The following is a 144,179-nucleotide window of genomic DNA, read 5'->3' as shown; positions in this document are numbered from 1 at the left end:
GTTGCTCAGGCAAGTAAAATAAATATTATTTATTTATATACTACAGAGTAGGGGTCACAAACTGGTTGACTGTAGTGGGGATGTGAACCCAGTATAGTACTTCAGCTGGCTGAAATGTATATTTGAAAAAATATTGTAGCAGAGCTGAAAAACATTTTCGAAACATGAACCAGAATAGCTTCTGTAGCTGATCCTCTGTTATCCAATCACATACGTACATTTATGTAAATTATTTAGCTGAAGTGAAGCGCCACTGCAAAACAAAACATAACCACTTCAAATTGTCTTATTTGTAGCCATGAACTATACAATAATGGTGAAGCATAAAAGGTAACCGTCATTGCCATTCAGTCATATTATTTGCTTATCTGGACATTTTGTAAGCAGGGGATTTTATGCAACTGATCCTTTACAAAGCCAGTGCTATAGAGCTTTACTCAGAAGAATGTGTCTTTTACACTCAAACAAATAGATGGCTGCTGATTTTATAATTTAATATCCATCCTATGACCAGAGGCATAATAAAAAAAAAAGCTATTCAAGATTGACCAACAGCAGAAATGGCTTTTTCTGATCTAAAAAAGATAAATGAGATCCATCTGTGTTACATCACCGTATTTCCCTTTTGATATTCTCAAACAATGTTTTATAGGAAATAAAATGAAAACCCTCTCGATGAGAGCATTGGTCTCAGTGATGCCTGAGGTGAGGGTGGAAAAGGGTGGGGATGCACTCAGAAAAAAAACCTCTAACAGGAACAGGTGTAACTCTAGCTGACCTGGCTCCTCTACCTGTCTGCATAATGCTTACGCTGAGGGGGACCTTCAGGTAACTGCTGATCTGAGACATGAACTTGAGATCACATATCAGCTTTACATCCTTCTGCCAATGATGAAAGGAAAATGACTGGTTAAGATGCATGGCATCGAAGAAAGGAAACCAGTGGCAGTGCAAGAAAACTTCAGTGAGAATTAAAGCTAATACTTTGAGTGTGTTTTCACAGTTGGTCCCTTTCAGCCCTCAAAACGAACTCGGAACTTTTTTGGGCATATGTGAACACTCCAAATGAACTCAGATCCTGCTGACATAAATCCAACTGAGACCACTTCCCGAGTGGTCTGGTTTGTTTCAAGTCCATGTTGTGGTTTGCTTTACCTGTGCATTGTGAACACACAGCACTCCAGGTTTGCTTCACCCTTTACTATTGTATTTTAGCCCTCCAGGCTTGCTGGAGACTGATCATATGCTATTGCCCTGGGACGCTCAGGAAAAAGTAAAGGTCTGAGAGCTCCAGAGGAGCTATAGTGTGAACAGAAAGAAGGCTGAAGCTCGGTCAGAATGAAGTGGACTAGAAAGAGAACTGAGTCCTCTTTCAAATGAACTCACAATGTGAACGCAAAAAGAACTGAATACCTTTTCTGTTGGTCCAATTTTTTTTCCACAGTGAGAGGACTGAATTTGGTTTGTTGAAAAAGGACTACATGTAAAAACACTCTAATATAGCAAGGGGAGCAACGAACAGAGCAGTGAGCAGCAATGAATAACCGTCAAGTGTCATTAGATCAGAAAAATAAGATCAGTGAAAAAAATAAATAAATTATCTATTCAACAGGGTTGTATGGTGCATTAGTGTGTTTGCTCATATTTGCTCCTTTTTTAAAATGCAAGTAGAATTTTGACTTAGAAGCACACCAGAGACCAGATTTTTCCCATGCAGTCTACTGCTTTGAAATTACTTTTTTTTTATAAGAAAGCCTATATTTATTTGCTTGTTTGTTAATGTATCTATCTTTTCATACAAGCTGAATTAAATGTGCTAACTACAGTACATTCTAAATGGAGGTAAGATTTCCATCCATCCATTATCTGTAGCCACTTATCCTGTTCTACAGGGTCACAGGCAAGCTGGAGCCTATCCTAGCTGACTATGGGTGAGAGGCGGGGTACACCCTGGACAAGTCGCCAGGTTATTGCACGGCTGACACAGAGACAAACAACCATTCACATTCACACCTACAGTCAATTTAGAGCCACCAGTTAGCCTAACCTGCATCCCTTTAGGGGAAACCAGAGCAAACATGCAAACTCCACACAGAAAGCCTCTCATCGGCCGCTGGGCTCAAACCCAGGACCCTCTTGCTGTGAGGCGACAGTGCTAACCAATACACTATCATGGGAGGTGCCCGAGGTAAGATTTCATCCCTGCTAATTTACAAAGTCACATAATGAGACGATACTTGCAATAAGAACTGCTGTCATAGAGCCATCTTTACATTCTTTCTTCTGAACCTCAGTCAGTCCACATGTGCACCAGATCTGCTGAACAGCTTGTGACCACAGTCAGAGCAACAGGTACTCTGTCCTCCAAACCTAGTAATAGACTCTTACCATGTCTTCTGCTATGATAAGTACATTTTTTTATACATTTTTCATACTCACAGCATTGTTCACTAGTTAGCTCAATGTTGTTGCTCAGTAGCAGCAGTCGCATCTCTTTCTTCCTGTCAGGTTGGGGTTGTCCCTTGCCACCACCTCCATCTAGCTGATCAGCAGCCCTATGAATACGTTGCACTAGCATGATTGAGTGGTTCTCCCTCACCATACTGCTTTCATCACTAAGCTTGCTAAGTTAATCAGACTGTAATAACACTCATGCCAGAACCTCTTCTGGGTGTCCAGTGATTTTCCCCTCATCCTCCCTGCTTCTGGTCAGGTTGTCCCTCTGCATTATCTGCTCAGAATTTTCTCCATTCCCTGATGTCAAGTTGACCAGCAAGCTTGTGTCTATGCATGACTAATATGATAAAATGTGATTCAATTGAGGCGGCACGGTGGTGTAGTGGTTAGCACTGTCGCCTCACAGCAAGAAGGTTCTGAGTTCAAGCCCAGTGGCTGACAGGGGTCTTTCTGTGTGGAGTTTGCATGTTCTCCCCGTGTCTGCATGGGTTTCCTCTGGGTGCCCCAGTTTCCTCCACAGTCCAAAGACATGCAGGTTAGGCTAATTGGTGGCTCTAAATTGACCGTAGGTGTGAATGTGAGTGTGAATGGTTGTTTGTCTCATTGTGTCAGCCCTGCAATGACCTGGCAACTTGTCCAGGGTGTACCCCGCCTCTCGCCCATAGTCAGCTGGGATAGGCTCCAGCTTGCCCATGACCCTGCACAGGATAAGCGGTTACAGATAATGGATGGATGGAAGGGATTCAATTGGTTGAACACTGTTGTATTAAAGTTAACATACTACACACTAACCTGATTCTACCGCTCAATATTTTCTTTTCTCTAGCTGCATATGAAAAAAAAAGTGGGGCATTGGCAGAAATCATATGATTATTTTTTGAATCATTACTAAATAGCAACCTACTGTATCAGTTGCAAGAGATGCAGTTACAACTTCAGTCAGTCTTCAGCTCTACTCAGGGAGAAATGCATGCAGTCACCTGAAATTTAAAAACAATTTTGTGCAAAAATGACAATGTTCTAGCCAGAAAACATACTTACTGCTGTGAAGGTTTTTCATGGGCACAAACACAGCATTCTTTATAAAGTCACTGCAAGATTCTGGCCAGAAGAATTTCCTTCAAGATCACATTTCAGTAACTAAAACGCCTTTGGATATTTTGTATTATTCAATACACCTGGTGATTTTATGTTAAATTAAGAGATTAATATTAAATATTTATACTTCAAAAATCTGGAATCTGACATCCCAGCTGCCTAAAACAAGCCAAGCTGATAAATTCTAGTAGATATTTTTATTGACAGAAGGGACAAATGTGTGACTTATTGCTAAACACAACATTGGAGACTAGTTGTACCAAGAAAAGAACACAACTGCATGGCCATTACAAAATATCAAACATTCATTAATTAATCTCCAACTTAATAGGGAAGCTGGAAAATAATGGCTGACCACAACACCAACTTGACCAGCTCAGACCCAAGGCATCACAATGATCTAAGCCTTTTCCAGTGACAAAAAAAAAATCACTCTATGTCTTCTCTTCTGCTTGATTTGGCAACTGATTGCAAATGAACCTCAATATTGGCCTCAAAATGAAAGGTAGACTGCCTTTCAGATTTTTCAAGTGTAGGTCGTGAAAAGAATTTTCTCTGACACCCAATTAGTTTTGTTTAGTGGACTGAAAGCTACTGAATTAGAATCACAGACTGCCAATTTAGTTCATTTTTTAAATATTTTATTTTATTTTATTTTTTTAAATAGAACAATTACTGAATTTAGGGCCACGTGGCCCTAAATTCTCCACTATGTTTTCCTGCTTCACCATGACCCAATTCAAGATACTACGTCATGCATCACGTGGTGGGCTTTCCCCATTCGTGCAAGGCATTGTGGGATACAAATTTGAAACCAGAGAGAAAAGTGGAGGACGTGAGTGTGCGAATGAAACGTGAAAGACCGACTGCAGTAATGGAAAGCGAGAAGAAAAGACGTTATGTTGCGAAGGAAAGGAAACGCAGGACCAAACTAATAAATATTGGCGGTCAGCGAGCACCTCGGTGTGATCAGCTGTTCGTTTAGCAACAGAATGATATAACTGTCAGTGCACGGTCAAAGGTAAACCTGCGCATGCGCACACAGACTTTCTCTGTCTGCTTGACTGCGTGAAGCGGGTGATTTTGTGCACATTATTTGCTAGGGAATCCCTTCAAATTAAATAACTTCCCAAGCACAGAGTGGCCTGATGTTTTGTGAGATATTACAGAAATACACATATATCACAATGACCAAATTTAAGAGGGAACTAAATTTCACCGATTTTAAGAAATTGAAAGGTCGTATCGCTTGAAAAGCTGGAATGCATTTCAGGAGAAAATGTTTAAAAAATAATAAGATTATATTTGGAAAAGTACTAAACATTTTTTGTGAAGGTTAAATATTGTTTTTGTTTGTTTGTTTGTTTGTTTGTTTGTTTGTTTGTTTGTTTGTTTGTTTGTTTCCATCTGATGGTTTAAGGAGGGGTTGTGGGGTTGTATCTTGCTATGAACACGGAGGCAGAATTTAGATATCCTAAATCCTGCCTCCAGCAGTTTGGAGAAACAGAGAGAGAGGAATGCGGGAAGCTGACCAAGGAAATCCTGTTCTTGAGATTGGCAAGCATAGAATCAGCATTAGAATAAAAAAAATCATAAGGGATTTGGGTTTTACCAAAAACAGCAAGCCCAGGAGGAACTATATTTGTTTGCTTTCTTTTTTTATTATTTAAAACAATCTTCATATGCCTTTGCCTTTGCAGTGAGAGGAGCCTGCAGGACCACGTGCATAATAGAGGTGAGCATGTCACAGGTTCAGTTCAGGAGAAGGAACCAAGAGCCACAGGAGCCAGCGCTCCTCTCAAATGATTTTACAGTCTAGAAGCAAATTAAAGCACAGCTTAAAGACCAGACATGCACTGATTCAGCATCAAACAACCTTAATTATTTTTCATATTCAGTATGACATTATAAGACCCTAAATGCTAAATATAACAGTTTCTCAAGCAGGATTATGTTGCTTTTTACAGTGCCATAACATTATCTAATAAAGTCATGTGATAAAAATAAAAATGGCTTCTCATTAGCTGAAATAAGTGACAAATAAATTAGAAATTAGCAGAGGCGACAAAGTGAAATTTGTCAGTGGCTCAGTCAATTTTGCATGATATAACAGCATAATTACATATTTTGCATCAAAACTTTTGCTTTGCCAGTCATTAAACTCATAACTACAAGGATTAAAGTCATGTGAGATTCCAAATAGATTACGGCTAGATTTAAGATAGCATACAATGAGCATAAAGGAACGAGCACATCAGAGGGACAGCACATGTGGAGAGCTTGGGAATTAAGCTAAGAGAGATGAGACTGAGATGGTATGGGCACATCCTGAGAAGAGATGCAGAGCATGTGGGAAGGAGAATGTTGAGGATGGAGCTGCCAGGCAAACGAAAACGAGGAAAGCCAAAGAGGAGAGAGGTGGTGAGAGAGGACATGAAATTGGCAGGTGTGGTAGAGAAGGATGCAGAAGACAGGGAGCAATGGAGACGAAAGATCTGTTGTGGCGACCCCTAATCGGGAGCAGCCAAAAGAAGAAGAAGAAGAAGAAGATACAATGAGCATAAAACTCGTATTTGTAGGCATAAGATATCAGAACTTTTCCCTAATGCTTCTACCCCACACACACCATACCAGTAAAAAAAAACAAAAAAACAGTGAGGTTAGTTTCTGACCGTGTTACAACACAGAGAAAAAACATCCACCATCCACTCTCACCTCGCAGTTAATTCATAAGCAATCATTTACATTTGATCACAACTAAAATACTAAAACTACTGAAAAGTAAATTCTCTGTTATACAATATGACTATTTTTGAAGCATGATGCCATTTGGTTTATCTAAGTCAGTAAATTTTTAGTTCTTTGGCGCAGCTCAGCAAATTATGACTTGCTCGTTTGTTCCAGTAGTTTTGCCCATTTGCTATTGTATGCTGTTCCATCAGCTTTATTGGTGAGAGAAATTAATTAAGTGTTACTAGGTCTATTGAATCTCACACCATGAATGTCTGTTGAATTTCTTTAGAAATGGTACTGTTATGAAGTAGGTTTAATAAAAGCTTATTCAAGCATTTTATCTCACATATTAATTTTAGGATTTAGGGCATGCATTGTGTTAGTATCAGTGCTTTCTCTCCATCTTGCCTATACTCGAAGCATTAAAAATCCTAATCAAATATTATAGTATTCGCTTTCACAATACCTCAGAGCAGTTTCAGTTGTACCATTTTAAGTATGTTCAGATTTATGAGGGAAACTATTCTTTCAAAAATCACACAGAATACTTTTCTCGCTACTGAGAAATTTGGCATTGGCAGTCAGATGCCAACATTTACTCTTCTCCTGTGCATGTATATATGTATATTCAGAATGGTGTACTTCTTGTGTGATTAAATATGCATGTGATTTTTTTTTTTTTTTGCACATTGTGATTGTTCCAACTTGTGTGCTATTTAGTAAAATATCCGACTATAGTATCCAGTTAGTGTAAGAGCTACAGAATACTAAATCACCAGCATATGCACAAAAGAAGGCAGAAATGTGAACTTGATGATAAACAAACATCAATCCTTATTTAGTACATGTGCTGAATTTCACCCCTTGTTTTGTTGCATTAACAACATGGTCTTTTCAATCCATCCAATTATCAGATGACACATTTAGATGACACATTTTAGAAAGTGACTTTATACTAAAATATAATATTGTTTATTATATGCTTTATTTCACAGGCAAAATCGCCATCGCATCAGAATTCAGAACATGTTCAAGGAAAGTGACCTAAAGCATCTTACAAAATAGTCTGCTCTGCACTTATGGCATCTTGGTGCATGAGGAATATCTGGATATGGATTGTATTCCACGTGGTCTTAATGTGCATGGGAAGGGGCCAAAAAACATATCGTTGAAACATCGGTCATAAAAAAGACAGCAAAAATCATTCTCAAAATGTTAAGTCAGAACTGAAACCTGTACAGCTGCACAGCCTTAAGTATGAATTATATATATATATATATATATATATATATATATATATATATATATATATATATATATATATATTTTTTTTTTTTTTTTTTTAATAGAGCATTTTAGATCATCACCAAGTCATTTCTGTTGCTCTCTTTAAAGCAAGGCGTTATTGGTTTTTGTTGTTTTATTTTTCAAGGAAATGTATGTACTCCAGTCTCACATTGTATGTGGTAGAGAGCCTCAGCGATATCACAGAGGAAGCTCCCAGCCACCTGTCAATCTTCTATCTTCCTCCCCCTGGACTAGCCACCCATCCCAGCTAAATTGCAGTTTAAAGGATGGGGGAGTGAGAGTGTGTGTGTATCTGCGCATGTGTGCTAGAGGGGCTCAAGGGACAGCACACAAAAGAGTGGAGAGCTGACCAACGCTCAGGTGAAATTGACTTGGAAATCTTCCATAACTCGTTAGCATAAGAAAAGAGCTTGTGGCTTTAGACAAAGACTCCTTTTCTCATGCAGAAAATCAATCTCTCCTGGGGCCCAGCCATTGTTCACCGCCACAGTACAGGTGTCCCTTCAATGGTCCTTAATCAAAAGTGTCAAAACAAAGTTAGAAGTTATCTCACCACTGCTGTCTTGGAGTGTGTGTGTGTGTGTGTGTGTGTGTGTGTGTGTGTGTGTGTGTGTGTGTGTGTGTGTGTGTGTGTGTGTGTGTGCCAGCATGCACACTAGGTGTGTGGTATAGGCTCTTGGTATGCATGTAATGTTTCTGGAATGTGTAGGAATCATGCTAAGGTGAACTTGAACGAAGGAATGCATACATTTAAGTGTATAGCAAATAACTCGGATAGGTCTTACTTGTGAGAATTGCTACTCTCCCCAGCACTATATGCTGTATTCCATATAAAGGCTAAACAAGTATGACTATGCGTACTTATACACAATAAAATGAAGGTCTGTTAATAAGATTTAGCACAAATTTGAACTGCTCCTGTATTCAGCCTTGCACTGGAGCTGCTACACTATTGAAGATTTCTGCAAGCACAGTACAAATCTAATATATAAGATGTAAATTAGCTATGTATTTTAAATAGTTCAATTCAAAATTGCCCTGAAATTTACAATTTATTGCTCACCATAAGAATTAAAATCAATAAGCACATTTGCATTTGCCATTTAGTCTATTCGCATTGATATTTTGGAGCCTTTTTGCTATTGGGTGTGCTGTGGCTCTGCCCTGATGAGCGGGCTGACTGGTGGCATATAGAAGAAAATTAAACTCTAATCAGCTTACAAAATCAGCATTTACAAATATATTTGGTTGCAAAATCATCAGGAAAGACCCTGTTTCTCTCTTTACATTTGAATTTTGTCACATTTCATGTAAGGTCTTTAATATTTCAATTTTAATAAACACCTCAAATAATAGAGAGTGCAGCGGCATATAAGATAAATGACATAGTTAGTTTTGAGAGCATTACAGCATTTTCCAGATTTTACTTTCATTTAAATTAAGATATTAGTGAGAAGTATTTCTCTGTGTAAAAGACATGTCCGTACCAAATTAGGGCTGGGCAATATGACAATATATTATATGGACACAAGTGTTTTACTGGGAAATACACCACTCATATTTTTCATACGAGCTACATCCGGGACATGGAGAACCAAAACCGTGACATAAATCTCTATGTGTCACTCGTGAGGAAATCGATGAATTGTTTTAATAAATTTGGATACGTTTTGTTTGTGACTATGTCTATATAATAAAAAGAAAATTACACATTGGCTTGAAGATATGAAGTTTATCTTTTCGTGTTGAAAAACTCATATTTTTCATGCAAAATACATCACGGATCTGAATGACATATTTCTTAATATTTCACTCCAATGACGTCACTCCCAGTGTTTTCTTGAGGACTTGATACGCATTGTCAAAATGGCGAACCGGTTCAAAATTAAAATTCTTTTGATGAATTTGCGTAGGTTTTTTTGTTTTTGTTTTTTTTTGGTGTGTGTGTGTGTGTGTGTCCATATAATATAACATTACATGGTGGCATTAAGATACGGAATTTACCTTCTCGTGTTGAAAAATATATCACTCGTTCACTTCACTGACTTGTGATATATGTCCACCACTCAAAAATAAACGCCATATCTTTGTGCAACCATGTAATATACACTATTTATTATAAATCATGGTGAATTATGTCACAATACACTTTTCTCACATATCATGATCATCATATTTTTCTAACATTTTTCTAAAGATAGGAATAACAAACTCTGATTTGAAGAAACTGAGTTGATGTTAAAATTCTGTACTTAACATTTAAATATTTTAAATGTATTTTTTTTAATTGTTGGAATCGATGAAAATCATTAGAATTTTTAGTTTAAATTGTTACCAAACCTCTCTCTCTCTCATATATATATATATATATATCTCATCTCATCTCATTATCTCTAGCCGCTTTATCCTTCTACAGGGTCGCAGGCAAGCTGGAGCCTATCCCAGCTGACTACAGGCGAAAGGCGGGGTACACCCTGGACAAGTCGCCAGGTCATCACAGGGCTGACACATAGACACAGACAACCATTCACACTCACATTCACACCTACGGTCAATTTAGAGTCACCAGTTAACCTAACCTGCATGTCTTTGGACTGTGGGGGGAACCGGAGCACCCGGAGGAAACCCACGCGGACACGGGGAGAACATGCAAACTCCGCACAGAAAGGCCCTCGCCGGCCCCGGGGCTCGAACCCAGGACCTTCTTGCTGTGAGGCGACAGCGCTAACCACTACACCACCGTGCCGCCATATATATATATATATATATATATATATATATATATATATATTATCTGTAACCTCTTATCCTGTGTAGGGTTGCGGGCAAGCTGGAGCCTATCCCAGCTGACTATGGGTGAGAGGTGGGGTACACCCTGAACAAGTCGCAGATCATCGCAGGGCTGACACACAGAGACAAACAACCATTCACACTCGCATTCACACCTACGGTCAATTTAGAGCCACCAATTAGCCTAACCTGCATGTCTTTGGACTGTGGGGGAAACCAGAGCACTTGGAGGTAACCCACGCAGACACGGGGAGAACATGCAAACTCCGCACAGAGAGGCCCCCGTCGGCTGCTGGGCTCGAACCCAGGACCTTCTTGCTTCATATAAATGATACATACCCAATATCATGATATGATATTATTGTTATATTGCCACCTAATAACTCTTATCAAATTACTATGTTATTATCGAATTTTGTATTTTTCTTTTAAGCCAAAGTTTTTATATTTGTTTGCATATGCTTCCATAAGACAGCTCCTATTAACTCATCTTTGATGACAACTCATCTTGGTTTGGTCACCTTGAGTATACTGAGGCTTCAGTGCATAATATAATGAGAGCACTAGTCGCTTATCTTCTCTCTCTCTCTCTCTCTCTCTCTCTCTCTCGTCTTTTTTTTTGCTGCATGCATGCATTTATAAAAGTGTATGCCAAAAAATATACAGAGCCTATACAGCTTGTGCTGCATGAAAACATAACTAGCTTATTTTATTTGCTTGATAATAAATAAATAAATTCTATTTTATCTGTGACACAGCCATCACTAATCTCCATTACTGTGCTTTCAAAAAGGCATCTTCTCCAGCTTTTTCCCAGCCCAGGCTTGGGTCAGCCTCTTCTCCCCAGGGCTGAGCAGCCCAAGCACAACCCTTTCATCCCCAAGGCTCTCCATATGTAAACAGAGGGTTGATTAAAATTTACTTAGCAGGGCAGAGAAATAAAGCCATCTCATCTGCTCAGTGTCTCTGTGTAGAAGCCCAGGGGACATCAGCATTAACCAACCCAGAAATGTAACAGATTACTGCAGATACACCACCCGCATCAGTGTTCAGTGGAGTTTCAGCAACAGCTTTCTTTAGCACTTTCATAAAGACAGTGGCATGTGGGTTATAATAGATAGAGTGGGAATATGACAGTCTGCCTTTCATGCAGTTCAAGGTCTCAGTAGAGGACTCAGGAAATCTTTGAATGCATGTTACATCGGCTACCTTCTGCCCGAGTGCACTGCACCAGGCTGAAATCAACTAGTAATTTTAGGTGTGTAGATGCTTTGCTAAAGCAAATGACTAAAAGATGGATGGGGAAGTATTTTTCTGCAAATCAAGTGGAGGGACAGGAGCTACCAATTAAGCAGTTTTGAATTCTGAGTATGCATGTTTGTACTCCATTTCATTAAAAAAAAATTTCTCCAAACTAACGTCATTCTAGAACACAACAATTTGAGAAGCTAGCAAGGTGACTTTCGGACTATTTCCACTCACGCTTTTAAATAATAAAGTTTGAAAAATATTACTCAGATATAAAATTGTAGAACATGAAGCTGTCTTGAAGATGGAAGGACCATTTTTAAGAAGCCAAGGATTAGTTTACAAACTAAATCCAAAAGTGCTTTTAAAAATGTATCAGAGTTGTTAATTGAGTGGAAAGTCGGACGAAAAGCTGTATAATAGCTGATCTGGAACTGAACAGAAATGGTATTGACACTATTAGGGATTGATTAGGAAGCTACTGTGGCCTGGTGAGAAACAGCTTGTGAGAGTGAGATAGGTGGGGTAACATGCAGCTGGAGATGACAGAGGGGCATGATGTCACGCTAAAGCCTTCAGACCTGTCACTTTCAGATGGTAACACTACTAAACATCCAACAACACCCTATCTCACAGCATGCACACACACACGCACGCACACACATGCATGCATGCGCACACACACCTTCCAATGACATAATTATTATAGCAGCGAATTAATCCGATATCTACACTTAAGTCATACCAAACCTTAACCTGTGTAACCAAAAGACATTTATTCTTGCCCCTTTTAGTTTAGCTTAAATAAAAATAAAGCTATAGTTTTTGAGGTTTTCTGCACTGGAGCTGCAGTTTTACTAAACACACGAGAGAGAGAGAGAGATTTCCAATTTCCAGTTATTTCTTCTGATTTGCTTTAAATGTTCTGTAAACAACAGTCTCTCGCATTTTAAGTGCCATGAGTGAACAAGTCAGCAGTCAGTCAGTTGATTCAGCAGAGTCTTAATATTAATAAAGATGTGATCTGTTTTCTATTACACTCAGACATCTGACACAAGGCTCAGGGGGACACTTGAGAACAAAAAAAAGGGATCAAGGGGCATGACAAAACCAGAGTCTGACAATAATCCCTCAGGGAGCCTACTGGACAAGCCTTAAGCTGCGTCTGAAGATGAAGAGTCTACTGTAGCTCAGAAGGATTAAAACCTTCTGTGCATGTCACCTTCCATCTCTGACTCCTGAGCCTAGAGGGCAATCTCTCAAATGCCTCTGAGTGAACTGAGAGGTGTATCTTTTATGTGTCAGACAATGCATCCTCCATGTTATTAAAGCCCATTAGAGGTGAACAGGAATCAGCATCAGTGTCAGCCTGCCAGTGATGCACTGACTTCAAGCTTATTACACTACTAAGTGAAGCCAAACTGGACACATTTAAAATGTTCATTGCTCAGAGGTCTTTCTCAAATAGTGAGCAAGAAAGGAAAGCAGGCACAGATTACTCAAGAGTCTAAAATTTATGTCCCTTTGTCATGGACTTTGGCGTCTATCCTGGCACTAGTACAGGTAAGAAGAGACGAGAGACAGGAACAGCAGGAGGAGAGACGAGGAGACTGATTTGAGGCAACACAGCCAGATGCACTACACAGGATAATTACATATCACGACAGAGAATTGATATGTCGATGAGATGTTTGTTTTTTTTTAATGGAAGAGTGATATAGAAAAACTAATGCATTTGGTGGGAATTGTAAACATCTCATCTCATCTCATTATCTCTAGCTGCTTTATCCTGTTCTACAGAGTCGCAGGCAAGCTGGAGCCTATCCCAGCTGACTACGGGCGAAAGGCGGGGTACACCCTAGACAAGTCGCCAGGTCATCACAGGGCTGACACATAGACACAGACAACCATTCACACTCACATTCACACCTACAGTACGGTCAATTTAGAGTCACCAGTTAACCTAACCTGCATGTCTTTAGACTGTGGGGGAAACCGGAGCACCCGGAGGAAACCCACACGGACATGGGGAGAACATGCAAACTCCACACAGAAAGGCCCTCGCCAGCCATGGGGCTCGAACCCGGACCTTCTTGCTGTGAGGCGACAGCGCTAACCACTACACCACCGTGCCGCTACATATTTATTTAATATTTATCATTAAGAGACTTTAATACAATTGTAGGAATCTGAGCAGGTGGGTGGAGCACAGAAGCACGGTAGGCCAGAACTGAGTTCTCTCAAACTCTTTATTTTAGCTTTTCAGCTTTCACTTTACACTCTCCCAGTCACACGCATGCACACACACAAGCGTCCTGGTTGGGGAGAGAGCTCCCTTTCTCTGCTCTCTCTCTCCTTTTATAGGGCGCGGTCACTGGGGAAGACACACAAACACAGGTTAACTCACATTAGGTGCAGTGATTCTGCCACTTACCTTCCCTGACTCCGCCCTCCATTCACAGACAGGCGCTTGACCACGCCCCCGCTGCCACATACCCCCATCGCCCGACTCAGGCCGGGGAGCCGTCTGGCCTGCAGCTGACTCCCCCCCCCTTGATGGGAGAGGAAATCCACCACAACCATCTGCGCCCCCGGCCTGTGGACCACCTTGAACTTAAACGGCTGGAGTGCGAGATACCAACGGGTGATCCACGCGTTGGCATCCTTCATGCGGTGGAGCCATTGGAGGGGCGCATGGTCTGAACAGAGGGTGAAAGGGCGTCCCAGTAGGTAGTAGTGGAGGGCAAGGACCACCCACTTGATGGCGAGGCACTCCTTTTCTATGGTGCTGTACCGGCCCTCACACACCGACAGCTTCCGGCTGATGTACAGCACTGGACGATCCTCCCCCTGGCATTGCTCCGTCCACTGGACCGGATCTGGTGCCCCCTTTTTAGTGAGATCAGTCAGTGGGCTGGTGACATCTGAATAATTAGGTATAAACCTACGATAGTAGCCAGCCAGCCCCAGAAACTGTCTCACCCCCTTTTTGGTCTTGAGCCTCGGGCAGGCCGCAATCGCTGCTGTCTTATTAATTTGGGGACGCACCTGCCCATTGCCCAAGTGGAAGCCCAGATACCGTACTTCCACCCGCCCAATCACACACTTCTTCAGGTTGGCTGTGAGACCCGCTCGCCTCAGTGACCTAAGGACGGCCCTTAGATGTTGTAGGTGTCGTGGCCAGTCATTACTATAAATAATGATGTCGTCCAAGTATGCAGCCACATAGGCAGCATGGGGGTGGAGGACCCTATCCATAAGCCGCTGGAACGTAGCAGGCGCCCCAAACAGCCCAAACTGGTGTAAGCCAAACGGTGTGGAAAAGGACATTTTCTCTTGGGATAATGGAGTCAAGGGGATCTGCCAATATCCCTTTGTCAAATCCAGTGTTGAATAAAAACAAACCGTGCCTAGTCGATCAAGCAACTCGTCAATACGAGGCATTGGGTACGCATCGAATTTAGACACCGCGTTGACTTTTCTATAGTCCACACAGAACCGGACCGACCCATCGGCCTTGGGAACCAAGACCACCGGGCTGCTGCAGTCACTGTGGGACTCCTCGATGATACCCATATCGAGCATGGCCTCGAGTTCTTCCCAAACCACCTTTTTCTTGTGTTTGGGCAGCCTGTAAGGGCAGCTGTGCACTACCGCCCCCGGGGGCGTCTGGGCAGGGGCGAGAACACGTCAGAAAATTCTGTCTGCAACTGGGCAACCTCCGTGAGTTGGGTCGGGGAGAGGTGGCCTCCACAGGGGACCGGAGTGGTAGGTGATGTCAATGTTCCCTTTTGAACCTCTGGCCCTAGCTCCGCCTTCTCTGGAACCACCGACACCAACGCCACAGGGATCTCCTGTGGTAAATCTGTAACGCCCCACCCCTGTCCGTTCGCCTCACCTCATAGTCGACGTCCCCAACTCGCCGTGTGACCTCAAAGGGTCCTTGCCACTTGGCGATCAATTTGGAGCTCGACGTGGGCAACAACACGAGTACTTTATCTCCCGGTGTGAACTCCCTAAGGCACGTGCCCCTGTCGTACAGGCAGATTTGCCATTCTTGGGCCTGCCGCAAATTCTCCTGGGTTAGGTGTGTGAGCATGTGGAGTTTTGCACGCAGGTCAATAACGTATTGAATTTCGTTTTTGCTTGTTGAAGGTCCCTCCTCCCAATTTTCCCGCAGCACATCTAGAGTGCTACGCGGCTTACGCCCATATAATAATTCGAACAGGGAGAACCCCATGGAGGCTTGTGGGACCTCTCGCACTGCGAATAACAGGGGCTCGAGCCATTTATCCCAGTTACGTGCATCCTTGCTTACAAATTTCCTAATTAAGTTTTTGAGGGTGCGATTAAACCATTCAACTAAGCCGTCCATTTGTGGGTGATAAACGCTGGTGTGAATAGGCTTAATTCCCAGTAACCCATACAGTTCGCGCAGTGTGCGTGACATAAACATAGTGCCTTGATCAATCAGAATCTCTTTGGGGATTCCAACTCGGGAGATGACGCAGAAGAGCGCCTCTGCAATACTACGTGCTGAGATATTGCAAAGAGGCACTGCTTCCGGATATTGCATTGCATAGTCCACCAGAACTAAAATAAAGCGATATCCTCGTGTTGACCAATCTAATGGCCCAACGAGATCCATCCCAATTCTTTCGAACGGGGTCTTGATTAATGGCAGAGGGCGCAAAGGCACTTTTGGAATGGCTGCTGGATTTACTAACTGGCATTCGCGGCACGCCGTACACCACCTACGGACATCGCCGCAAATCCCTGGCCAACAGAACCGGGCCATTATTCGGGCTAGTGTCTTATCCTGCCCCAAGTATCCAGCCATGGGATTAAAGTGAGCCGCCTAGAATACAAATTCCCGGCGGCTCTTTGGGATCAAAAGCTATGTTATCGGCTCTTTAGTCTGAGTGTCCTGCGTCACTCGATATAATCTATCCTTAATAATGGAAAAATAGGGGAAGGACAGGGTGGCGTTTGGCTGGAGCGTTTGACCATCGATTACTCTCACTTGGTCAAACGCATGCCGCAGAGTCTCGTCTCGCAACTGCTCTAACGGGAAATCCGTGAGGGATTCCCCGAGAGAGGGAGGAGGAGCCTGCTGCTCCTCACTCTGACACGGTGATGACGTAGACGGCTCTGTGACAGCTGCTCCCACCAATGCCACACCGGGACCTCCCCCCGCTAAACTATGGCAGGCCCCACTCTTCACTAAGGTGGTGTTTACATTAGACCGTATCAGCGGATCATCAGATTAACGTTTTTAAAACGATTCGCGTGCACACAGCAACGCCAATACATGATTCGCGTGCACACAGCAACGCCAATACACAGATACGCTAATCACATGACTAATTAGACAGCACGTCACATGATCCCAGTGCATATCGGGCATGCACAAGTCACTCACCACTTGCAAGTGGAAGGATGGCAAGCAAACACCTTCTCCAGCAGATAAACACACCTGGCTGTGATGTTCATGTTCTCACTGAGTTTAAGCACCTGAAGGAGGTAAATAAGTTGAAATGTGTAAATAAACCTCAGTGCGGCTCAGCGCTTCCTCCTGTGCTCCAAATCACTCCGCCCTGAACAGCGAGTGCCCTCTGGAGGGTGCGCACTCCAGCCCTGCGCAGCTCACAGAGCGCGCGAGTGAAGCGCACGAGCAGTGAGTCGGGACTGAGCTGCTGTGTGTGTGATCCCAACGCCAGCGAATCAGGAAGGTGGATGTCACAGTGACGTTGTCCAATGACAACGTCAGCTAGAGCTCAGCACTGCGTTTCCTCATTCCTCAATGTTTACACAGCACCAGATCAGATACAAACTGGGTTGAATACGTGGGCCCTGGCGGATTCAAGTTGTTCCGCCTGTGGAGTCATTTCCCGGCGTTTTAATGTGCACGGACAGTGCATCCGCAACGAAAATGAGACGGATACGGTCTAATGTAAACACCACCTAAATGTGACATTAATTCCCCAAATCCTGGCCAATCAGTCCCCAAAATTATCGAGTGGGTAAGACGAGGACTAACCGCCACCTTTACTCTAAATTTCTCCCCTCGAAATAGAATGTGGACCGACACTAAAGGGGAGTTGTGAACATCCCCGTGCACACACAACACCTTCACCAATTGTGCTATCCCCAATGCCTCGTCTTGCACCAGGCTTTGGTGGATTGAGGTCTGATTACAGCCGGAGTCCACCAAAGCCTGATACCTATCCCCTTGGATACTCACCAGTATGCGATATGCTCCGGCCCAATCAAGAGCGGTCCCTGGCGCGTTGGGGATCTGGACCACCACGCCCACCTCCATCACCTAGCACTGATGCTGGAGGTGCCCCGGCTCCCCGCAGTGCCAGAAAACCGGCCAAGGCTCTCTCTCTGCACCAGTGTTCTGGAGCTCACTCACCTGAGGGGGGGGAGAGACAGACACAGAAGTGGGAAATGGTAGGGCACCGCGGGTGCGGCAGGCCGGCTGGGGTGGAGCCGGCCCCCGCCTCTGCGGTGGGGGAACGGGGCAAGGACGAGGAACAGAAGGGGAGGGAGAGAGAGAGAGACAGAGAGAGAGAGAGAGAGAGAGAGAGAGGAGAGGGGAGAAGAAGAGACATGCTGTCCTGCCGTCGGAACAACCGCCAAATGGTCCTCCGTCAGCTCAATGGCCTGATCCAGCGACGCCGGGCGATGGCACTGGACCCACTACACTGTTCCTTCAGGAAGTTGGGCGATGAATTGTTCCAGTGCCACCAGGTTGATGATTCCCTCGGCATCGCGGTTGTCGGCCCTCAGCCACCGCCAGCAGGCGTCCCAGAGTTGCTGGCCAAACGCAAACGGCCGGCCGACCTCCTCTAGGCGCAGTGCACAGAAGCACTGCCATTGTTGCTCCGGGGTGCGCCCCACACGCTGGAGGACGGCCCTGCGGAGGTCAGCATAGACCAGCCGGCTGTCGGCGGGGAGCTGTAGCACGGCCAGCTGCGCCTCGCCCATTAGCAGGGGGAGGAGGCGTGCCACGTGCTGTTCCACCGGCCAGCCCCACGCCTCTGCTGCCTGCTCAAAGAGATCGAGGAAGACCTCAGGGTCATCGTGCGGGCCCATCTTTGTTAGGGTGAGGTGGGGAGGGTCCACGGCGGTGGAGGTGGTGGACCCCACCGACGCGAGTAGGTGCCGGAACGCCTGGCGATCTTCCTGCTGTGCCAGCACCAGGGCCTCCAACCTTTGCTCCTGCTCCTTCCGGAGGGTGACCAGCGCCTGGTGCTGGCTCTGTTGGGCCGTGGCGAGGGCATGAATCAGGTCCTTGAAAGGGGAGGACTCCATGGGGCTGTTCTCCTCTGTGCTCCGTTCCCAGGTTTCAGCACCACTGTAGGAATCTGAGCAGGTGGGTGGAGCACAGAAGCATGGCAGGCCAGAACTGAGTTCTCTCAAACTCTTTATTTTAGCTTTTCAGCTTTCACTTTACACTCTCCCAGTCACATGCATGCACACACACAAGCATCCTGGTTGGGGAGAGAGCTCCCTTTCTCTGCTCTCTCTCTCCTTTTATAGGGTGCGGTCACTGGGGAAGACACACAAACACAGGTTAACTCACATCAGGTGCAGTGATTCTGCCACTTACCTTCCCTGACTCCGCCCTCCATTCACAGACTGACGCTTGACCATGCCCCCGCTGCCACAACAATAAAAACAACATTCGTAGTGGATGTTCATTATGTCTAACTATTACAAATATTTTAAGTTCGTTTCTTAGACAAGGATATTTTTTAAGCTTGTTACCTCGTTAACAGTTTCGGTGAGAATCTCCCGCCTTCTTCAGAAACAGTCACCAGATGTCGAGTGGTGACGTGCCTTATCAGCTGATGTTGCGTTACGGAGGCGTGAACGTCCCGCCCAATTTGACAGGTAGTTCATGCCTCCTGCTGTCAGGTCGCTCCTCCAAAACGGCACTCCAGGTGTGCGACAGTGCATACGCTCCCTCGTCCCAGTTCATCGTCCTCTGCGCCCGCTTACGTATCTCCACTGCCTCTAAAATACAACGCTGGAATCTATTTTTGTCAGAATCTATTTTCTATTTTGTCACACTACCATACATAAAAGGAGTCACAGAACGTATCCAACGATCCATGAGGAAATACCACATCAACACCCCGGTCAAACCATACAAGAACCTCCGACAGCTGCTAGTTCACCCCAAAGACAAAATACAACTGGACAATAAATGCAACGTCATCTATGAAATCCCTTGCCATTCATGTAATAAAGTCTATATTGGTGAAACGGGCAGATGCTTCCATACTCGAAGGAAAGAACACCAAATAGAATGTGAAAAAGAAACAACAAGAAGACTCACAAGATCCGAAAAAGAAAAAGCAAACCAAGAAAACCTAAAATCAGCCATTTCAGACCACTGCAAACGGCAAAATCACATAATGAATTGGGAAGAGGCCAGAGTCATTCGCGCTGAAGAAAATAGATTCCAGCGTTGGATTTTAGAGGCAGTGGAGATACGTAAGCGGGCGCAGAGGACGATGAACCGGGACGAGGGAGCGTATGCACTGTCGCACACCTGGAGTGCCGTCCTGGAGGAGCGACCTGACAGCAGGAGGCGTGAACTACCTGTCAAATTGGGCGGGACGTTCACGCCTCCGTAACGCAACATCAGCTGATAAGGCACGTCACCACTCGACATCTGGTGACTGTTTCTGAAGAAGGCGGGAGATTCTCACCGAAACTGTTAACGAGGTAACAAGCTTAAAAAATATCCTTGTCTAAGAAACGAACTTAAAATAAAAAAAAACAACATTCATTTTAGTTTTATTCATTTTATTTTTAATAATTTAACATCTAAGTTTGTCTTGTTTTGATGGCATATATGTGGTAACTTAAAGCATTTATTTCTGGGGGAAAAAAAGAAAATTTTTTTGCCAACAGATCATAAACATTTAAAGTTTTAAATAAAATATATTATTATACATACAGGCCACTTTTTCCATGGAATAAAAACATGTATTCTATTCCCTTTTATTGATGGCATGCAATATTGTTATCATATTGCTTATCCTACATGTATTATTCCACTCTCCCCAATGGAGAATGAGCATGCAATATTGTTATAATATTGCATGTTATCAAGACAACATGACGTTACATGTCAGAGTTCATACGAAGATCCAATGACAAAACTTTGCTACTGCGCATGCACACAATCATTTCTTTATCCGCTGGGAAAGAGAGAAGATGGGGTTAATTCAGTGCTCGGTTTAAGTACGAAATAAATAAACTGAAAACTCAAACTAAAGATGCGCTAAACACCCGAAAGGCTACCAAAACTTCATTATATATTCTTCATGCATATTTACAAGAGAAAAACATACCAACGGACATCGAAAAACTGGAAAAGAGACACATTGGAGATGTAAAACTTCTGCACTAGCAAGTAACTGTGACAGTTTGTACACAAACATGGCCACCAGGGCCCTGTACTACGAACGGAGGTCAACCTACCCAGAAGTAACCCAGGGTTCCCCCGCTAAACCGGGGTTGACAAAACCTGGTTATCTTGTTTGGGGTTAAACAGTACTACGACGCCAGTTATGAAGTTGATTTGTTGAACCTGTGTTAACCTAATCAGGGTTAATGCGCGTTCACGTTAAAGGGGAGGTTATCAGCGCAAATCACCACTGTTCACAATGGCACGGTCGCCGTACTTCAAGGAGGAAGAATGCGCTGTTATAATGCAAAGCTACGAGGAGTTCAAAACAACATTAAGAGCAAAATCTAACACAGCGGCTGCCAATAAGGAGCGGCAAGCATGTTGGCAACGAATTGCCGATCGGGTAAATGTGTAAGTACATTCTCCCTTCTACATGTTCCAGAACAGAAGTATAGGATGAGAGAAAGCTTCATGATCAATCACAAGTCACAGAAAATGGTCCTTCGACGTGGCCCCAGTCATATATAGCTTGTTTAATGTCCGAAAAATCCTGAATAAAATTTGGTATGTTAAATTCATGGAGTAGCCTACTTAAGCTGATATGTGCACAGAGTCACATGAATTAGGATGACTGACTGTTCAGTCCCTTTGACTAAGTTAGTGTACTGTATGTCCTGTGAACATTTCAGAGGCAACAGCAGTGCCAAACGCACCTGGCAGCAAGTGAAAATGAAATATAAAAACATCATTCATAATAGTGTGTGTGTGTGTGTGTGTGTGTGTGCGTGCAAGCAAGCATTCATTTGCCTTTTATTTATTCAAGTTTTATCTGTTTGCCTAATAGTTCAAATTGTTTTGTATATAGTTTATAATGTTGTTGTGTGATATTAATGATAATATTGTGGGAAAACTACTTTGCACGGACGTTCATTTAATTTATTCTATCATCATTTTGTTTGTTCTCTCTCTCTCATTCTCTCTCATTATCTCTAGCCGCTTTATCCTTCTACAGGGTCGCAGGCAAGCTGGAGCCTATCCCAGCTGACTACGGGCGAAAGGCGGGGTACACCCTGGACAAGTCGCCAGGTCATCACAGGGCTGACACATAGACACAGACAACCATTCACACTCACATTCACACCTACGGTCAATTTAGAGTCACCAGTTAACCTAACCTGCATGTCTTTGGACTGTGGGGGAAACCGGAGCACCCGGAGGAAACCCACGCGGACACGGGGAGAACATGCAAACTCCGCACAGAAAGGCCCTCGCCGACCCCGGGGCTCGAACCCAGGACCTTCTTGCTGTGAGGCGACAGCGCTAACCACTACACCACCGTGCCGCCCTTTGTTTGTTCTATTTTTGTGTATTTTATTTATTTATCTGTTTGTCTAGTTGTATCTATTTTTCTAATAATAATATATTTTTTGCATTAATAGTTTGTTTTTTCCTATTAAAATAATCTTGTGTTCTTGTTATAACTTTATCTATTTATCTGACTGTTTAGTTGTATCTATTTTTGTTACAATTTCAATATTTTTAATATAGAAAGTTTGTTTTTTTCTATTAAAATGTTCTTGTGTGATAACTAGTTCTTGTGTTATATTTATTGTAGTTGTATCTATTTTGTATCTCAGACTTAAATATTTTTGTAAAACAAGTGTTTTTCTATAAAATATTCTTGCGTTCTTGATAACTATGTTCTTGAGTGGGTTCTTTTTTTTTTTTTACAGAAAAGCCGTTCTGCATGGACATTCATTGAAGCCCTCATTGTTTTTTAATGGTTATTTATGAGCGTTTAGGGGTTACAATAATGTAAGTCTAGGTTGCTTTATATAAAAGGTATGTCCAGAAATATTGATGTCACTGTCTAAGCAGAGGGATCTGGCTTCTTTAGACGCTGTCTTCTTAAAACTGAATAAATATTTAAAAAGAGCCAAATGAGCCAGTCTTTTGAACGGCTCTTTTCAAAGAACGGCTCACAAAGATGCGGATCCCATCAAAGAGCCATAAATCCCATCTCTAATCTGCGCTCCGATATCGCACGGGTCATCCAGGTACGCTGGCATTGTCTCTAGAGGAAATGTCGGTGGAGAGGTGGTGTTTAAAAAGGGTGTGGTTAATCGGAAACCTCGGGTTAACCAAGAACATAACCTGAGACGAGCAGGTTTGAGATGCAGCGTAAATTGCCATGGCAGCATACCTCGGTTTGAACATAGCCAACTTTTGTAGTATGGGTTAATCGGGAAGTTACGCTGCACGTGATCAAGTTACTCTCAAAGTTACCCTGGTAAGCCAGAAAACCCGCTTCATAGTACAGGGCCCAGGTTTGCTTCATTAAAAGCAGAAGATTTAAAGAGAAAGATGCACGGAACACCCGAAAGGCTACCAAAACTTTGCTGAATATTCTTCATGCATATTTACCAGAGAAAAACTTGAAAAGAGACACATCGGAGACGTAAAACTTCCGCGTTAGCAAGTGACTGTGACAGTTTGTAAAAAAACATGGCCGCCAGGTTTGCTTCATTAAAAGCAGAAGATTTAAAAGAGAACTGAAGTCATTTTTTAACTTGCTTTATTTTTTAATTAACGTGTTATTCAGTTACGTGTTCGGTTTTAGTAACCTTATATCGTGACTTGTATTGGCAACTAATTGTAATTAAATATTATAATTATCAGCCTAGTCAGTTTTTAGCCATGTTGAATTTAGTTTGTTTGGTCCATGGCAGGCGTCACTTATCCGCACGATCTTCACTAGACTTGTGCAAGACTTCGAAACGTGAAGTGTCAGCCAGGTGTCAGTGCCGCCATTTTAAAAACTGTTTTCCAAATGAAATATTGCACAAAAATGAGTTTAAATGATGATTACTGCCTACTTTTTTCAAACTTTCCTGATTGCTATCAAAACAAACAAAACTTTTGGCTTGATTACATCAGCATTTGAAAGAGGGCGCGTGTGTCTTTTGACAACGTTGGCAGATGTTGGTCACTTTGATTTCCACTTTTTACTTCTGTCCTACGATATCTTGCACAGGTCTCAACAAATCTCGTTTACGGCCATTGCTTTGACATATGGACTGATATATTACATAGAATATTTCAAACATTCATAACTTGCTATAGCAGTGACAAAATAGCTATCAAAAATGCATTCCTATATTTAATAAAATGAGAAAAATAGAATTTTGATCATAAAAAATTTGCCTTCAGGTCTCCTTTAAAGGGAAAGGCGCGCTGGACACCCAAAAGTCTACCAAAACTTCACTGGATATTCTTCACAAGAGAAAAACAGACCAACAGACATTGAAAAACTGGAAAAGCAAGCAATAGTGGAAATATTGTCAAAGTTCTACTTGGAGGTGAGGAAAAGTGACAGAGACTTTTACAAGAGGACTTCACTCAGCAAAGCCCTTTTGTTTTGAACAACTGCAATGTAACAATGAACTATGACCAAAAGTAACTTTGAACTTGAACTGTCAACCTGGATATAGCTTGTCTGTAAGTTGGGTTGTTGTTCAGGCTTTTTGGACTTGTACCATTTTTATTGTTAGAATTTTGATTTTGTACATTACATTGGATTGACAGAACATTGAATTACATTTGATCAGAATCAGCATTCAATACTGGTAAGTTACCCCCCATTCTTAACTTTTTGTAAAATCTATAATTGCTCCATCGAATGTGTATGTATAATAATAATATTGGCTGGGGTTTTTCATGGTATATCTGATATATTCCATTCAGCTAGCTGAATGGAATATATCAGATATACCACTCAAAGCCAGCCAATATTATTTAAATAATACAAATAAAAATAAAACTCTGTAAATATGCTAATGTGATATTTGTTTAGCCTTATTCATTTTCACATGATCTCTTTTTTGCAGTATGTGACTCAAGCACTGTGATATGGACTCTGGTTGGGCGATATGACCAAAACACCATATACTAGAACCCATTTTCAAGACAGATGATATGTATCATAATATATAAACTGGAAGCAAAACAGTACGTGCTGCTGTATTAAAAACAATTTTAATGATTCCAATGATCTTTAAAATCTATAGAAATAAATCAACACTTTATATTTCATCTTTAACATCAACTCAGCTGCTTCCAATCAGAGTGTGTAATGCACTGTACAAATGCTAAAACTAGATGTCACTGTATGTAGTCTCTTGTGTGAACACACGATTTACACTAAAAGTATGCAAAGTATCACCAACTTTAGGCATTAAGTTAGCTCTGATATATTGCTGAACATTTCCTCAATCTTCTAATGAAGTAGAGAAAGAGGCTCTAAAGTAATAGCTGCACAACACATCGTGTAGCGGTGTGCAGGAGAGGAGAGGAGAGGAGAGGAGAGGAGGGGAACACAGCCTTACAGCTTCACAGCCTGTTTGCTTTTCCTGATTATCCTCATGTCATATTGACATCTGAAATGACAACTTCACGGGTTGACATAGATAGACAGACAGCTCTGACAGCACTACAACGTTCAACAGATGTCGAGTTCCCTCAGTCTTTTCAAACCAACATGACTGACAGGCAACAAGTAGCAATGTGTTGTTCCATTCACAGAACTTACAAAGGAACAGGAACAATGGGATAAAAACTGTCAGAACCCAAAAAGCTCCCCCCCCCCAAAAAAAAAAAAACAACTCTCAGGAAAACATCTAGGGGTAGTAATCAAGGTAGCAAATGAGACAAAGGCAACAGCGCATTTCGACAAGGCTGTGGAAAGTGTTTATTATCTGTCCAGATGAGCAAGACACTTTTCAGTTAAAGATTTGTAGCTCTAGATAATGAGTTCTAAAGGACAAGCTAGAAGCCTGCTGACCCTTGGATGACCTGTATTTCTTAAATCTGAACAGAGATGCTGGGAACACAAATAATACCACTCCCGTGAGCAGTAACTCAAGGTGAAAAAGCCTCACAAGGGGCTTGTGGTAGAAACGGGGATCTATTGTAAAACAGAGAGAAAGAGAGAGAGAGAGAGAGAGAGAGAGAGAGAGAGAGCACTCACAATAGACAACTCCAGACAGTGTCAGAGGACAATGTCATGTCTCACACACAAAACACACTAGCATATACAAAAGCATCAGTATGACCATCAACTGAGTGACAAACCATAAAGAAGAGGAAGCTGTAAAACACAATCACTAGTGTAATAAGGAAATAAGGGCTGTATGCAGAAGACGGACGAAGGACAGAGTGGCAGGGATCATGAAGAGAGTGGGTGGAGGTACAGAGGACAAGAAGGCAGAGTCAATTAACTTCCAATAAGAATAGACAGGTGTGTTGGGGGAAACAGAATTCAATATGAAGGTGACGGTGGGAAAAGATGGATAAAAGAGAGAGATGTGGGATTGAGAGATAGGGCTGATTTAAATGAAGATGGCCATGACTGTAAATGAGAGGCTCCTCTTGGGATTCCAACTAATTAAAGCGTCCTCTCTTGGAGAGACAGAGATCATATTGACAGGCAGCTGTTGGTAAATGCTCAGTGTCAGAGGAAATGTCCCACAATGCATTGCTTCCAGAGGGGCTCCGATCAGACCACTAATTACAGTCTGGCCCTGTCAATGTCATTTAGATTTGCTGCCACAAACTATAATGTGGCGTCAAAACCTGACGAGCATGCAGGCACGTGCACACACACACACACACACACACACACACACACACACAGTGAGAGAGAGAGAGACAGAGAGAGAGAGAGACAGAAAGAATTCTGAATACAAGCACATTGATAGTGGTGTACACAAGCCTTGTTCACCATGTTATGATTCTTCATCTTATTTTGCTGACCTTTGCATGGAGTGGGTTCAAAAGGACCTGCACACAATCTAGCCCAATCTCGCAATGCTGCACCAAGGGGGGAATTGGATCACCTCTGCACTGACCCAACCACAGTGACGCCCCGCTCTCCATGGCCTCTAGTGTTGGGGTGAGCATTCAGGACGTCCAATCCTGACCCTGTATTTCACCCCACTCCTCTCTGCTGTCTCCTAAATTTCCATAAGTCCCTGTCACAAACTGTCTTTCTTTCTCTCTCTCTCTCTCTCTCTCTCTCTCTCTCTTACAACTACAAACAAAAGATGACGGACTTCACTGTCATCTCTGTGCTTCAAACACACATGAGAGTGATTTGTAATATGTAGATGTACATCTACACATGCACTACGGCATTTTTCATTTCTTATTACTTACAGACCGGTTTTGTATTCTATTAGCGGACAAACCAGATCTGGATCAAGCACTGTATTTGTCATGCTATATATCTGTTAAGCTGTGATAAACTTGAAAATGAATTTATAAACATATACTGGCATCAAATATAAAGATGCAGGCCAGTTTTTTTCCCACAGGATGGTGCATTTTAGAAGGCACCCTGCTGAGACGACCATGCACAAAAGCATAGAGACAGCAATGACTAATCACACATTTCTTATCCCGTTTTCAATCCATCTTAGAGTGACACTCTCCCCATGACCACCAACAGAAAGAACTGTCATACACAGAAATTATTCTGTAATATTTATTTTGAATAGCAAGAACAGAATAAAACAGTATGTGGTACAGGCAATGCAGTAACCTTGGGGGTCAAAACACTGCTTTATTCGATATAAACAACAAACCTGCCTGAATGACAGTGACCTAGAGAGTGAGAGAAAGAGAAAGGGGGAGAGGGAGAGAAAGAAAGAAGGGACAGGAGGGACAAAAAGACACATCTTGAGTTCAGTATTCATTTAAATGCCCATGAATACAAGCTATTAATGAGAAATACACATCATATATTTTTTTAAAAGCCCAGCTAAAACCAATTCTATTTTAAAAACAATTACAGCTTTGAATTCATGTCCCATGTCTGAGGTCGTAGATGCTGTTCACCTCTCCATGGTTACTGTCTGTCTGTGTTGGAGTAATTATGGGCCGTTTTAGGCAAGACCCCCATATTTGTAGAGCAGGCCACAGTCTGTGCATCTGCATGCTACCATGGCTACCCTGGCGGTTTTGTCTTACCATGACCTGTATAATGAGTGTCACATTAGCAACACAACAAATCAAAACGCACAGCTGTCGGCCATATCGTGTCATCCGATTTTAATTAATATGATAAGTAATGCTTATTAGACAAGCCAGCTTCTCTATCACTTTTCAATTTGCAAAAATTTAGGCTGGGATAATACAAAAAAAAAAGCTATGGGGGGTTTCTGTGAATAAAAATGAATATGAACTGATGTTACACACCATCCATTACGCTTTATAAATAAAGAACACATGCCAACATTAGCTCACATTCAGACCTTCCAGTCAAGTGAATCTTCCCACTTCCTGTAAATCGGGAAATTTTTTCATGGAGCAGGAAAAGTTGCTGGCACTAATCGCTGCTCATTTTTTCTGGCTGACATCCTCACTTCTTTGAGGCAACGGAAATGCAATCATTGGCCTGTTTCACCTCCACATTGCCACCCAAACCTTGCCCTCTTGGAGGGGAGTAGAGAGTGAACCCCTACTGACTGAAGCATATGAGCTTATGAGACTCTTTGATTAAACTAACATTGCTAATCAATGGAACATTCAGTGGGTTTCCTGCACCAGCACTTCTTCCCTGCTAGGTCTTAATTGGCCTATTCTCCAGTAAGTAAGATGAGTTCACTTCAGCAATTGCCAAAATCATCTATATCATACATACAAAAAACATACAAACAGATGTGTTCGTCCATTCACACGTGTACACACACACACACACACACACACACACACACACACACACACACACACTACTAAGCAGAAACAGAGAGCGGAAAGAAAATTGTGCACAGGAGAAAAAAAAATCCCTGCAAATAAAAAGGAATATTTTCTTTAACAACCAAATTAAATTTGATTGACTTAAAGAAACTGAGTGCTGGTGATAATAACTACATCTGCACAAACAATAGAGAGAATATATGATCCAGAGTAAGGACAAAAAAAAAACTGTGACTCAAATTAAGGCCTCGTCAAAAATAGGTTGAGGGTTAGATTATATTCTATAATAGATGCAATTGTAAATGAGTTTTCAAGTTCCAGTGAATAGCACCTATATAGAAAAAAGAGACATGCTCACCAGTGCCAACAACACTGCTGAATGAAGAAAAACTTAAAGCCAGGCAGTGCAACAGTGATTAAAAAAAAACCACTACTGTACCGATATCATAAATATAAAAAGATATCATATGATCAATAGAAAGCAAATGTTATTTTAAAAAAATAATAAGCTACAATGACAACATACATTTTTAATAAAGCCTCTGGCTGCAGTTATGTCCAACCACTAGACCATGCAAAACCAAATAAACTAAAAAAAAAACTGTCCTGGTGACAGTGCTGACACATTTTTAAGTGTCATTCAATTGAAGAGAGCAGCACTTCTGCCGAAATAGACGCCATTACCAGCCTCTCCATGTAGCACTACTGACTTGGAGCGTCCTCTCTGACAGAGTTGTGTGTGTGTGTGTGTGTGTGTGTTTGCTCTGACAGGTAGAGTGATAGCAGCACACACCTCCATTCCCTCTGTCAACAACACTCAGCACTCAAGAGCACACTAAAACACCACTGCAGATAAAGTACATAAATATTAGTGCAGCATAGTGTGTGTGTGTGTATACACATGTGTGGGGGCCTAAATGAGCTTCTGTGCAAAAGTGTGATATGGATGTACTACAATGCATCAGAATAAAAACATATTCACTAAAATACGGCAACAGCTTGTTTCATTACATTGCTAACAGCACACCCAAGATACTGCACATGCTCAGCTGTTCGAGTGAGTCTGTGCCCATGATAGTCTTGTTCTTGGCTGACAGGAGTGGAAAGTGATGTGGTCTTCTGCTGTTATAGCCCATCCGCCTCGACGTTTGATGTGTTGTGTTTTCTGAGATGCTTTTCTGCTCACTGCAGTTGTAAAAAAAAAAATAAAAAGTGCTTATTTGAGTTACTATAGACTTCCTGTCAGCTCAAACCAGTCTGGTCATTCTCCACTGATCTCTCTCATCAGTAAAATGTTTCAGCCTGCAGATGATGTTTTTGTTTTTCTCACCATTCTGTGTAACTCTAGAGACTGTTGTGTGTGGAAAATCCCAGATCAGCAGTTCCTGAAACCGTCAAACCAGCCCATCTGCCACCAACAAACATTCCATGGTTAAAGTCACTGAGATCACACTTTCTTCATTCTGATGTTTGATGTAAGGATTAACTGAAGCTCTTGCCCTGACTCTACATGATTCCTGCACTGCACTGCACTGCTGCTACATGACTGAATGATTAGATAACTGCATAAATGAGCAGGTGTACGGGTGTTCCTATTAAAGTGGACAGAGAGTGTATACGCTGCTAGATGCACAAGTCTTGTGCTACAGTTAAGGGTAAGTTGTCAGCAAAATGAATGGATGCATAGGGGAATAAAGGATCAGAGGGATTAAAGATAAGGACAGAGAAGGAATAGAGAATAAAAACTGGATTAGTTGGATTAGATACATGGATGATGCACAAAAATGACAAGCATATGATCACAATCAGTATATGCTTAAATTTAAAGTGGAAAAAAAAAGTAAACGATCAAAGCTAAATCAAAGAGGTAATTATGTACATGCATTTTTCACCCTGTTATTTGAATTGAAGCCATGGATCACTGCGGACAGCTTTACCAGTCACTGACTGGCTTCAACAATCATTAGCATCATTAGGAATAATTAATTTGCTGTTATTTAAAATCAGTTAAAAACAGATACTACTGGAAATTAGAATTTTACCAAACAATAAAGTGTTTGTTCAAATGTACCAATAAGTTTTCATTACATTAATATGCCATTACTGTCTGTTCTCCCCCATCAGTAGTTTTTAACACTGGTATTTCCCACAAAGAGAACACAGTATGATAGTTTAAAAAAAAATGAATGTGTCACAGAAAACTAGCAATTTCCCACCCTGTGAGCTCTTGTAGACTGTCCTTGTAAAAGACAACAAATCAAAGACATGATGTTCAGAACTCAACGCTAGGTGTGCTAGTTTTAGTCTTGTTTTTGACAGCAAGATCACTTTATTTTTGCTAAATCTATCTATTGATACATTACGAGTATAGAGAATATATAAAATGTTTGGATGTTCAGGAGTTGCTCAGTGATGTTCAAAAGCAGCAAAAATTACAATGTGTTATACAAAGTCTGAAATGAAAACATTATGTTAGAATTATAAATATGAATTAAAATGAATGACTACATAACTACGATTAACAGTAACAGGCATATCAGCATCAAATGCCATCACAACGCATCATAACATCAGCATTTTCCTTGAAATACACACCAGCTCAGATAAAGAGTAAAACTCCATTTCACACACAAACTTGGACAAAAAAGATCAGCAATCTCCCAGGCCCAGTGCGCACACAGACTGCAGGTCTTGTCACTAATCACTAGAATTAGATAAAACAATGGAGGTTAATGGTCCATGTGGCCCAGGAGCACATGAAGAATCTAGATAAGAGTCAGGGCTCTGTATCATGGCCCTCAATAGAGCCATTACTCTCTCCTCCTATGAAAGAGAACAGAAGGGAATAGTAAGGGGACAATCGATGCAAAAGAGAAGCACTCCCTCACAGTTAAAGCTGCAGAACTTATTGTAAAGTCGAAGGCAGAAAGGGCGAGGGTCTCCTTCGAAAACACAACCTTTTGTGTCCCTGTCACCTTCTCCCCTGATGTATAATGGTCTATTACAAAAGTGTGAGGCCAAGCTCTATTCAATTAGCCTATCAAATTCTTAATGGCCAGATCATGAATGGGTTATCAGCAATAGAGATAAAATGAATTTATAACCCTAATAATGATTCACAACAAAAGGGCTTGTTTGTGCTGAATGTCACGGTTTCTTTCATTATTGTGTCGACTTTTACTAAAACACCCAGCAAAAAAAAAAAAAAAAACGCAACAAAAATAAAATTTATCTTGTTTGTTATTCTTAAAGCAAGTGGTGCATAGTGCATTTTTTAAACTTTAGATCCTGCGTACATCTGACTGAGAACCCATGTTAGTTAAGTGCATCACACACACTTCCATTATTCTATTAATTCTGAAACATAAGACACAAGCTGGAGTTTATTCCCTGCTGATTAGACTCAAAGTAAGAACATGAAGGAATTTTAAATAACTGGCCAAATTGTGCAAACTACAGCTATGGGGGAAAAAATGAAGAGTCTACCATTAAAGGTAGTCTCTTAATTTTTTCTATAGCTGTATATATTAGAGCACATCTGCATTATACCCAGGAAGACAAATGGATACTGGCATGCAAGCAAGCATACAAACAAGGCTAGTATTAATATTCATATTCAGGCCACAGAACAGGATGTCCAAATTCTAAATGACAAATAGACTGTGACGACTAGAAAATAGCATGCAATTTCCTTTTCACTAAAGCAGCCAATACAATGTCCCAAGGATCGATACAAATGCACTGTGAGACTCTGACCATTACTCTGATTGAATCTCTGCTGTGATGTGCTCATATGACAGAAACTCAGGTACGGCACTCTACTATATAGTCTGAGGAGATGAATTAATACAGTCCTAAAGCTAAAACTGATGGCCTGCCATCTCTGCCATTGGCCTCTGTACAGAACGCCTGTCGCTGGTAATGTGTATCAGTTATAAAAGAGCACTGGATAAGTAAATGAATAAGTAAGTAAATCAGATCAGAGAGAAAGTGGAAGAGAGAAGACTGGCACAAACACGCAAGTAGACGCAGGTCCTCCAATACACACAGAAAGTGAAAGGAAGTGGACGAAGAAGTGAATAAAGATTGCTTACTTAAAGGTGACATCTGGACACCTGTCAATCAAATTCTCAATGCCTGAGCCTAAGAAAGGGCAAGGGGAGGTGGGGGTGTCTTCATGGGTACAGTTCAAGTTGGGGGAAGAAAAGAGGGAAAAAAAAGCAGCACAGTTTAAAGTCAGATATGCCTTGATTTCTTTTTTAGGTAGCTATGCTAGATGCCTAGTCAACACTTCTGTACACCACAGATTCCCAACCTGGGTCTTGGAGTACTTCTGTCCTGCACTTTTCAGTGTTTTCCCTGCTTTAACGCACCCACTTGGTGTAACGCACCCACTACTCCTAACATTTCATCAGTTATAATTTCATCAGTTATAATGGTGAAGCTGGAGGGCCGAGCACGCTTAACCGGTTACAGAAACACCCATAGAAGCTCTTACTCATCTTAGACTAGAGAAATAGAAATTTCAATATCAGAAATAGAAATAGAAATATCGAAGACAATGTATAATGTGAGAGTTGATCAAGTTGTTCATCTTTTACCTGGATATGTGAATATGGTGTACTTTTAAAATGATTTAAAGTAAATAATTGGACTCTAAGTTGTAAAGCTTGAGGTTCACTAAATGCAGCTATCCATACTCAAATGATAAGAGGCATATGCTTGAGGGTACCACCTCAGCAACAAGGCAAAGTACAGTTTAGTACCCTTTTTTCTGAAAGTGTTCCTTATTGACCATTTCTTCCTCTCAAATTCTTTGTTTTTGCATTTTCCCAAGTATACTTAGGACATCTTTAATAAATATTCAACCCAACAAATGTGACGATGCTCCACAGTCAAACACATCATTCAGAATAATTTACAGAAAGCTTCGTAACCTTATCTACAGTAGTAAACCCGCTTCAGCTCATCAGTTTGGCCAACTTTTTTTTTTTAAACATATGAATCCATTCAAGGGATAAACAGGGATTAGAAAGCTTCCACCATAACACTTTAGCTAAGTGATCGTTATGTCCCAAAGACAAACACTGACCAGCCTTTAGCCATCTCCATCAGCTGCTGCACAATGACATCAGACCACATGAACCCAAGACAAGACAAGAACAAGAAGCCTTTATTTATCGCATGTGCACTCAAGCACAGACTCAAGCACAGTGAAATTCCTCCTCTGCATTTAACCCATCTGAAGCAGTGAGCGCACACACACATACCCAGAGCAGTGGGCAGCTATGCTACAGCACCCAGGGAGCAGTTGGGGGTTAGGTGCCTTGCTCAAGGGCACTTCAGCTATGATACAAAGGGAGGGGGAAATGCTTTTCATTCAATCCCTCACGGGTTTCCTGCCAATCCTGGGAATCGAACCAACAACCCTTGGGTCCAAGGCTGCTTTTCCCCAATCGTATAAAGACAGAAGGTGTGCCATATTGGAAAGCAAAGCATCACATAAAAATATAATCCGAGTTGAAATATAGGCAACAAGTCTGAAATATACACTATGTGTAAGATGCACAAATATGCAAAAATAAATAAAATAAATTACTGCTGTGGGGCAGCACGGTGGTGTAGTTGTTAGCACTGTCGCCTCACAGCAAGAAGGTCCAGGTTTGAGCCCAGTGGCTGGCGAGGGCCTTTCTGTGTGAAGTTTGCATGTTCTCCCCGTGTTTGCGTGGGTTTCCTCCGGGTGCTCCGGTTTCCCCCACAGTCCAAAGACATGCAGGTTAGGTTAACTGGTGGCTCTAAATTGACTGTAGGTGTGAGTGTGAATGGTTGTTTGTCTCTGTGTCAGCCCTGTGATGACCTGGCGACTTGTCCAGGGTGTACCCCGCCTTTCGCCCATAGTCAGCTGGGATAGGCTCCAGCTTGCCTGCGACCCTGTAGAACAGGATAAAGCAGCTAGAGATAATGAGATGAGATGAAATTACTGCTGTCTCTCCGCTGCAAACAGGTTTGCAATAGGAAGACTTCTATCCTTACAGCTCGTGTGTTTTAGTTACACGTGGATTTTACTAGGAGGTCAAAATGTGTCCAGGTCCACATCACTGTCCTGCTGGAAACGTGCCAGAGAGGGTACAAGTTCAAGACAGAAAAGAAAATGTATCAAGAGCGCCATCCAGTGATTGTTAACTTAAACACAGAGTTCAGAGTGAGATGTTTGACAGAGGAAAGCATTCGAGCTCCACTTGTTAGTGTTCAAAGTATATTTCTGTCACATTGTAGGGAAAACATAGGAAACATGTATTTGTTAGTTCTCACAAAGCTTGTTAAAAAAAGTGACTACTTCTGAGTGAAAGAGCCCGTTTTTGTTGTCTTGTTTCCTTGACATCATTTCCCCCAGTACAACTCTGCCCTCTGCTGTCCAAATATTAACACTACAACAAGTTTTTTCCTTTTCTGCTCTGTCCCTCAGAACTGTATGGAAGCCCGTTTCTGCCACTTGAAGAAAAAAAAAATGAAGTCACATAATATTACGTCATAATGATGAGAACGTCTCTCATAATTATGACTTAAATAATTATCAAATGTTCTCATTATTATGACTGCCTCTCATAGTTATGACTCATGTCTATTTCATAACAATGAGAATAAGCTATTTTCCCCAAAATATGACTTACTATCTTATTATGAGATAGTAAATGATTATTATGAGATACTAGATAGGATCTTGATATTATGCCAAGTCGTTATGAGACAGGATTCCATTTTGAGATAGTATTTCATAATTATGACTTGCTAAGTCGAGATAGGATCTCAATTATGAGACAAAGTAAATTCTCACTGTTATGATAATGTCATTATGAGAACACCCCCATTATTATGGTGGTGGAAAAGGGCTTCCATACAGCTGAGACTCTCAACGCGAGCTATACTTATTCAGCTATGTATTATAAAAACAGACTCTCCTTTCAGATTACTTTTTTTTCTTGCATCAGATATTAATACATTTCAGAGCACCACTGAAATATCCATCTTAGTCTGATCAGCTGGCTGGGTTGGTCAAACAGGTATGGTCAAACATCTTGGCTGGCTGGTAAGCTGCTTTTCAAACTCCCATATTATTTGACTAAACTTGACAAAATAGGGCCTAAATGTGAGGTTTTCGAATTACATTAGTGCTGTATTATTTTCTTAAGAATAACTTATGATGTAGCATTAGTAGTTATCATTCAGAATCTGGGTCCTTTCAACCAGCACTTACCAGCTGGAGTAGATGGTCTGCCAGTTTGACCAGCTTTACCTGTATTTTGGCAGATGACAGCATGTGATATATGTTATTGGACACATTGAGAAGTAAGAAAGGAGAGTCTGAACATCAATTTTAGCTCCAGAAGGAGCTGGAAACTAGTCAGAACTGCATTTAATTACTTGACTCGAATCCTGGACAAACAGAAATAGTATAAATTACTTTATATACATTAGCAATGAGGTCTGGGAAACCTGGTTCGTATGCAACAAATGTCTTTCGTTCTTACTGGAAAACCGGTTGTGGAGGTCCCTGTCGACCCCTGCTGTAAGGTTATGAACAACATGCATACAATATTACTGTGATCCAAAATTGACTGATCTAATGAACAAATTAATAGATCAGTTACTGAACAAAAGAAACTTCCACGAAATGTGAAAAGGTTCATGAAGAATAGAAAATGTTCACTAAAAATCAATACATTCTGCAACAAGCACTTCTCAGCCTGAGCCAAACGAACACAAAAACACACTCACTTACTTGGTAGTTGATTTATTGATGACATGTCACAGCTCCCAAAGAGATTTATTTTCAGTTAAACTATTTCCACCACAGAAATGGTCCTGAGAAGCTTATTTCCTCTTTATGGAGTAAGCTATATTTTTAGCTAATGTAGCCTGCTTTTCAACAGCACCAAAAACTAAGGATAAACTAGGTGTTGGTGCTGTTTAAAAAAAAATAAATAAATAAAATAAAAAGGTTGCAGATGCTATCAGTCTCAGGAGTTGATCTCAAGATACAGAGAAGTGTCATTTCCTTAAATGGGCTTCCACTTGGTTTCCTCATGCTTCTTCTCGTGGGAGAAATATGGGAAATTTGACAGGACACAAAATAGCAAAAGGAAAGAAAAAGCTGTTGATAAGCAAATGTTGTCAGATGCCAGCAACTGTTTTCATCCTATTAGCTTGCAATCACTTTTCTCTGAAGCTGCATGGAGACAACTACTAACTTCCCATTTTTGTCAAGTAGGTCAACCAGATGTTCGTGTCCCAGCACAAAACACCCTACAATAAAAAAGACATATCCTCGAGTTTTAATTCCATCTTCTTGCTTTTTTTTTTTTTTGCGAATCCTCCTACACCCTCCGTTTCCTACGTTCTTCCTGCTCTGTGATGACAGGCATCAAATATTCCCTGAGGACACCAGTCACTTTTCCACTCCTGTAGTCGCATTAGTCCATTAGTATTCCCTACGGAGGGCAGATGAACATTTAGGAGACGACTCCAGCACTACATCCAACTTTGAGAGATGAAAATGAGGGGAAAAAAAGAAGAAGAAGAAAAAAAAAACCCAGGTCCTCTGACTCCAAAAAAGGGAGGGAGGAGAGTTAAACGTTAGCTCCAAATCACAGACCCATTGCTGGAATGTCAAAAAAAAAAATGTGAGAAGTGAGGGAATCGGAAATGCAGGGGGGGGGGGGGGGGGGACAGTGAGGGCAAGAAAGAAGATAAGAAAAAGATGAAAAGGATGAAAAGAAATCAGAGATAACAAGACTGGGAGCTTACAAGTGAAGAGAAGCACTCACTGAGCAAGCTGTTTATAAAGTCCAGGAGTAATCCATCCCTCCTCATGCACAGAGCCATAGCACTGCCTTCTAGCCTCTCCACAGCATGAATATATTACTATGCACACAATGACACTGCTTATTGTTTATGAATTACTGGCCTCCCCGCCAACAAAGGCTATTTTCATAAGAAAACTAATTCATTTCAGTTCCTATTTGATTAGAGGCAGAGGAAAAGAAGCCCTTTGGTCAAAGCCCCAGAGGACTGTTTTTATTCAGTCCTTTTCAATAGGGCTTTAATGCTCTTCTTTTCAAAGCTGACGGGGAAAGGCTTTTAGAGTTAAACATTGACGAAAAATTATTGGGCGGCTGTTTTTTGTGCAATAACAAACCCTTTCAAAAGGACACTGAGCTCTTATCCATCCATCCGTCCCTCACTCTCCTTTCTCTTTCTTTTTGGCAAATTGTAAAGCCTGGAAATTAATGACAGACAGTAGCAAAAGAGGGAGAGAGCAAAAGAGGAAGACAAGCTCAGCCACAATGCATGTCAAATCTAAATGATCACAAGCTACTGAATAGACCCAGGGGAAGAAAGAAAAAGACAGGGTCTTGGAAGTGTGTGTGCACGCACGCCTGAGTGTGTGTGTGTGTGTGTGTGTGTATAGGTTGGTCAAAAGCTAATTGATTCAATGTCCACAGAGTCCTGCTGTCCCTTTCACTCAGGCCTTCAAAGACAGCTATTATAGTTCACGGTCAGTAACAGCAGAGGTATTAATACCTGAAACTTAAGAGTCAAACAGAGCAAAGTCACACTCTACAGGTGTTACTACTGTAGCATTGTCTTAAACTGTCTACTCCTCAGTCTATATCCTTAGTCTTTACTAACTCTAACTGAAGCTAAAGACTAGAACAACAACTGGAAAAAAAAATGGTCCACTGCTCAGAAAAGAAGTGAGCGTATCATGCAATTTCCTTTTTAATAACGTTCTTGTTATACAGTATGATGTAAGAGACAGTTGTCTTGTGAATAATACAAGCACACCAATGAAAGCAACGACACTCATCTAAACTGAATAAAGTTTTTAAAAATGCAAAAGAAAAGATGAGAACAAAAAAAATGAAAAGGCCAACCTGGCATTTATCTGCAGGTTTTATCTACACACTAAAGGATAAATCGGGATAAATCAGGGCTTCCATTTTATCAGGATGGCATTATGCCCCTTTGTATTTATGCAGGAATATTTAACAGGAGACAAAAGGTGACTTTCTCCTCATTCATCCACGAACAAGGCAATGCTGGCATTCTGAAAAGGCTGACATTTGAGCTTTTTGCCAACACCAGCAAAATTATATCCTTTCCATTGTAAATCAATGAAGTAGAATCATCGCCCACAAAGGGCCTAGATTGCCTTGTCAGTGTAATAGGTCCTGGTGTATGCACAACCTTCATCCTGCACTGCTGTACAGGGAAACGAGACAAAGGCACAAAATCATCCTCATCATTGGTCTCCCCTTCATGAACTAAGTGTAGAAATTCCACTGGGTTAAACTCCGGTATTACTTTTACACTCTTGTCATACTTTGCAGCTCAACAGTGACACCTGATTGAAATAAAATATAAAATGTAATTGCAAAATAATGGGTGCTCCAGTATAGTACATTCTTTAACAACGCACAAAGGGTGTTCAAAGAAATCTTCAAATTAATCACCAAATTGTAAGAAAACATCTTTATTTACAGAATTTACAACGACAAAGGGAGTCGTGTGGAGGTGAAGCGTCATCAGTATACACACTGAAAGTGTTTTGGTGAGGTAATTCCTGTCCTGACTGTCCTCAATGAGCATTCACAGAACAATCAGCTCATACATAAGAATTTGACTCAGTAAGCGTTAAGTACAGCTACAAATAGTATAGAATCATGCTTCAAGGGCTAGTGGTAATTTATTCTATCCACATTCACTGGATATGAGCAATCGCACGCTCTGATTGGCTACTCTATTACTAGGCTATCAGCTCATATACCATGAGCAGAGAAAAACAAAATGGCAGAGCGTGTTGCTGAACCAACTGAGAATGAAATAAAAAATGTACTCGAAAACAAACCCCCAAAAATACAAAAAAAGCAACAAAATATGGAATAAAAGTATTTGACGGTAAAAATGTACAATTTTTATTTTTCAAGAATTATTATTATTATTATTATTATTATTATTATAGCATTTTTCACAAATTGCTACTATCGTTTCACCAGTTTGTTTACATTCTAAACGGAAATGATTTTGTCGGACGTTTTGTATAAAGTTTTTATTCATCAAATTTGCAAAAAATAAAAATGCTGTTTCTCAAAATCCAGTGAATGTGGATATAATAAAACAGTTATTCCACTCAATCTCGTCATACATGGCTTATAGCCAACTTGGCACTACGCACCTCGTTAGCTATCAGCTCATGTGTGACTCGATTTCATGGAATAACTGTTAAATAGCAAAAAACAAAATGCCAACATCTGCCCCTGCCCCCCCCCCAAAAAAAAGAAAGAAAAAAAAGAAAGAAAGACCCTCCATGGCATTAACCGGTTCATGAAAAGCCACAACAGAACATGCATTATAACATTTTAAAAGTTAATTCGTATTCATTATATAGTAGAGCGTGTTGAAACCTAGCCGAATGAGTCATTATAAAGTTAGTCTCAAGTCACTTGAAAATGGAGAGGGGAGAAAAAATACAGTTGGACATTTGGAATACATACCATTATACCATTATCTCTGTAATATTTACAAATTACACATGGAGTATCTTGAAACACAAGTTCACAGTTCACAAACAATCCAGAGCAGTAATATGTACAATTCTCAGTGAGGTTACCTATAACAGTATCGTAGCTGAAGTAAACCAGGAACAGTTCATGCAGAATTACAACCACTTCCCTTCTCGCATGGTTGCATGGTCATGTCAGTTGTAAGGTCCAAGTATTTCTTAGAAGAGAATTACACCTATTAGTTCATTTACACGATTCCACTGAGTAATGACCTGAAGTCAACTCTGTGCAGTGTAGATTAAAATGTAAAGAAGAATTGTGCAAATTTTATTAACTTTAATTTTCAAAAATAATTGCTCAATAACTAGTTGCATAAATAATAACAAGAATTAAGAGAGATGATTTTAAAATAAAGGTGTTTACTGTAACTGGTCATAAATAAATAATGCTGAAGCAATGTAGTGATGGTCTGCCTCTGACTTGTTTATATTTTGGGCCTTTTTTTTATTTTTAATTTCAGAGCTCAAAAGTACACTATACTGCAAAAGGTTTGTGGATACCTGACCATCACACACAAATGTGGCTCTTCTCCAAACTTCTCACAAAGCTGGAAGGACAATTGTATACAGTATCACTGTATGCTGTAGCATTAAAAATTTCCCTTCACTGTAACTAAGGGGCCCAAACCTGTTCCAGCTTGATAGCGTCTCATGCACAAAGAGAGCTCCATGAAGACATGGTTTTCCAAGGTTGGTGTGAAAGAACTCAGGTGGCCTACACAGAACCCTGACCTCAACCCACTGAATCAACCCCCTCACACCCAGCCCATCACCTGTTTAACCTGTTACCCTCTGAGAAGCGCTAAAGGTCAATCAAATCCCACACCACCAGACTTTCTAACAGTTTCTTCCCCGGGCCATACGTAACAGAAACTGACACCCCCCAATTCAATTCAATTCAATTCAGTTCACACACACACACACACACACACACACACACACACACACACACACACACACACACACACACACACTCCTTCACCTGCTCCAAGGACTATTGCACTATTTTAAGAACTTTTTCATTATCTCCTACTGCACATTTGAAAATGCCACCTATTTTTATATGTCGTTTTTCATTTTATTATTGTTTTAATTTAATGTATTATTTGTTTCTGTAAACTGTTTTGGGTAGAGCTCCCACAATTTCGTTGCACCCCACTGTGCAATGACAATAAAATGTCTGTTCTATTCCATTATGAATGTTACAGTCCAGCCCAGGGCTTCCAGGTTCTGAGCTGGGTTTTGCTCCTGATGACTTGTGTTGTATGTTGTCAGTTGCTCCACTCCATGTTTTACCCATGCCCTGCTCCGCTTGCTCCTGCTCTGGGGCCAGTCCTACCTGCTGGTTAATCAGCAACAGTACTTTAACTCAGTCTTGGGCTTCAGTCTTTCTGGTGTTATCTTCCTGCCTACACTAAGCCCTTGTTAAATATTTTTTTCAGGATTCCAGGTTCTGTGTGAGGGCCCCCTTTTATGTTTTTGGATTATAGACTTTTGCCTGATTGGAACTTTGGGTTCTGTTTTTGACCTGTGTGGCACTTTGCTCTGCCTTGGCCCTTTTGTCTGAGCCATAAACACTTAACTGTGCCTCAACTTCTGCTCTGACTGTGCAGTGACAGTGTGTGCCAGTATCTGCCCTTTTCCCTGTTACCACTAAGAATTTATATTTGTATTAAGACAGACTAGAGACATCCTGTTTTCAGAACTGTCTGAGTCTGCTTTTGGGTCCAAATCTGTTCACTTGGCCATAAGCCATGATACTGAAGACCTTTGGGGTGAACTGGCATGCTGGCTGCAGTCCTCCAGACACCAGGCCTTCTCACCCAACATCAGTGCCTGACCTCACTAATGCTCTTGCAGCTGAGCAAATCCCCACAGCCATGCTTCAAAATTTAGCAGAAAGGCTTCCCAGAAGAGTGGAGGTTATTACAGCAAGGGGGGATTAAATCTGGAATGGGATGTTCAAAAAGCACATACGAGTGTGACAGTCAGGAGTCCACAAACTTCTGGCCATACAATATACATCCTTGGTATAAAGCATCTGCATGTCAACTTCAGAGATTGCAGTGAGATACAAGTGCACTAATTACACAATAATGAGCTGAGTGTGTTACTCTGTATTTATAAGCAGAATTTTGTTCCAAATTCATTGGAAATCCAAAATTCCCACAAAATGCTACCAAACCTGTAAGATGCTTTCTCATGATCTCACAAATTGGTTTCGTCCCAAGATGGGTCATTCATATTCTTTAGAACTTTCCGAACAATTCGCTCCAGGTCTTTACGAGCCCGCTGCTCCTCTTCCAGAGACCGTTTCATTTTCTTACTGTCCTGTTGATTAAGTCATATGACTTCATCAAGATATATTAAAAAGTAACTAAGGTAAGCACAGAGAAAGGGACAGAAAGATCGGTCCATACGCACCTGTTTAAGTTCTTGAACCTCGTCTCTTAGTGAATAAACAACATCTATGAGACTCCTGTAAGAGTTAAAATAAGTTATTTTGATGGTATTATATGGCATTGAAATCTAATTTATTGTACACAAGTATAACTCGTTGATTTACCATTTTTCCCAACAGGGAAAGGAATTTGTGAAAAATAGACGTTACATTGTAACACATGTATTCTTACTTCTCTTCCATAACAGTCTGTCCATTACTTTGGATCTCCTCCACGATTATCTTCTCCTCTGCAGGTAGTATCAGGGCTGGAGCAGTGTCTCTCCTCTGTCCTGTTCCAAAAGAAAAGTCCTGCAGTTTGGTTTCCACACATCTCTAGGTGAAGGACTGATTGGATTGGTGAGAACAGTTAAAAAGAGACACATGTACTCTGAAACAGTGAAAGGATCAGGTTAAAAGAACTGTGAAGGAGACTAAAGTAAGACAGGTTAGCCATGCAGAGAGGAAATGTCAAGGCAGGAAAATTTCAATAATGGCTTCCTAAAGAATTATGAATTGCATGACATTTAAAAGTTCCTGAAACCAATAAGGAACATATTTAAAGACGGTAAATTAAGCATTGAAATAAAATCATAGTTCAAGTACTTCCCCAGAAAGGACAAAAATATTGACAAAAGTCTAATAAAGCCAATATTTATTGAAAATGTATATTACAGTGACTGCTCTGTCATACTGGTATCTGTACGTATGTATATATACATATGTCATGGACACATTAATTATATCTTATTTTTGAACCACGTAAACATCACTGACTTCTGAGTTGTACAGAGAATTAGAATACCGGCACAGTACAGCAGACAAAAGGGCAGCAAGTGTTTTGGAAATCTTGTCTATTTTTTTGTTTTACCACAGAAGAGAACTTGGTCACAAGGATTACCACACAACATGAAGAGTTATATTCCTATTCTTTGTTCAAGTACTTTTGTAACTGGCAATATGTATTTCTCTTTTGTCTGATAAACAAAATCATACATAAGAGAGAGAAAAAAGTTCATCTTAAAACACTACAGGTACTCACAGAGCTTCAAATGAGTAACAAAGAACCACAAACCACATACCTGGTTTAAAATCAAACAAATTTTTGAAGGGACAATAAAATTCAGCATATTTTGGCAGTCATCCCATATGGAGACATTATTATGAACAAACATGTAACAAAAATAAAAAAGCATGTATTGTACAAGTCAAAAATAAATACATAAATAAAAAAAGACAGAGATACATCCACTAATACTGTCCAAAGTAGCAATTCATGATTTTCCTGTATTTTACCAAAGCATTTTGTGTTCAACTCTATTATCTTGCATCCTGAAAGAAAAAATGAAGCTGGAATTCTTGTGTCCAATGCTTCCCTTAGGTAAACAATAATACTTCACATATGACAATACTAAAATATTTACAAAGTTGAAATCTTATAATTTCTAGAAGGACGAGATCATGGTTCAAATGTCTACAAACAAATGTCCTTTATTATTATTGATGAAATACTAGTTAGAGACAGAGAAAGGCATATTCCCCAACTATCATATGAGGGAACATCAAAATAACAGGCAAAAAAGGTGTCAAGGCAACAAGGACCAATTTGGATATGTGCACAAAGAGGACAAGGAGTGAGGTTTAATACAGGCATGTGAAAAGACATAAATATAATAAATAAAATTATAAATAAACATCAAAATAAATTAAATAAATAAACTAAAGTGAATGAAGTTAAATAGTACAAGTGAGGGAGTTTAGTTCTGGTGGGAGATGTAGGAGCTGCAGCTCTTACGGGAAACCGGCCCCATCCTGTAAGAGTGAGCCGTCCATATACTGTCATAGTCCGAGTCCTCTGAAAGGTCCGAGCTGCCCTCGGGCCGAGAGATGCTGCTGCGGCGGCCCATACACTCCATGCCTGACTGATCCAGCACGTGGTTATGCATCAGATCAGTGCCCTGCCACGCTGAGATGAGCAGCACACCAGCCATAGCGGGCGAGGAGAGTCCAATCATATGAATGAAGAGGGGGAGATTTCCCCAAAACACAATGGTGGTACATGGGATGACAAAAACCATGTGGACAACGAGTGTAACAAAGGTGGAGAGATGAAAATGGAAACAGAAATAAGGTTAAATGTGAATGTTAAAAAAGAGGACAGAAAAAAGTGAAAGCGATTAATAGTGAATAAATAAATGATGAAAGGGTGAAGAGGAAAGAGAAAAAGAGAATATTGTTACCAGAGTTGCAAGAGTGACTTTGTTAACATCAAAGAGGCACAGTGTTATGTAGCCATAGTCCTATGATGGATATACAGACTTAATCTTACTTGAGTTGAGAGTCTGTCGGGTTTTGGCACTCGTACAGTAGGCCTCAATAACTTTCAGGATCTGAGCATCCTCTTCCAGTGCTACAGTACCTGTTGTAGTTACAGAGTAATTACACGTCAGTCACCACTGTAAATCTCATCAGTAACATGAACAAATCCATCAAACTTACTTTTCCTCAATGCAAACTCCTCATCGGATGGCTTCCTTTCAGGTTTCCGTTTGGGCAGCAGCTTCTTCATACTTTTCGGGCTTTTACTGAGATCCTGGAGCAGTGCAAAGAATGAAAATCAGGATGAATGAGAGGATAAGGTGGGACAATACAGGAGACGGTTCAGTTACGCAAGCGTTTTAAAGAAGAACAAGAAGAATTTTTACATTTAAAAAAATGTTTGTTCAAAAGAATCACGTTATTGGCATCATTATAAATTCTTTCAAACATAAATTAAGTCCATAGCTCATTTTAGATTTTTAAAACATACAACTTTTTAGTTACCCTTAAAGTACACATTTAAGACTTCATATAGTAATGCACAATACATACAGTTGTGGTCAGAAGTTTACATACAGTGACATGAACATCATCTTGGATATGAATGTCATGGCAGTATTTGGGCTTTCAATGATTTCTCTGAACTGTTCTTTTTCTGTGGCAGAATGATTGTACAGCATACATCTTTTTAAAAAAACTAGAATTCGGTGCACAATTTTCTTTGGGTTTTCTGAAATCAACACATGGGTCAAAAGTATACATTCAGGGTCAAAAATTTATATACAACACACCTAATATTTGGTTAAAATGTCTCTTCGCAAGATTCACATTGACCAAACATCTTTTGCTTACTATGAACAAGCTTCTGGCAGAATTCTGGTTGGATAGTTCATAACTCTTCATGGTAGAATTGGTAGAGTTCAGTTAAAAAAAAAATTTCTTGGCATGGACTCAACTTATAAACACGGTCCATATATTTTCAATAGGGTTGAAGTCAGGGCTTGTTTTAAGCTTAATGTTAGTCTGCTTTATCCTCCACAACCAGCTCTGATGCGTGTTTTGGTTCATTGTCCTGTTGTGACTCCCAATCATGTTCAAGTTTCCAATGGTTTGAGGTTATGCTGAAGAATTCTGAGGTAGTCCTCTTCCTTCATTATTCCATCCACTTTGTGCAATGAACCAGTTCCACTGGCAGCAAAACCACCCCAGAGCATGATGATCCTACCACCACCACCAGCTGGTACAGTGTCCCTCTGTACATGGTGTCACTGTGGCCAAACAACTCAATCTTTGTCTTATCTGACCATACAGCTATCCTCCAGAAGGCTTTTTCTTTGTCCATGTGGTCAGCTGCAAACTTTAGTTAAGCTTGAAGGTGTCAATTTTGGAGCATGGGGTTATTTCTTGGATAGCAGCCTCTTAGTCCATGGTGATATAAAACTCACTGAACTGTAGATAGTGATCCATCGGCTTCCAGTTCATGGCAGGGCTGTGCCATGTTGGTTCCTGGGTTGTTCCTGATCATCCAAACCAACTTCCTTTCAGCTGAGGGTGACAGTTTGGGTTTTCTTGAAGTAAAGTGGCTTGGCAAAGTAACTACACCTCCCAGTAACTTACATACAGTACAACTGTTTGAACTGATCTTGGGATCTGCAGTTGTTTAGAAATGGTTCTAAGAGGCATTCCTGAGTTGTGTATATCTGTGATCCTCTTTCTCAGATCTGCACTGAGCTCCTTGGACTTTCCCCATTTTACTGTGTGTTGGTCAATCCAGTGAGTGCTGTAAACAAACCCTTTTCATGAAGGCACAGAGAAGCTACCAGCTGTAGTCAATCATGATCACTAACAGGAAGTTAAGAGACCTCGGCCTTGGCAAGATAAGAGACATTCTGGAAGTTTCAGCACCTCTGAATTAATAATCTAAGTGAGTGTATGGAAATTTTTGACCCTGTATGTATACATTTGACCCTGTGTTGATTTCAGAAAATCCAAAGAAAAGTGTGCACCGAATTCTAGGTTTTTTTTTAAGATGTACGCTGTGCAATCATTCTGCCACAGAAAAAGAACAGTTCAGAGAAATCATTGAAAGCCCAAATATTGCCATGACATTCATATCCAAGATGACATTCATGTCACTGTATGTAAACTTCTGACCACATCTGTATGATCACCATCTGAAAATGAGGCAAAACACATGGCACGAGTCCCAAAAAGTCATCAACGGGACAGATAATATGACCAAAATACACACAGACCTCTTTATAGCAGAGAGCAGCTGATGGTCTGAGTGGGGGTGCTGGCCTCAAGCAACTCAGACTCCAAGGTTTCTGGGTTTTGGGAGGTTCCAAAGGCCCCCACATTACAGTGCTTTGTGGCACTCCATGAGAGGAGGAGTGAGGGAGCGTGTGGTAGGCAGGAGCCACAGTCAGGCCTCGGCTCTCTGCGTGTCTGGATGGTGTTAGAGGGTGGGATGGGAGCTATAAAAGGAGAAGGAGAAGGAGAGAGAGAGAGATGTGTTACTGTAAAAACAGGACAAACTGCTTTAATCTAAATCTGTATTGCTGTACAGCTGTAATATCTCTTGTCATATATTTGTCACATTATTTGCACTTTATGTCGTCCTGTGCTCAGAGCCACTCTTTTAATTTGCACCATAGCTTCAAAAGTATCATACAGTCAGCTTCAGAATTTTTGGCACCAAAATCCTACTTTTGAACTTCAAGATGCTGAGTTACAACTGAAATTGTGTTATGCTGACAGTGAGAGAAGACAAACTTTTTATTTTATCATGCACATAATTAGCCTGTTTGGTAGAAAAATAATGCTATATACAAAGAAGAGCACCAGAGGACCACTGTAAAATATGGTGGGGGTTCAAGTGGCAAAGTACCGGATAATTTAGCCCAAAACCTGCTTAAATCTGCCAGAAATGTAGGAGTTGATGAAGGTCTAAAATCAAATCTATTGGTTACACTTTTAGTGTAACTTTTGCCCATATATTGAAACTGAGAACTGTTCTTTGGGACATTAAGACTTGGCCATAGATGGATCTGTCACCAAAACAATGACCCGAACATCCATCCAAATAAACACTGACAATTGTGCAGGACCACAAATTCTGTGTGTTCTGTATTTAAAAAAAAAAAAAAAAACAACAAAGCTTTAAAATAAAACTATACAGCTTTCTCACACTTTAGGACAATACAAAAATTAAACTATGTTCTGGAGAAAGTGTAATATATGATTTTGAAAACATACTTTATGTAGTCAATGCACGCAGACATTCAGGCCTTTATTTGCTGATATTTTGAGAAGGCCTAATTTAGGTCCTGTAATCAGAAACTCACCGTGTGGCAAGGGACTGTGAGTGGTTTCATGCTTGGAGCAGTCATGGATGTGTGTTTGGTCTGGCGGTTCAGGTGCTCCAACCAATCCTGTTGATCATTCTTATTAAAGCAGATAACCTGCAGCCTCTCAAACATACAACCTGCAGGGATGGACCACACACTAAACAGACTATCCCAATACTTTCACCACTGTGCTGTATGTTTTTCATTAAAATTTGAAAAATTATAAAAATTGCAGGTGTCTTTTTTACCCGAGAGCTCAAAAGCATTTTTATGGCTTTCACACTCCTCTAAAGCAGTTACTGTCATTCCATTCAAAGGCAGCTTGCCCTGTGAGAAACAAAGTGGACACCTAATGTCTGACAGTAGGGCTGGGAATGGAGCTAAACTCCTACGTGCTGCTTATTTAGTAGGACGTAGTATGGTGACCATATTCTGACCTGGTAGATGAAGCCACTCATTCTTGGGCTGGCCGAGAGGATAAGTAGAACATGAGGGAAAAGCATGAGGTAACGTTCATTCCTTTCCTGAAAAACATGCATCAGTGCCATGAGAGTTTCTTGAATACACAAGTTAGTACTAAAGTTTACATACCAATGGGACAAAATAAAGCAGATAAACAAATTTATGACAAATCAGACATTTAGTGTGATATGTTTCACAGAAATCTTTTTTGTCCTTTTTCACCCAGACAGTATCAGTGATGCACACTGTTGCACACAACTGTATAGATACTTGATACTCTTATTGGCTCAGTGCCAGTTATTATGAGAAATACATATCAAGACAGGAAGTCTTATATTGATATGACACAAATACAATGCATTTTCCTCACTGAAAGATCTCATCTCATTATCTCTAGCCACTTTATCCTGTTCTACAGGGTCGCAGGCAAGCTGGAGCCTATCCCACACTCAAAAAAAAAACCATTGGATTTACTTAACCGAGTTATGGCAACCGGTCCCACGAAACTGTGTTAATTTAGATGTATTGAATACAGTTATGTTGAGTTTTTCAACACATAACTGTATTCAATATATCTAAATTAACACAGTTTCGTTGGACCGGTTGCCATAACTCGGTTAAGTAAATCCAATGTTTTATTTTTTTGAGTGCAGCTGACTACGGGTGAAAGGCGGGGTACACCCTGGACAAGTCGCCAGGTCATCACAGGGCTGACACATAGACTCACAACCATTCACACTCACATTCACACCTACAGTCAATTTAGAGTCACCAGTTAACCTAACCTGCATGTCTTTGGACTGTGGGGGAAACCGGAGCACCCGGAGGAAACCCACATGGACACGGGGAGAACATGCAAACTCCACACAGAAAGGCCCTCGCCGGCCACAGGGCTCGAACCCGGACCTTCTTGCTGTGAGGCAACAGCGCTAACCACTACACCATCGTGCTGCCCATATATTATTATTCTCATCTCATCTCATCTTAGCTCTAGCCGCTTTATCCTGTTCTACAGGGTCGCAGGCAAGCTGGAGCCTATCCCAGCTGACTACGGGCGAAAGGCGGGGTACACCCTGGACAAGTCGCCAGGTCATCACAGGGCGTTAAATATAATAATAATAATAATGGCCAAAACATGTGGTCAAAACACAAAACCATTAGTGAGGTCAGGTACTGATGTTGGGCAAGGAGGCCTGGTCAACAGTCAGCATTCCAGTTCATCCCAAAAGTGTTCAGTGGGGTTGAGGTCAGGACTCTGTGCAGGCCATTTGAGATCTTCCACACGAACCTTGGCAAACCATGTCTTCATGAATGTTGCTTTGTGCAAAGTCCATGAATAATCCCAGCTATGTTAATATTCAGTATAACAGCATGACTGCAAGTGTGATGTTGCTTTTATGCCAGTGGTTCTCAACTGGTTTTGCTTTAAGACACATTTTATGTTGGCCATCAACTTATGACCCAACACTACACTCAAGTTATTTATCATATGGAAGTAAATGAAGAAATGCATTTTAATTTTGCATAATAATATTACCTCATTGCATAGGCCTAATAAAGTTGGATAATAATCATTTATTACTTTAGATAACAGGAAATAAAATCAACTTACATGCTGACTTATGGCTGTATCTCATAAGTATACAGTGGAAAATATCAGTTTATTAAATGCACATGCTTAAGTGCAAAATTAATTGCTCACAGCATTAATATGAAAATGGACTACTATATAATTGCGTATACATAATCCTGAGTAAGTGCAATTTACCTAACCTAACAAATAAACACTGAGACAAATATTAAATAAATTGTACATTATATGAAAAGTGCACAACTATTGAACACATACACATAATAATGAGATTTAACTGCAGGTAACAAGAACAGAGCGGAAATCATAACCTGTGAAAATCAATGGGAAACCTGTGGGTGTGATTTTGAGACACTTCTCAAACTGAATTCAGGATGGCAAGATCGAATACATCTGCTGATTCATCTAGTTAGAGTGCATCACTTCTGCTACTTTGTCCTCGGACACATCTTGTATTCTCCCAACTCTCCTCCATATGGTGTCTTTTGAGATTGGGATTTTTTCCCCCAATTGATTTGCAGCAGGTTTGCACCAAGGATCTCTCTTAACATATCGACAGCAGCGAGTAAAACAAGGTCATCTGTAACTGTGTGGGCCTTTTTGCATTGTATGATGTGTGAGTCTGTATGATGTGCGAAATGATTGCTTCTGAACAGCGCATGTGTTTTTGAATAATTTTTTGAGACGTGTCCAGATCCGTCACTTTTTTCAAAAGAAGCTCAACTGGCTCGCTTTATGGCTTGAGTGTTTTGTCTCCAAATAGCCTACTTTATGAATTTCAATGGCTTCATGCTTTCCACAGCCTATAAGCCACGAAACAAAAAACACACTGTGGTCTGCACAAACCATGTTTGGCATATTTTCATTTACCTTGCACAGTTTTTTTCCCAGACTTTTACAGGAAGAGGGAATCTCACTCCATTTATCCATGTTAGCACCAATTGTTTATACGTGAATTAGGACCAAAATTGAAAAGTTTGATATGACATGACCGCAACATGACCGAATTTCTCATTGCCTATAACAGACACAGATAATGCTCCTTTATTATTATTCCTTTTTTTAAACAGTAGTTTGTTTTGTCATATTTTTCCATGGTTTTCCTTGTTATATGTTAACATTTACATTTAGCAACTATTTTTTTCTTCCCCGCAGTCTGCGACCCGATCTTAAAGGCAGACTGCCTTTCAGGTTTTTCAGGTTTAGGTCATAAAAAGAATTTTCCCTGACACCCAATTATTTTTGTTTAGTGGACCGAAAGCTACTGAATTTGAATCACAGACTTCCAATTTTATTATTTTAAAAAAAAAATAGAACAATTAATGAATTTACGGGGCCCTGCAATGACCTGGACATTGACATACTTGGACATACAAAGACATGACTTGTAGAGTATCCCATGCAGGACAACTGTCAGACAGTTTTGAAGTAAAGACAGGAGTACGGCAAGGATGTCTACTGTCACCTTTCCTGTTCATCCTGGCAATAGACTGGATCATGAGGACTACCACAGAGGGAAGGAACAACGGAATACAGTGGCTACTGGGGAGACAGCTAGACGATCTGGACTTTGCTGACAACCTAGCACTCCTTTTGCACTACCACAGTCAGATGCAGGACAAAACTATCCGCTTGGACTTAACATCCGCCAGAGTGGGACTTAAGATCAACAAGAAGAAAACAGAAGTCCTAAAGGTCAACGACACCACTAACATCCCCATTACAGTAGGTGGAGAGACAATCAAGGAGGTGGAGTCCTTTGTGTACCTGGGAAGAGTGATGGACCAACAGGGAGGCACAGAACAGGATGTCACAGCCAGGATTGGCAAGGCAAGAGCAGCCTTTGTCATGCTGAAGAACATCTGGGCCTCCAGGGAAATCCACATGAACACCAAGGTGCGCATCTTTAACTCCAACATCAAGTCAGTCTTGCTATACGGATCAGAGGCATGGAGAATGAACAAGACAACACAACACAAGATACAAACATTTGTCAACAACTGCCTCAGATGCATCTTCAACATCAGGTGGCCAGAGAAGGTCAGAAACGAAGAGCTGTGGTGCAGGGCAGGACAGGAACCTGTTGCCAAACAGATCCTGAGAAGGAAATGGGGGTGGATTGGTCATACCCTCAGGAAGTCAGCTGACAGTACCACCAGACAGGCACTGACCTGGAACCCCCGAGGCAAGAGAAGGAGGAGCCACCCTAGAAACTCCTGGAGGCGAGACACGGAGCGGGAGCTGATTGGACTGGGGATGCGTTGGGAAGATCTGGAGAGGGAAGCCCAGAACCGAGCTGGATGGAGCAAGATCATCGGTGGCCTATGCTCCGCATGGAGCCAAGGGCCCAAGTAAGTAAGTAAGCAATGACCTGGCAACTTGTCCAGGGTGTACCCCGCCTCTCGCCCATAGTCAGCTGGGATAGGCTCCAGCTTGCCTGCGACCCTGTAGAACAGGATAAGCGGCTACAGATGATGGATGGATGGATGAATTTATGGCCACGTGGCCCTAAATTCTCTGCTATTTTTTCCTGCTTCACCATGACCCAATTCAAGATACTACGTCATGCATCACGTGGTGGGCTTTCCCCATTCGCACAAGGCATTGTGGGATACAAATCTGAAACCGGAGAGGAAAATGGAGGACGTGAGTGTGCGAATGAAATGTGGAAAACTGACTACAGTAACAGAAAGCAGGAAGAAAAGACGTTATGTTGTGAAGGAAAGGAAACGCAGGACCAAACTAATAAATATTGGTGGTCAGCGAGCACCTCGGTGTGATCAGCTGTTCATTTAGTGACAGAATGATGTAACTGTCAGTGCACGGTCAAAGGTAAACCTGTAGATGGCAGTAACGCAACACTGGATGCCAGCTGCCGTAAAATCCAAGAGAAGAAGAAGAAGAAGAAGAGGGCACCTAAAAGTGCACATGCGCACACGGACTTCCTCTGTCTGCTTGACTGTGCGAAGCGAGTGATTTCATGTACATTATTTGCTAGGGAATCCCTTCAAATTAAATAACTTCCCAGACACAGAATGGCCTGTTTTTTGTTTTTTTAGATATTACAGAAATAAATGTATATCACAATGACCAAATTTCAGAAGGAACTAAATTTCACTGGTTTTATGAAATCAAAAGGCCGTCTACTTTTAAAGGGCCCACGATCCATATTTGGCTCACGACCCACCAGCTGAGAAACCTGTTTTATGCAAGGGCTATATCAACAAAAGATTAATATCAAGTAATTGACATTTCAGACACAATATGGGCAAATATGTTGTTTATTTTTGCAGCATGAACAAAAATAGTTCCTAAATTAGTCTCAGCCATATAGAAAGTTGCTTGCTGCCACTTAATATACAGACTGATTGACAGCCTGTAGTAAGTGTAGTAACTGTTGCAGTGTAACAAAACTAACTTTATGTTGGGAACACAGACAAGTGGAGTGATACAGACAGTGAAATGAACCAGTGCTGTTATACTAAATATCTTAGAATGCCACTTGTAGACTGGAACTAACTGTTGTATAAAATGCTTCATACAAACCGACTGCCTAAAACAAACACAAATGACTCCCATCTTTTAAGAAATGTTAATTTGAGTAATGTCTCACCTCACAGCCATGGCTCTGTACCATGCCTTGGCTCATGTAGATCACAGAGCCAAAAGTCTTGATGTCTTCACCCTCCCACAAACGAATGGATTCTGTGAGAATTTGCAACTCCAACTCCTTCCGTTTCCGCACCTCCTGACACTGGGCCTGTAACCGTGGAAACAGAGGGTGGAAAATTGTTTGCCATCGGAACAATCCACACCTGTATAAGAATGCAGTGGGACATGGGGCATGGGTGTGTGACAGCAGATACTGTATGATGAGTTTTTGTAGCACACTAACTAGGACCCTGCACACGAGTCTATAATCCTTCACAATACTAATGACAGTTGCAGCCAGACATTTACATACACTGACATGAATGTCATGACAACACTGAGCTTTCAGTGATTTCTCTCAACTGTTCTTTTTTGTGACAGAATGATTGTACATTTTCTATGTTTAGCAACAACAACAAAACCCAAGAATTTGGGTTTTCTGAAATCAATACAGGATCAAGATTAGACATACAAGGTCAATTTTATACACTGTATATTAAAAAAAATTCAGTGGTGCTAAAAATTCCAAAATGTCTTAACTTGCCAAGGCCAAGACCCCTTAACTACTTAACCCCTTAACAGACCAAGGTATCTTAACTCCTGCTAGTGATCATGAATGACTACAGCCAGAAGCTTTTCTGTGCCTTCATAAAAAGGGTTTGTTTGACAGTACTCATTGGATTGACCAACACGCAACGCAGTACAATGGGAAAGTCCAAGGAGCTTGGTGCAGATCTGAGAAAGAGTATCACAGATTTACACAACTCAGGAATTTCTCTTGGATTCATTTCTAAACAACTGCAGATTTCAAGATAATCTGATCAAACAACTGTACATGAGTGCAAGTTCTTAGGAGGTGAAGCCACTTTGCCAAGTCACTTTGCTGGAAGAAGACCCAAACTGTCACCCTCAGCTGAGAGGAAATTGGTTCAGATGGGCAGGAACAATGCAGGAACCACCAAGGCACAGGCCTGCTATGAACTGGAAGTTGCTAGAACACTGCCTACAGTCAAGCAAGTTTTACATTGTTATGGTCTAAGAGACTGCCATCCAAGAAAAAAGCTCTGGCACCATAATCAACACCTTCAAGCTCAACTAAAGTTTGCAGCTGACCACTTGGACAAAGAAAAGGCCTTCTGGTGGAAAGCTTCATGGTCAGATGAGACACAATGACCAGAGGTACAGAGGGATGCTGTACCAAATGTTGGTTGTGCAGCATGGTACCTGTACCAGCATGGTGATGGTAGCATCATGCTCTAGGGCTGTTTTGTTGCCAGTGGAACTGGTGCATCACACAAAGTGGACGGAATAATGAAGAACTTTGATTCTTCAGTATACCCTCAAACCATTAGAAATGTGGACACAATTGGGTGTTCCAACAGGACAATGACCCCAAATAGACATCAAAGCTGGTTGTGTAATGGATAAAGCAAGCTAACATAAAGCTTAAAACAAGTCTTGAGCTCAACCCTAACAAAAATACCTGGACTGTGCTTAAAAGCTGGGTCTGTGCCAGAAAACACAAATTTAAATGGACCGCTGTTAGGACTTGGACTGTTTTGGCCTCTAGAGGCCGCTGTTATTTCCTTTTTGTGTCTTGTTTATTTTGGCCTCTAGAGGCCGCCACTGTTCCTGTGTTTTGTGTTTTTGTTAATTGCCTGTTAGTCCTAATTATCTTCACCTGTGTCCTTAATTAGTTTGTGTATTTATACCCCTGAGTTCAGTCCTCTTGTCACGGAGTCTTTGTGCTGTTATGTTTATCTCCAGTTTCCTTTGTACTGTGTTTTGTGGATCTTCTGAGCTTTTGCATTTGAGTCATTCCCCTGGTGGCCTAGTGGGGGTTTGCTGGATCATCACACCAACGAACCAGGTTCGAATCCCAGCAAAACCCTAACAGAAAGACTCCGTCATGACCGACTCAGCAGAGGCTGCTTCAACTGTCTACCCGGCCAACCTTCAGGGAATTATGGCAGCTTTGACACGCTTCGGAGCGACCATGGACGCTCATGGACGTACGCTCACCAGCCAACGTGAGGCCCTTGCTCGCCACGAGGAACTGCTTCAGCAAATTGGGAAAACCCTGGCACAGCTGACATCTCTGCCTGCATCTCCTGCTCCTGATCCAGTTCCTGCTCCTGATCCAGCTCCCACTCCTGCTCCAGTGCCTCCTGCCATGCTGCCTTCTTCACCTCGCGAACCCAGCCTTCCTGCACCACAGAGGTATGACAGCAAGCACAGTGAGTGCCGAGAGTTCCTTACCCAGTGTTAACTCACCTTTGAGCTTCAGCCTACCACCTACACTACGGATCGCCGCAAGATTGCCTTTGTGATCACCTTATTAGCTGGTAAGGCGCGAGCCTGGGCTACTGCTATCTGGCAAAGACAGGGACCTGAGTGCTTTGATTTCCAGCTGTTTTCTGAAGAGATGCTTCGGGTCTTCGATCAGGCAGACATCAGTACCGACGCAGCCCGAAAGCTCATGTCCATCCGGCAAGGAGGAAGCGTCGCAGATTACACCATCTCGTTCCGAACACTCGCAGCAGTAAGTGGATGGAACAAGACTGCCCTGGTGTCAGCCTTCCACCATGGTCTGTCTGACCCCATCAAGGACGGTCTGGCCTCTATTGGATGCCCAAGTGACCTCGAAACCCTCATCTCACATGCTATTCGTCTGGACAACAGGATGAGAGAACGCCACCAAGCCTTGAGCCCCCCCAGCCTCCCTACCTCTACCTGGAGACCATCTACCTCCTTCAGTGACTGTCCAGAACCCATGCAAGTGGGTCGTACTCGCCTCTCCGCATCTGAGAGGGAGCGCAGAAGGAGGGACAAGTGCTGCATCTACTGTGGCAAGCCTGGTCACTTCCGAGCATCATGTCCCGAACTCTTGGGAAAAGGACCGCCCCGTCCAGCCGAGGGAGGGTTGTGACGGGGCCTACCCTCTCTCCCGGACTCCCTAGTCAAGGAATCTACATCCCGGTCTCCATCTCCTGGGGTGAGTCTGTCCACTCTTGTCAAGCTTTGATAGACTCAGGGGCGGCTGGGAACTTTATGGATATTCACTTCGCCCAAAGCATCAATATACCTACTGCACCTCTTGAAGTCCCTCTGTCTGTGTCTGCCCTCGATGGCCAAGCGTTAGGTGATGGAAGAGTCACCCAAGTTACTTCTCCAGTCTTCCTCCAGTCTCAAGGTCACAAGGAAGAAATATCCCTGCACCTGATTCCTTCACCTGAGTTCCCAGTTATTCTAGGCCTTCCTTGGCTTATTCGCCACAACCCTCGCATAGACTGGGTAACAAGCCAGGTTGTGGAATGGGGCCCTGCATGCCATGCCTCTTGTCTGCTCTCTAGCTCTCCTGTGTCTCCTGCCGAGCCCCCTGATCTCACCGAGTTATCTCAAGTTCCCACAGAGTACTGGGATCTCAAGGAAGTATTCAGCAAGAGCAGGGCCACCGTTCTTCCTCCGCACCGGGCCTACGACTGTGCCATCGACTTGCTCCCTGGGACTACCCCTCCTCGTGGCAGACTGTTTTCCCTCTCTCAGCCAGAACACAAGGCTATGGAGGAATACCTCAAAGACGCCCTGGTCTCTGGGTTCATTCGACACTCCACCTCACCTGCTGGTGCCGGCTTCTTCTTTGTCGGCAAGAAGGATGGGGGGCTTCGACCATGTATTGACTACAGGGGCCTGAACAAGATCACTGTGCGCAACCGATATCCCCTTCCGCTGATGTCCACTGCTTTCGACCTGCTCCAAGGCGCCACCGTCTTCACCAAGTTGGACCTACGGAACGCATACCACCTCATCCGTATCCGACAGGGAGACGAGTGGAAGACTGCCTTTAACACCCCGTCTGGGCACTACGAATACCAGGTGATGCCCTTCGGACTCACCAACGCACCAGCTGTTTTTCAGGCCCTAATCAACGACGTCTTAAGGGGCATGATTAACCTGTACGTCTTTGTCTACCTCGATGACATCCTTATCTTTTCCAAGACCATGCAGGAGCACCGCCACCATGTCCGCCAGGTTCTCCAGAGGCTGCTACAGAACAATCTGTTCGCCAAGGCCCAGAAATGCGAATTTCATGTTCCCGAGGTCTCCTTTCTGGGATTTATTGTACGGACAGGCCAACTCCAAATGGACCCTGCCAAGACCCTGGCCGTCCGGGACTGGCCTACTCCCAAGTCCGTTAAGGAGGTTCAGCGGTTCTTAGGATTCGCTAACTTCTACCGCAAGTTCATCAGGAACTTCAGTTCTGTGGCAGCACCCATGTCAGACCTCACCAAAGGGACAGGTGGATCTTATGGCTGGTCTCCTCAGGCAGAAAAGGCGTTCAAAGACCTCAAGGCCCGCTTCTGCACGGCACCCATTCTGGTCCTCCCGGACACCTCCCAACCATTCATCGTGGAGGTGGACGCCTCGGACAGTGGTGTCGGCGCGGTACTCTCTCAACGTTCGGAAGGAAAGCTGCACCCCTGCGCTTACTTCTCCCACCGCCTGAGTCCTGCGGAGTCCCGGTACGATGTGGGGGATCGAGAACTGTTAGCGGTCAAACTGGCCCTTGAGGAGTGGAGGCACTGGCTGGAGGGAGCGCAACATCCATTCCTGGTTTGGACTGACCACAAGAACCTGGAGTACCTCCAGCAAGCCAAGAGACTGAACCCTCGACAGGCTAGGTGGGCCCTGTTTTTCAGTCGGTTTGACTTCACCCTCTCGTACCGTCCCGGCTCCAAGAACACCAAACCTGACACACTGTCCAGGCTGTTCTCTGCCACTAACAGGGAGAATGAAGTCGGGCCTATTATCCCGGTGTCCCGGATTGTGGCCCCTGTCCGCTGGGGTATTGAGGAGGCTGTTCGACGAGCCCAACGCCAGGACCCCGGTCCTGGGACGGGGCCACCGGGCCTCTTGTACGTCCCACATCAAGCCCGGGCCAAGGTTCTCCAGTGGGGTCACTCTTCCCCTCTCACCGCCCACCCGGGAGCTCGGAGGACCCTGGACTTCCTGAAAAGACGCTTCTGGTGGCCTAACATGGAGCAGGAAGTAAGGTCATTTGTCCTGTCCTGTGAGGTTTGCACCAGAACCAAGAACCCACGACAGCGTCCCCAGGGTCTCCTGCATCCTCTGACCATTCCCCGGCGTCCCTGGTCCCACGTGGCAGTCGACTTCATCACGGGTCTCCCTGAGTCACAAGGTAACATGGTCATTTTGGTCATTGTTGACAGATTCTCCAAGGCCTGCCGCTTCATACCTCTGTGCAAACTTCCCTCTGCTCTTGAAACAGCGAAACTTATATTTAATCATGTCTTCCGAGTCTTTGGTCTTCCACAGGACATCGTCTCAGACCGAGGGCCCCAGTTCTCCTCCCGAGTGTGGCACGGGTTCTGCAAGGTCATCGGAGCCACTGCCAGCCTCTCCTCTGGGTTTCACCCACAGTCCAATGGTCAGACGGAGAGGCTCAACCAGGACCTGGAAACCACCCTGCGAGGCCTGGCTATGGATAACCCGACATCATGGAGCACCTGGCTGCCATGGGCAGAGTACGCCCACAACACCCTGCAGTCATCGGCCACCAAGCTGTCGCCATTCCAGTGCCAATTCGGGTTCCAGCCACCTCTGTTCCCGGACCAGGAGGAGGACACGGGGGTGCCCTCGGTCAACCAATATGTGAGACGGTGTCGCAAGACCTGGAGCAAGGTCAGGAAGACCCTCATACAGACCTCCAGAACCAACCAGACTCAGGCCAACCGCCACAGAAGACCTGCACACACTTTCCGCCCTGGGCAGCGGGTTTGGCTGTCCACTAAGGACCTTCCGCTGCGGGTGGAGAACCGCAAGCTTGCTCCTCGCTACATTGGCCCCTTCAAGGTGGTGCGCAGGGTGAACCCTGTCTCCTACCGGCTCCAGTTGCCCCGGACTCTGAGGATCAACCCCACTTTCCATGTTTCCCTGTTGCGGCCTGTACTGACGTCTACGTATGCCCCTGCCCCTAGGAACCCCCCACCCCCCCGCATCTTCCAGGGGCAGACTGTGTTCACTGTGCATCGCCTGCTTGACTCCCGCCGGGTCCGCGGCGGGTTGCAATATCTGGTGGACTGGGAGGGCTATGGTCCTGAGGAGCGCTGCTGGGTTCCTGCTCGGGATGTCCTAGATAAAGAACTGTGTCGGGACTTCCATTCGGCCCATCCGGATCGCCCTGGGAACGTCAGGAGACGCTCCTAGAGGGGGGGGTCCTGTTAGGACTTGGACTGTTTTGGCCTCTAGAGGCCGCTGTTATTTCCTTTTTGTGTCTTGTTTATTTTGGCCTCTAGAGGCCGCCACTGTTCCTGTGTTTTGTGTTTTTGTTAATTGCCTGTTAGTCCTAATTATCTTCACCTGTGTCCTTAATTAGTTTGTGTATTTATACCCCTGAGTTCAGTCCTCTTGTCACGGAGTCTTTGTGCTGTTATGTTTATCTCTAGTTCCTTTGTACTGTGTTTTGTGGATCTTCTGAGCTTTTGCATTTGAGTCATTCCCCTGGTGGCCTAGTGGGGGTTTGCTGGATCATCACACCAACGAACCAGGTTCGAATCCCAGCAAAACCCTAACAACTGCTACCAATTCTGCCAAAAAGAGCAGTCAAGTATTCAGCAAGAACTCTGCCAGAAGCTTTTAGGATGTCTACTATTTGGTCAAGGTGAAACTTGCTAATGGACATTTAACCAAATATTAGGTGTATGTATATTTTTGACCCTGTGTTGACTTCAGAAAACTATGGCGTTTTATTCCTATCTTTAATGAAGAGCATGGTCTTTCAATTTGAGAGCAGTATGTATTAGTTTTGTATTGATTCCCCCCCCCAAAAAAAAAATAGCCCCTGCTTGTGCTCAGGCTGCTTTTGTGCACCCTCTCGGATTTTGGTGATATGATACAACCCTATCAAAATTCAACAAACAATAGAATGCCAGATGAAATTGTCATTGCATCCTTTACTTATGGGCAGGTTACTGTTCAACAGCGTTCACCCTCTCCTGCCATTCTGGACTTTCGGAGTTAATAAATACATCAATGCCCATATATCTTTACTATAATAGCTACATATAGTAGCCCCATAGCACATTGGTTTCCGGTTAAACAGGAATCCACCCGTGAGTAAAGTGAATGTATTTTTTTTTGGGGGGGGAATCATTGCAAAATTTGAAAGTGAAATGAACAAATACTGCTCTCAATTTGAAAGACCATACTCTTGATGAAAAACAGGAATAAAACTCCATAGTAAACCCAAAATATATTAAAACTTGCACCCCAAATTCGTTTGTTTTTTTCCTATTAAAGATGTATGTTGTACAATCATTCTGCCAAAGAAAAAGAACAGTTCAAAGAAATAACTAAAAGCCCAATATGGACATGACATTCATGTATGTGTATGTAAACTTCTGAATGCAACCGTATGTATATATAACAATAATACTACTCACAGAAAGATTCTTGAATGCTGTCATGCACTTTTGAATTTCAGTCCGATCTGGGTGACCCTCCTAAGGGCAAAATGAAGACAAGTAGAGACATTTTTATCTGCTAGGCATTTTAATTCAGTTATAAATATTCAAAAGAATGCTTGGAGTTATTATTTTTACCTCCATGTGTCTCTCCAGTTCTTTCAGTAAAGTTGGGTATTTGTCTAGTCTCATGAAAGGTTTGCTAAGGCCTGTGGTCAGAGTGAGGATGCCTGGAGAACTTGCTCCTTTACTCTCCATGAAGTCTCCTAACTCCTCACTATGAGACAAAAATCAGAGTGAACACTATTTTATAGCTTACTGTGGAATGATTATAAAAGGTAGGACAGATTGCAGCGGTTTACCTGTGATCAGTGAGAATGTTAACAGCTGACGGATGGTTTGAGCAGTAACCTGTATACAGTGCTCTCATTTTTGGCATAAGGTTTAAGAAAAAGCCCCCTACTTTCTGTTGCAGCTCTGGAAGTCTGAAACAGCAAAGTCAGAAAAAATTTAAATAAATAAAATTAGAGACAAAAAATGAATCTCCATTCTCATATTTTATTAATATTTTTTCTTCTCATTGAAGATTCCCCTTAAACAGAGCTAGAAATACAGCGCCCTCCACAATTATTGGCACCCCGGTTAAGATGTGTTAAAAGTCTTAAAATAAATTCAATTTTTATTGCAGAAGCATAATCTCACGCTGAAAATTGTAGAAAAATGTAACCCTTAACTCAAGTGAATTAAAAAAAAATCCCTAAGAAATAATTATTTTTCATAAAATCACCTGTTCCACAATTATTGACACCCATAACAATTCCTAGAAAATAAATGTAATTGAAGCATTCCTGTCATTTCTACTGTAGTTTATAAAGTTGATCAGAGTATCTAGGAACCTTTAATTAGTAATTCATCACATCTTGGGTGGCACGGTGGTGTAGTGGTAGGCGCTGTCGCCTCACAGCAAGAAGGTCCGGGTTCGAGCCCCGTGGCCGGCGAGGGCCTTTCTGTGCGGAGTTTGCATGTTCTCCCCGTGTCCGCGTGGGTTTCCTCCGGGTGCTCCGGTTTCCCCCACAGTCCAAAGACATGCAGGTTAGGTTAACTGGTGGCTCTAAATTGACCGTAGGTGTGAATGTGAGTGTGAATGGTTGTCTATGTGTCAGCCCTGTAATGACCTGGCGACTTGTCCAGGGTGTACCCCGCCTTTCGCCCGTAGTCAGCTGGGATAGGCTCCAGCTTGCCTGCGACCCTGTAGAAGGATAAAGCGGCTAGAGATAATGAGATGAGAGATGAGATCACATCTTGTTTCCCTGGGGTATAAATATGATGTGACACAGAGGCCTATTTCTCTTATCCACTCTTCAACATGGGAAAGACCAGAGAACACACCATTCAAGTAAGGCATTCATAAGGCATTCATAAGTCAGGCAATGGCTACAAGAAAATATCCACTCGCCTACACCTGCCCATATCTACAGTCAGAGGAATCATCAAGAAGTTTAAAACAACTGGAACAGTGGCAAACAAACCTGGATGAGGATGCAAGTTTATCTTGCCACCACGCACAGTGAGGAGGATAGTAAGAGAAGTAAAAAGTTCTCCAAAGCTCACTGTTAGAGAATTGCATCGAAGAGTAGCATCTTGGGGTCACAAAGTCTCCATAACAACCATCAGGCGCTATCTACATGCAACAAGCTGTTTGGGAGACAGGCATGGAAAAAGCCTTTTCTCACTTACAAGCGTAAACGTCTGGAGTTCGCTAAGCGGTACTGGGACTTCAACTGGGACCGTGTGCTTTGGTCAGATGAGACTAAGATAGAGCTTTTTGGCAACAAACACTCTAATACATCACAAAAGATGAGTATGCGGAAAAGCACCTCATGCCCACTGTGAAGTATGGGGGAGGATCGGTGATGCTGTGGGCCTGTTTCTCTTCCAAAGGCCCCGGAAACCTTGTTAGGGTGCATGGCATCATGAACTCTTTGAAATACCAGGACATTTTAAATCAAAATCTGTTGGCCTCTGCCCGAAAGCTGAAGATGGGTCGTCACTGGGTCTTTCAGCAAGATAATGACCCTAAACATGTGGCCAAATCTACACAAAAATGGTTCACCAGACACAAAATCAAGCTCCTTTCATGGCCATCTCAGTCCCCAGACCTCAGCCCAATTGAAAACCTGTGGGGTGAGCTGAAGAGGAGAGTGCATAGGAGAGGACCCAGGACTCTGGATGATTTAGAAAGATTGTGCAAAGAGGAATGGTCGAATATCCCTCTCTCTGTATTCTCCCATCTTGTGATAATGTTATAGGAGAATATTAAGTGCTGTCTTGTTGGCAAAAGGGAGTTGTACAAAGTATTAACATCGGGGTGCCAATAATTGTGGCACACATGATTTCATGTAAAATAATTATTTCTTAATGTGGGATTTTTTTCCCACTGAATAAATGCACTTGAACTAAAGGTTGGATTTTTCTCTTTTTTTGCATTGCTGTCCTATATTATTTAAAAAGAATGAATTTATTAGAAGCCTAAGAACATATCTTAACGAGGGGTGCCAATAATTGTGGAGGGCGCTGTAAGTGTCAGTTAGAAAGACAATAAGAAGAAAGGAGTTTTTCTAATCTCCAAAGGTGCCTCAATGTTCACAATGTCACCTGGTTTTAGACAAATATTATTGTTAAAAATGAAGAGAGACAACCTCTCCTTTCGCTCCAAGTAAATTTGCTCTCCCTCCTCAAATATCACTGTTCGGTCTAATTCTACAAATTAAAGGTGACATACCCCTTTTCCATACATTGGCACAGTTCTCTGATGTCTTAATGAAATATCTTTGGCATGCTTTGGTCAAAATACCACAAGGACAAAGCATCACAGCACCCGTCTCCCCCTGTCTCTTCAAAATGGCAGGTTTGAGTGCCTGTTCCTTTAAATGATAATATGAGACACTGCTCTCCAACCCCCTCTTTGACCAGCCAATCATCCTCATCAATATTCATTTGCAAGGGCAGTTTCCAAGCCATGAGTGGAGATGCTCAGATTAGGGGGTGGCATAATTCTAATCAGTTCCCTTTGTGACACAGAAAGGGGAGTCAAAACTGAATGATATGTTGAAGCACATTTTCTGAAATAGGCAGCCCAAATGAAACTGACTTGTCTTAATTTGGAATTTGTGGGTTGGTAGGTGACAAAAAGTGCATTTTTCATAATATGTCCCCATTTTAAGGCTCAGTGATGACATTTAATGTACTCTGACATTGTCATTTCAGTGACAAACACTGCAAAATTCTTAATCCAACAGATGTGCTTTCTGTCCCCAGTAATGACCTCACTGTGTCCTATATCAGCCTTTCTCAACTGGGGTGCCGTGGCACCCTGGGGTGCCGTCTGGCTTCGTTAGGGGTGCCGTCAAAAAATTATATATTCTAACATTGTAATAATAAATAAAATGAATTAAAATAAAAAAAAAACGATAGTTACACTAATGCAGATCATCGCCGCCTCATGCATCATCAAAATTTGTCTCATGGCCCCCTTTCCCATGTCACAACGTCACTGCCGGGGTCAGCGTATGGTCGGCGTGACTGCGTATATTTTATATGGGGGTGCTTTGAGAATTTGCATACTTCTGAAGGGTGCCGTGACTGAAAAAAGGTTGAGAAACGCTGTCCTACATAACAACTACAAACACCATACTGTATTTTAGCTGCTGTTGTATATACCCATCTTCCAAAAGTCAAAATATCAATATACTGACTGATGTCATTAAAAGTAGAACCAAGGGCCGAGTAATCAGTTATTAACCCCTTCAAGTCAAGTTTTATTTATTTCAATGCCCTTGGATGAGTCACGTACGTCATGAAATCTTTTACCGCTGTGCCTTATGACGTACGCTACTCGTCATAAACACCTCCTTTTATGTACCTTACATGGCACATTACTTTCACTTCACAGTGCTAAATTACTGTGAGTTGGCCTAGTGGTTAGCATGTCCACTTCTCAATTGGGAGATTGCAAGTTCTATTCATAGTCGGGTCATACCAAAAACCATCATAAAAATGGTACCCTGTTACTTGGAATATATGAACCCTTGGTGTACATTGTGTTTTCAAGTACTAGTTGTTTATGGACAGGTTCTCATTGACAAGACCTGTTGTCTTGGTTGTTTTTGATTACTAAAGTTATTTTTACTCTACAGCAGTGTTTTTTTGTGATTTTTCTATACAAATATTAAAAATATAAAGTTCTGAACAAGTTAGAGAAAGATTATCAAAATATCCCAATTTTGACCTATTTTTGTCCTATATACCCAGCACATTACAATTAATTATGGGTGGCAGCCAAGGGGTTAATGGTACTCACTTAGTACAGTCCTCTAGTGACTGGACAAGAGTTTGTTGGAAGGTGCTGATTTCCTCCAGGTTCCCCATAATGACACTGACGTCTGCAGAGCCAAGTCTAAAATGGAAAGAGAGATTTACAGGAAAACTGAGGGGAAATGAGGACGAATCTCACATTCTAATCGATAAGCAATTGCATCACTGGAAGTCAAAGACATTAGCATAACAGATCCTCCTGTAGATATTTATTGACTGAAAGGATTCTGTTCAGTGATTTAGGTATTTCAGGAAATGCAGAAGTAGGGTGGAGGTCATTTACATAAAAGTCTCACTTTTCTGTGTTCTGAAGTGGCCTCAGGTAGTTGGTCAGAAGATTCTGCAGCTCCTTTGAGTATTCTGTCTCCGTTTCTAAAATGTTCTGTAACACCTGTTGAAAGAGATGGCAGAAAATTTTCAACAGTTGCTACCCTACAATTACAAGACATCAAGCTAAACCATTTAGCTACAGAGGCAATTAAAGGCTAAACTCTTTGATATTATTTTTTAAATAAAAGTCAGGAAACCATAGTATTGTTTGTGACATGGGTTCTTTCTGCTCTCACAAAACATTTTCCCATATAAAAACAGACATCTACACTAAAAGCAATCAAGCTCATGCCCAGATCTCTTTTGTTTTTGAGCACTACATTGATACTTTTCATGTTTGAAATGTATGAGCATTCTGCTTGTATGCAAAGTATGAACCAACCTCTACTTTTGACTTTGAATATGAGGTTATCACTATTAATATTACATGAATATTAAACATGGGGTGGCACAGTGGTGTAGTGGTTAGCACTGTCGCCTCGCAGCAAGAAGGTCCTGGGTTCAAGCCCAGCAGCTGGCGAGGGCCTTTCTGTGTGGAGTTTGCATGTTCTCCCCGTATCTGTGTGGGTTTCCTCCGGGTGCTCCGGTTTCCCCCACAGTCCAAAGACATGCAGGTTAGGTTAATTGGTGGCTTTAAATTGACCGTGAGTGTGAATGGTTGTTTGCCTCTGTGTCAGCCCTGTGATGACCTGGCGACTTGTCCAGAGTGTACCCCGCCTCTCACCCATAGTCAGCTGGGATAGGCTCCAGCTTGCCTGTGACCCTGTACAACAGGATAAACAGCTACAGATAATGGATGGATGGAATATTAAACACAATTGCTTTTGCATTTACTGCACAGGTGTCAGCAGTCTACATACAGTAGCAACAGCATTTTCAGTACAATTATATTAAACTACCTAGATAAGCGTTTGTGGCAGCGGGGGCGTGGTCAAGCGCCAGTTTCTGACAGGAGGGCGGAGTCAGGGAAGGTAAGTGGCAGAATCACTACACCTGACTGCAATTAACCTGTGTTTGTCTGTCTTCCCAGTGACCGCGCCCTATTTAAGGAGGGAGAGCGAGAGCAGAGGAGCTCTCCCCGGAATCAGACGCCGAGTGTGTGTGTGTCTGTAACGCTAAAACATAGTTGTCAACCTGAAAAGTGTGACAATAAAGCTGTGTGTCAACCTGATCTCTGTCCTGCCATCCTCTGTGCTCCACTCATACATAGGGAACTGCCACAGTGGTGCCGAAACCCAGGAAAAGTGGAGTACCAGCCGAGCAGCCCCATGGAGTCCTCCTCGTTCGCCGACCTGGTCCACGCCCTCGCCACGGCCCAGCAAAGCCAGCACCAGGCACTCGTCACCCTCCAGAAGGAGCAAGAGCGACGCTTCGAGGCCCTGGTGCTGGCCCAACAAGAAGATCGAGAGGCGTTCCGGCACCTCCTCGCGTCGGCGGGGTCCACCAGCGCTCCTACTGCGGGTCCGTCTCCCCTCACTGTCACCAAGATGGGCCCGCAGGACAACCCCGAGGCGTTCATCACGCTCTTCGAGCAGGTCGCCGAAGCCTCGGGGTGGCCGATGGAGCAGCACGCGGCGTGCCTCCTCCCCCTGCTAACGGGAGAGGCACAGCTGGCCGCGCTACAGCTCCCCGCCAACCGCCGGCTGGCCTACGCGGACCTCCGCCGGGCCATCCTCCAGCACGTGGGGCGCACCCCAGAACAGCAGCGCCAGCACTTCCGCGCGTTGCGCTTGGAGGAAGTCGGCCGGCCGTTCGCGTTTGGCCAGCAGCTCCGGGACACCTGCTGGCGGTGGTTGAGGGCCGACAACCGCGACGCCGAGGGAATCATCAACCAGGTGGTGCTGGAACAGTTCATCGCTCGCTTGCCAGCAGGAACCGCGGAGTGGGTCCAGTGCCACCGCCCGGCGTCGCTGGATCAGGCAGTCGAGCTGGCGGAGGACCATTTGGCGGCTGTCCTGGCGGCAGGACAGCAGACGGCATCTTCTCTTCTCTCTCTCTCTCTCTCCCCCTCCTCCTGTGTCCTGTCCTCGCCCCATTCCCCCACCGTGGAGGCGGGGGCCGGCACCTCCCCAGCCGGCCTGCCGCACCCGCGGTGCCCTCCCGTTTCTCCCTTCTGTGTCTGTCTCTCCCCCACCTCAGGTGAGTGAGCCCCAGAACACCGATACAGAGGGAAAGCCCGGGCCGGTCTGCTGGCGCTGCGGGGAGCCGGGCCACCTCCAACAGCAGTGCACGGCGATGGAGGTGGGCGCGGTGGTTCGGATCCCCGACGCGCCAGAGGCCGCCCTCGATCGGGCCGGAGCGTATCGCATACCGGTGAGTATTCAAGGGGATACATATCAGGCGTTGGTGGATTCTGGTTGTAATCAGACCTCAATTCACCAAAGCCTGGTTCAAAACGAGGCATTGGGGGGAGCACAGGGGGTGAAGGTGTTGTGTGTGCACGGGGACATTCACAACTACCCTTTGGTGTCAGTCCACATTCTTTTCCGAGGGGAAAAAGTTATAGTGAAGGCGGCGGTTAATCCTCGCCTTACCCACTCTTTAATTTTGGGGACTGATTGGCCGGGATTTCGGGATTTAATGATGCACTTAGTAGAGAGTGGGTCCTGCCATTTAGCAGGGGGAGGTCCCGGTGTCACTTTGGCGGGAGCAGCTGTCACAGAGCCATCTATGTCATCCCCGCGTCACAGTGAGGAGCCCCCGGCTCCTCCTCTCGCTCTCGGGGAATCCCTCGCGGATTTCCCGTTAGAGCAATCGCGAGACGAGACTCTGCGACATGCGTTTGACCTAGTGAGAGTAATCGATGGTCAAACGCTCCTGCCGAACGCCACCCCGTCCTTCCCCTATTTCTCTATTATGAAGGATAGATTATACCGAGTGACGCAGGACACTCAGACGAAAGAGCGAGTCATGCAACTTTTAATTCCAAAGAGCCACCGGGAATTGGTATTCCCGGCGGCTCACTTTAATCCCATGGCTGGACACTTAGGGCAGGATAAGACACTAGCCCGAATAATGGCCCGATTCTATTGGCCGGGGATTCGCAGCGATGTTCGTAGGTGGTGTACGGCGTGCCGCGAATGCCAGTTAGTAAATCCCACGGCCATTCCAAAAGAGCCTTTGCGCCCTCTGCATTTAATCGAGACCCCGTTCGAAAGGATTGGGATGGATCTCGTCGGGCCATTAGATCGGTCAGCACGAGGGTACTGCTTTATATTAGTTCTGGTGGACTATGCAACGCGATATCCGGAAGCAGTGCCTCTGCGCAATATCTCAGCACGCAGTATTGCAGAGGCGCTCTTCCGCGTTATCTCCCGAGTTGGAATCCCGAAAGAGATTCTAACTGATCAAGGCACCACATTTATGTCACGGACACTGCGCGAACTGTATGGGTTATTGGGGATTAAGCCGATCCGCACCAGTGTGTATCACCCACAAACGGACGGTTTAGTGGAATGGTTCAACCGCACCCTCAAAAATATAATTAAAACATTCGTAAGTGAGGACGCACGTAATTGGGATAAGTGGCTCGAACCCTTGTTGTTTTCAGTGCGAGAGGTTCCCCAAGCCTCCACAGGGTTCTCCCCGTTCGAATTATTATATGGGCGTAAGCCGCACGGCATTCTAGATGTGCTGCGGGAAAATTGAGAGGAGGGACCTTCACAAAGTAAGAACGAAATTCAATACGTTATGGACCTGCGCGCAAAACTCCACACGCTCACCCACCTAACCCAGGAGAATTTGCGGCAGGCCCAAGAACAGCAAGCCCGCCTGTACAACAAGGGTATGCGCCTTAGAGAGTTCACACCGGGAGATAAGGTACTCGTACTGTTGCCCACGTCGAGCTCCAAATTGGTCGCCAAGTGGCAAGGACCCTTTGAGGTCACACGGCGAGTCGGGGACATCGACTATGAGGTAAGGCGAACGGACGGGGGGGGGCCTACAGATTTACCACCTCAATCTGCTTAAACTCTGGAATGAGGAGGTCCCCGTGGCATTGGTGTCGGTGGTTCCGGAGAAGGTGGAGCTGGGGCCGGAGGTTCAAAAAAGGGCATTGACATCACATACCTCTCTGGTCCCCTGTGGAGACCACCTCTCCCCGACCCAACTCACGGAGGTCGCCCAGTTGCAGACCGAGTTTTCGGATGTGTTCTCACCCCTGCCCGGTCGCACTAACCTCATAGAGCACCACATAGAGATGCCCCCAGGGGTAGTAGTGCGTAGCTGCCCTTACAGACTACCCAAACACAAAAAAAAGGTGGTTCGGGAAGAACTTGAGACCATGCTCGAAATGGGCATCGTCAAGGAGTCCCACAGTGACTGGAGCAGCCCGGTGGTCTTGGTACCCAAGGCCGACGGGTCAGTCCGGCTCTGTGTGGACTACAGAAAAGTCAACGCGGTGTCTAAATTCGATGCGTACCCAATGCCTCGTATTGATGAGTTGCTCGATCGACTCGGCACTGCTCGCTTTTATTCGACACTGGATTTGACGAAGGGATATTGGCAGATCCCCTTGACTCCCCTATCCCGAGAAAAAACGGCCTTTTCCACACCGTTTGGTTTACACCAATTCGTCACCCTTCCGTTTGGGCTGTTTGGGGCACCCGCTACGTTTCAGCGGCTGATGGATAGGGTCCTCCGCCCCCACGCCACGTACGCGGCCACGTATCTAGATGATATCATCATCTATAGTAATGACTGGCCGAGGCACCTTGAACATCTGAGGGCCGTCCTTAGGTCACTGAGGCGAGCGGGTCTCACAGCCAACCCAAAGAAGTGTGCAATTGGGCGGGTGTAAGTACGGTATCTGGGCTTCCACTTGGGCAACAGGCAGGTGCGTCCCCAAATTAATAAGACGGCAGCGATTGCGGCCTGCCCGAGGCCCAAGACCAAAAAGGGGGTGAGGCAGTTCCTGGGGCTGGCTGGCTATTACCGTAGGTTTATACCTAATTATTCGGACGTCACCAGCCCGCTGAGTGATCTCACTAAAAAGGGGGGCCCAGATCCGGTCCAGTGGACGGAGCAATGCCACCGGGCTTTTTCAGAGGTAAAGGCTGCACTGTGTGGGGGGCCACTTCTACACTCCCCTGACTTTTCTCTCCCCTTTGTGTTGCAGACCGATGCGTCGGACAGAGGGCTGGGGGCAGTTTTGTCCCAGGAGGTGGAGGGGGAGGACCGCCCCGTCCTCTACATCAGTAGGAAGCTGTCAGTGCGTGAGGGGCGCTACAGCACCATTGAAAAGGAGTGTCTGGCGATCAAGTGGGTGGTCCTCGCCCTCCGTTACTACCTGCTGGGGCGCCCGTTCACCCTCTGTTCGGACCACGTGCCCCTCCAGTGGCTCCACCACATGAAAGATGCCAATGCGCGGATCACCCGTTGGTATCTGGCACTCCAACCCTTCAACTTTAAGGTGGTCCACAGGCCAGGGGCACAGATGGTCGTGGCGGACTTCCTCTCCCGTCAAGGGGGGGGGGGGGGGGGAGTCGGTTGCGGGCCGGATGGCCGCCCGGCCTGAGTCGGGCAGTGGGGGTATGTGGCAGCGGGGGCGTGTGACCACGCCGGTTTGTGACAGGAGGGCGGAGTCAGGGAAGGTAAGTGGCAGAATCACTACACCTGACTGCAATTAACCTGTGTTTGTCTGTGTCTTCCCAGTGACCGCGCCCTATTTAAGGAGGGAGAGCGAGAGCAGAGGAGCTCTCCCCGGAATCAGACGCCGAGTGTGTGTGTGTCTGTAACGCTAAAAACATAAAAACAACCTGAAAAGTGTGACAATAAAGCTGTGTGTCAACCTGATCTCTGTCCTGCCGTCCTCTGTGCTCCACTCATACATAGGAACTGCCACAGCATTACTGTACCCAGGATGCAGACAGACCCAATGGGTTAGCGCTTGTAGAACCATGTGGAACATAGCTTGCACAGCTACAAAAACTAAAGGGTTTTTATCTCTGGTTTCTTCTGCTAATGAGAAGAGTGTGTAGTGAAAAATAATCTAGATAGAATAGTCATAAATTTGTATTTTTCTTTACATTTAAGTGCATCAATAAAGACAACGTAAGCAAGATTCACTTTTGCTGAAAAAGGACAGAATGAAGAATTGAGTGTACATGAGCTAACTGATTTTCATTTATAATACATTTCAGCACCCACATTAAATACTAGAGACCTGTGTAGGTCTGAGCTCAGCCTTTGTCTGAATGGGAAATAGAAGCTACGGTGCATAAACAGAAAATAATAGCCCATTCAGAAATACGTTGACGCGAAATCTGCTCGTTTCCTGGACAGTGCTCTAGACCACTCAGCCACAGAAGATTACATGCCAGCCTGAGGCTATGTAACATGGGACTTGCATAGTCAGTACGCAGCAGCACCACACCATGACTGTGGAATCGGTACCTGACACTGGCACGCCAATTACATTCTTAAACATGCTCGAACTCGGTTAAACATACACATACAGACAGGTGCCTCTATAGACTTCAGCCAAAGGCTGAGCCAAAAAAGAGATGGCACTTTCTTTTTTTCCCCTCCACAATTACAAGAAGCGGAAATGAACATTACAACATCAAAGAAAAAAATGAGTCTGACAGAACTGGGACAAGCTTACATAATGTTCAGCATATCCCTTAGGCAACTCAAACTTCACCATTAGACGTGACCAGTGATGACATCTCACCAAATTAATTCAAGAATCTTCTCAAGAACCAACACACAGTATATGGTAGTATTATTACTCTGTTATAGATTTAAAGTGCTGATGACACGTTTTTGACATCTTTGGCGATGTTTTATAACATAAAAAGTAAATCCCAATGATCCATATATTAATTCACGAAGGCGCCTATTTTATAAGTTATGATAAAAAACGCGGCTATTTGGGCAAATTTGACGGGGCTGCAGCACCCAGGAGACGAAAGAGGAGGAGGAGCTATATGACGTCAGCGAAAGAACCTTCCTCCTAACTTACCAGTTTGTTGTTGATGCGACAGGTGTTCAGTTTGTCATTATTAGTATTATTATTATACATTATATATATATATATATATATATATATATATATATATATATATATATATATATATATATTAGTTATTATGCCTTCGCGTTGTGTTGCTGGCTTTTGCTCCAAAACCTACAAGGATGGGGTAAGTTTATTCAAGTTTCCCAGAGATCCCGAGCTGCATGCGAAGTGGGTGAAGCAAGTCAGGCGCACTCGTGACAAGTGGGAGCCCTCACCAACATCCGTCCTGTGCTCTGAACACTTCGATTTGGATTGTTTTGACACCCTTCCCAGCTTAAAAGAATCTCTTGGGTGTTCAGTTCAGCACAAACGTGTGTTACTACCATCAGCAGTGCCTACACAGTGTTGACAGATTGGGAGTTTTCCCGCCCAGTTGAGCAGTTTCAAGTGCATTTTGGTGGGTTTTGAACATATTTTGGGCTGGAAAACGTCAGCAGTATCTGTTGCCAGATACTGCTGAAGTTTTCCAGCCCAAAATATGTTCAAAACCCACCAAAATGCACTTGAAACCACCCATTCTGGGCGGGATTCCTCCCAATCTGGCAACACTGCCAGTATTCCGGAGGGGGTCTACTAGTAGCTATGCCGGATCCAAAGACAGTCCTCCTGTCAGAACATGTGTTGTGAAACGACATAAGATAAAGGTATGTAGAGCTATAGATTCTACATGCTAATCATAAACGTAATCATAAAGTCGGCGTGATATCAGTCATGTATTTGCTTGTGAAAGCTTGCAGCTTTCATGTAACTGCCACCTAGCAACGAGAGGCAAAGGGTAAAGAGGGTAGGCTATCATAGATTCTATTCGGAAGAGATCAACACAATTCTAGACTCCCAGAAGAGGAAGAGCTAGCACTAGAGAGTTCACCGGCGTTTTCATGCGCCATTTCCATTGAGTAGAACCAGAGTAGAACAGCCAGTGAACCGCAGCGTGTTCTCCCGCTGACGTCACAGCATGGCCACGAGCCACGGACCCAGTTTTCTTGCGCTGTGCAATTAAAAGTTGGATATTTGCGTAACAACAGCTTCTTTTCATGTAATTATAACAGAAATCTAACATGTTTGCCATGTTGTATAGTTTATTTAAGAAATTGCATAGAGTCATGTTCATGTCATCAGCCCTTTAAACATTTGTGATACTAGTAAAATGGAAACAAACAAGTTTAAAGGTTTGCAGATACTGAGCTAAAAATTCTCACCAGATTGTAGTAGGTTTTGCTTAGGGCAGTGGTGTCAAAACCTTTCGGGGGGCTTTTCAGTGTTCCAGATTTAGGGGAAACTTGCTTGTCTGTGACAGAGGAAGAAAAAAACAATCAAACTTAGACACACACTACAGCTTAAGTCCTCAAAGGATCATTCATGATAACACTAACAAAATTGCTTTTTAAGGATGTGTGTGGCTTGTTTTTTTTTTTATTGCATAACTGACACTTGCCACAACCTTTGACCTCTCTGACATAGTTGCTTGGAAACCAGCCAGTCTTTCCACTGAGGTTGCCCTCCCACCATCCTCCCTCCTCCGTGCGGGTGACTGTGATGATGTCACCCTTGGCGAAGGAGAGCTCATCCTCATTGGTCTGCTGGAAGTTGAAGCGGGCTTTCACCACCAACTGGGTGTTACTATTCTCCGTCATATCCTAAAACAAGCAAGATACAGAATACAGACAAATTTCTGCATTTAATAATTTTTGAACAGACAAATATTTTTTTTATAAATAATTACATAAAAATGGTTAGGCTCCAGCTTGCCTGCGACCCTGTAGAACAGGATAAAGCGGCTAGAGATAATGAGAATGGTTACATTAAACCTTACACCAAAATGGCATTAACTTCTGGCACTCACAATACCAATTTGCATCTAGTATAATTTGCTAGTGCACTTTAAAATCAATAATTAATAAAATGAATTTCAACACAATGGCCCTTATTCATCAATTGCACAGAAAGAGTACAGGTTTTAGTGCATGGTATGGACAATAATCAGAATATCAGTATCAATATTGAACTTTATATTTACAGCGAGACTGACGTATCTGGGACATGTTCCAATATCCAATGCCAGTAATAGCGAACACCATATATAAAACTTGTTTTTCGTGTACATACATAACCACGATAAAGTTTAATTTGTAAATTACACATGACATCAACAATAGTAACTAATAATAAAATAAAAATTATTACAATATACTGTAATAAAAGTTATGTGAAATGTTCTCTTTCTGTCTCTCTTGAATGAACGGGATTCTTATGCTTCTGAATATTTTCGGCCTGGAGTAAACCCCAGATACTTGAAACCAAGGTTAGAGTCAGTGGACACAGCAGCTTCACTGTATTTTGTTCTTAAATTCAATAAATAAATGTATTTTTAAACTAGAAAAGCACTCAGAGAGTGCAGACCTCCGCCAAGAATCCTTTAAAAAAATCCGGGATCCAGAAGGTGATCCGGATCACCGCCAAAATTTAATGGATTGTTACTTGTGCCCAGTCACACCTCTGGGAAAATTTTCAGAGCAATCCGTTCATAACTTTTTCCATAATGTTGCTAACACACAAACCAACCAACAAACAAACAAACAAAAACAAATGCTACCGAAAACATAACCTCCTTGGCGGAGGTAACAATCTAAATAAATCACACAGTTTGTGTTCTTTGTGGTACGTGCTATTTTCCTCTGCACATGCTGCAAGTAAAACGTGTCTTTTTTTAAAAATCATATTATACAGTATTAGTTTATTCCCTAACTTAGTAATCATGTTTTTCATTTTTAACCAAGAAAAAAATATCCTCCACACTGAGGAATTAAATCCGGTATACCAGATCAAAAGTTGATGACTTCAAGTATCTTTATTTTCTCCTGATTTGGACATGTACCAATTCCCGCCCACTCACTAACTCTTTACTAATCACAAGCCTGCTCCCAACCAGGGACAGTGAGAACTAGCATGTGTTCTCAGACATGTGGCTCCAGCCACCGCATCTTTTCAAACTGCCCCACATGCTGAGTCACAGGGCAGCTGAACACACTCGAGGATAAGCGCTATCTGCCCTCTTCCACATCCCTGAGCTCACAGTCACCCATGAATGGTTAGTGTCGATCTGATCTCAGACCTAAAGAGTATGGCCAATTTTAGCTCTCTTGACTCCTGGTCACCAGGGCTAAAAATTAATTTCAGTGCTTGGTCGCCACTCGGGCCAGTATCCCTGAATTCTTAGTGGCCCAGGCCAAAATAAAGTGTCCCTTAAATTTCCTCTAGTCGAACACACAAAAATTTCAAACCGTTTTTACTTGAATAACACCCAACGGTGTTTAACTTATGACCCCAGAAATGGATTAACCAACAACATTAATTCTATGTACAGTGGTGCTTGAAAGTTTGTGAACCCTTTAGAATTTTCTATATTTCTGCATAAATATGACCTAAAACATCATCAGATTTTCACACAAGTCCTAAAAGTAGATAAAGAGAACCCAGTTAAATAAATGAGACAGAAATATTATACTTGGTCATTTATTTAATGAGGAAAATGATCCAATATTACATATCTGTGAGTGGCAAAAGTATGTGAACCTCTAGGATTAGCAATTAATTTGAAGGTGAAATTATGCCGCTTTTCCACTACAAACGCGGCTGAGCCGTGCCGTGCTGAGTCGAGCTGAGCCGAGCTGAGCGGGGCTGTTGGAGTTGCATTTCGACTACAACCGCGCTGAACCGTGCTGGCTGGAAGTGGGTGGACACATTGGGTGGAGTTAGCGAAAGTGGGTGGACGTCACGTGATGTCATTAAGCAGCGCAAACAGTGACATCAGTGAGCTTTTAAGCGGTAGTCTCACGACCCGGATAGTAAACAATAAACATGGAGGACATGGAGTCGTTAGTGTTGCTGGTCTTGGTGCTGTGGCTTGTTGTCACCGACAATGCCAACAGATACTGGCAAGAGCGTATAGATGAGGCGAGGCGCATAAGGCTTCAGAAATTCTCATAATTCGTAATTATTCTTCTTCCGGGTTTGCGGTGTTTACAGATCCCAGCGTGCTCGCGGGGCGTGTGTGGGCATGTGAGGACACTCCTCCTCACCAATCAGTGCACAGGGGAGTGTCTGCTCACGCCCCCAGCCTCACTCGGCACGGTTTGGCTCGCTTCAGCCCCACTCCAAAACGGTGCGAGTTTTAGGGGCTAAGCAGGGCTGAAGCGAGCCGAGTCGTGCTGTTTTTTGGTAGTCGAAACGCGAGCCGTGTCGGGCTGAAGTGAGCTGAAGCGAGCTGAAGTGAGCTGAAAAAGGGTAGTGGAAAAGGGCCATTAGAGTCAGGTTTTTCAATCAATGGGATGGCAATCAGGTGTGAGTGGACACCCTGTTTTACAACCCCGATTCCAAAAAAGTTGGGACAAAGTACAAATTGTAAATAAAAACGGAATGCAATGATGTGGAAGTTTCAAAATTCCATATTTTATTCAGAATAGAACATAGACGACATATCAAATGTTTAAACTGAGAAAATGTATCATTTAAAGAGAAAAATTAGGTGATAACAATTTGGGTCATCCTTCTCCTCTTTAGTCCGAATGACACGGCGTCCCTGATTTCCATAAAGAACTTCAAATTTTGATTCGTCTGACCACAGAACAGTTTTCCACTTTGCCACAGTCCATTTTAAATGAGCCTTGGCCCAGAGAAGACGTCTGTGCTTCTGGATCATGTTTAGATACGGCTTCTTCTTTGAACTATAGAGTTTTAGCTGGCAATGGCAGATGGGACGGTGAATTGTGTTCACAGATAATGTTCTCTGGAAGTATTCCTGAGCCCATTTTGTGATTTCCAATACAGAAGCATGCCTGTATGTGATGCAGTGCCGTCTAAAGGCCCGAAGATCACGGGCACCCAGTATGGTTTTCCGGCCTTGACCCTTACGCACAGAGATTCTTCCAGATTCTCTGAATCTTTTGATGATATTATGCACTGTCGATGATGATATGCTCAAACTCTTTGCAATTTTACACTGTCGAACTCCTTTCTGATATTGCTCCACTATTTGTTGGTGCAGAATTAGGGGGATTGGTGATCCTCTTCCCATCTTTACTTCTGAGAGCCGCTGCCACTCCAAGATGCTCTTTTTATACCCAGTCATGTTAATGACCTATTGCCAATTGACCTAATGAGTTGCAATTTGGTCCTCCAGCTGTTCCTTTTTTGTACCTTTAACTTTTCCAGCCTCTTATTGCCCCTGTCCCAACTTTTTTGAGATGTGTTGCTGTCATGAAATTTCAAATGAGCCAATATTTGGCATGAAATTTCAAAATGTCTCACTTTTGACATTTGATATGTTGTCTATGTTCTATTGTGAATACAATATCAGTTTTTGAGATTTGTAAATTATTGCATTCTGTTTTTATTTACAATTTGTACTTTGTCCCAACTTTTTTGGAATCGGGGTTGTATTTAAAGAACAGTTCTGGGAAGTGTTGTGGATAAGGCACCATACCATAAATCCGGGGACCTGGGTTCAATTCCGACCCGAGGTCATTTCCCGATCCCTCCCCGTCTCTCTCTCTCCCACTCATTTTCCTGTCTCTACACTGTCCTATCCAATAAAGGTGAAAAAAGCCCAAAAAAATCTTTAAAAAAAAAGAACGGATCTGTCAAAGTCTGATCTTCACAACACATGTTTATGGAAGTGTATCATGGCACGAACAAAGGAGATTTCTGAGGACCTCAGAAAAAGCGCTGCTGACGCTCATCAGGCTGGAAAAGGTTGCAAAACCATCTCTAAAGAGTTTGGACTCCACCAATCCATAGTCAGATAGATTGTGTACAAATGGAGGAAATTCAAGACCATTGTTATCCTCCCCAGGAGTGGTCCACCAACAAAGATCACTCCAAGAGCAAGGCGTGTAATAGTCGGCGAGGTCACAAAGGACCTCAGGGTAACTTCTAAGCAACTGAAGGCCTCTCTCACATTGGCTAATGTTAATGTTCATGAGTCCACCATCAGGAGAACACTGAACAACAATGGTGTGCATGGCAGGGCTGCAAGGAGAAAGCCACTGCTCTCCAAAAAGAACATTGCTGCTCTGCAGTTTGCTAAAGATTACATGGACAAGCCAGAAGGCTTTTGGAAAAATGTTTTGTGGACGGATGAAACCAAAATAGAACTTTTTGGTTTAAATGAGAAGCGTTATGTTTGGAGAAAGGAAAACACTGCATTCCAGCACAAGAACCTTATCCCATCTGTGAAACATGGTGGTGGTATTATCATGGTTTGGGCCTCTTTTGCTGCATCTGGGCCAGGACAGCTTGCCATCATTGATGGAATAATTAATTCTGAATTATACCAGCAAATTCTAAAGGAAAATGTCAGGACATCTGTCCATGAACTGAATCTCAAGAGAAGGTGGGTCATGCAGCAAGACAACGACCCTAAGCACACAAGTCGTTCTACCAAAGAATGGTTAAAGAAGAATAAAGTTAATGTTTTGGAATGGCCAAGTCAAAGTCCTGACCGTAATCCAATCGAAATGCTGTGGAAGGACCTGAAGCGAGCAGTTCATGTGAGGAAACCCACCAACATCCCAGAGTTGAAGCTGTTCTGTACGGAGGAATGGGCTAAAATTCCTCCAAGCCGGTGTGCAGGACTGATCAACAGTTACCGCAAACATTTAGTTGCAGTTATTGCTGCACAAGGGGGTCACACCAGATACTGAAAGCAAAGGTTCACATACTTTTGCCACTCACAGATATGTAATATTGGATCATCTTCCTCAATAAATAAATGACCGAGTATAATAGTTTTGTCTCACTTGTTTAACTGGGTTCTCTTTATCTACTTTTAGGACGTGTGTGAAAATCTGATGATGTTTTAGGTCATATTTATGCAGAAATATAGAAAATTCTAAAGGGTTCACAAACTTTCAAGCACCACTGTAATTGTCATTTTGATATTGTACATTATTCAAACATTACACTCCATTACAGTCATTTAGCTGACGTTTTTATCCAGAGCGGTTAACAATAAGTGTATGTAGCCAAGAGAATCCAAGAGCGACCAGTGCTGAAGTACTAGTGGAAAGAAATAGCCTACAAATCCCATCCAACATCTGGAATGATCACGGTAGTTAAGAAGTTGAAGAAACTTGGACAAATACATAGACAAGGAATGATTTAAGTATGGTATATTTATTATTTCCAAAGTTAGACAGCATTTGCATCTGCATTAAAATGGTTAGCCTATGCTTCTTGAGCCTATACAAGAGACATCACGGTACAGTAGGCTGATAGAGTTCTATTAGACTAGAGCTCGGTGCTTATGGTTAATATGGTTATGGTATTTGGCAGATGCTTTTTTCCAAAGCAACTTACAATATATAAACATGACATTATTAGTAAACCAATCAAAGTCCCTTCCCACGCCATGTGTCGCATAGGGCGGCGCCGATCTTCGTTTCTGTAGCCCTCGGCCTCTCACCTATTACATAGCTAGGGTTACAGTGGGGGGTGCTAGTCCTCTGGTAACCGCGAGAGTTTGACTCCCCACTCGCATCTGTATTGTACCATGCCTTGCCAGACGGCAGTAGGTACCATTTTTATGATAGTCTTTGGTATGACCCGACCGTGAGTAGAACTCACGATCAAAGGCGGACACGCTAAGCACTAGGCCAATTCGCGGTTCATTAGTAAGCCAATACAATAATACAGTCACTCTACTCTGACATGGCCTACCTTCCAGATGATAGCTGCTGCATGACTACAGCATTTCCCCTTTTTTGCTCTGGCTCAGCTCAACCTTAGCCTTTAAGCAAACAAACTCGCCCTCTCTTTTACACACAATTTTGCCAATTTTATTACTATGTAGATAATTCCTTAGCTCCTCACCATCAACGCCCTCACTAAGAATAAAATAATTGACGATGTCAACATAGCTGACATCAGCCCAGAACTTCATGTCGTCTATCCATTCCGTGAGGGTACACGGATGGGGCACTTTAATTGTATTATCCCCAGAGCACGTCAGAAAATTGGACCCGTGTAGCCATCTTTTAGTCATCTTTGAGCTTACTACCTAGCAGTTAGCATTAGCTACAAACGTCAACACAGTGGAACGGAAGAAAGATCCCGGCTTCTGCTATGACGCAGCAATGAATCATGGGAAAGGTCAGAGTTCGGGAAAGTTGTGGACATTGTGGAGCGATCTGAAAACTCACAAACAGCTTTGAATTTTCCGCTTTAGAACTAAACTTTTACTAGAATTCACGACAGTTCAGGAAAGGAAAGCAAATAAAAGAAAGATAATCCAAGGAAGGAACATTTTATTTAATTTTTATTGTAATTTTTTTCATACTTCTTAAATCGTAGTCACCCTTCGAGTGATCAAACCTCAACTGTTAGTGGCCCTGGTTGGTTTTTAATCACTACTGGCAACCATGCAACCGCCAAGTTTCACCTTGGGTCATGGATGGCTTTGGTATCATGGTGATTCAAATTCACGATCATTTTATAATGACAGGATGAACATTTTTTTCTTGCACTGCTTGAGAACACTTCCAAATGTGTTTAAATAATCTGGGTGTGCGTAGTTTGACACCAAAAGTGAAACTGATGAATAAGGAAACTGTCTGCGCGTATGCTTGTTTTATGATCAGATTTGACAGCATGCAACTTGACGAATAGGGGTCATAGTGTGTCCCTGCTTTAGTATACCATCAAGCAAGAGGCTTTATCCAGCCTCCCACTACCCACCAGGCTTCGGAACTGGTTATGGAGGAGTTTGGATGATCGGCCCAGTGATGTTTGCGAGACCAGGGATTCAAAGGACTTGATCCGATGGGCAGTAGAATGACGGGTGCATACAGAATCACTGCCAATGCCAATATCTGGTCCAGTGCAAGTAAACAAAAAAAAAGAAGAGGTCCATACATAGTCAAGGCAAAACAGTAACAAAGAAGTATGTTTTCTTAAAGCCTAGATCACAACCGGACGTACGATTTTTTGGCCGTGCGATTTTTGGCGTTTCCCAAATCGCTGCGTTTTTTTTGTTTGTGGAGAAAGACGCACGTTGGCCGTAAGTTTGTCTTGCAACCTGAAAAAAACGTAAGCGCCCGTGGAGTTTGTTTGACATGACAAAGAACCTCTGCGGCGGGTCTGCGGCTCGAAAATCAGCATGTCATACGTGAATACGTCATACGTCATCTGTGCGTTTCACGCACGCCCTCCGTGCGTTTCTTGCGTTTTTTGCACGTAGACCGGCCGTAGAAGCACGTACGGCCGGTTGTGACCGAGGCTTAATGGATGATGATAATAACTTAAGGTTAAAATTAATAACACTTTAGGAATGATGAGACATTTAACAAACATGGGGAAATGTCATATTAGATACATACAGTACTGTCTTAGGCACCCTATTTTTTTTATTCAAACTTTGTGATACATTTCTATTTTCATTATCGAGTCAGTACAAAAACATTTTAGAGTTCCAAACATTCGTTTTCCAGCAAAAAAATTACATTACAGAAAAAAAGTTTTAATCTGAGCAGCGTATTACATAAGAGACCACTTTTCAGATTAAAAAAGAAAACATAATGAAGGCTCCTCAGTTTTACTGCAAAATTAAGAAGAAAGTGTGACAGTCAAGGTATCCAGAAGAACTGTGGCTGGTTTTGCAAGATGCTCAGTAAAACCTACAGCTCATTTCCTGATGAAATTGCACTTTCATTATTTTTTAAGCCATTTTTGGTCTACAGCATTTATTTCATTTACACGTGCCTAAGACTTTTACACAGTACTGTTTATATATATATATATATATATATATATATATATATATATATATATATATATATATATGGCATGTTAACCTGCCTTCAAGCAACCACCACACTCTCCAGACTTTTACATGTCACAGATTACTTTTGTTTAAACAGTAAACATTCACGTTCCTATCCTTGAAAACTGCTTGCATGTGCTACAGTAATGAGTGAAACCCACCTGCAGTCACTTTGTTGAGTGACACCAATGTGGTGAGAACTTTGCTGAAGTTCTGGCCTTGCAGCAGGTCACTTGCTTCAAATGGCTACAGAGGCAGAAAAGAGATGAAAATTGCCATTAACGTGCACTACATTTATATAAAAACGGATCATATTAAGTGCATATATTATACTCAAAAGAAACTGTTCACAAAATTTACATATCAAGTATTCAATTTTGAATTTTCTTAATATCTTTGAAATGGGGTGGCACGGTGGTGTAGTGGTTAGCACTGTCGCCTCACAGCAAGAAGGTTCGGGGTTCAAGCCCAGCGGCCGGCGAGGGCCTTTCTGTGCGGAGTTTGCATGTTCTCCCTGTGTCTGTGTGGGTTTCCTCTGGGTGCTCTGGTTTCCCCCACAGTCCAAAGGCTGTATTTAGGTTAACTGGTGACTCTAAAGTGAGTGTGAATGGTTGTCTGTGTCTATGTGTCAGCCCTGCGATGACCTGGTGACTTGTCCAGGGTGTACCCCACCTCTCGCCCATAGTCAGCTGGGATAGGCTCCAGCTTGCCTGCGACCCTGTAGGACAGGATAAGCGGCTACAGATAATGGATGGACGGATCTTTCAAATGATCACTGGAAAGATTGGGAGGTATTCATTTATACATGAAAAACTCATGTCAGATATTAGCTCTGTTTTAGGAAGAGCAAACCGGGCAGCTTATTTCTGCAAAGTGACTATTTTTTAACATATTTTAATAATTTTCTCTCAAAAATAAATGTACCAAAATTATTGGTCCCCATATGGAATATGACCAATTGTTGGTGGCCTTCACAAATCAGGTAGTGAATAAAAATACAAAAGTAGTTAATAAAAAAAAATTTTTAAACACACCGCACCCCACACAATTAAGCACTGTCTGTGGTATGTTGTGCATTTCCAGCAGGATGGGCTCTGCACTCGGCACTCGACTTTTACGGACTGTCCCATGAAGATGGCGTCTGGAGAAGACCAAATTCAGGTAACTGGCTTTGTATTTACTCTTCTACACACTCTATCCGTGCACTTGCAGAGCTAGGGACACTTCGTTTTGTTTGTAGGAACCCTCTACTCACTTCCACAGAACTGTCATGTTGTTTTGAGCTTTGCAATGGTTTTAAAACTAGCGTTTTGTATCGGCAAAAAGACATGCCCCACGCACTGCTGTGTTAGCGCTTTCCGGTTGAAATCGCAAAAAAATAATTTTCTCAAAACACATCCGATTGACGTGATTGTGGTAGCAACTCAACGTATGCACTCCCAATTATGCGAAAACAGACCTAGAAAGCATTTCACTCCGGAGTATTCCTTTAAGCTGAGGGAGCTTTGTTGTGCAATTTGTTGTACGAAACAAATCAAATCAATTCACAGCAAGGCTTGATGGGAAATGAAAAGTTTCGTCAGTCTCATCCTCAATCAGCTCACTCTAACTGGTGCACCTGCATCACTGTTCTTACCCATACCATTGTCACTCTGATTGACTTTCTGGACCTGATAGTAAGGCCTCCAATATCTCCCATCTTATGAAGTTAATTTGATACTTCAGCCCTCTTGTAATGCTGACTGATGAAGTGGAAAGCAATGTCTAGTTTGAGAGGGGCGGTGAAATCATAATACGGCCGAGTGCCAGCAAGCTCCACTGACCGTAAAATCCAGACGTCAAATTCACTTTCCACTGATTACAGATATTCACCATGAGACAGCAAAATGTTATTGTACCAATGTGTATTTGTTAGTAGTGTGTGGTTCTTCCTATGTCTGCATGCACTATTTTGCTCTAGTTGCAGTTATATTAGAAGAATAGTTCATTTCCTGTGGTCAGGCTAATCCTTGAATTTACTCTTAAAAATGTATGTTTTGGCACAGTACAACCAACTGATCTGATGCAATGCTGCAGAAAGGAGCCATCATAGCATACAACAAAACATTAACAAAGGTACAAACGCATTTATTTTAGTAAGTGGGGTAAATAATTTCAGCAAACAGTACATCTGATCTGAGAAAAGCAGTGCTTCATAAAAAGGGCTACATGGCCTGAAAAGGCTGCGGTCTGAGCGTTCCTGGATAAATATTTCATTTTAGGAGAATAAGCAGCTCCCTGCATCAGGTTAACCAGTCAGACAGATGAGAAACCTCCACCTATACTCGGGTATCCACCAGACAACTGAATCAGGGTCTGCTGAAATCTGGGCTTCAGTTCATAGTGGGAACACGGCTTTAGAAAAGCCTGGACAAGTAGACAGGAAAGGAAATGAGTGCTTGCATCACCACAGTGAAAATGTTTTAATTATTCTACGTTTGTCCTTTTGACTGTGGTAACCATTACAGTGTTACAGGGCGACACAGTGGTGTAGTGGTTAGCGCTGTCGCCTCACAGCAAGAAGGTTCGGGGTTCGAGCCCAGTGGCCAACGGGGGGGGCCTTTCTGTGTGGAGTTTGCATGTTCTCCCTGTGTCTGCGTGGTTCTCCTCGGGTGCTCTGGTTTCCCCCACAGTCCAAAGACACGCAGTTAGGTTAACATGGGGTGGCCTTGGGCTGAAGTGCCCTTGAGCAAGGTACCTAACCCCTAACTGCTCCCCAGGCGCTGTAGTATGGCTGCCCACTGCTCTGTGTGTGTGTGTTCACTGCTTCAGATGGGTTAAATGCAGAGGATGAATTTCACTGTGCTTGAGTGTGCATGTGACAAATAAAGGCTTCTTCTTCATATTCCAAAATAAAATTCTATAGAGGTGATGCACACAATATGTTTTGCGATCTTGGAGAAATTTAACAAACGACTCTGCATTAATACAGAAAACTATCCCTGTGTCTGAAATCGCTCACTCGTTCACTACTCCCTACTCCCTATATAGGGAATTACTATATAGAGGACTATATCGTGAGCTCATTGGTAAAATGAAAAAAACGCTTTAGGACACTAGTCCGTCGCGCTGGTATTTACATCATTATTGTCGCACAAGTAAAACGTGCCAGATCAGTCGACTGGTGGATTTTCAAAATAATAAATACATGCATGTATTTTTGTGATAAATACATATTATACTGAGCGTATTTCCAACGTTAATTAATACAAAGTACCTGTATCTTTCAGTTTTTTTAAATCAAGGCTGAATACTTTCTCCTTTGCCGCTGCCTTTTATTAAATCAAATTTGAGACTTTTAATTTGATTTCTTTCAGCGCGACCGCAATGCAAGATGGGATATATTGCTTTGGTTAGTGACCATCGGTTGTACACTACTTTTCGTGATGCATTGTGGGATACTTTGAGTGCACTATATAGGGTGTAAATAAGGTTTCGGACAGCACTACAAAATGGTGTCCCCACTATATAGTGCCCTGTAGAGTGAGTAAGGAGCGATCTCAGACACAGGGCCAGTTTCTCTATAAGCATATAAGTGTAGGAATTGCAGTTGTAGAGGCCCGACAGAGACTTGTGTTTTTCCCCTCATACGCAATGCGTTAAGCATGAAATCTGTTGAGTTGAATCAGGGGATTACTCCACAATGCTAGCTAACTCCATAAACCAGGCATATTTCAACAAGCCTGGGTAATTTCCATCAATTTCAGTTCCACAAAGGAAGCCAATCTTAAACTCCACTCAGTAACTAATAAAACACATGCATTTGGATAAACCTGCTCTGTATCAGGCTAATGATAAAGCATAGCTTAGCTTGATCAATTCTGTCAGACAAGCTGCATGAGGTCATGGTTTCAACACTCTGCTATGGTACCTCGTACATCTTAATATATCATTATACATGTTGTATTACACACATAATACACATATTATACACATTATATGGCGGCACGGTGGTGTAGTGGTTAGCGCTGTCGCCTCACAGCAAGAAGGTCCTGGGTTCGAGCCCCGGGGCCGGCGAGGGCCTTTCTGTGCGGAGTTTGCATGTTCTCCCCGTGTCCGCGTGGGTTTCCTCCGGGTGCTCCGGTTTCCCCCACAGTCCAAAGACATGCAGGTTAGGTTAACTGGTGACTCTAAATTGACCGTAGGTGTGAATGTGAGTGTGAATGGTTGTCTGTGTCTATGTGTCAGCCCTGTGATGACCTGGCAACTTGTCCAGGGTGTACCCCGCCTTTCGCCCGTAGTCAGCTGGGATAGGCTCCAGCTTGCCTGCGACCCTGTAGAAGGATAAAGCGGCTAGAGATAATGAGATGAGATGAGATGAGATACACATTATATACATGTTGTAGCGGGTGGCACGGTGGTGTAGTGGTTAGCGCTGTCGCCTCACAGCAAGAAGGTCCGGGTTCGAGCCCCGTGGCCGGCGAGGGCCTTTCTGTGCGGAGTTTGCATGTTCTCTCCGTGTCCGCATGGGTTTCCTCCGGGTGCTCCGGTTTCCCCCACAGTCCAAAGACATGCAGGTTAGGTTAACTGGTGACTCTAAATTGACCGTGAATGTGAGTGTGAATGGTTGTCTGTGTCTATGTGTCAGCCCTGTGATGACCTGGCGACTTGCCCAGGGTGTACCCCGCCTTTCGCCCGTAGTCAGCTGGGATAGGCTCCAGCTTGCCTGCGACCCTGTAGAACAGGATAAAGCGGCTAGAGATAATGAGATGAGATGAGATACATGTTGTAGCCTAAAAAGCTTTATGACTCTTTCTATGATAAGTGGTTATAAATGCCATATACCAGGTTTGTGGTTGTGTAGCATGAGTGAGAGTAAACAGAAATAAAAACCAAATATATTTTTATGATCACTGTACGGTATGTCTGTTAGATAGTACTGATAAAATGAACAAGGTATCTTAATGGATTTGTTTTTTTGTTTTTGTTTTTTTTATCAATGTCTTCGTCAAATAATGCACTGTTTTGGAGACCTGTTTTGTGACAAAATTGGTGCTGGTATTTCAATCCAATGTCACTCTAATAAGATAAAATTTAAATTTTAGTCTAGTGTACTGATGGAAAGGCTTAAACTCAAAGTTAAACACGGAAAAATACTTTCTTTGTAACTCTTCCCAAATCCACGTGAGCACACAGTGCGCATAAAATCCTCTGTCCATTTAAGTTACAATCGTTCAGATAGTATTTAAAAGGCTATTTTTAAAATTAAATAAAAGCTGCATGTATGTGTGTTAAATAGATATAAATCTGACTGCTACTGAGTTTTTTTGGCAAAAAAATCTGATAAATTTGTCTTTTATTTGTATTTAAACGTACGGTCGTAACCCTGTGTCCAACTGTTACGCACAAAACAGGTGCCCGCTAATTCCTACTCGGAAGTGTTAAGACTGAGCTAACTAGGTCATGGGGATCTCCAGACACATTCATGTGATGTCACTGCATGAGACATCCGGGATGCATGTAATGGCGGCAAGGTAGGTGAAAGTTATAGTCTGTCCAACAAAATTACAACCATGTTACACGCATTACACACCAATGACTCCTGTAATTTCAATTCATAAATATTTGATGAATAAAGTTCTTTTTTATTTCTCAGGTTAAATAACAACCTTACAAGGTACATTTTAGTGTGTTATCATTACTCTGGCTCCAATAGTTTTCCCTGGGTAAAATCTATATGAAATTTTGTTAAAATAGTTGGAGTCAATTTATGCATTTTAATTTTTTTTTCTGCATGATATTTGAAATTATTTTCTTTCTCTATTAAAAAGAGTTCCTAAATTATTATTTTCCTACGAGAAATCATGACAATGACTATTTTTGTAAATCTTTTGGCTCAAAAATTAGTGTCCAGGTTATATGTGTGACACCAGATTTTCCCGGTTTTCAATGTGGTGTCCTGCACAGCACAGTGGGAGAGTCATCTCCCCCTTATGATGTATATACCAGGGTACTATAACTATTAATTATAACCTATACTTAAAGCTCTCCATGCAGTTTTAAATTTTGAGTGGCATGTCACAAAGTAGTAACCCCTTATCACTGAAAGAGCCTAATCAGGAATACAAGTAGCTACAAAAAAAATCACTTTTTAATATTTGGATATGAATAAGATATAAAAGCCACCAAGCCAGAAACAGAACAAGTGGAACTTGTTCCTTACAAGAACGGGGATGTCTCCACTCTAGGCATGTAATGATTCACACAATTCATGATTCTATTCAATTCACAATACTGGGTTCATGATTCGATTTTCCCACAATATTTTTGAAAAAAAATTAAATGAAAAAAATGTTGTTACCGGGGTGGCACAGTGGTGTAATGTTGCTTCACAGCAAGAAGGCTCTGGGTTTGAGCCCAGCGCCTGACGAGGGCCTTTCTGTGTGAAGTTTGCATGTCAAGTCAAGTTTATTTGTATAGCGCTTTTATCAATAAACATTGTCGCAAAGCAGCTTTACAGAATAAACATGTTCTCCCCGTGTCCGCGTGGGTTTCCTCCGGGTGCTCCGGTTTCCCCCACAGTCCAAAGACATGCAGGTTAGGCTGATTGGTGGCTCTAAATTGACCGTAGGTGTGAATGTGAGTGTGAATGGCTGTTTGTCTCTATGGTGGGGTTTACATTAGACCGTATCAGCGGATCATCAGATTAACGTTTTTAAAACGATTAGCGTGCACACAGCAACGCCAATACACGATTCGCGTGCACACAGCAACGCCAATACACGGATACGCTCAGCTCCGCAGGCATCCTGCGCTCCAAATCACTCCACCCTGAACAGCGAGTGCCCTCTGGAGGGTGCGCACTCCGGCCCTGCGCAGCTCACAGAGCGCGCGAGTGAAGTGCACGAGCAGTGATTTGGGACTGAGCTGCTGTGTGTGTGATCCCAGTGCATATCGGGCATGCGAGTCACTTACCACTTGCAAGTGGAAGGATGGCAAGCCTAAAGACAATCATAACTACACAATGGGCAGTATTTGCATCAGTATTTGCAGTATTTTCATACTTTTATACTCTTTAATGAAAGGTGATACAAGGCGGAAGTCCGCGCTGTTTTTCAGTAGTCGCGTCACATGACCAACGCCAGCGAATCAGGAAGGTGGATGTCACAGTGACGTTGTCCAATGACGACGCCAGCTAGAGCTCAGCACAGCGTATCCGCGTATTCTCAATGTTTACACAGCACCGGACCAGACACGATCTGGATTGAATGCGTGGACCCTGGCGGATTCCCGTTTCCCGGCGTTTCCAGGCGTTTTAATGTAAACGGACAGTGCATCCACGAAGAAAACGAGACAGATACGGTCTAATGTAAACTTGGCCTATGTGTCAGCCCTGTGATGACCTGGCAACCTATCTAGGGTGTACCCCGCCTCTCGGTCAGGTGGGACAGGCTCCAGCTTGCCTGCGACCCTGCACAGGATAAGCGGTTATGGATAATGGATGGATAGATGGATGGATGGATGGATGGATGGATGGATGGATGGATGGATGGATGGATTTTGTTATCAAAAAAATGCAACATTTATTTTCCTATTATTTATTAACTTAAATATTCCCTTAATTAAATTTTTAAAAAACTTGTTTCATTTTCTTAATAACCAACAAGAATTATCTACCACTTCTATAAAGGTTGGAGTAAAAGAATAGCCTATTAACTAAAATATTCCTTTTATTATAAATGAAAAAATGTTAATAACAAATAGGCCTTTTCTTAATGAAAGTTTTATGAACATTTGTACCTGCATTTGCTTTTCTTTTCTTTAGCTTTCAGCAGTCTGTAAAAAGGAAGCTCCAATTTCTTGTTAAATCTATTTGTACAGTCAGTTGCACAACAGCTCTTTCCCATTTTCGATCTGTTTTGTGTGTGTGTGTGTGTGTGTGTGTGTGTGTGTGTGTGTGTGTGTGTGTGTGTGTGTGTGTGTGTGTGCGCATGTTTTCAAAGCATTAGAACTGTTATTTCCACCTTGGGTGAAGGCATGTATATTCCCGCTACTGTGCGGTATTACACAACACAATTACAGCTAAGAAAATATAAGAGCTTACGCAGCCTGATAATCGTGATTCATTTTTTATTTCACTGATTCAAATGCGATTTATTGTTGTGTAATATCATTAGATGCCTACTCCACTCCCAACAAGTCTAGTCCTTTCAGGCATTTGACCTTGCTGAGGTCTTGAACCTGTTTGGATCAACTCCAAAATCTAATCAGCTCATCTGCTGGTTACAATGACAATTCCATATAAGTCTCGCAAAGATTTAATCACCCATTCTTGAGATACCGCACTAACAAAAGACACAAAGAAATTCAAACAACTCTAAACCATAATGCCTCCACCACTGTGTGGCAAAAGCATAAAAACCAACAATCAAAATAAGCCACCGGGTTTGTTGAATCACCTGACAGCCCTGCCTTAAATTATAGGCAATTTTGTCATATTTACTGCAAACAATTTGGTTCATTTGACTGTAATTTGAGGAAAGTGAAAAAGCTAACAGTGCGAACAGACCATGGCTTTGGAATCAGTAGCCTATGTGGTCTTGGAGGCTGAAATGTTACAGTCAGCTGTGATCTAACAGAACAGGAATGATGCAGAGTAGAATGCAGTAGCTTCTCAAACACAGTGTTCAACATCATGGACAAAGAGGAGCTTGTGTGTGCATGGCCCAGCTGGGCATGGGCAATGCCAGGACACTGCAACGTGTCAGCACTCTACATGTGTGGAGAATCCTGCAGCATCCTGCATAATGCACAGCGCGTACACACGGAAGAAACAACAGTACAACAATCGCACGTACTGACAGTATCTTCATTTGTGACGACTGCACAAAACTGATCAAACACGTGCAGTCAAAAACTCTCCTCAAAACAGCACTTTAGCAAAAGCAAACCAAAACAAATTGTCATTAAATATTTACAATCTTCTTTTTTGTTGTTATTACACAGTTAAAAGAAGCGTCAATGACAGACTAAGGCCTTGTCTTCTTTCAATGCACTCAAGTATATGGGCTCTATCCAAACCCATCTGGCTCCATAATAAATGCGCATAATTCAGCATGCTGCAATCTGGCCCTTTGTATTCTTGCTTAATGAAATATATAGGCGTACTCGTGTATATATCCCATAAACAATGGGGGAAGAGTTTCACCTGGCAGACTAGAAGTTTAATTCATATCATCAAGTAACACATGGACATCGTACACCAGTACAAAGCTGTCAGTGTGACCAGAAATGTAAAGAATAAAAACGGACTGTGTGTAATCTCCAGCAGTATAGATCACTGTTTGTTTATTTAGTAGCCAGTTTGTGGAGCAAATAACAAATGTATACTAATGTCTTTCAAAAATATAGCCTATATTTGAACAAACAGATATGGTACTTTTATAACTGAAAAAAAAATTTGTGAAAAGGGATTTCTTTCTGAAGCAGAGGTCACTCAATCAGAACTAGACTCAGTTTGTGAGAACTGACATCAAGAGCGTTTGCTGTTATTCTGTAAATAATCAGAGGCACTGAAGAGGAGTTTAATGGCAGTGCAAGTGATAAATAACAATATTGTTTTCAAAAGCATGAACAATCCCACTAAGCACAAAGCATCACATGGATGAATAAACAGAGGTGGACAAAGTACCCAACGTCATTACTTAAGTCATAGTACAGATCCCACTGGTCAAATATTACTCTGATACAAGTGAAAGTTGTCCAGTCAAATTTTTACTTAAGTTAAAGTACTGAAGTACTTGCTTTTAAAAATACTTAAGTATTAAAAGTACATTTTCTGTCAACGCATTGTTGTATTATTGCCACAACACTTACAATACCTAATGCCGTTACCAAAGACAGAAATGTGAATTCACAAAATGAATGCATGCTGTGCCATCATGGTGGTTTAACGTTAAGCTAGCTAGTCAGTGAAACTCCACCTGACATGCTAGCAAACTCTTTTCAAACTCGAAATCATATTGGGTAGCTAACGCTACTAGAAACGAAAGATTTCTACATTCTGTTTATTTGGCAAGTTATGCTAAAACATTTATGAAAGAACTTCAGATAAGTTAACGTTATTCATGTTAACATAACTCCATTTTTACATGCTAACTAACAGTGTCCAAGTTAACCAGCTATGTGTTAATGTTAGCCGTGGACAAGGCGATGGCAACTTGGTGGGCAAATCCATAGAAAGTCATTTGACTAACCAGACTGCACAGCTATTGCAACATTATCGCTAGCTCTAAAAGCACAGACAACTTCGCTGCAAGCTTTCTCTTGGAATAAAACATCTATATACCTCAATATGCTTCTGCACATTGGACGGCGAGTTTTTGTCGGCCGTGATGTGGTTCGTTTTTGGCAAACAAAGCACACATTTAAAACGAAACGAACCTTTAATCCTTTCAGAAAACTGAAACATGGGTTCTAGGTAAAGCCATGGGCGTGTGCATTCCCTAGAAGAACCGCCTCCTTCTATTCTGCCATCAACTGATCGTGTTTAAATAATGCTGCTGAGAAATAAGTGAACTTGATTTTATCTAGTCTATGAATGTGACGTTACCCTAGTGATTAGAAAGAAAGAAAGAAAGAAAGAAAGAAAGAAAGAAAGAAAGAAAGAAAGAAAGAAAGAAAGAAAGAAAGACTTTATTCATAACACACTTGTGAAATTCCTCTCTGCATTTAACCCATCTGAAGCCGTGAACACACACACATGAGCAATGAGCACACACACATATCCAGAGCAGTGGGCAGCCATGCTAACAGCCCAAGGCTGTCCCATATTAACCTAACCGCATGTCTTTGGAGGAAACCGGAGCACCCGGAGGAAACCCGCGCAGGCACAGGGAGAACATGCAAACTCCACACAGAAAGGCCCCCACTGGCCGCTGGGCTCGAACCCAGAACCTTCTTGCCCAGAGCAGTGGGCAGCCATGCTAACAGCCCAAGGCTGTCCCATATTAACCTAACTGCATGTCTTTGAAGGAAACCCACGAAGATACAGGGAGAACATGTAAACTCCATACAGAAAGGCCCCCGCCGGCCGCTGGGCTCGAACCCAGAACCTTCTTGCTGTGAGGCGACCGTGCTAACCCACTTACACCACTGTGCCGCCCACATTACTGATAGCCTGTCTCAGTGTCACCTGAGAAAAAAACCAATCACGTTTTCGAAAAGAAAAGAAAAACACATCTACTTTCAAAGCTGCTTCATAGTAACAAGGACCTTGATCGAAATGTAGTGGAGTAAAAAGTACGATATTTGTCTTTTAAATGTAGTGAAGTTAAAATCATAAGTTTCAAAAAAAAAAACCTCTAGTAAAGTAGAGATACTCAGAAAGTGTACTTAAGTACAGAACTCAATAAATAAATGTACTTCATTACTGTCCACCTCTATGAGTAAATGAATGAACAATGCATGGCGGGTCATAATATTCCAGACTTTTAAAACGTAAGTTATGTGAAGGAAAAAAAAAAACAAATGCACACTTCTTTTTTTTTTGACAATTTCATGTGTAAGTTTTATGAAGTGGTGAATCTTTGTCAGAGAAACAAAGCAGTTTATTTGGCGCTCAGGAGTTCCTGGCTGTGCCTCCTACTGTCCATCAGCCTCCGTCCTCAACACTCCTCCTTTGTTAATTGTGCTTCACCGCTATTCATAATAACTTTCGCAGTTTCAGCACCAAAGTCTCCCTGACTGCAGTCCCCATCCTGAGCTCATACTGTGCCCCAAAATCCAACTCACCTCGACACGAAACGCAGCGCAGCCTTTCAGGAACTCCTTTATGTTATTCAGACACTCGCTGTCGGTTTTGGGCTCCTGAAAAACCTGGAGAAAGAAGGATAGAGTCAGGAGAGTGAGTGAGTGAGTGAGTGAGTGAGTCAGGAGTGCGACTTTCTCCTTCTTCAGCTGTCCAAAAGCACTCCGGACAGTCTATCCCTCAGGAGTGTCCCGGAGCGCACTGACTCCGGCGCGTCCAGCACCAACCTCAAATAAATACCCACGCGAGGAAGTGAGGACGAAAACCGGAAATGACGCAACAGCGTGGAGTCAAGAAGACGCATCCATTGCTCATCAGGCGGGCAAAATAAAGCGATTTCTCTCAACGATCCAGCCTGGTTTTCTGGTAAACGTGTTTCCGCCACCATAATAATCATATAATTAAGATTTAACAATCTTATAATAATAACTCATGACTTGCTATTTCATAATTACGACTCAGTATCTCATTTTATTTATTATTCTGAGAATAATTACTTACTATCTCATGAGATAATAAGTCACAATGAAAAAAGTTCTCATTATTATGAAACAGTAAGTCATTATTTTTTTATTGGTTTATTTGATAGGGACATTACATCTTAATGAACATTAGTATAAATTAGGGTGACCAGATTTCCCTAGTCTGAAACCGGGACACTTTTGCGCGCGACCATGCTCGTGCACACACACCTTTTTTTTTTTACGTAAACGTGACACTCAGAGAGGTGCTCTTATCATTTTGTTGAATCTCACATTTATCAACATCTCACATGAAATAAAACAAACAGGCATTTTGTTATCTAGTAGCATAGTGGTATGCAGATCAGTTAATTTATGGTCAGACAACAGATTTTGTAATGGCTGAGAATAGGCCAGGCTATGTCCATAGGCCAAATTTAAACTGATTTATTTCACCTGTTTGTGAGAACACCAAGAAGAATGCAGATGCACATGTAGGCTATTGCTCTAAAATTGTATGCACTATAGCATGAAGTAGATATGTGACCTCAACATAGCCTAGGTCAGAATCAACCTTTCTAACCATTCCCCACAACTGAATGAATAAAGCAAGAAGATGTGTACAAAAGTGAACACTTTAATGGAAGCTGCAACAAGCTGTTCAACACAGCAATATGGCCAAACTGTCAGAATGGTATGTTAAACAGAAACAAAAAAAGAGACAAATGATTTGAGAATATACACTCAAACAAAACAGCAATAAAGGAGGAGAGGGGCGACAGCCCGAGGAAAGCCCCTACAGGAGCGCACAGCATTTGCAACATAGGCTACCCAACTCAGTACAAGAACAAAACACTTACAGTGTGTGCAGTAGGCTTCGTGCGCATTGTTCTGCACCTCTCGGAGGAAGGGGTAGGTGCCCTGTAAATCTTTGGAAAAGGTACATTTTCTTTTCGGCATAATTGCTGCGGCGTTATTGCTGTTAGCTGCTAGACAAAGAACATTCGCACCAGTTAATGTTTATTTTATTGTTGCATGGCAACACATTCTGTTGTCTGGAATAATGTGGCTAAATAAACACCCATGCCACAGGGCCAGGGGGCAGTAACCAGGAAGGTTTGCGATTCCTGTCAATTCATCAAAATAGTAAATGCAGACATTTCTCCACTAATGATTCCCACGCTGCTCAGTCGCAAACGTCGCGAGTGGCGAAAACCGGGACATATCCGTGTCCCGACAGACTTTTGTCGGGACTCGGGACACACAACCCCAAATCAGGACTGTCCCGGTAAAACCGGGATGTCTGGTCACCCTAGTATAAATAGATAATGTAAAGACGCCAGAGTTAGCATAACTGCTAATTTTCATCCGTTGTCCCTAGGCAGGTGACAAAAAATAGCTTATCTACAGACACATTACAACTAAACATTTACTAAAAACAAGACCAAAAAATAACAATACCACATAAAACAAAATAGGACAAAGACAACAATTAAAAACATAATAATAATAAGAGATAAAATATTGGTTTAATGTCTTAACAGAAATTGAAAAGACACTAGGATTAAAACTGGGGATGGACCCATTGTCTTTTATATTAGGCCTGCCTGCTAGAGGTGTAAGGTTAACAAATCAAAGACTGTTCTGTATTCTTATATTTGCAGCGAGGAAGAACATTTTGTTGCAGCGGATTAGTGATAAAGAACCAAACGTTAAGGGCTGGCATAAAGTGCTGTTTGATATAGTGCCTTTGGAATACTTGACTTGTATATCACATTCAAAATCAAACCAATTTTATAAAGTTTGGGAACCTTATTTGAATTACTTGGACCCCAATGTAGCTTCCATTCTGTTACAGGGATTCCCTGGAAGGTCATAATAAGGGGACGCACTGCTGTACACCTATTTTTCTTTTCCTTCATTTACTTATTTATGTACTTTCTTTTTACATCCTTTATTAATGTGGATGCTGTATGTGTGTAACTGAGCCATGGTGTGTTGTTGTGTTGAAGCTGTGTTTTTGGTTTGCTTTCTTGTGCTGTTGGAGAAAGGAAAATTAATAAACACATTTTAATAATAAGAGATGAGATGCGTTCTTATTACTATGATACTATATGACTTATTTTGAAGTGCCAGAAATGGGCTTTTATACAGTTTAGGCATTATGCTGAGATATGTTTATTTTCTGATTTCATACAGAAAGAAATTTATTATTCTGAGAGTAATTACTTACTATCTCATGAGATATTAAGTCACAATGAAAAAGTTCTCATTATTTTGAAACAGTAAGTCATTATTATAACATAATAATAATAAGAGATGAGATACGTTCTTATTACTATGATACTATATGACTTATTTTGTAGTGCCAGAAATGGGCTTTTATACGGTTTAGGTATTATGCTGAGACATGTTTATTTTCTGATTTCATACAGAAAGACTAAAATTACACGGCGAGCGAGCCTCCAGAGAAAATGTGTAATAAAAGACAAAATGGTTTGATGGTGATGGAAAATCAATCAATCAATCAATCAATCAATCAATCAATCAATCAATCAGATTTTTCAAATGAGGTTAGCATGAACATGAAGTTTGTAATGTTTTTTGTAATGTTTATCTATCTAAAAACAATCTCTGATGGTAATATCTTGGCAAGATTCCATCTATAGCATTAATTAATGTAACCTACATGTTGTACTTTTTTGCCACATATAACACTTAACACTCTTAGCTAATAACTAAAACTATAAATATGTCTTAGCTCCTGTCCTAAAAAGCATCCTTTCACCCTTTGAGATCTAACAGGCACAAGTTAGTGACAATTGAAGCTGTGGGATTTCCCATTTCCGGTTTCAAAAGGTGCTCATAAGCGCCCTCTATGGGCACTTACTGCTTCCTCAGTCGCAGCTCATCAGCAGTCTCTGACCCTTTGTGATTATTTGCAAGAAACAGTCTCGGTGACCTGGTTTATTGACAGCAAGACAATCCAGATGCAACAATGTTAAAGCCAATTATTTTAAAAATGTGGGCCACCAATCTTACCAATGAATTTTGTTCTCCCTTAGACAGAGGTACAATCCCACAGTTCAAAAGACAAGGTCATACTCATCATGCTTTTTTGTTCAGAAGACGAACAATAGTGTCCATCAATGCCAAATATTCGATTGGGTTGAACTGGTTTCTAAAGCTCTTCCCTTTCCATATCGTAAGGTTATCAGATGTAATTCATGCCAACCCCAGGACTGGTTCACATTGGTGGGTTTGCTGGATGACTGAACTTGTTTCCATGTGAGGTTCTGTGATGTCTCAATGTGTTGGCCCGCTCTGACAATGTTTTGACAGTCAGTTAACAGCATTATGACAACATATGGTTAGCCACACTGAGGGCAACACATCCACTGGAGCTGTACAAAAGCCCAGATGAGCGGTGTCTGCTTTTAATAGGAAACCCAAAGGTACATATTGAAGGTAGACATGCAAGATGTCAGTCAATATCACACATATTCACTGCATAAAACACACCTGTGGACTGGATCAGAAAATAAGCCATATCTGGTCCAATATCAATCCAGCATTTCAGGTAAATACCAGCATGATTACGACACTTATTTTGGATCAGTGTATCCTTAATTTGCCATCCGAACAGTTTAAGCAGGTGTTTATTGAGTGAATTACTGATTGATTTTAGTTAAAATTTCATTTCACTTGAATGAATGTAACAGGAATCATTTGACTCTTAAATGGTTCTCGGATTTAAGAATGTATTTTATCATTATTTTTCATTATACCTGGCAAAAGAGCCCTAGCTTAATTTTAAAAAAATTTATTTATTTATTTATTTATTTATTTATTTATTTATTTATTTTTGGGTTTGGGTGATTTTTTGTTTTGTTTTTGTTTTGCATGCGTAGCTCTACACATCTGCTGAAAAAGTTAATGCTGGCTAAAACAGAAAGGTGTCAGCATTAACTGTTTTCAGCAGTTTGTGCTACAGTAGCTCTTTTGTGGGATTGGACCATATGGGCTTGCCTTTGTGCCCCATGCGAATCAATAAGCCTTTAACATCAATGACCCTGTTGCCGGTTCACTGGTTGTCCTTCCTTGGACCACTTTTGATAGGTACTAACCACTGCATATCAGGAACACCCCACAAGATGTGCCATTTTGGAGATGCTCAGACCCAGTCATCTAGCCATCACAATTTGGCCCTTGTCAAAGTCGCTCAGATCCTTATGCTTGCCCATTTTTCCTGCTTCCAATACATCAACTTCGAGAACTGACTTGCTGCCTAATGCATCCCACCCCTTGACAGGTGCCATTGTAATGAGATTATATATATATATATATATATATATATATATATATATATATATATATATATATATATATATATATATGAAGAGTCAATCTAAATACCATAAAGTATTCTTTGATTGCCCACAGAGAATCCCTAAAGGTTTTATACATAGAACAACTGTTTCCTTTCCAGAATGGGCTCCATTTAGAACCCTTATAGAAAGCTAACAACCTTTACCCAAACACACGAGAAGGGTTCTTTTTCTTCCCCCCTAAAAACATAGATAATTTGCCGCCCCAAAAAGGTGGCCCAATTTACCTGCCTTCAACCTATATCCTCTAGCCCATCGCAGTCATCATCCTGTCCTTGTGCAGGGCTTTGTCTAAACATTCGTGTAGAGGACAACCATGGGCTATATGAAACATGAACAAGGTGTCAGCTCACTGTAATGTACATATAAACCACCTGCAAAATAGTTGAAATATCAGAAGAGTTTTTAATAGTCCATCTGTAACATTTACATTTACCTTTGCAGCATTTAACCTGAAAATTGGTGTTGATAGTATTAAACGTTTTAATAGCCATATATAGGCTAGTTTTATTTTGCAGTCCATTCTCTAAATGTAGAATAATAGTTATTGAATATCAGCAGACGTGGCCTAGATAGGGAGCCTCCATCTTTTCAGAATAAAATGTGATCATATAGCTTAGGTTTCTGTCTTTTATGTTTTACAGATGACCTATACAGCAAAGCCAATGCATGCAGGCCCTATCACAAGAGTATAAGGGTAAACACGCACGCAGGCCTGCACAATACCGTTTGAAACCAGTTTGCGCTGCTTCAACACGTCCGCAGCATTCAGACTCATCTGGTGCTATTCGGGTGAATGAAACGAAGGTGCTGCGTTCATTACCAGATAAAGGGTCTAAGAAAATAATCACGTGAGGGGACGTGGGCTGCGCTTTCGTGCTGGAGAAAAGGGGCACAATGCAGATTGTAGGCTATAGACTGCTCATTATGGGGCGATTATCACGGCACTTACTTGTTCGGTGGTACCGGGGCGCAGGCGCTCGATCAGCCGACAGAGCACGACTCCGTCCTTCAGCGCGCGCTGCAGAAACGCCGCCGGGTCCGACACGCTCTTCTTCGGCGACTCCATCACACCCAGGGTTATGAGCCATGTAACCGTCTGCTCCGCCGGATTCATGGTCAAACGCCACGAATAGCCTACCCTTGTCGCCAGGCGTTAGTAGGTATTAAGGACAAATAATTAAAGGAGTGGTTATCAGCCGGCCGTTGAATTAAGCGCCACCATTTTCCGTGCAGCCGCCCGTGTGAATGTGGCGCATCGCGCAGCAGGCAGTGCGTCCGTCTGAGCTCTCTACAGCTTCTCGACAAATCATGAACGACGTGGCTGTCAAAACGCCTTCAGCAGGCAAACGCACTAACCTCCACCTGCTTCGTCTGCTTCTTCACCTTCTGGCAAATGACATCACTGACAGCCGCGTGTGTGTGTGTGTGTGTGTGTGTGTGAGCACCTATGCCTTCCCAAGCGATTGTGCGTGTTCACTAGGTCGGTTTTGCATTATTTTACATAGGCATGACAAAGATATCCCACTTCAGGCAAAGTTTGCTCTAAGAATAGTGAATCCCAGTAAGGGTCTGAGGAATTTTTTTTAATGGATTAGGCTATTATCTATAATAGACAATAATGGCTTCTAATGCGCACTGTGGTGCTATCAAAATACCAACATCGCTCCTCCTACAAGAAAATACTCTGTAGGCTCCATTTCTTTCTTTCTTATCGTTATTTCTTCAGGTGGCCTCAGGGAGGCGCTATCTAACTTACAATATTTCAAAGAGACAGTGCATGCAGGCATACAGTACAGTCCATATCAGATTCTTTTAAGATTAAAGCTGAACAAATGCGATAAGAGATTATTTGAACTTTTAGACCGATAGTTTTTGTTACTTCAGCCCTGCGATGATCTGGCGACTTGTCCAGGGTGTACCCTGCCTCTTGCTCATAGTCAGCTGGGATAGGATCCAGCTTGTCTGCGACCCTGTACAGGATAAGTGGCTATAGATAATGGATGGATGGACCTATAGTTTTTGTTACTTCAGCCCTGCGATGATCGGGCGACTTGTCCAGGGTGTACCCTGCCTCTCGCTCATAGTCAGCTGGGATAGGATCCAGTTTGCCTGCGACCCTGTACAGGATAAGTGGCTATCGATAATGGATGGATGGACCTATAGTTTTTGTTACTTCAGCCCTGCAATGACCTGGCGACTTGTCCAGGGTGTACCCTGCCTCTCGCTCATAGTCAGCTGGGATAGGATCCAGCTTGCCTGCGACCCTGTAGAACAGGATAAGCAGCTACAGATAATGGATGGATGGATGGTTTTTGTTACTAAACACAAACGCTAACTCATATGGTCCTGGGCACAAACGCTAGCTCATATGGTCCAATCCCACAGAAGAGCTACTATAGCACAAACTGCTGAAAACAGTTAATGCTGACACCTTTCTGCTTTAGTCAGCATCAACTTTTTCAGCAGTTTGTACAATTTTGGAGATGCTCAGACCCAGTCATCTAGCCATCACAATTTGGCCTTGTCAAAGTCGCTCAGATCTTTACGCTTGCCCATTTTTCCTGCTTCCAACACATCAACTTCAAGAACTGACTGTTCTCTTGGTGCCTATATCCCGCCACTTGACAGGTGCCATAATCAATGTTATTCACGTCACTTGTCAGTGGTCATAATGTTATGGCTGATTGGTGTATATTTCTGCAAAGAATGTGTTTGGAGGGTGGGGGTGTTCATATGTAAGACACTGAAAGGTTTGTTGAGCGCATTGTTATTGATTTTTTTCACTTCTTTAGAGATGATTTTCTGTATTGATTAATGACGATGCAGTATGCATTCATCACACTCCTGCCCCCTCATGGGTTTTTGTTATTAAGTCTGCAAAAATTAAATACTCTAACATGTTTCTTTTTACATCTTTTTCCCCCATTTCTATGTGTGACTGATGTTGAGCCAATAGATTCGAGGGCTCTGCCCAAGCGTCCAACAGTGCCAGCACTGGGGCTCAAATCCCCAACCCGCTGGTCAACAACATAAAGCCTTGACCCACTGAGACACCACTGCCCCTAAATACAGTACTCTAACTTGTTGACATTGTGTAAATCAAAATGAATGGTTAGACTCATGAATTCACATTTTATTGTCGGAATATCCACACTATCTTTTCTATTTGTATTTCTAATTTAGCAGTCTCTCAGACCAAGATAATACCTGTAGGTGTAGTGTAGTCTATATATTCTGTACAGTCTTAGTTGCTAGAGATTCAAAATTAAAAGTCCCTTTTACTGGAATCCGTTTTAGTAGAAGAGGCCCACATGACACACTTTTCATGTGCATGCTCCATGGCATCACCTGACCAGATACCTGGAGGAATCTAAACTCCCAGCGGGTCACCATGGATACTGGTAGGGATTCTGGACTCTCTGGGGTGTTAGGGTAAGAGAACCTGCACTCCTGTGGTTGGGAGTGCAGAATAGCAAGTATTAACAGGCTTGCCATGGGAATACTCATAATCCCCAGGTCAATCAGCAGGAGTTGTAACCAAGGGAGCTCCTGCAAAGACTTCCTCCTGGTATATGCTCTTCATGGCCTTTTTCATATTCATTGTTTATCTTATCTTGGAACATTATATTTGCCTCCTATTTACGACCTACCTCTATATCTTTAATTTAGCTTTCGACTGTCGTATTATTCAGGTGAATGTAATATTAGCACACGTCAGTGATGAATGCTGGAATGTGCTTTGGTTATACATGAGAATCTACACCAATCAGCCATAACATTATGACCACTGACAGGTAAAGTGAATTACACTGATGATCTCATTACAATGACACCTGCCAAGTGGCAGGATATATGAGGCAGAAAGAGAACAGTCACTTCTTGAAGCTGATGTGTTGGAAGTAGGAAAAATGGGCAAGAGTAAGGATCTGAGCGACTTTGACAAGGGCCGAACTGTGATGGCTAGATGATTGGGTCTGACCATCTCCAAAATGGCACATCTTGTGGGATGTTCCCGGTATGCAGTGGTTAGAACCTACCAAAAGTGGTCCAAAAAAGGACAACTGGTGAACTGGCAACAGGGGCATGGGTGTTCTAAGGCTCAGTGGTTCACCTGGGCACAAACGCTAGCTCATATGGTCCAATCCCATAGAAGAGCTACTATAGCAGAAACTGCTGAAAACAGTTAATGCTGACACCTTTCTGTTTTAGTCAGCATCAGCTTTTTCAGCAGTTTGTATAATTTTGGAGATGCTCAGACCCAGTCATCTAGCCATCACAATTTGGCCTTCTCAAAGTCTCTCAGATCCTTACGCTTGCCCATTTTTCCTGCTTCCAACACATCAACTTCAAGAACTGACTCTTCACTTGGTGCCTAATACTGTATATCCCACCCCTTGACAGGTGCCATAATCACTGTTATTCACGTCACCTGTTATGGTCATAATGTTATGGCTGATTGGTGTATATTTCTGCAAAGAATGTGTTTGGGGGGTGGGTGTGTTCATATGTAAGACACTGAAAGGTTTGTTGAGCGCATTGCTATTGATTTTTATCACTTCTTTAGAGATGATTTTCTATATCGATTAATGAGGAAGGGCGGCACGGTGGTGTAGTGGTTAGCGCTGTCGCCTCACAGCCAGAAGGTCCGGGTTCAAGCCCCGTGGCCGGCGAGGGCCTTTCTGTGCGGAGTTTGCATGTTCTCCCCATGTCCGCGTGGGTTTCCTCCGGGTGCTCCGGTTTCCCCCACAGTCCAAAGACATGCAGGTTAGGTTAACTGGTGACTCTAAATTGAATGTGAGTGTGAATGGTTGTCTGTGTCTATGTGTCAGCCCTGTGATGACCTGGCGACTTGTCCAGGGTGTACCCCGCCTTTCTCCCGTAGTCAGCTGGGATAGGCTCCAGCTTGCCTGCGACCCTGTAGAACAGGATAAAGCGGCTACAGATAATGAGATGAGATTAATGACGATGCAGTATGCATGCATCACACTCCTGCCCCCTCATGTGTAGGAGATATAATAATGCCATAACTCAAGATATCATGTTCAGATGTGTCATCATGGAAACAAACCGTCAGGCATCATTGAACACAAATGCATTGTTAAGACATGATCTGCAATCTCGCTGGTATGGTTTTGTCACCCTGTGAATCCACTTTGCAATTCTCATATCTAAAGTTTTTAGGTACCTTTTCCATCGCTTTCTCTCACTGTTCTATCTTAAGCTCTCTCTTTCTCGCTCTTGCACTGTTGGTACTCTGGTATGTGCTCTCGCTTTCAGTCTTTCTTTTACCCAGTCCTCACACAAGCAGGTTCTTAGTTTCGGTGACTATTTTCCTGTCCAGGTGTGTCTCTCTTCTTTGCTCAGTAGGGTGAACAATGGCTCAGAGGTCATAAGTTGCACATGCTCTATCTGACTTGTGAAACCATGACAAAGAGGGGGGAGTGAAGACTAGAAACACATCTGCACAAATGGATTAAAGGTGGGCTGAAAAGTCACTTTATAACTACATGCTGAGGAAGAACTCTATCAGTCTATCTCTGACACATTATTGTGTTAAAAAAATAGAAATCCTCTGATTTAACTGGTGTGAGTGTTTTCAGAATGGGTGGTATGGTTTGACTAGCTGGAATATTGCTTGATTTTTGTTATTTAGATGTCACTATTTGAAAGCCATCATGGTAGTACCGTATGTGAAACTCTATAAACAGCATGGCCCAGGCCCCACATAATGGAATTATGATCATCAAAGCTAGCAACACATCCTGAGTGAACAACCAACCACTGAGAAAAATCTAAGCGGATACATAGTGAAAGTCTAGCACAAAAGAGGTTTGGGGTCAGGCTTGTGGTCTTCTGTTTTCCTTATTTTGGAGACTTTAATAGCATCATGTCTGCTGACTTTATTGTGAACCTCACGGCAAAGTCTGATCCCATTTTGTCTCATTCCTCCTCAGCTTCCATGTGATTTAGTGAACAATCAATACACAGACGAGAGGCCATAGTAAATCTTATGACACATTGAAGTGCTCCATGTTTTATTCAACTTTCTTCTTCTGCTAGTTGCTAGTTTTTCCTCTTCATTTGAGTTACGTATGAAGTACTGATTCTAGACACAGCCCTGAAGAAAATAGTACTATGCCAGTTATTGAAGGGAATCTGGTGCCTCTCAGTGCATGGTATATTTGATTTATATCCCTCATCAAAAAATTTCAAACTAAAAGTGTTAAGATTGAATCTCGGCATAAACTCACTGGAGGCAGCCATGTTTGTTGTTTACGTCAGCGCAACCTTTGATATGCGCGTGTGCAATGTATCATGCTATTGCCTGTCTTGCTAGGCATGATCATGATACATAGATCTACATACACAGAAACACTCGTGGAGCCACAGCTGTGACTCGAGTTGGCCATATAGCTTGAAATTGTGGCGTCATTTCATGGTATATCCAGGATATACCATGACTGACTCACATCATTCCATTTTTTAAAAATTTTTGATGTCACAAGATACATTGCTTACTCAACAGTGGAAGTATCTGATGTCACGTGAGCCATCCTTGGCCAATGGGAATGTTTGGGTGAGGGATATTATACAGTGTTTCCTATTAGTTAGCTGTTTCAACTCCAGCTGACACACTAGGACTCTACTTTTTTCCTGCCAATATGGCCTCATATAGCCCTGTGATGACCTGGTGACTTGTCCAGGATGTACCCCGCCTTTCGCCCGTAGTCAGCTGGGATAGGCTCCAGTTTGCCTGTGACCCTGTAGAACAGGATAAAGTGGCTAGAGATAATGAGATGAGATGAGATGAGATGAGATGAGATGAGATGAGATATCAGCCACTACATCTCTATTACCCCCCCCCCCCCCCCCCCCACACACACACACACATACACACACTGATAATACGAGGCCACTACATAACAGTGGGCGGCACGGTGGTGTAGTGGTTAGCACTGTTGCTTCACAGCAAGAAGGTTCTGGGTTCGAACCCAGTGGCCAATGAGGGCCTTTCTGTGTGGAGTTTGCATGTTCTCCTCGTGTCTGCATGGGTTTCCTCCCACACTCCAAAGATATGCAGGTTAGGTTAATTGGTGGCTCTAAATTGACTGTGAGTGTGAATGGTTGTTGTGTGTGTCAGCCCTGTGATGAGCTGGCGACTTGTCCGGGGTGTACCCTGCCTCTCACCCATGGTCAGCTGGGATAGGCTTCAGCTTGCCCCGCCCCCGCGAACCTGCACAGGATAAGCGCTTACAGATAAAACAAACAAACTACATAACAGTATAAATCACATGCACCTGCTTCAAGTGAACATTTGTTGTTGCCAATCCCTCTACATATGTATTGCCACATGGACCATATGCAGGTTCAAGCTATTTTACTCTTCTGCAAGTGTGTAAAACAGCAAGGCATGGAAAACATTGATGTCTGTAAAGGAGGATATCCAGTTTTAAACCCACATCTAGAAATCTGTCTTGGGAACCTATTTAAATGTCTCTAACAGCAACTTAGGATAAGCGAATATGCTGGCACGTAAATTTTATATGTGTACCAATGATGTCAAAATATCTCTCTTTAGAACATACTGTACTCCACTGTATACAGCTCACCTTTGGTGTAGCTATAGCAAAGCAAAGATGAATAAGATCAAGGTGGCATATAATGATGCACTTAGAATCTTGCTTAAGACGCCTAGGTGGGAAAGTACAAGTGCTCTGTTTGTAACTGCAAATGTACCCACGTTCCAGGCTCTAATGAGAAACCTCATGTACAAATTTATGTGTAGGTTAACAGTATCAAGAAATGCCATCATAATGTGTTTGACTAGTATTAAGGAAAGTAATACCCAATACTGTTCTGACATTTGGAAATATTGGAAGAGCCAATTGTATGTATCTTATCTTCAATCTGATTTCTTTTTTAGTGTGTGTGTGTGTGTGTGTGTGTGTGTGTGTGTGTGTGTGTGTGTGTGTGTGTGTGTGTGTGCGCGCGTGTGTATATATGAACATATTATAATGTAGGTGTTTGTTTCTTGTGTGTACAATTTTGGACCCTGAGTCTTATTAAATAAAGTTTATTATTAGGAACCTTTAAGCACTCTTATTAAGCTTTGGGCTCTTTTATAAAAACAAAGTTCCTAGACGGCGGCACGGTGGTGTAGTGGTTAGCGCTGTCGCCTCACAGCAAGAAGGTCCTGGGTTCGAGCCCCGGGGCCGGCGAGGGCCTTTCTGTGTGGAGTTTGCATGTTCTCCCCGTGTCCGCGTGGGTTTCCTCCGGGTGATCCGGTTTCCCCCACAGTCCAAAGACATGCAGGTTAGGTGAACTGGTGACTCTAAATTGACCGTAGGTGTGAATGTGAGTGTGAATGGTTGTCTGTGTCTATGTGTCAGCCCTGTGATGACCTGGCGACTTGTCCAGGGTGTACCCCGCCTTTCGCCCATAGTCAGCTGGGATAGGCTCCAGCTTGCCTGCGACCCTGTAGAAGGATAAAGCGGCTAGAGATAATGAGATGAGATGAGAAGTTCCTAGACACATAGGTTCCACCACTGAGACAAGAATGCACTAAAATATCTTCCAGGACCGCTTGGCTTACTGCAAACTGTTAAAACACGCCTTCGTAGACTTTTCTTGCTTGCACCTTGGCTGTCCCTCTGGTTCACACTCAGACCCCTTACAGCTGTGACACAGCCGCTGCACAGGGACTCAGTGGAGTGTATCTGTGGCCCTGCCCACGTGCGCTCCCCGGGTTTAAAGTGTGTGTGTGTGCGCGCGTGCGTGACCCGCTAATTCTGTTTACTGCGGAGCGCAATAGCACCATGATGGATTACTGAAAGGACTGAAACAGAACCACTCTGATGTTTTGGGTTTTTTGTATTTTTTTTTGAAGGAGGGAAACTTGTAGGAATTTGTTGCATGCTTCAGTACTCATCATGCAAACGAGAAGTTTAAATGAATGGTTTTCTTCATTTTAAAAGGTATGTCGGCTTCTAGCCAGAAACTGTTTTGTTGTTCTCCTGGAAGAGGTTTAACATTTCATTAGGTTACTGCAGGATTTCAGTGAAGCCTTAAAAATACATTTCATCCAGAAGATAAGTTGTATAGACTATAGGTTGCTTCATTACAGAGTGCATCACTTCAGCAGCCTATATTATTGTTCCTCCGTGTTGTGTTGGCAGTACCGGTGCTGGGATTGCAGTGTTTACAGCAGTTTTGTCAGTTGAAACCGTTTTCCGGTTGAAGGTGCGCTCCGCGCATGCACTTTTTGGGTTTTCGGTTTTGCTCTGCGGCCGCGCGCTCAGAGATGATTAGGTGAAGTTTGAAATATTCAAATGTAAACATTCAAACCGAGACTTCCTCTGCTGTGTCAGTGCAGGGCTGCTGGTGCACTCTGTTTTCCGACTCTCTCTCTCTCTCTCTCTCTCTCTCTCTCTCTCTCTCTCTCTCTGTGTCCCAGCATGGCTCTCTGTGCCGAGTTTGGAGCTGCTGCAGGTTCTGCGCGTGAGGAACCGCTGGAACTGTAGTCTAAACGGGTAGCGTTTGCACACGCTGATGTCGGGAGCTGGATGTGCACACACACATCAGCACCTGTTTGGAGGAAGAAGAGTTGAAGAAGGTTGGAAAGGTGGTGCATCATATCAAGCGCCTGAGGGTTTTCTGACAGACAGAGCAGAGCGGATCTGTTTGGATGAGTAAGTGATCAAATCACAATCAGTGTGAAACGCAAAAATAGGCTATTTCTCTCTCTCTCTCTCTCTGTCTGTCTGTCTCACACTTACAGTCTCCTAGTCACAACAGCTGCAGATGATTCATTCTTTCAGACAGGAAAACATGCAGCAATGTGGATGAAGGGAGCTGTTAGGGTGTGTTAAGAGAGTGAAATGAGTGTGTTGGTGTGATGAGTTGAGATGAAGCAAGAGACTGTGAGATACTTAAAAGTGTTCTAGTTAATTTCCACATTAGCCCACATGGCTCATCATCAGTTATCGGTTCTCAATGAGTCAGTATGCGACTTTTAATCTACAAGGGCACCACATTGTGTGTGGGTGTGATGAAGAGTTGACAAGAGACTTGTTTTTATGTGCCACATTGTAAGTAGGCCTACACATTGTCTCAATAAAGAGACAACGTACTGGCTAGTTATTTGGTGTCTTATTGATAGACAAAGAGCCTAGAGCACTCGTGCTCTTGTTCATGCCCTCATAAATTAATCCATCCATCCATCCATGCATCCATCCTTCCATCCATTATCTATACCACTTATTAATCAGAGTTGTAGGGAATCCAGACCCATATCCCAGCTGCCTTTGGGTGAGGGGAGGGGGGCAGAACAACCATTCATACTCACATTCACACCTATGGGCAATTTAAACTGCTTTTACACAGGACTTGCATCCAGAACAAGTTGTTCCTGGAACAAATTGCCCTGGCACATCTGCCCATCTAAACACGATTTGTTCCAGAACAATTCGACACCGGTGTGCACAACTTGTTCCACTTTACACGGTGGCACAACTTTTTACAGAACATCTTGTTCCAGGCACAGTTTATTCCCATTTACCGTCTAAACACAATCACTGGCAAGTAGGAGGGCTTACGCGTGTGCAGTAGTGTTCATTTGGGTCATTTATCATCCGGGCAAGACCGCTACGTGGCAAATTCAATGGTCAGCTCTGCTCGAGTGTTTATCCTTGTCAAACTTCTCCGCCTTTAAATCATGGAGTCAAGCAATTCCCGAACCAATCGCAGTAATAACTGGACTAAAGAAGAAGTTCTTACCCTCATCCAGTTGTGGGGAGATACAGATAATTGTTTACTTTTTTCTATTTAAAATTTCTCTAAAAGAGATGACTCAGAGAGTCAATTTGTTCCCTGAATGACACATCATTCAGAGTGAATCAGTTTTCCAGACGTGAAAGTTGGATTTACTGCCAAATCACCGAGCATTTAAACAGAAACAAGCAGCGAGAGGAGAATAAAGCAAGTTAAAAACAAACTTCTAATCACTGATTTGCACATGCACACTTTTGTGTTTACCTGTCTAACCTCCAGTTTGCTACCAATAAAGAGTGAGCGTGTAAACACGAAGGAAAGTGGGCACAACTTGTTCCAGGTGCAACTTGTTCCCACTGCCCATGTAAAAGCAACTTTAGAGTAACCAGTTGACCTAATCTGCATGTCTTTGGACTGTGGGAGGAAACCAGAGAGCCTGGAGGAAACCCATGGTCGGCCGGTTGGTCGGCCAGCAAACATGGATTTGGGGTTTCTTTGGAAGATTTGGAAATATGTTTCACTTATCATCTTGCTCAAAGCTCTGTCTATGGCCAAGTCTGCCCCAGAATAGCCCCAAAGCACCACTTATCAACCTATCAAGTGCCTTTCAGGGACAGCCCCCTATCATTGCCAAACAAATTGATCTAATCTGACCACAAGACATGATGCCAGGTGTAGTTAACACTTGCTGAATTTCAGGCTGTGTTTTTTGCTATCAGGAAGGGTTTCTTTCTTCTACCACTTCCAAACCACTTGGTTCAAACATGGTGTTTAACAGTTGATTCTGAACTTCAACACCCACAAGAATAAACAAAATATTTTAAAGATCTTTGAGAACTTTGGGCTCCTTTTTCTTTCTTCAGTATGGATTGACAGTGTGCTCATGGATCCAATTCCTGGCAAATTTCCACACGTGAAACTTTGTTATGGCCCTACATGCTTATGTATTTCTTATAACTATTACAACAACCATTTGTTTATTTTGTGTTAAAAGTTATTTGGGTTTTTGCCATTCTAATGGATGACAAAGAGGTTTTAAATGTGTGCAACCTCAAAGTTTCCCTGAAATGATCTGTTCCCCAGCCAGAACAGGCTGCTTCTCCAGGTTCACCCGTTTATGACCTGCCAGTGCTATTTACCATGGTGTGCGTGCACACACACACACACACACACACACACACACACACACACACACACACACACACACACACACACACACCATGACAAGTAACTGCAGGGCCTAATAGTGCCAGTAATTGCAAGATGACAAGTTGGCGATTCTAATTATAGCTGTTCTCAGACTTGGAACATAGTCATTTCTATGAAAAAGAACACAGTACCTTAATGTTTTTCACATGTTTGAGACAGAAAGTTAAACAACACTATACTATTAATTAGGGCATTATTACTATCAAATAACATGTTTGATAAACACATATAGTGTTTAATTCTGCCATAACACTTCCAAATGCCTTTAACTGTAGAAGCTACTGCCATCGTTTCAGTCTTGTTTGTGTATCACATAATGTTACACAATGGCAAGTGGGAGTTGTGTGGGAGAAGAAAATTTTAAGTTTCCAAATGGTAATTACAATGTGATATAAGTGCATTATAACAACAGAAACATGCACACTGAGTAGTTATGTGAAAAGATGTACAACATAGTAAGAAGTAAAACTTGAGAGCTCTGACACTGAACTCTTGTTGCTACTATAATATTGCTGTAGTAAATATGTTTTGTAAAAGTGATGACACTTTGTGAATTACATACTACAATTCTTACTTAGAAGGTAGTTGCTTGTGCAGTTTGCGTCCTATATAGGTACTCTGATTGCGTCCTTTATATGGCAGGTCATCGCCTGATGGTTAGAGAAGCAGCTTTGGGACCAAAATGTCACTGGTTCGATTCCCTGGACCAGTAGGAATGGCTGAAGTGCCCTTGAGCAAGGCACCTAACCCCCAACTGCTCCCCAGGTTGTTCTGGGTATGTTGTATGTCGCTCTGGATAAGAGCGTCTGCTAAATGCCTGTAATGAAATGTATTCTCAGTAAAACTGGCTGGAAAATGGAGAAAGCATATAAAGGAAAAATTTGTTTATTAAAATACATAAGCATGATATTCAGAGTATAAGTACTACCTTGACCAAGGTAAAGTGCTTACTTAAGATGAACGAATGAATGAATGAACTAGAAGGGCACTACGTAAAGTGCATACTTCTGCCAAACTACATATTATCAACATCAAAATCAAAAAACTTGAACGTAGGATAATACTAAAGCTGTCCACCAAATTTCATCAAAATTCATTCACCACTTTTTGAGTTACGTCGGGAACAGACAAAAAAGGCTTGGATCTGGATACATATCTGGATCCTGGATCCACATACATATCTGGATGTGTATCAAAATCTAATCAATTGTTGCGTGGCCCATGGCCCACCTTTCCTCAAAATTTCATCAAAATCTGTTCACTACTTTTTGAGTTACGTTGGGAAAAGTCAAACAAACGGAGGCAAAAACATGACCTCCTCCAACAAAGTTTGCAGAGGTAATGAATGCTAGGACACAAAACACCCAGGATACATGTTAATTCCAGGTGTAAACAGAGTCTAAGTTAATGGACTTCTCAGTAGTTGCAAAGAGTATTTCATGGCTAAGAAACCAAATACAAAGTGTCTTCATGAATACTAAATTTAGTAGCTTGTTAGTTGTACTATGGTACACTATTTAGCAGCTAAAGATGCTTTGAAGTTTATTTTATTATTCTTTTTTTAAAGAGTTATTGCCTATCACAGCTCAATGAGTCTACGGTAAAAACAAAAAAAAGTGAGTCAAAATAAGACCTAACTATTAGCTCGCATAACACGTATAAGTAACAAAAAATAAAATGAAAAATATGCATGAATATGGTTGAATATGGTAACATGAATATAACATGCTACACTGTGAAAACTGTATTCTTGCTGTGGTGTTTAAATTATAAGGATGAAAATCCCAGTCTTTATCTACATCAAATGTGAGAGACATATTTGCATACTGACTGTGTCTTGCTTCCAGGCTATGCTGATTGCAGCCATGGGCCACATCCTAAACTGCAAATCTTCATTCTTCATATTCAGTAATTGCTTTATCCTGGTCAGGGTCACAGTGGATCTAAAACCGAACCCAGGAACACTGGGCACGAGGCGGAAATGGGACCTGGATATGCTGCCGTGCCAACCAACCGCAAATCCATTGTTCTGAATTGTACTTAATTATATGAAACAATAGCATGCTCTTTTGGCATACTTTTACTCTGTACAGTTGTATTCTGTTTGAAATGATCCATGCTGCCCTGCGGTAAGCTAATTCTTGCTAATGAACTCAACACTAACTCAACATGACAAGTGAAAAGAGTGCAAATGTGCCGTTTCTAAAGCAGCGTCGCAAAATAAATCACTTTATAGTTCCTCAAAGACAACATTGTTCATTACTAAAGTTCGTTTTCAGTGATCTCACAACTGATTTTATGGCCTCTTATAGTCAGTATGCACAGCGCACAACTGTCAGGCCTGCATTAAACAAACCCTGGTCAGTATGATTGCAAGGAACTGAATTTGTTCTTGTTTAGCCCTCAGGTTTGGAACACAACCTGGCTATAAAATATTCATTTAAAAGACAACTTGGGCTTATATTGACATGCACCATGCTTCTCCCATCACTGAGCGTGATACTGTATTATTTAGCTAATGTACCAGAATAAGCTAGTTAATTTACAAAACATAACCTTGCTGTATTGTAATGATGCCAGCTATTATTGATAAACTGGGGTCCTGCTTATAAATATTTATCACAAGTAGGTAGTCTCAGTAAAACAGGCTGGGAATCGGAGAGGCAGATAAAGATAACTTTTTTATTAAAAATGTATAAGCATGATATTAAAAGCGCCCTGCTACAGACCAGCATCCCATTCAGGGTGTGTCACTGCTTCGTGCCCAGTGTTCCTTGGATAGGCTTCAAATGTGTCCCTGACCAGGATGAAGCAGTTACTGAAGATGTATGAAGGAAAGAATGAATGAATGAATGAATGAATGAATGAATGATATTCAGAGTAAAACTCAACTGACCTGTGTTTCAAAGAATATATGGACATGTTATGCTTCTGGGTATATGGTATTATTCTATCCACATTCATTGGACATGAGCAATATGATTGGCTACTTTACTACTAGGCTATCATCTGATCACTAGAGAAAAACAAAATGGTGGCGCATATCAAGTCAGATATGTCACTTTGTTATCAAGTATTTATAAGATGATGAGAAATAGCTAAAAGAATATAGGTTTGGGTTTTTTTTTTCACCCCAATAGCTCCTGTTCCACACTCCAGCCCAGTCGGTGACAGTAATACACCTTTAAGTTGGTTTGCCAATCGCCAAAAACCCTAAAGAAGAAGAAGAAAATGGCGATGCGTGTAGCTGAACCAACCGAGGATGAAATAAAAACTACTCAAAAGCAAAAAAAACCAAAAATACAAAAAAAAGCAACAAAGCATGGAATGAAAGTATTTTATGGTAAGAACGTATCTTTTTTTCTCAAGAACTATTATTATAGCATTTTTCACAAATTGCTACTGTCGTTTCACCAGTTTGTTTACACTCTAAGCGGAAATGATTTTGTCATATGTTTTGTACAAAGGTTTTATCTATCGAATTTGCAAAAAATAAAAATAAAAATGCTCTGTTTCTCAAAATCCAGTGAATGTGGATATAATAAAATGGTTATTCCACTCAATCTTGTCGTACATGGCTGACAGCCAACTCGGCGCTACATGCCTCACCAGCTATCAGCTCATGCACAACTCAAGTTCATGGAATAACTGTTAAATATACTTCTGAGCGCAGTAATACATTTTGAAAACTGGATTAGTGCAGCTTGCCACTGTTAATTCTCTATTTGAATTAAAGTGATGTCCTTGTTGAACTGTATCACATGTTGGTCAGAGGAGCTTAAAGCTGCTGCACATTCCTGGCCTCCCATGCCCTTACTCTATTGTGTGTGTAAGAGAATCTCACATCTCACAGGATGTTGAGCCGTAAGATGCTGAGGCATATGAGTGCTAAATGCATGTGTTATGGTGCATAGGTGTTGCAGCACTATATACTGTATGTGGTTCTTGCACTCAGCTGCAGTCAACCAGCACTCACCTGCATGCAGTCTTCTGTTTATCTGCGTGCATGCGTGTGTGTGTGGGGGGGCGTGTGTGTGTGTTTGTGGTTTTTGTATTTTCAGTTAGAGAATGTTTCTAAATTTGGCTTATTTCAGAGTTATTATCTTCATCATCATAGATAAAGGAAGAGCATTCTCTCCCCATTCAAGATACTCTGGATGCAAGAGCTCGATTAAAAAACAAACAATAAACAAAACTATTCAATGGCACGTGTAAGCTTTTTTTTTTTAGGTTACAGTTTCCCTGTCTGCAATATCAGCATTAAACTGTCTTTATTCGACTTTGTCATGTAAATTTATCATTGCAAGTTCAAAGTCAAACTGAAATGGTGGAAAATGATCAAAACCATGGGTAAATTTTGTGTAAACAGTCAGACTTTAGAAATACAGTACACAGGAGCAGCCTCACCTGGGAAGCCTTGTTGTTCGAACAGAGGAACGAGCCAGTCCTTAGTGACTGAGAGAGCAGAGAGATATAATGAAGCCAGAGGACAAGTGGAAAGAGGAAAGCTTGTAGTCCACAGGGAGGAGCGTGTTTGTGTGAGAGGTGATCTGAAGATAAGCGAGAGAAGGTAGAAGGAAATGGGTTGTCTTAACTGGGACCAATATTATGCGTGACATTTAATCTGTGACTGTCCTTGGCAAATTATTTCTTTTTAAAAGAATATCACATGGACGGATCTGTGAAGCATTAGCATAAATATCTGTGCACATCTGTGCATGTGAGTGCATGCTGAAGTTAGTATTTAGGTTGCTGGATACACAGCTGTATCATGTCTTGGTAAATAACATGACACTGACCTTCTGCTTGTCATAGTAAGTGTTTCGAGTGTAGCTGTTGATTAGATTTCAAATATGTGGTCCAGGCATAATTTCCATTCTATCCTAATGGCTGCCTTATCACAGATCCTCATCTGTTCCTCTGACAAGCTACCACTGTCAGAACAGATAACACTTGACCTTTTCTACAAACTATTTCCTGTTCATTGCGTACACACGCAGAGAGAGAGAGAGAGAGAGAGAGAGAGAGAGAGAGAACAATGTGCAAATCATACATGATAAAAGATGATGAAATAAATTGTTGTAAGCCATTTTTGCTGCATGTCATACATAGAAAGTGAAGATAACAGACAAGTCCTTTCTATTACGGGATTATTAAATAACAACAAAAAGTCCATTAGGTCTATTTCGGGACATATTTACTTATTTCAAACTTCAAACTGTCTTATTCTGTTGGTGGGTAATTGTTTCTTTCTATAAATAAACACTTAAAATAAGCAAAATTATCTGCCAGTTGCGGCACGGTGGTGTAGCGGTTAGCGCTGTCGCCTCACAGCAAGAAGGTCCGGGTTCGAGCCCCGTGGCCGGCGAGGGCCTTTCTGTGCGGAGTTTGCATGTTCTCCCTGTGTCCGCGTGGGTTTCCTCCGGGTGCTCCGGTTTCCCCCACAGTCCAAAGACATGCAGGTTAGGTTAACTGGTGACTCTAAATTGACCGTAGGTGTGAATGTGAGTGTGAATGGTTGTCTGTGTCTATGTGTCAGCCCTGTGATGACCTGGCGACTTGTCCAGGGTGTACCCCGCCTTTCGCCCGTAGTCAGCTGGGATAGGCTCCAGCTTGCCTGCGACCCTGTAGAACAGGATAAAGCGGCTAGAGATAATGAGATGAGAATGAGATCTGCCAGTTGGCCTAGAACAGTGGTTCTCAAACTTTTTTCACCAAGTACCACCTCAGAAAATACTTGGCTCTCCAAGTACCACCATAATGACCAACATTAAAATACAGTAGCGTAGTAGGCCTAAGTATTCATTAAAAACAAGGCGGAGGTTTTATTTAACAAGTATATTTAATATTGTTGGCCACTGTAACAGTACACACAGTACTTTGAACAGTAACACTGTGTTTAAATATAGGAAAATAAAACACTGTACTTAAATAATGAATCAAATAAAATTAATTGCACATAAAAGTGAAATAAAACATTGTACTAAAATAAATATTAAAAGACAGTTCTTAAAGATTAAATGAAAATGTACTTAAAAGTTAAATAACTGTACTGTACTTAAATGTTAAGTAAAAAAAGTACTGTACTTGATGTACTTGAAAAAAATCAAAACAGGCTATGCATAGCTGCAGTTCTTGCCGTTTCTTAACTCCAGTGACTGCTTTCTGAAACAGAAACACACGCCTACAAACAGAGGAAGAACAATAAGATTAAGAATAAAACAAAAGTGAGGAAAAGCATTAAGAATAACAGCTTATAATGTTAAATATACACAGATTATTGACTGATTGACTATTGATTGACAACTTACTGAGCTTAATGTGATGGGTGTGCATGCCTCTGTGAACACAGTCCTGCAACGTCCAATCCAAGCCATGCTCCTGGATGAACTTGTTCAGTAACTGGAATATTTGCTCTGATGTATTTCTGGTCTCCAGTGATTTACAGAACAAAGTCCTCCTGCGCCACACCGTCATATTCATATCTCACATAAACCAATAAATTGGCCAAATCTGCAACATCTGTAGTCTCATCAAGCTGTATGGCAAAATATCTACTGTTCTTAATGCGCTCAATCAGCGTCTTTTTAACATCGTCAGCCATGTCGTTTATTCTCCTTGACACAGTGTCATTTGAAAGCGGCACCAAGTTTAACTGTCTGGCAGCTTTCTCTCCACACATGATACGTGTCATCTCTTTGGCTAATGGCAAACACAGCAGTTCCCCGATTGTGTGCGGCTTACCGGCTCTGGCGATCAGGAGGCTGGCACGATATGAAGCTTCCTGTGCTTTGGCTACGGGTGTACCATAGGACAGAATGGTGGACTTGGACTGCTTCAGTTCATCACGTTTTCGTAAAAAAAATCCATTGGTTTGTCCTTTAGTGCTGTGTGTTTGGTTGTAAGATGCCGTTTGAGATGCGATGGTTTCATGGACTCATTGCTCAGAACGTCCCCGCATACAACACACTGCGGCCTGGGCAGCTCCTCTGTCCCGCTCCAAATGAATCCCAGTTTTATGTATTTTTCGTCATACTTCCTCCTCACTGGTTTCTGCTGTTTGCTAGCAGTTCTGGGGCTGGTTTTGCCACTGTCGTTAGCATCTGCGCTCGGCTCACACACGTCCTCTTCAGTTCTCCCTCTCTCCTGATCCACGCTCCCATTCGCGGATTTAACCCACGACAGTAATTGTCGTACTCGTCATAATTAGCAAAGCCACCTCCACCTTTTCCCATCACAGCCTGGTCTACCAATGGCGGATAACCGTCTGTCAGCGGAAACGGTGGGAATGCGTACATACGCTACGTATGGCTACCCAGAAGCACTTGCAAACTTTTTAAAATTATTGACTTAATTTGTATCTCCTTTCATTTTCTTGTCATCGGTTGATAAGATATTTTCATCCATTTGGATATTATGGATAGTATTTCACATTTTATTTTTTAAATTGTATTTATATTTAATTAAGTGATTCTTTGGCGTACCACTAGAATGGAGCCCGCGTACCACAGTTTGAGAATCACTGGCCTAGAATAAGACAATTTCAACCTTGAAATGAGTAAAATATCTAGAAATGAATAATAATAATTTTATATCCATCCATCGAGTATCTATACCGCTTTTCCATCAAGGTTGCGTAGTCAGTCCCAGCTGATTTCGGGTGAGAGGTGGTGTACACCCTGGGTAGGTCGCCTGTCTATCACAGGGTTAACACAGAGACGAACAACCATCACAATCACATTCACATCTGTGGGGAATTTAGAGCAGCCAGTTGACCTAATCATCTAATCCGTATGTCTTTGGAATGAAGGAGAAAACCGAAACATAATTTCATATTTGTTTCAAAATATTAAAGAGAATTTGAATAATAATGAATAAATGTCCTTCTTGAGTAATCTTCAGACATCTTGCTATTCTGATTATTTCATTATTGTTATACTGTGTACAAGGAGATGTGATCAACGACAGTTAGTGTACACTGAGAAAGGGATGTAGAATATAAAGATAACATTAGGTGACTCAGGTTTTTTTTTCTGCTTGTCACTGTGAATACTCTGTCATCCTTTCTGTTAATCTTTGATAACATCTGTTTCCTATGAGCAAGATCACAGTCCTAGTGGAACTTGCACATACATTATGCAGAGTAACAAAAGAGAGAGCACTTGCTCAACTTACTAACCATATTTCCAGAAAAGTTGGGATATTTTCCAAAATACAATAAAAACAAAACTCTGTGATTTGTTAATTCACACGAACCTTTATTTAACTGACAAAAGTACAAAGAAAAAATTTTCAATAGTTTTACTGACCAACTTAATCGTATTTTGTAAATATAAACAAAGTTAGAATTTGATGCCTGGAACACACTCAAAAAAAGTTGGGACAGAGGCAAAATAAGACTGAAAAGTTTTTAGGATATTCAAGTAACACCATTTTGGAAGATCCCACAATAAGTAGGTTAATTGGTATCATGATTGGGTATAAAAGGAGCAGCACCAAAGACTCAGTCTTTGCAAGCAAGGATGGGTTGTGTCTCACTCCTTTATGCCAAAATTCATGAGAGAATTGTTAGTCAATTTAAAAAAAAGTCTCAATGCAAGAGTTTAGGTCTTTCAAAAGCTACAGTACCTAATATTGTGAAAGATTCAGGAAATTCTGAGACATCTCAGTGCGTAACGGGCAAGATCGGAAACCACTCTTGAATGTGTCACCTTCGAGCCCTCAGGCAGCACTGCCTGAGAAACCATCATGCTAATGTGACAAATATAGTCACATAGGCTTGGGAGTACTACGGAAAACCGTTGTTACTTAACGCAGTCCACCGCTGAATCCACAAATACAACCTGAAACTGTATTATGCAAAGAGGAAGTCATTCATCAATTCTATGCAGAAACACCGCTGATTTCCCTGGGCTTGAACTCATCTCAGATGGACTGAAAGACAGTGGAAATGTGTGCTGTGATCAGATGAGTCCACATTTCAGCTTGTTTTTGGGAAAACTGGACATTGAGTTCGCCGTACCAAAGGTGAACACGACCATCCAGCTTGTTATCAGAGAAAGGTACAAAAGCCAGCATCTGTGATGGTATGGGGTGCATCAGTGCCCACGATATGGGTGAGTTGCATGTGTGTGAAGGTACTATTGATATATTGGGGCATATATTAGGATTTTAGAGAGACATAGTCATCAAGGCAACATCTCTTCCCAGGAAGTCCATGCTTATTTCAGCAGGACAATGCCAGGCCTCGTTCTGCATGGGCTACAACAGTGTGGCTTTGTAGACACAGAGTGCGTGTGCTTGACTGGCCTGCTGCCAGTCCAGATCTGTCTCCTATTGAGAATGTATGGTGCATCATGAAGAGGAGACTCAGACAAAGGTGACCACTGACTGTTGAGAACTGAAGTCTTGTATCAAGCAAGAATGGACAAAAATTTCCATTGCAAAACTGCAACAATTAGTATACTCAGCTCCCATACAATTAAAAAATGTTATTAAAAGGAAAGGTGATGTAATACAACAGTAATCATACCTCTGTCCCAACTTTTTGTGAGCATGTTGCAGGCATCAAATTCTAACTTCATTTATATTTACAAAATACAATTTAGGTTGGTCAGTAATTTGAAAATTTTTTCTTTGTACTATTGTCAGTTAAATAAAGGTCCACGTGAATTAACAAATCACAGATATTTGTTTTTATTGCATTTTGGAAAACATCCCAACTTTCTGGAACTGAGGTTAGTATATGATCTATTGCTCTAGATTCATAAAAATGATTGATGGCTGAATAGATATGCCATGACTTTGCAATAGTGCTCTAAAACTGTACTAGCCTATACTAATAATTGTTTGTATAATAACAAGAAGGATCTTTGTAAAGGTGTAATGCAGTGCCACTATCTGTGTCTGTTTCTGTATTTGTTTAATCCTGCAAATATCTGTATCTGCATTTGGATTTGAACCAAAGAGGGTGAGGCCAAAATCATGGTCTATACCAGTGTCCCACCCACCCCCCAGAAAAAATAAAAAACGCTTCCTGGTCATAGCTGAATTTGTATCTGTTAAAAAAAAATTAATATTTATTACATCCCTACAGAGGCATATGTGCTAAAGTTTTTTCACAACCTTTCCTGATATAAGCACAGTTCCATCCATCCATCTATCCATTATCTGTGGCCACTCATCCTGTACAGGGTCGCAGGCAAACTGAAGCCTATCCCAGCTGACTATGGGCGAGAGGCAGGGTACACCCTGGACAAGTCGCCAGGTCATTGCAGGGCTGACACATAGAGACACACAACCATTCACACTCACGGTCAGTTTAGAGACACCAATTAGCCTAACCTGCATGTCTTTGGACTGTGGGGGAAACCAGAGCACCTGGAGGAAACCCACGCGGACACGGGGAGAACATGCAAACTCCGCACAGAAAGGCCCTCGCCAGCCTCTGGGCTCGAACCCAGAACCTTCTTGCTGTGAGGCGACAGTGCTAACCACTACACCACCGTGCCGCCCCTGAGGACAGTTCCAATACCATAAAATGTTCCTGTAACTCAGGGCCCATCACAGACACCCTGCTCAACCTGTTGAGATGCTCAGGATTGTAATTCAGACCACTTAGTATGGCCTCTAGTGGCCAGTAATAATAATGACATGGTGTAAATGAACCTGAGCTGAGTTCTCATCTCATTATCTCTAGCCGCTTTATCCTTCTACAGGGTCGCAGGCAAGCTGGAGCCTATCCCAGCTGACTACGGGCGAAAGGTGGGGTACACCCTGGACAAGTCACCAGCTCATCACAGGGCTGACACATAGACACAGACAACCATTCACACCCACAGTCAATTTAGAGTCACCAGTTAACCTAACCTGCATGTCTTTGGACTGTGGGGGAAACCGGAGCACCCGGAGAAAACCCACGTGGACACGGGGAGAACATGCAAACTCCACACAGAAAGGCCCTCGCCGGCCACGGGGCTCGAACCCGGACTTTCTTGCTGTGAGGCGACAGCGCTAACCACTACACCACGGTGCCGCCCTGAGCTGAGATATGCAAATTAAAAAAGAAATATGAAACGTCAGTAGTCCACCTCTGTCTCACACCTCAGACAGCAAAACTTGTGCATTGCCATTCAGTATGTATTTCATGCAGAAGCTTTAAACCTGTTTGACTTCTCCTGCTTAAGCTTTGACCAATTCTTTCCCTCTCCTTAGAATATGACCCACTCCTGGCCTTCCCAGCAGCCCCCAGGTGGAGGGGGGACCGAACAATTCCTGTACTCAGATTCAAAAGTGAGTATAAGAGATATGACATTGCGCACACAAACCCTGCCCCAGAGGATCCACAGCTTTTTACCTGACAGTATGGTGTTTGTGTAACTACCTGCTGAGTGAACTGTATGTTTTATCTGCTTGCTGCAGGAGGGAAAACGGCACAGCACTCAGCACAAACAAGGTAATGCTGCACGCAGCTACAACTCTTCATTGACGTCTGTTTTTGGTTTTTGACAAGGCACGATCAAAAAGTTCTGGAACTGCTTCCTATTGCGAACTAATAGAGCATGGCAAAATCATGCGTGTGCAGCAGGAGTGAGCAGTAACTCTCATGAGTCAATATGCTGCATGATGTTGCGCTGCCAACATCAGGACCTGTGTTACACATATTTTTGTGACAACGTGCACATGCGCATTTGTAATTTGTGCCATGCGCAAGCATTTGCAATCGACAACAGAGACCCAGCAAGCCTAAGGCAATGAAGCAGTGAGCCGGGTGAGATGTTTTGAATGTCATTCGCACTAAAAAGGGGCAGGATGTCACTGGCAGACAACATTTTGCTGCTCTTGACACATGAATGCCTCTCAAAACATCTGACCCAGAAGCATTTGCAGTGCCTCTGTTGCTGATTTCTCGAGTTCAACACAGAATTTGATGCTTGCTCTCTGGTCCCTAGTAAAATCATAAATGTACCTGTGCACGTTGTCACAAAACTGTGTGTAACACAGGTCCTGATATTGACAGCACAATGTCACATGGCATACTGACTCATGAGAGTTATTGCTTGCTCGTGCTGCACACACATGACCTTGCTGTGCTCCGCTGGTTCGCAACAGGAACAGTCCCAGACCTTGTCGATCTCACCTCATACCGTATGTGTATTAATGTAGATGTGTACAAGCTTTAAATGTTTTTTGTTATGCACTTGCATATTCATATGTTTCACATGTTGATAAACACAGTTTTCTAAGATTCGTTTTCTCATACAATTATTATTTTTTCTTTCTCAGTAAGGAATGATGCTCCTATAAGGATGCCACGTGTGGCCCCTCATAAATCGTAAGTAGGACACATGACACTGGATCTGGTGGTATTGAGGTTTTTCACCCACGTGACCAAGTCATGTGATGCATCGTTAGGCTGCCATTTGGGACGTCACGGCTCGAATCAGTTTGAATGCGAGGAAGGCGACAAACGAAAAACATAAAAGAAAAGGGAGCGAGATGCAGAAAACACCTTCACTATCCAGCGACGTAGGGCATTTACAGGGCGAGCAGAGGGAGAGGTATTTGCAAAAATTGAGGTTAGCAGGCTTAGAGAACGACGTTTACCTGCTTCCACCAGGATTGTTCACTGACGTACGGAAGTACACGAAGCCCTCGTCTTTACCTGACTTCGGCCCACATGATCTGTATACCTATGTCGTTAAAAACCCATCGCCATACACAGGTATTGATCTGAAAGCGTATAAGAGTTTGGATGCCTACAAATATTTTGTGTCAGGCTGGGTAACATGCCTACATCAGCGGGTCGTCCCTGGAGCCGGTGGTCGCCATCTTATTACAGCTAAGGTTTGTTCACATTTTCATTTACTTTCGGTCCTCAGGATAAACAAAATGTTATTAAATGTCATTGAAATAACTTCCTAGTCTGTTGAGACATGGCCCGTTATAAATTTGCTGTTACCAGGCAATGACCAAGAACTGTATTATTAGGGTCGGTGTCTGTGTTGTAGCAGTGTACTAGCAGCTAGCTGTTAGCACTAGCTAATGTCAACAACATAGTAGCTGGTATGTTACTGTAGCAATGTTTACGTTCAGTCATTTGGATGACTGTTAAAACCTTTCAGTCTCAAGTTTTTCCTTTACTGTATTTACTAGTTTACTGTAATTATGATCCGGCAGCTATTTACACCGGATCCAGTGTAAATAGCTGCTGGAGCGCGCTCCGGAACCTCGGCCGGAGCACTCCGGGAGCAAGCCGGAGCGTGCTGCTTAATTTGAGGGGGAGCAAGCCGGAGCACGCTCCGGAACCTCGGCCGGAGCACTCCGGGAGCAAGCCGGAGCGCGCTCCGGAACCTCAGCTGGAGCACTCCGGGAGCAAGCCGGCGCGCACTGCTTAATTTGAGGGGGAGCAAGCCGGAGCGCGCTGCTTAATTTGAGGGGGAGCAAGCCGGAGCGCGCTGCTTAATTTGAGGGGGAGCAAGCCGGAACGCGCTCCGGCAGCTATTTACACTGGATCCGGTGTAAATAGCTGCCGGATCATAATTACAGTAAACTAGTAAATACAGTAAAGGAAAAACTTGAGACTGAAAGGTTTTAACAGTCATCCAAATGACTGAACGTAAACATTGCTACAGTAACATACCAGCTACTATGTTGTTGACATTAGCTAGCTTGACCTTCAAAATGGCTGACACCGGGGCGTCACGTGACCCTGTGACGTCAGGTGAAAAACCTCAATATCCAGGCACTAGCACTACATACCTGGGGACACACACACACACACACACACACTTGTCTTACTATCTTTCTGAGGACCTCTCACTGACAATTATTAATGCAGTTAATTAATGCTATGCCTGTACCTAAAACTTACCCTAACTTTAACTTCATTAATGAAAATGAAACTTTATCTATCTATCTATCTATCTATCTATCTATCTATCTATCTATCTATCTATCTATCTATCTATCTATCTAAAACAACAACACTTTCCTTGTGGGGATCATCCAAATGTCCTAACAAGGTCAAAATTGTCAAATTTTATTATCATTACTTGTGGACACACACACACACACACACACACACACACACACACACACACACACACACACACACAAGTATATCTTACTATCCTTGTGAGGACCTTCTAATTAGCACCCAGTGTTGTAGTCGAGTCACTAAACCTCGAGTCCGAGTCCAGTCTTCAGTCCCCAGTGTTCAAGTCCGAGTTAAATCCAAGTCATTAAAAAAAAATTTTGATTCGAGTCCAAGTCAAGTCCACTACTGATCCAAGTCAAGTCTGAGAACAAGACTCCGACCGCACCATTTGATGGTGGCTATTTTAGCGCCATTAACTTTAGTTTGTTCCTGAGCATGATGTATGAACAGGTGAATGTGCGTTCTTTTTGTCAGGGAGTGCGAAGTATTCTGTCAGAGATGGTTGGGAGACAGATGTAAGTGCAGAAGGTGTGTTTATTAATACAAGTGAAGAGAGGTAAACAATCCAGAACGGCAGACAAAATCGTAAAACAGTGAAACAGGTAATAGGTCAAGCGAGGCACAAACAGGCTATCGTAGACTCAGCAGAATCAAAGAAGAGAAACAGGAAATCAGGAATCAGGAGACCAAATAAGGCTCAGTAATGTGTCAGCAACACAACTTAATACTTCACAAAGTAAGTGTGTTTTTACAGTTTTTATATCCGTACACTGATTGCACCTTAATCCTGTGCAGGTGCGAGTTGTTTACAGCGCGTGTGCAAGAGTCTGCTTGGTGCGCGCACTGTCCGGAGCGCGCCCGAGAGGCTTTCTGATGCATGCACCACTCTTGCACGAAATTAGTACAAAAATTAATGTAGATATAAATATCTTATGCCAAATTATTATGGCGTGTTAAAAAAATACAGAAAAAAATCAGAGTCCTCGTCTCCAGTTTACGAGTCCGAATGCAGTTAATGCACGAGTCCGAGTCCAAGTCCGAGTCATCAGTGCTCAACTCCAGATCAAGTCACGAGTCCTTAAAATTAGGGCACAAGTTGGACTCGAGTCTGAGTCCTGGACTCGAGTACTACAAGCCTGTTAGCACCTAATTAATACTCTGCCTCCTGAACCTCATCCTAATCTAACCTCAGTAACCTGTTCAGTCTTAGGGGGCTGCTGCTTTAGTCCCCACCAAGATATAAAAATATACCTCCATGCATTTTCACTCTTATGGGTTTAAACACCCATATCTGTGTTGATTGCCAGTAGATTGCCAGTTTTATTCTTACTGGATTGAAACGTGTAAAGCCATAATATGCTGAAAATAATGTTAACAGTTTAACTGAACAGATTCAAATTTAAGAAATGTTAAACATAAACCAAGAGTTGGTATTATTTAACATTTTGTATATACTGTATATGCTTGCAAATATCTCTATTTGTAAATGCACTTTAAGTCAAAAACGTGTGTGTGTGCGTGTGTGTGTGTGATGTCACGCTATGTGCATGTAGCCAAAAAATTATGGAATCAGAACCACAACGTTGATTGTGGTATTGATATTTTTCAAAATGTCAAAATGATCAGCTCTCATATTTTTCACTAATTTTCATATCAAGTCAAACTTTCAATGTTTTACACATGAGCATGTGTATTTTAGATATACATAAAGATGGAATAAAGCACTCTAAATTGACCGTAGGTGTGAATGTGAATGTGAATGGCTGTCTGTGTCTATGTGTCAGCCCTGTGATGACCTGGCGACTTGTCCAGGGTGTACCCCGCCTTTCGCCCGTAGTCAGCTGGGATAGGCTCCAGCTTGCCTGCGACCCTGTAGAAGGATAAAGCGGCTAGAGATAATGTGAATGTGAATGTGGAATAAAGCAATGAATGCATATGAGAAAGTGAAATAGACAGAAGAAAAGGGGAGGACAGCAAGAATTTTACAGCTTGAGAACAACTGCTGTTTTGAGGTTGAGTTCATGTACTCTGGCTCTGTCCTCCCCCAGCTCCATACACACATCATTATGTGCACAAACCCCATGGAGTTTTTAAGGAAGAGATTAACACGAGCAGAGAGACTCCAGTAACACACAACAACCAAACCACAATGTAAATTTAAGTCTGAGGGGTGTGTTTATGAGGGTGTTTTGGGAGGATACTCATCGTCCAAACTCTCAGGTCTTAACTGCTCTTTCCACTATGCTCTCTCTCTCTCTCTCTCTCTCTCTCTCTCACACACATACATACACACACACACACACACACACAGATACTGATGCCTGGCTAACCACTTATTATTTTGCTTTTTCAGTATGCTTGCTGATGACCTGAAGCTCAGCAGTGATGAGGATGACAGTGAGAAGGTATGGATGCTTTTCAGAAGCCTCTAGACCAGTTTAGTATTAGAACTGCCTTTATGTGTTCTTGGGATTTTTTTCGAGTCCATAAAATACCAAACCTTTCAGCACTAGAAAACTGGAACTGTTTTTGTCCCATTGGCCATTTGTCCAATATCAGAGTTGAATTGTGTAGTTATGGGTGCCATTACTAACAGGAACTATTGGCACTCTGGAATGGGGATCACATCACTGTTCACTGCTAATCAGCTATGCACACAATGTTCAACACCACACACACATACAGTCACAGAGTTTTAGAAGAATATTTCAGAAGATGGGTTATCTTCTGTTGCTTGAAAATGGTGGAACTGGAGCGACGAGGAGACTTCTGATCATCGCCAATATAAGCTTGTTAACCAAACGGCCAATCAAAGAAACAAACAAATAAATAAATAAAATCCAAGAGCTTCTTCCATGGTGTGAACAATGGAGTTAAAACACTGTGCACGGTGATGATGTCATCACTCACAGAATGATGTTGCAGCTGGGCGGCACGGTGGTGTAGTGGTTAGCACTGTCGCCTCACAGCAAGAAGGTCCTGGGTTCAAGCCCAGTGGCCGACGAAGACCTTTCTGTGTGGAGTTTGCATGTTCTCCCCGTGTCTGCGTGGGTTTCCTCCGGGTGCTCCGGTTTCCCTCACAGTCCAAAGACATGCAGGTTAGGCTAATTGGTGGCTCTAAATTGACTGTAGGTATGAGTGTGAATGGTTGGTTGTTTGTCTGTATGTGCCAGCCCTGTGATGACCTGGCGATTTGTCCAGGGTGTACCCTGCCTCTCGCCCATAGTCAGCTGGGATAGGCTCCAGCTTGCCTGCAACTCTGTACAGGATAAGCAGCTACAGACAATGGATGGATGTTGTAGCCACTTTTACTCTTGTCGCTTTAATTGGACCAGTTGGTGGAGAATTAACTGTAATTTGTGCTTGATTATTTGTGAGTGCTTATGTTGTCCTTCCAAATATTACCTGATGAAAGGGTGAAACAGAAAGAAAGAAATAAGTTAGAAGAGTGAGTGTGTCTGTTTCCCCTCAGCATGCACAGGGTCAATAACAGTTCAATTGCAGCAATTCGATGGACTGTCTGTGAGACACAAACAGTGGCCTTTGTGTGGACATTCATATGATTGGACTCAAATGTGTTTTAATAGACACATGTTTAAGTCTTTTCTTTGACCTAGTTCCTGGGGAGTGGCTATAAGACTTCCTGTATTTTTAAGACTGCTTTCAGTCTGTAACAACATGGATAATTATTTTTAAAGCAGAGTTATTAACTACAGTTGTTCTTGGGTGTGGAGTATCCTCTGTGTGTGCGTGTGTGTGTGTGTGAGGGGATTTTATGAAAATTAAACAAGCTTAATCATTGTGCGTGTATGTGCCTTTAAGCATTAGTCTCTTGGCATGTTAGTCACAGCAACTTGACTCATCATCATATTATGCTCCATGTTATGACCTTTCTATTAGTTGGCCTTTAGTGGATCTTAATGTGCTGCTATGATCCGTGTTCTGTTGGCTCAGTGCTTGTAAATATCTGAATTAAACTATTTAAAACGCTACCTGTTTTTGTTTGTTTGTTTGTTTGTTTGTTTGTTTTTTAATAAAGGGACCATACCAAATTGCTTCCTGGTCAGAAAATTACAAGTAAGTGTTCATGTTTGTGTTTTTAAACTAGGATGTTAATTCATCCAGTATGAATTCAAATATGAATTTATTGTAGTTTCAGTCCAACCCAATGTAATGAATCATTTGAACTGAACGTGTGTACTGCAGTTTGCATAGTTTTTAAAAAACTCCACATATTTGTTTGTGTACATCATGTTCACTTTCATGAACTTTATATACATGATATATGTTGATTCATTACTCATGCCTGTGTATATGTGTATGTGGGTGTTGAATGACAGCCTGTCAGGGCAGCACACACACACACATGGCAGGAGGGCAAGACATTCCAGCTCGGGCTCCTCGGGATCTGATTCCTCCAGTGAGTCTGGGAGCAGTAGCCAGCGGTCACGCAGCCCAAGCCCAGAAGCACAGACTCAAGCTGAGATCTCCAGCCAGACACTGCCTCATACCTTCAGCAAAGAGGTACTTTTACACTTTTGTTTCTCATTCCTTTGTCTTCCCTGATTGTTTTATGAACTGACCAGCAGAAGTTATTTCATGTTGGCGGTATAGATGGTGGAGAGTGGAGGGGGAAGCACTTAGAGGAGTGAGTGGGGTATGAGGAATGTGAGTAAGGGGGGCTGAGGGGCTACAGACCACTGAGAATTTAGAGTTTCAGTGTCATGTCAACATGTGGAGTCTCCTTGGACTAAATAGGTACAGGATATAGTAAAAATTCCAATTGGTTCGGATACATTATATGTGTTGAAGAATATCAGACTGGAGAGTACAAAAAGTGATTAATGTGATCAAAATTTATATCACATGAGTGAAGTGTGTATGCATTTTTCACTTAAACTACACAAAGTGTGTAGTTGTACTGTTCAGTTCATTATTTTGGACGAGGGAGAGTTAATTGTCAGAGGGGGTGGGGGTGGGGAAGTACATGCTACCCTGCACACTCCGGGAACAGAGACCTGTTCCACTGTATGAATGAAAGTGCCTGTGTGACATAGCTTCCTTTACATGCTGAACATGCTGTACACGGGAGCCCATGGAGCAGAGAGGAGGGGACGCCATGTGTTTTTCATCTACGTGCAGCCATAGAGTGTCTCAGAGGAGAAAAGCTTGGAAACAACGTGCCGTTCCAGGTAGAGGGTGGTTGGAGAGGACCGGGGGTGGGAGTGAGAGAGGGCACAAGAGATGCAGTGTCTTCTCTGGAAAAAGAGCGAGGGATGAGGAAGGGGGAGGATGTTTGAGCAGAGCAGTGGACGTTTAAATTAGCACAGGTCAGCCACCAGAGGAAAGCAGGGAAAGTAGACTGCCCTCATTCCTATGTATGCCTGCAAGTGAGTATTGTCCCGTTATATTGATTTAGCTTAATTACTACTTTATTGTTCACAAAGGTTTCAATATAATCTTTATTTGCAGTTATGAAAGAGAGCTTTGTTTTACTGTGCATGGGAAAAATTAACTTCAGGTTTAGAAACTTGTAGTTTGAAGTATTTTTATAAAGAGTGCTGGTTCAAATGAACTGTTTTGATATGCTATTTAAAGGATAGTGAAAGGATTAGATGAATGATATTTGTCACGTCCCACAGATACCCGTGTTTTCCTTCTATCTCTTTCCCTGTATGCATGGTATCAGCTGTTTGCACATCAATAAGTTCTATTCTTATTTTATCAATAAGTTTAATGTTTCTCATTTTACTCATATTGCTCTCTTTTAGTCTTTCTCTCAGGTCACAGAGTCCATGTTCTTGTGTCAACATTCTCATTTCAGTCCGTTCCTCTCACTCACATTGTGCCAGCCAGTTTGCCCCATTTAACAAAGGGAATTCAAATGGATATTGGCATGTGCATTTGAATTGTGGTTATGTTTTTATGAAATGTTTCATGCAATGTAAGTCAGTCATGACATTGCTAAACTCATCTCATTATCTCTAGCCGCTTTATCCTTCTACAGGGTCGCAGACAAGCTGGAGCCTATCCCAGCTGACTACGGGCGAAAGGCGGGGTACACCCTGGACAAGTCGCCAGGTCATCACAGGGCTGACACATAGACACAGACAACCATTCACACTCACATTCACACCTACGGTCAATTTAGAGTCACCAGTTAACCTAACCTGCATGTCTTTGGACTGTGTGGGAAACCGGAGCACCCGGAGGAAACCCACGCGGACACGGGGAGAACATGCAAACTCCACACAGAAAGGCCCTCGCCGGCCCTGGGGCACGAACCCAGGACCTTCTTGCTGTGAGGCGACAGCGCTAACCACTACACCACCATGCCGCCCATTGCTAAACTGAGTTGTCAAATTATCATAAAGACATTTTATCATCATTTCACCAACATCATCGCAGTGTCATCTCAGTATAATGATTTAAAATTTCCATAGATTGCAAAATGAGTTCCAGTATGAGTCTTTACAGTATGATTAGAAACATACAAGGTCATTTTAACATGTGCTTTTATTTTCAAACTAGATTTAGTACTCTCTTTCAGTTTGTGAACCAAATCTTTCTCTTGTTCTGTGTCCAGAATCAGGATACATCCTTGACACACTGGCAGCTGGACAAGTGGTTTGAGAAAGTTCGTAAAAAACGTCCGTCAGATCACGACCCAGGAGGAGGTCACAGCTCTGGTGCAGGATTTGATTCTGATAGAGGGCCATCTCCAGGAAGATACTGGGAGAGAGATTCTGGCCTCGGGACAAGAGAGAGCTACAGCCCAAGCCAGAGCCCTGTCCCCAGCCCTAAGTTTGACTACAGCCCCAGGCATAGTCATCGATCTAGTCCAGGATATAGTCCTTGTCCAAGCCCAGGAATTAGTCCTGTGCCAAGCCCAGTGCCCAGTGTTTGCCCAAGCCCAGGTGCTAGCCTAAGAATAAGTCGAAGTCCCAGTCCTTTACCCCTTCACCCACCCAGAAGCCCTAGCCTCATCTCTGCTCCTGCCTCTCCAAGAATCACTTCTTATTCTCAGGTTCACCAGGAAAGCTCTAAGCTTACTACACAGGCTACATTTACCTCCAGTCCTGTGCGTCAACCTAAGGTCAGACCATGGTTGCCACCAGACCATAACACACAACGTATTAATGACTCTAGACAGAAAGATTCTAGACAACCTGCCCTCCCACAGCATCATTCTAAACACAGCTCAACCCACAAAGAGACTTCACACAAGCCAAAATCCCAAAGCAGTGAATCTAGATCAAAATCCAGGTCTAGTTCTACTCCACATCAGTCTCAGTCTCGCTCCAGATCCAACCTCAGCCCTAAAACAAAGGCCAGGCACTTGTTTTCCCCTGACCGTAGCACTGAGCAAAGTCACAGACCCAGTGATCATAAGAACAAATTGATCCAGAGTTTAAATTCCAAACCAAAGCCCAGCCCTACACCCAAAATTAAGGCTGGGAGTGAGACGATAAGTTACTCAGTTCACAGTTCCAGCTCTAGGCCACCACCTCAGCCTACCCCAGAGATTTCAGCTAGATCTCTCTCAAAGCCAAGCTCAAGACTCAGCCCCAGCACAAAACCAAAACCAAAATCCAGGGACCAAGCTGTGCTCAGCACTAGGACCTCTCAGAAGGAGCAAAAGCCAAGGGACCAAGAGTCAGATTTGCATAGCCGGGGTAAGGCCCAGGGAAGAGCCCTGGTCCAAACTACAGAAGCTCAAAGACACAGGAGACTGGCGGAGGAGCAGCTAATAAGGCATCGCTGGGTCCAGAGTTCTGAGGAAGACGAGGAGGAAGAGGAGAGAAGAAAAGATCAAGGAGAAAGAGAAAAGAAGAGGAGAAGGAGGAAGGAGCATAATGCTGAATGGCAGGCGGTACAGCCCAAGCAGAGACCTCACACAAACAGTCAGCATCAGCCGCGAACTGATTACAGTAGACCCGAACGGGAGGACCAGAAGAGGAAGAAGAGGAGGAGGAGCAGTGAAGAGCACTCCTCCAACCCTGGAGTTATAGACTCCAACCCTTCTCCTCCACTATCCCCACCCTCTCCTACTCCTGTTGTCCGCCCCACACACCGACCTTTTACCTCTTCTTCTTCTTCTTCCTCTTCCTCCTCCTCCTCATCTTCCTCAGAATCGGACTCGGAGCCCAGTCCGCCCCCAAACGTTGCTAAAGTTCCTGCGGATTCTACATCCAGCCAGACACCTGCACCAAAGCAGAGGCATCAGGAGAAATGCAGACCCTCTGACTTGAAATCAAATGATGCTTCTCTAAATGAAGAGCAACATCATCCAGGCAGACACAAACTCTACACACTGGTGCCATTTGGCCGTACTGAGAAATCCACTGCTTTCTCTCATCGAGGATTGAGGAATCTGATCGTCAAGATAGACCTCTCTCTTCTGGCTAGAGTCCCTAACACAAGTGAGGTCCCACACAGAGGCTCTTCATCTTCATCATCCTCTTCCTCATCAACTAAAGCTAAAGAAAAGACCTCCATGAGACATCAGTACTATCAAGACCAAGAAACCAGAGATGCCAAAAGCAAACGGAAGGTTAGAATAAAAGTAGATTAGAAGATCATTATATTATTCTATCCATATTCACTGGATTTTGAGAAACAGCATTTTTATTTTTATTTTTTGCAAATTCGATAAATAAAAACTTTATACAAAACGTCCGACAAAATCATTTCCGCTTAGAATGGAAACAAACCGGCGAAACGACAGCAGCAATTTGAAAAATGCTATAATAATAATAATTCTTGAAAAAAAAGATACGTTCTTCCCATCAAATACTTTTGTTCCACATTTTGTTGCTTTTTTTTTGTTTTGCATTTTTTGGGATTTTGTTTTCGAGTAGAGTTTTTATTTTGTCCTCGGTTGGTTCAGCAACACGTTCCGCCATTTTGTTTTTCTCTACTCACGGTATATGAGCTGATAGCCTAGTAGTAGAGTAGCCAATCAGAGCACGCAGTTGCTCATATCCAGTGAATGTGGATAGAATAAAAGTAGATTTGAAGATCAGAATAATGCAAAGAAGTGTAAAGCTGTTACTGCCTCTCTGATGTGTGGTTCCTGTGTTCATTTAGGCTGAAAATGGAGAGGCTCAAAGGGACAGTAAGAGAAGCCATGTTCACACTGAAAAGGTCCCAGCTTCCACACGCTCAGCTGACACTGAAAAGCAGGAGGCTCATTCCAACAACAGGCAGAATGAGTAGGTTTGAATACGAACACAAATTTTACAGATAACATGCATCGGCACATATATAAAACATATTGTATAAAAATTCCCAGACCATTTGGTATCTGATTAGTACAGGTAATCGTATGGGGCCAGGTAAAATTAAGGATTAATTTCATGAGTGATTCGCAACTCGGGCAATTTCAAAACTTTGAAATCATGAGTGAAATTGATCCTTAATTTTACGAGGAACCATACGATTACTTGTTTATAATATATAGGGCCAAATTCATACTTCAGAAGCCATTCAAGTTCACAACATTTGTCATTCACGTTTTCTGAACCAATCAGGGCGCAAGACTATCTTGCACGTTTGAATCAGTTTCTAAAGCGTCTTTCATCATGACACGGCGACACGACACGAGGATTTTGAAAGTGGTTTGCAAAATTTTATTGGAACTTCTTTACAAAAGCTGATTGCTAAATGCAAGAAAACTCTGTGCTTGATCTAAAAGGAGAATTTGCTAATTTTTGTAACTGTAACCAAGCAACGAACTAGCCAATAGCATTTCAGAAATACGCCCCGTGTTAAGGAAAAAAGCCCTCCTTGATTGACCAATCAGAATTGAGTAACTTGGCCCTATGTATTATAAACAGGTAAACTGTAAACATGATTCAGTGAATAGTGTATTTAGGGTTCCCCTTGTGTTCATTTATTTGTCAAATCTAATTGAAGAAAACCTAAAAGAGGCTATGACAATACTGATCCAGATTTGCATTGACTGTATATGGTCACAGTTCAGCAATTAAACAGAAGGATTCGGTTCTCACTTGCTAGTCTAAAAATAGAACCTTCATGCTTATTAAGTCTTAGGTTGACTACCAAGTTACTATGTTTTAAGTTGAATCAGACCTGAAGTGATTTTTTTTTAAATACGCAGCAATCGTGCGAATTATATTTACACCAAGAGGCCACTGTCCCCACTCTCTCCTCCATCTGCTTCAAAGATGCAGCATTCAGATCAGCAGCACACAAATCCACCAAGAGACAGAGACTACACTGTGAAAAAAGCACAGGTACACAAAGCACTTTGACCTTTGATGCTTTTGTTAGCTTTGGCTAATGTCTGCTTGGTGCTTTAGTGGTGTGTTCTATCTGTTAAAGTATTGTATTTTAATAATTAAATTATATTTGTAATTCAATTATAATTATATGCAGAGTCCGCAATATCCAGTCAGGCACTTTTTGTTATGCTTAATCAAGTTCTCCTATTCTGTCAGCTTTCATAAGATAATGATCTGGCCTCTAAAGCATCCTAGGCTCTGTAATTAAAAAGAAAAAAATAATAATAATGTGGATCACCAATATCAAACCCATCAGGGCAAGGAGGCATCCCTGTTTGTTGCCAGTGATTTCAGGAAGCTCTCGTTCATTTCTGAGTATTTAGACATTCTCGCATGGGCAACATATGTTTATATGCTTTGGGGTGTGGATATGGAGGTGTAGAGCTCTATTAGTTTGAATTTTACATTACAACACAGATAGTTTCAGCTCGTGTCTTTATATCCTGTTGTAGATACAAAAAGCTCGGCCGAAGGTTGAAGCGGAGTGCGCTGGATTGTCAGGAAACACACAGCCGTCTTCTGGAACTTGGGCTCCATCTGCAAAGGAACCATCCGACAGAGGAACTGTGCCTTACACTGATGTGTGAGTTATCGATATTATCTGTTAGCTTTTTCCATATCTGTATAAATGTCAGTAGTAATATCCACTAAATACCCAGCCATAGAGTTCACAAAGCAATCTTCTCCCTTTTTAACTTTAGCTCACACCATGCAGAGTATTACATGCATGAGGCCAAAAGATTGAAGCATCGAGCTGATGCTATGGTATGTTAACAATACAGACACTGTAACCATGCTATGACATTAGTAGAAGCATTGTAGTTTAAGGAAAATATTTGCCTATTTAAGATGTCTCACAGTTTATTTAAACATTGCACCATCATATAATTCAGTTTTCCTAACCTTTTATTCTCATTGCTGTCAGGTGGATAAACTAGGGAAAGCTGTGAATTATGTGGATGCTGCTTTGTCCTTCATGGAGTGTGGCAAGGCCATGGAGGAAGGCCCTCTGGAAGCTAAGTCTCCTTATACAATGTATGCAGAAACTGTGGAACTCATAAGGTAATTCAGTGAAGTTTCTCTCTTGCATCTCCCTCTTTTCTTTAAAACACACACACAGCTGTTGATCTCTTGTTAATACACAAGTATGCGCTGTTGTTGGTAGATATGCCATGAGGCTAAAGAGTCACACATGCCCTGGAGCCAGGCAGGAGGACAAGCAGCTGGCTGTACTTTGGTAAATATGACTCTGTAACCATTTGGATCTAACTGTCTGTGCCATGTTTAATATTGATTAGTAGAAATACAGAGGTGATTATAGGAAGTCGCATGCGCTGATTGCTCGAGAGATTCTGATTATTTCTCGATAATCACCTCGAGCGACTCGACAAAATGGCAGCCAATCGCTTCGTCACTGTAAGTGAGGAAGAATTACAAATTATGAAAGACAATGCTGTTCTTAAAAGCACTAAAGATGCTATGAAGTTTGGTCTAAAACTATTCAAAGGTAAGGTGGAATTGTGATTTATTTTATTCATTTCAAAACAAAGCATTTTATGTGACTTGGTGTAGATAAGTGACACAAGTCTGCGCACATTACATTTGCGTGCCACTTTTGAAGATTAAACAAAATTTTTTTTTTAATACAATTTTTTTTTTAAATAATCACCAATGTATTTTTACTAAAGCAATTATCCACCTCAGGCTCAGTGAATATTGGTAAATCATTTCAACTTCCTTTCGGTTATTATTTACTGATATTCACCTCGCCTTCAGCGAATAATTGTTCAATAAAAATAGCACCGTCTATCCAGAGTGATGGTTCCCACACGCTGTCCCCTGAAGTGCTTCATGTTACACTGAGGGGGAGAGAGAGAAAAAGCCTAAAACCCTTGTCAAATGATGAAATGCTCATGCCATCTCAATGTGTAAAAAACACTTTTATGTGTCTGGATTGTAGTTTCCGTTGTCTTGCTCTTCTATATTGGCAAATGTTCCGGCTGAAAAAAGACCATGCCCTGAAATACTCCAAAGCCCTGACGGACTACTTCAAGGTAGACTCATTCCTGAAATGTAATGCATATTTATTGAAGTTGCTCCTTTAACTTTGGCATTCGTGTTATATTGACTATCACCTTAAATTAAGTTCTGCTTATTATCGTAAATTCTATCTACACTGATTTCTTGTATCTGGCCTTACAGACTTTACCAAAAGTGCCTCAAACACAACTTCCCTGGAATGATACCACAAAGTATGGCTTTATTGACCCTGGATATTCAATATAGACAATGGTTTGATTCAGAAATCAAACTGGTACTGAGTGCACTTTGTGTTTGTGTGCTTGTATGTGTGTGCTTGGGTGTGTGTTTCTCTAGAGGAAATATGCCTCCAACTTGCATATCCCCTGGTGGTTTAACTGGATCCCAACCTGGCAGCTCCCTCACCTACCCTTTCATCAACATTCCCCAGCGTATCCACCAGATGGCAGCAAATCACCTCAATATCACCAACTGTGTGCTTTACAGTTATGAGTACTGGGAGGTAGCTGACACCTTGGCCAAGGAGAACAAAGGTGAGTTAAACATAACTGAGAGTACAGAACCCTCTAAAGACAAGACATTTTACTGATTACACCATTTTTTAATTATTAGGTGAAAGGACATTTAATTATTTTTCTTTCTTTTTTGAAAAAAATTGTCACACTTACCATTCAAGTCAAGTCAAGTTTATTTGTATAGCGCTTTTAACAATAGACATTGTCCCAAAGCAGCTTTACAGAATCTGAATGACCCAAGACATGAGCCAATTTTATCCCTAATCTATCCCCAATGAGCAAGCCCGTGATGACGGTGGCAAGGAAAAACTCCCCCAGACAACACGAGGAAGAAACCTTGAGAGGAACCGGACCCAAAAGGGAACCCATCCTCACCTGGACAGCAACAGACAACATGACTATAACATTAACAGTTTTAACATGAAGTCAGTTTCGTTGATGTTATAACTCTTCATTAATGGAAACTTGAGTGCAAAACTGTTCATGACAACCGCAGTCCCGAAGTTAGCAAGCCAACTGTAGTCCTCAGCCATAAAAGCATTACTGTAAGTGTCCAGAGTGTCTTCCAAGTGTGACTTTCGACTGTCCATATGGGGCCGTCCTCCACAGGAGCGATGTGATGAGACTCCACCCAGACACAGGGCATCAGGATGGATCAGGCAAGTCCGAGGAGCAGAAGAAGTCAGCATCTTGATCCCGAGATTAACATGTAACTCAGAGGGACAGATTGTGGGGGGGGGACACACAGGTTGTTAGGTATGCCCAATGTCACCTGAATAAGTAGGTACAGTATGCATTTTGCGCTGAGTACAAGCAGGGACTCCGGCAAAACTAACTATGACAGCATAACTAAAAGGGGAGCGCCAGAAGGTAACACAGGCATGAGGGAGTCCCGGGACATAAAGCAGCCAACCACTACACCGTCAACAAACTTGAGTGAGCAAGCGAGTGGGGACTGACAGCATCCATACATCCCAGTTTACCAGACTATGTCTGAGGACCCTCCAGATCGACACCTTTACCTCATAAGCACCATTAACGAAAGGCTTGACTAAACAGATATGTTTTCAGCCTAGACTTAAACGCTGAGACTGTGTCTGATTCCCGAACACTACTTGGAAGGCTGTTCCATAACTGTGGGGCTTTGTAAGAAAAGGCTCTGCCCCTGATGTAGCCTTCACTATACGAGGTACCAGCAGATAGCCTGCACCTTTTGATCTAAGTAGGCGTGGCGGGTCATAAAGGACCAGAAGTTCACTCAGGTACTGTGGTGCGAGACCATTCAGTGCTTTGAAGGTCAACAGTAGTATTTTATAATCAATATGAAATCTGATTGGGAGCCAATGCAGTGTGGATAAGACAGGCGTGACGTGGTCATATTTTCTAGTTCTAGTAAGGACTCTTGCTGCTGCATTTTGAACTAACTGGAGCCATTCAAAGATCTGACAAGTATTGTTATATTAAATCTAGGAAGCAGCCAGTATGATGCCTTGGTAGTGTAAATCCTTTTCTTGTTGCAAAAATGATGAGAGTGTTTCTGGTGGAACTTACATTCACCTTGCTGAGTGCTGAGCTGTGTATGGGGTTTGGGGTATTTTGTATTTTTGGTACAATATTAATTGAATTTGTAGAAACCAGGTATAGTTCCAGGTCCATTGGCAATCTCAGAAATACAGTTAAATAAACTATGATAAAGAAATACATTTATTAAATGTTTATTAAACAGAAATAAATCACTTAATATAAACTATGAATATACTCTGAGTTGCCAATTTATAGGTACACCTATACCGGCATCCTGGGGCGGCATTAGCGTAACCTGCCATTTCAGAGTAAATATTTAATAATAATAATAATAATATGTATTATTTATTAAATAGCAACAGCTAGACATTCTTGTTCCTGTGCCCAATTCATTTACACATAAACTCTAATTTGTACATTTTTTTCTGTCTATCTGTCTGTCTGTCTGTCTCTTTCTTGATGTCTAGAGTTTTTTAACTACCTGAACACACTGACTGGACCCCTGACGCTACACAGCAGCATGGCTCATATAGTCCAGTACACAAGACAGGGGCTACAGTGGATACGGATCAGCGCCAATTTGTCCTAGCTTTCAGACTCAGCCCCCCCATTAATGGCTCTACTGTATTACACACTGTAACCTGAACCCACATTCAACTTTTACCTGCCAGTCTGAAATACAACAAAAAAACAGTTCATTTACCTTTAACCCATTTTAAGAACCATTTTCTCTATTTGGCAAAAATCCACATTTACAGTATAACAGGACCTAAGAGAAATTAAATTTGTGGAGAAATTAAATGAAATGCTGGTCTTGCTAACTTCTTGGCACAATTAAGAGGCATCAGGGAAGCCTTATGTCTTTGAGATAATAGCCCACAATTAAAGGACACAGCTTTGGATACTTTTTTTTTTTTTGGAGGGGGGGTGTTGTTGTTTTGTCAAAATGGAGACGGTGTCCCATAAGAAAGTATGAATCTCTGTAGCAATGTTACACAGTTGTTCTTCGGTACAAAGAGCATTACTTTGCCAAATGTGCCACATTTTTATAAAATGTGGTGAAGAAACCATTCTTCATTTGTAATACTATGTGAAATGACGTGGCTTAAAATAGTGAAGTGTTTTATTTCAGTAGCTCTTGGCATTTGCTGACATATATTTGTAAACAGGACACTTTTTTAAGTTATCATATTTTTGTATTTTATATGAATTCATTTTGATGTTCTTAAAGCACTGTGAATGTTGTCAACATTTTTCTAATAATGACTTTTATAAAGGTTTTTTTGTGCAGTAGTGTCTGTTTTTGTGCAGTCGTGTCCGATTGTATAATGCAAAGTGCTGCTTAATAGTCAGAATATTGTCATAAAAACTAAAACCTAAGCACAATTTTATCATATTTATATCCAGGATTGCTATCTGAATAGTCTGAGGGAAAAATTTATAAAATACACAGTTAATTGTAGTTTTAATTGCACTGTTCCCTACGATATCAATTTGTAATTGTAAGAATAAATGAGATTTACTATCAGTGCAACATTCCTGTAGAAAAAGAGAGCCAAATTCCTAAACCTAATTCATGATCAACTGACAGCAATTATGCAGAACTAACGGTACTAAAAGTAATAATAGCTCAAAAATTTATTTTGGGTTGTATTCAGTAATAACGAAGGATGTGAAGACACTTTGGCTTTTGACTTTTCCTTCTTGATTTTTTATGGCTTTTCCCGTATGGCTCATTGGCAATTTTTTTCTAAACAGAACCAAGTGTGCTTTCTGATTATTCTTCTTTACCTGAAGTAATCTTATTCTACCTTATAGTTAACCAAATAACGTTATGTTGCATTGTATGTTACAGTGTCAATTAAAATTGCAGAATCAGGCAATTTTAATCATGCTGCCTCACACACACACACACACACACACACACAGAGTCAAATCCATCCCACTATTCACACTAACAAAGGGATCAGATGTTGAAAATAGATTTCCATGCATGGATGTGTATTCTTTTTGCATTGCGAGAGTAAATGGAAGCACGTGCTAATGTATTGATGTTGATGTTGAGTTACACGCACACTGTGCACACATATACATACACACCTGTGCAAAAGTCTTAGGCACCCTGTTTTTTAGTTCAATCTTTGTTATAGATTTTTATTTTATGGCTTCTTTCAAAAATTTTCCAAACATCTCATCTCATTATCTCTAGCCGCTTTATCCTTCTACAGGGTCACAGGAGCCTATCCCAGCTGACTACGGGCGAAAGGCGGGGTACACCCTGGACAAGTAGTCTCCAGGTCATCACAGGGCTGACACATAGACACAGACAAGCATTCACACTCACATTCACACCTACGGTCAATTTAGAGTCACCAGTTAACCTAACCTGCATGTCTTTGGACTGTGGGGGAAACTGGAGCACCCCGAGGAAACCCACGCGGACACGGGGAGAACATGCAAACTCCACACAAAAAGGCCCTCGCCGGCCACGGGGCTTGAACCCAGACCTTCTTGCTGTGAGGCGACAGCGCTAACCACTACACCACCGTGCCACCCATTTTCCAAACATTAGTCAGAAAAATATTTGTATGTCAGAAACTATTATTATTTAAGCAAAAGGTTGTCACACCAAATCTTGACTTTGTTTTATTTATTATTGTTCTGCTCTTTCAGAACAACTTTATTTATCACATGTACACTTTATGTACACTTAAGCACAGTGAAATGCCTCTCTGCATTTAACCCATCTGAACCAATGAACACACACACGAGCAATGAGCTCACACACATACCCAGAGCAGAGGGCAGTCATGCTACAGCACCCAGGGAGTAGTTGGGGGTTAGGTGCCTTGCTCAAGGGCACTTCAACCCAAGGCCACCCCATGTTAACCTAACCATATGTTTTTTGAACTGTTGGGGAAACCGGAGCACCCAGAGGAAACCCATGTAGATACAGAGAGAACATGCAAACTCCACACAGGAAGGCCCCCATCGGCCGCTGGGCTTGAACCCAGAACCTTCCCACGCCATGTGGCGCATAGGGCTGCACCGATCTCCGTTTCCATAGCCCTCAGCCTCTTGCCTATTACATAACTAGGGTTACAGTGGGGGGCTAGTCCTCTGGTAACTGCGAGAGTTTGACTCCCCACTCGCATCTGTATTGCAGCGTGCCTTGCCAGACGGCAGTAGGTGCCATTCTTTTATGATGGTCTTTGGTATGACCTGACCATGAGTAGAACTCGCAATCTCCCGATTGAGAGGTGGACACGCTAACCACTAGGCCAACTCACGGTAGTATTTTAATGTAGATACATTTAATTTCATTCACACCTACGGTCAACTTAGAGTCACCAATTAGCCTAATCTGCATGTCTTTGGACTGTGGGGGAAACTGGAGCACCTGGAGGAAACCCACACAGACACAGAGAGAACATGCAAACTCCGCACAGAAAGGCCTTTGTCGGCCGCTGGGCTTGAACTCAGAACCTTCTTGCTGTGAGGCGACAGTGCTAACCACTACACCACTGTGCCGATCTTTATAGTATTTTAACGTAGATACATTTAATTTCATTATTTTGAAAGGATCTTGGCGGCACGGTGGTGTAGTGGTTAGCGCTGTCGCCTCACAGCAAGAAGGTCCGGGTTCGAGCCCTGTGGCCGATGAGGGCCTTTCTGTGCGGAGTTTGCATGTTCTCCCCGTGTCCGTGTGGGTTTCCTCCGGGTGCTCCGGTTTCCCCTACAGTCCAAAGACATGCAAGTTAGGTTAACTGGTGATTCTAAATTGACCGTAGGTGTGAATGTGAGTGTGAATGGTTGTCTGTGTCTATGTGTCAGCCCTGTGATGACCTGGCGACTTGTCCAGGGTGTACCCCACCTTTCGCCTGTAGTCAGCTGGGATAGGCTCCAGCCTGCCTGCGACCCTGTAGGACAGGATAAAGCGGCTAGAGATAATGA

General features: G+C 42.4%; 2 protein-coding genes across 5 annotated transcripts; one reads left to right on the top strand and one right to left on the bottom strand.

Moving 5' to 3' along the window:
• Positions 1-39,340: 39,340 nt before the first annotated feature.
• On the bottom strand, positions 39,341-101,432 carry arhgef7a (Rho guanine nucleotide exchange factor (GEF) 7a). Of its 3 annotated transcripts, none has more exons than XM_060929628.1 (22): positions 100,871-101,432; positions 95,054-95,137; positions 83,443-83,527; positions 82,198-82,331; positions 74,900-75,101; positions 74,664-74,752; positions 66,413-66,507; positions 66,103-66,198; positions 62,105-62,227; positions 61,881-62,019; positions 61,722-61,781; positions 54,221-54,367; positions 48,992-49,078; positions 48,803-48,881; positions 48,552-48,691; positions 47,460-47,681; positions 45,385-45,478; positions 45,215-45,304; positions 43,079-43,178; positions 42,870-42,924; positions 42,631-42,776; positions 39,341-40,603 (listed from the first exon to the last, which is right to left on the bottom strand). In XM_060929628.1, exons 1-21 carry the CDS (start codon positions 101,033-101,035, stop codon positions 42,654-42,656), a joined length of 2,409 nt encoding a protein of 802 aa, XP_060785611.1. In that variant the 5' UTR covers positions 101,036-101,432; the 3' UTR covers positions 39,341-40,603; positions 42,631-42,653. The 3 variants fall into 3 exon arrangements, with proteins under 3 accessions (XP_060785611.1, XP_060785612.1, XP_060785613.1); XM_060929629.1 differs by having other exon boundaries at positions 74,906-75,101; XM_060929630.1 differs by lacking the exon at positions 39,341-40,603 and adding an exon at positions 44,681-44,851.
• A 7,293-nt stretch (positions 101,433-108,725) lies between these two features.
• Positions 108,726-141,392, top strand: aff3 (AF4/FMR2 family, member 3). 2 transcript variants are annotated; one of them, XM_060929626.1, is made up of 19 exons: positions 108,726-108,896; positions 109,376-109,610; positions 123,115-123,192; positions 123,322-123,355; positions 124,186-124,234; positions 128,193-128,244; positions 129,879-129,916; positions 130,180-130,363; positions 132,426-134,393; positions 134,930-135,054; positions 135,963-136,098; positions 136,599-136,729; positions 136,848-136,911; positions 137,072-137,208; positions 137,312-137,383; positions 138,107-138,200; positions 138,349-138,398; positions 138,523-138,719; positions 140,693-141,392. In XM_060929626.1, exons 3-19 carry the CDS (start codon positions 123,118-123,120, stop codon positions 140,812-140,814), a joined length of 3,528 nt encoding a protein of 1,175 aa, XP_060785609.1. In that variant the 5' UTR covers positions 108,726-108,896; positions 109,376-109,610; positions 123,115-123,117; the 3' UTR covers positions 140,815-141,392. The 2 variants fall into 2 exon arrangements, with proteins under 2 accessions (XP_060785609.1, XP_060785610.1); XM_060929627.1 differs by lacking the exon at positions 109,376-109,610.
• Positions 141,393-144,179: the final 2,787 nt, after the last annotated feature.

This window comes from Neoarius graeffei, chromosome 9, assembly GCF_027579695.1.
Source record: "Neoarius graeffei isolate fNeoGra1 chromosome 9, fNeoGra1.pri, whole genome shotgun sequence".
Classification (NCBI taxonomy): domain Eukaryota; kingdom Metazoa; phylum Chordata; class Actinopteri; order Siluriformes; family Ariidae; genus Neoarius; species Neoarius graeffei.
The sequence above is the reverse complement of the archived record's forward strand: the minus strand, read 5'-3'. Positions and strand labels throughout refer to the sequence as shown.

Coding starts and splice junctions, on each gene's coding strand:
- arhgef7a (XM_060929630.1), bottom strand. CDS start 101,035: ATGAATCCGGCGGAGCAGACGGTTACATGGCTCATAACCCTGGGTGTG. Junction 66,508..74,663: donor GCAAAACCTACTACAATCTG/GTGAGAATTTTT, acceptor CTCTTTCAACAG/GTGTTACAGAACATTTTAGA. Junction 49,079..54,220: donor TACAGAGCCATGGCTGTGAG/GTGAGACATTAC, acceptor CATGTTTTTCAG/GAAAGGAATGAACGTTACCT.
- aff3 (XM_060929627.1), top strand. CDS start 123,118: ATGACCCACTCCTGGCCTTCCCAGCAGCCCCCAGGTGGAGGGGGGACC. Junction 124,235..128,192: donor CGTGTGGCCCCTCATAAATC/GTAAGTAGGACA, acceptor TTGCTTTTTCAG/TATGCTTGCTGATGACCTGA. Junction 129,917..130,179: donor TCCTGGTCAGAAAATTACAA/GTAAGTGTTCAT, acceptor GTTGAATGACAG/CCTGTCAGGGCAGCACACAC.